The 129,218-nt window shown below is 38.1% G+C and overlaps 1 protein-coding gene and 1 pseudogene across 3 annotated transcripts; both read left to right on the top strand.

Annotated features, from left to right (window-relative positions):
* Positions 1–7,655: 7,655 nt before the first annotated feature.
* Positions 7,656–94,132, top strand: FZD3 (frizzled class receptor 3). 3 transcript variants are annotated; one of them, XM_023755938.1, is made up of 8 exons: positions 7,656–7,769; positions 8,434–8,962; positions 29,361–29,557; positions 35,027–36,044; positions 74,592–74,740; positions 83,856–84,089; positions 84,970–85,006; positions 92,505–92,552. In XM_023755938.1, exons 2-7 carry the CDS (start codon positions 8,774–8,776, stop codon positions 84,998–85,000), a joined length of 1,818 nt encoding a protein of 605 aa, XP_023611706.1. In that variant the 5' UTR covers positions 7,656–7,769; positions 8,434–8,773; the 3' UTR covers positions 85,001–85,006; positions 92,505–92,552. The 3 variants fall into 3 exon arrangements, with proteins under 3 accessions (XP_023611706.1, XP_006081993.1, XP_014312478.1); XM_006081931.2 differs by lacking the exon at positions 84,970–85,006 and having other exon boundaries at positions 92,505–94,132; XM_014456992.2 differs by lacking the exons at positions 7,656–7,769; positions 8,434–8,962; positions 84,970–85,006 and adding an exon at positions 33,240–33,323 and having other exon boundaries at positions 29,455–29,557; positions 92,505–93,113.
* A 12,387-nt stretch (positions 94,133–106,519) lies between these two features.
* On the top strand, positions 106,520–107,098 carry LOC102425705 (annotated as a pseudogene).
* Positions 107,099–129,218: the final 22,120 nt, after the last annotated feature.

Here is a 129,218-nt window from a genome sequence, read left to right as displayed (position 1 = left end):
ATGCACCGAGGGCTTCGGCGCCCCGGGCCCCTGGGCCCGGCGGGAGACCCGCGTCAGAATTGCCCCCGGCCCGGACCCCGTTTTCGCATTTGGCCGCCCTCTTGTTTCCCAGCCCTAAAAGTTGTCCCCTCCATCCCGTCAGGGAGCCCAGCTCGCTCTCCCTTCCCAGATGCCCCCCCCCCCCCCAGCTGCACCCTTTTATGCCCTGTGTTTCCCATGGCATGAGTACTCCTGGGTAACTAGCAGACGGCCTCCGACATAAAGGCGCTGTGACACTATTTAAAATCATCATTTTAACATCTTCCGAGAGGCTTCGGTGTCGGGAGTCTTGGATGAGGTGCCTCCTCTGTGAGAGAAAGAGCCCCCCTCCCTTACCCCCTAACAAAAGCACATGCCGTTCATGTAGCCATGGAGGGGACTGGGAGTGGACATGCATCCCCCTATGGAGGGGGTCCAGCGTCTCGCCCGGCACAAATGGGAATTTGAATTTCGGTTCCCTGCCGAATTGGGGCAGATGCAGCAGCAGCAGCAGAGCAGAATGGCAGTTCTATGAACGTCTGCCACAGGAAAGTATCCAAACAAAACCTCGTTTTGTAAAAGTTTGGGTATGCACCTGCCATGCTCGTGTGTGGGAATTGAGCCCTTTTGCAAAGCCCGTGGCACCAGGAGCAAGGAAACAAAGACCTGCCTGACACGGGCGGGGGTGGGGGGGTGCTCCCTCCCTCTGCAGCCTTCGTTTAGCCTTGAGTGGTGTGTGGCCGTCTGAGGAATAAACCCGTAGTTCTGCTCGGAAGAAGCACTTACTCCTCAAGATAATGCTTTCCGTCTGTACTTTTCAGCAAATCAATACTATCTTTTTTTCCCCCCTCTAGAACAGCGGTTCTCAACCTGTGGGTCGCGACCATCGGAAAACACATAGAGCATATCAGCTATTTACATGACGATTCATAACAGTAGCAACATTACAGTTAGGGAGTAGCCACGAAAATAATTTTATGGTTGGGGGTCACCACAACATGAAGAACTGTATGAAAGGGCCGCGGCATTAGGAAGGTTGAGAACCACTGCTCTAGGAAAAAAAAAATTGTTTTTACTTGACCTACCAAACCACAGCATAAAGGTGGAAAGATGCAGGGTTAGGAGAGGAGGAAAGAGGTGTAAAAGCTTCACTGGGCGGGCTTGGAAGGCCAGAGCGGAAGATAAAATATAACGACTATACAGTGCTTCTCTTTACCACGTTGCCTTTTATTTAGCGCAAGAACAGGTGCCTCCTGCACCCACGAAACACTTTGAAACTATCTTGAAAACAAGCATTTCATAAGGCCTCCCATCCTACCTTCTCTGTCCTCCTCCTGTTCTTTCTCATTCACTACTAATATTCTCCACCTCCCCATCCCTCCTAAATCTATAACACTGCCCCATTAATAGAAAAAGAAAGGACTATAGACTCCTTTCCTCATCTTAGCTACTACATTCCCTTGAGCTTTATTTTGTGCTTTGAACGTTTAGGTGGATTTTTTGGGAGGGGACAGGGGGAGTTCCATGATTGAGATATTGGAAGTAGGGAAGAAATTTAATAGTAAAGTTCACATTCCTTTTTTTGTATAGTACAGTGTGAAAGCTTTATCATTGGGGAAGGAGAGACGAGTTTTTAACTCACAATAAATTCTGTTTCCCTCTTGACAGGAAAAAAAATCTCTCTAACCAACTTAAATTTTGTATTAGTTTGTTAGTAAAGGCATATGATATTATATTCAGAACTTATTCTGAGCATATTAGTTTGTTGATGTTAGAATGCTGTTGATTTTCTTTTCTTTATGAGACAGGTGGCAGGAAACAGCTCCTATCACCTGTCAGGGGAGAGTGGTGTTGGCCTCAAGTTTGTTTGTTTTTTTTAATCCCTAAAACTGTAGAATTGTAGTTACTTTAAGCTGAAACTGCCCACAAAAAGAGTAATAACACAAATAAAAAGAATGGTTTGGAAAATACATACTGGAGAAATTATTCAATATAGATTTTTGAAAAGATATGTGGCAGGGTTTGAGGAAATGAAGACTTTTAATAGTGACATTTCCATAGGGCCAGGAGTAAATGTTTGAAGAGTAAGGACTCTTCACTGGACAGGGATGGAGTTTTACGGACTGTATGTCAAAATTACTTCTCTCTCTGCTTTCCAATTCATTATGTTGAAAAGTATTGACAGTTTGGATGGATCCAAGGAGTGTGTTGCAAATGAAGTTTTAGATGAATATTATTTGGCAAGTGGGCTTTAAAGAACAAATACTGGTCCCTAAATTTTATATTACTGAAATAATTTTATAGTCAAAGCATATAAACCATATAACCTTGCTAAGGGGAAAGTCAGGGACTCGATATTAGAGAATTTTCTGATGAACAGATTTTACTCAACAGGGAAGCTGGGTCAGAATTTGAGCCTGATTTTTTTTTTAGTCTAAAATCTGGCTTTTAACTTTCCACTTTTGTTTTCAGGTTGGTTTTAAAAGATATTCTGCTTTTCTTTAATCTTAAAATAATTTATAATTTGTAAAATGGGCTGGATTTTGATGCCCTCCATTCATTTTAATTTTGAACCTAGATCTATTTGTCCCCCCCCCCCTTTTTTTTAAAGCTCTATCACTCAGCATGTTGGAAGATTAGTCTATTTGTTTTATCAGTAGATGACACAATGGACATTAAAAATTAGATAAAGTGAGAAAGATCAGAAAAGAGATATCCTAAGATTAATAGGGATGTAAGCTCTATGAGTTAAATATGAAGTTATATAAACTTTTAGCAACAAGGAGGAAAATTTTGAGAATGAATTTATTTTTTAAAGAATAGGATGTGGAAAACAAAAGGCCAAAGACCACATGGGTCACATGGGTTTTAGGAAAAGGACTGTAGCACTTAGAACAGTGAGTATGCTCTAAGAGTATATTTTGTCTCTTTAACAAGACAATGTCCTTGAGAGAAGAAACTCAGAGGTAGTCATTGTTAATTCTTGCAATGCATTCTTAGAAAACTCCTCTGAAAGAAGACAAAGAATATTCCTCCTGTTTCTACTGTAGAGCCACTGTGTGTGAGGCAACCTTTTAATGGCCTTTCTGAATTGGAAATGCAAAATGTTGTCTACATTTAAGGGGTGTCAAGAAAATTAAATCTAAACTGAGAATGATGAAAGGGATCACTTTCTGTACTGAGAGTGTAAATTGGAATCGAATTGCCGAACATAATCTTTTGTTTCAGGACCTTCTTGACAAGCCCTCAGGGCCCACTTTTGTCATTGTTTCTTCTGGGGATTCAGCCTGCTTTCCTCTTCACAGTTGCCACCTTGTGTTCTTTTGGTCCGCTTTGCAGCCAGCTTGGGAAGACAGCTTTCTAAGATTGTATCACCTTCCCCTTTATGGCTGTCCTTTAGGACAGATACTCAACTTATTTTAAGGGTTTTTACTTTTTATCATCAAAAGGAAACTAGTAATTGGGAATATCAGATTCTCAGTGTTATACATTCATAAAAATTAAATGTAGGTTTAAATGTTTCTAGTTGGTTTTGTTTTCTGATGGAAAAATAATCAAGTAACTTAATCAGAAATTAGTTTTTTAAATATCTTGTATTGCTCTATGGAAAAGTGAATGTGCTTGTTTCCCATAGGTATGGCATGAATAAATTCTTGCCATATCACTCACTTTTTGCTGTTCTCTGGCCCCTGAAGCTGTTCACTTCAGTTATGTTAACCCAGCAGGTCCCTTTATTAAGCTGAAATTCTGCAGATTCCTTTCTTAGAAATATGTTTTTATTGATTTCAGAGAGAGAATGGGAGAGGGAGAGGGAAAGAGAGAGAAAATTCAATGATGAGAGAGAATCATAGTTCGGCTGCTTTATGCATGCCCCCCTATTGGGGGATTGAGCCCTCAACTTGGGCATGTGCCTTGACTGGGAGCGAACCATTACCTACTGGTTCATAGGTTGATGCTCAACCACTGAGTCACACCGCAAGGCCTGCAGATTCCTTTTAGTAAAAAATATCAAGAATGCCAAAACAACTGTTAACCTTTATTTAATGGGTTGCTGTATTTTGATAGTATCTCTTTGGGTCCAGAATCTTCTCTGTGGCCTGCATGTATAGAACTTCAACTTAGGGCTTTTCTATGGATGACCCTACCTTTGTAAAAAATGACTTTTGCCACCCACACATGTATGTCATTCTACAGAAATTCAGATTTCTTAGACCTGTGGGGGCAATCCATGAATCTGCTACACATTAAAATTAGAGAATCTCTGACTTGGAGGGGCATGTAAATTTTTTAAAAACATGTTTATATTGATTTTTTTAGAGACAGAGGAAGGGAGAGAGATAGAGAGATAGAAATATTGATGAGAGAGGATCATCGATCAGCTGCCTCCTACATACCCTTTACTGGAGATCGAGCCCGCAACCCAGGCATGTGCCCTGACTGGGAATCAACTCTTGGTTCATGGGTTGACGCTCAACCACTGAGCAACACTGGCCAGGCAATTTTTAAATATTTTTACTATTATTATTTTTTTTGTCTCACTGCATTCAACTTTTTATTTATTTTAATAATCATAAACTACGAACTTGTTATATTAAGACTAGAGGCGCAGTGCACGAAAATTTTGTGCACTCGGGCCGGGGGGGGGCGGCGTCCCTCAGCTCGCCTGCGCCCTCTTGCAGTCTGGGAGCCCTCGGGGGATGTCTGACTGTGGCTTAGGCCCTCTCCCTGCAGGGAGCAGGCCTAAGCCACAGTCGGACATCCTTAGGGCTGCTGTGGAGGCAGGATAGGCTCCCACCACTGCCACTGTGCACCAGCCTTAAGCTTGGCTTGTGACTGAACAGTGCTCCCCCTATGGGAGCACACTGACCACCACGGGGCAGCTCCGGCACTGCCTGTCGCTGTCCCCTCCCTCTGCCCGCTGGCACCTGCCTTGGCTGGCCTGGCACTGCCTGCTCGCCACCCCACACCCCCGTCGTTCCCCTGTTCGGTCGATTTGCATATTAGCCTTTTATTATATAAGATTATTTTCCTAGCCCACCCTAACATAATAGATTTTACAAAAGTTTTGATATGTGGTAATGTGGATGTCGTAGGATATAAAGGAAGCTTATAAGATGGTGGGAAGCTTTGCTGCCAAATGAGGCAAAAGGAATAATTAATAAGAAATCAGGTAAAATAGAGTAGGAAAAAGTGTTAAGGGAATGTTTCATCTAGTTTTAAAGATCCAATGAGATATTGCCCAGTTTCTTCCTCAAGTTTTTTTTTTAAGTACGTTTTTATTAATTTTTAGAGAGAGATAGAGAGAAAAACATCAATCATCTGCCTCCTGCATGCCCCCTACTGGGGATCAAGCCTGTAACCCAGGCATGTGCCTTGACCGGGAATCAAGCCAGGGATCTCTTCGTTCATGGGTCGATGCTCAACCATTAAGCCACACTAGCCAGGCTTTTCCTCAAGTTTTATATGGTAGTCTTTGAGCCATAAATTTGAAACCCATCACTTCTTGAAAAAATAGATTTATCCAGTGAAATATTTGAAATTCAGATTATTATATGCATATTTAATATGGAGCAATGTTCCTTTTAAATTTTTTTTAGTTGAAGCAGATGAACATGCTATATAAGCAACAAACTACAAAGACTGATCTTATATGGATGTTTTAATGCTGTAACCAAATAAAGCTTTCAGCAGTTATTTGACACATATTTAATGATATGCATAATTATTACTGTGTTGCATGGTCATTAAGCTTAAATATAAATGGCTGTTTAATATCAGTTTCCTATAGCCAGACTTCACATTTCTGGGGCCAGCTTGAAGGAGGAAAAAAAAAAATATGGCAGGCCAAGAAGCTTTTACAAAGATTTCTGATTTAGAGATTTTGATATAGAGAGATTAGGCGTTTGGGGCAGGGAGTGCTCATAACTTTGGTGCTACTAACTCTAAAGAGGCCACACACTTTCCCTTTTTCTTCCACTACTCATGATCATATACTAGAGGGAGAAAGTGCAAAGATTTGGCCATTCCTTTACTTTTTCTAAATACAGGTAGTTTTTTCTGCCTAGTAACTAAAGGTTGGGATGCAGAGGAGCCAAGAACTGATAGTGCACAAAGGACAGTTTCATGCCCTGCTTAAACCAAACCAGTTCTAGGTCTCAAGGTCTTAAGCTGTCATGAGCCCTAGTATTTAAGTTGTTTAATTAACTTTGGTCTCTGAGAATTTCTGAACCTGATCTTTTCATGTTTTCCCAAACTAGGCTTTCTACAACAAACACAGAAATGTCCCATGCATATGAAACAAAATGCAATGAAAACAAATTTAAAATCGTCACTAAACCAAATGAAAGTATTATAACTTAGAATATGCTTTTTTCCTACCAAACCTGCCTTCCAATCCACCTACACCTTCTCATCCCCAAATGAAATAAGTATTTTTGCCAATAGAAAAGTAGAGGCAAGTCAAAGATTCTAAAACTTAGTGAAAATTAACTGGGAATTATTCCTATTCCTGCTTTGACTTTCTAAGGATAATTTCTATTCTCTGCAGCTTGGCTGTGTGATAAAAGATTTCGTGATCAAATATTTCTGCATCTGTGTGTGGCACTAAATTTTTGTGCTATCTGAAAAGATATGCAATGTTGGGAAAATTTCCTGATATTACTTTTAGAGCCTTCTATTTGCCAATTCAATATTGGTTGAAAAGGTAGCCTATATTGTAATTCAGTTAACTGCCACATGTCCATAACGGAAACCATCCCCACACGCCACAATATTTTGAATTTAATTTAAAAAATCAATTTGCAATGAGTATTATAAAAATAAATATATTATAATTCGGGTGTTCTTGAATATTTTCAGCTGAAAATTCTCATGAGAAATGATTTTAAAGTTGGTCAGGGCTGCCACTTAGGGAAAACATTTTTTTTTTATAGACGCGAGTGGAGTGTGGGAAAGTCCACCTCTTGCATCTGTAGACGCTTATGGTGTACAATGGGTTAAAAAAAACTAATCTTTGACGCTGCTTTATCATTTATAGAATACTTTTACATACCTTATCTCTTTTTAAAAAAATCTTTATTGTTGAAAGTGTATCCCCCCCCCCCCCCCCATTGGCCTCTTCTAACCCTCCTCCCCTTGGCCTCCCCCCCCACCCCCCGAAGGCCTTCACCACCCTATTGTCTGTGTCCATGGGTTATCTATATAATCTTTATTAGAGAGGTGGTATTTTCAGGAAAAAATATTCTGAGTTCAGAGAAGTTGTGCTATGTTTCCCATTCACACAACTACTAAGAAGCTTGAATCCATTATCTTTTCTTTTAGTCCTAACCCAAAGATTTTTTTTTATTGATTCTTAGGGAGGAAGGGAGAGAGAAACATCGATGTGAGAGAGAAACATAGATTGGTTGCCTCCCATACACACCCCGACTTGGAATTGAACCCGAAACCTAGGTATGTGAGAATCAAACCTGCAGCCTTTTGTTGTACAGGAGGATGCTTCTACCAACTGAGCCACCTGGCCAGGGCTGAATCCATATATTTTTGTTTTATTTATATTTCATCTCTTTATTTTTTTGTTTGTGTTTTTTTGTTGTTGTTGTTGTTAATCCTCACCCAAGGATATTTTCCATTGATTTTTCAGAGAGAGGGAAAGACTGAGACAAACATCAATGTGAGAGAAACACATCGATTGGTTGGCTCCTACGCATACCCCGATCAAGGCCCGGGGCCAAGGAGGAGCCTGCAACCAAAAGGTACGTGCCTTTGATAAGAAATGGAACCCAGGATCCTTTGGTCCGCAGGCTGACAGTCTATCCACTGAGCCAAATCGGCTAGGGCTATATTTCATCTCTTTGGATACCTTCTGCCAAATCAATTAATGTAAAAATACACTATTAATGATTAAAACACATACAATAAATTTTAAATTCAGTAGCTTAGATTATAAGTATGACAGCTATTTAAATAAAATTTAGGACAATAGCATGAAATTTGTTCAAAATGAGTCAGTTACAGCTTGTGGTAAATGAAAATTGCTATCAATATAGACAAATTAGACCATATGTTATATAAACAATTAAAAGGGAAGAAATTTTACCTTTAAATACTTTTTTCCAATTACAGTTGACATTTAATATTTTATATTTTAAGTATTATTTAAAGATTGTTTTAGTGTATCTATAGCGTAAATGATAAGGTAGAAAAACTATATATGAAATACCTATGTATTTTATCTATTAGGTTAGTATGATATCTCTCATCAAATGTTGCTTATTTCTTTTTCTGATAGTTTATTGTTATAGTATAAAAAATACAACTGTTTCTGTATAGTGATTTTCAATCCTACAACATTAAACTTATCAAAGGCTTTTAGAGGAAATGACTAATTTCTCCCATTTAAAAAAAAATACTTTTTAGGTATTTCAATCAAAGGAAGAAATAGCTCTTCTAAGATGGAATCTGTTGTTTGGGAATGTGGTTGATCAACTTGATATGTTGGCCAAATGTGCCCTATGTAATAAAATGAAAAGAAGAGACAAGATGATGTCATTTTCCTGTATTGTGAAACCAAAAACAAATGCCTTTTGTGAGATCAAGCTAACAAACCTCTGACAGTGCAAAGAGTATTTAACTGTTTGAAGAACTTAATAGTAAAATATAGAAGAGTACTTCTTCAAGCTGAGACCTGCAGGTGTACAAAGATCTAAAATACATATCATAGGCCTGATCGTCCAAATCTCATTCAGATCCAAGAAGGATGGCTATGAGTTGGATCGTCTTCTATCTTTGGCCCTTGACTATGTTTGTGGGGCATATAGGTGGGCACAGTTTGTTTTCTTGTGAACCTATTACCTTGAGGATGTGCCAAGATTTGCCTTACAATACTACCTTCATGCCTAATCTTCTGAATCATTATGACCAACAGACAGCAGCTTTAGCAATGGAGGTAAGACTTAATCTATTCTTTGACATATCTTAGAAAATGATTCTTATTTTGCCCTGTTAACTTATCTAATGAATGTGTCTGATAAACAAAAGGGAAAGAATATGTTATTTTAAACTACATCTTGTACATTAAAAAGTTCTAGATTTAGGTTCTTCAAACTCTAATATTTGAAGAATTGATTTTTGGGGAATGTTACTTATTTTTTAGACATACTTTATAAAGAAATTTGAAACACTGAAACATGGAATATAATAGCCATTTAGGAGTTTAAAATTGCCCAAGTTATGATTACATTTTTTCTGTTGTTTGGCTGATAATAAAACTTTAGATAAAGACAGAATATAATAATATCCATAATTCATTCCTTAAGTATTGATGGTAATGTGATTTTGCAAAAAGAGTTCTTTTGTTCAGTCTTTAGGCTAGTGCTTTACAGTATTTCAGTTTTTTTTAAATGCTTAAAATGATTTTTTGGCTTACCATGTTTACATCAGTTTTGTGTATTTTTTAATAACAACTCAGAAGCAACAAAAATTTTTTGTTACCTGAATTATCTGTTCTTGACCACTCAAGATTTTATGAAATTTTACTCAAATTTTTCTAATGGTAATTTTTTAGGCACTTTTAATGATTTTACTTTATTTATTAATTTATTTTAATATTTTTTTTTATTGATTTCAGAGAGGAAGGGAGAGGGGGGGAGAGAGAGAAACATCAATGATGAGAGAAAATCATTGATTGGCTGTCTCCTGCAAGCCCCCTACTGGGGATCAAGCTCACAACCAGGGCATGTGCCCTTGACTGGAATCGAACTGGGACCCTTCAGTCCACAGGCCGACACTCTATCCACTGAGCCAAACCAGCTAGGGCTGATTTTAGGGTGACAGGCAACAAAGAAACTATGACAAATTAATGGATGTAATTAATAATAGGTTTAAATAAGCATGTGTTTCTATACTGGTTTTAGAGTTGTGGACAAGGATATGTTTACCAGATAAGAACAAGGAGGCAGTAAATGGTGGCAATAAGGAGCATATGTTTTGGATTTGGACAGACCTGGCTTTGAATTCTAGCTCTATCACTTTCTAGCTATATTACTTTGAGCAGGTTATGTGAACTTTTCTTATCATAGTTTCTTTGCTTGTAAAGTGGAGTTAATAATCATGCAAGTTTTTGTAAAGTACAAAATGAAACCACATGTACTATAAAGTAGTTGGCACATAGTAAGTACTCTAAAAGTGATAGCTTTTACCATTTACTCATTTCCTCATATTAATGTGGCTATATAATACATATAATTTACAAAGAATGTTTTCTACTTTAGTCTTTAATCCATTGTTACAGTGCTGTCAGTAAATTGAAGCCTACCTGTTTTGGAATTCTTCGTTTTATAATAAAATTCAAAGGTTCATTACTTCCGAATAGACTAACATAAATCTATCTAGGAAAATTTGTAGAAAGATCACTATTCATAGATTTTAAAATGTGGAGAGCATCTTATATATTCCAAATATATGAAGATGTTATAGAGGTTGAACAAAACATTTTCTGCTCTTCCTCTGATTACATAAGGTCTAACTAGTAGTAAAGAGAGATTTGATATTGATTGATAGATTAGGATATATGAAAATGGACATTGGTTTTAATACAGTAATTTGTTTCCAGGCATGGTAATCACTGCTGTGCATTAAAGCCATTAGTTTTCTCACAAAAATAAATTGAAGTAGAAGTACCCTTGTTTCTAGTATCATTACAGGTTAGTACAACTCCTTTGGAAAGCAAATAGAGTGGTAAGAAGCTGGTCATAAAGATTTTTGTACTGATTTGGGTTCACTTTTTGGCTGTGCCATGTAACTTTAAGACTTTGGAGTTAAATCACTTACCATCCCTGAGTCTTGGTTTCTTCATTTGTGAAAAGACATTAATAATTAAAATATCTCGAAGGGCTGTTAGGCTTAAATGAAAGATTTATAAAGTAGATAGCACAATTCATGGCACACAATAGGTGATCCGGAAATGTTGATTTTATTCCAAATTCCATTTCTAAATAATCCTACAGAGAAAGTACTAGAAAGATGATGTATGTGTTCCAAGTGAACTTGTAGGCTCATGGAACATTCATAATGATGGCATGTTAAGCTGTTTCTACCTTCTTCACAAATAAGCCCATGTGGTCTAGATATTTTATTGGCAATGAGGTTGCCTCGGTTTGAGTTTCACATATTCTAGGGAAAGCACCAAAGTGGGTAATACTTTCTAAGAGAAGGCTGATTTGAAGTAATTAATATTGGGGATAGTTGCCTGTAGTATGGTTGTCATATCAGGACAGTGCTACTATACTGACATAGTCATCTGACTGTTTGAGAGGGTGAAGTTTCAGCAATAGTAAAAGGTACTCGGCAGTCAACACAACATACTTCCAGAAGGAAATAAGGATTCTTGGGTCCTTACAAGGCTGATGACACCCTTCATCCAGGAACTTTGGATATATGTCTGCCAGCTTTTACCAGGAGCAAGTAATGGGAGCAGGTAATCCCAGCACATTCTTGAGTGTTCACTGTGAGATTTGGATTCAAAGATGGGTTCCTAGGTGTCGCATCTTTCAGCAGGCCCAGGCATCACGCCTGCCTGGCTTATTTCTGTTCTGATGTTTGGTGAGTCAAAATAATTGCTTGCAATAGGATAGTAAATAACAGTGAACTAGGGATACACAGATGAGAGCAAGTACAGGATCTGGGTTATCTCGAACTTGATTATTTACGATCAACAAGTTGGATATACTTTCATAGTACATAGAGGATTTCAAGTCTATGCTTTCATTGAAATTGGGAAATATTTAAATAATTGGATAAGTATCATTTTATTAAGTTGGAAAAGAAGATCCTTTGCTGGTATGTTTATTTCTCTACCCTACTTTCCAAACCATGCACATGTGTACACAAACACTAAATATTTACAACTTTTTAACGTGATGTCTTTCTTTTTCCCTTGAGTATCAGTGGCTTTTGATAGAAAAGAGTTTCTCAAACCATTTTGAGCTGTCCAAATTGCTAAGTAAATTTTTGGAAGCTGTACAGCATGGATAACAAATTGTCAGTAACTATATATACCAACCCACACATTACCAGGTATTTGTGTATTTGTGACTTTAATGATAATAAAAGAGATCTGAGCAGCCTTTTCTCCATTTTGAATAATTAAATTGAATAGGAAGGGCACTGTTCAGTGGAAAAAGCACTAGAATGGGGTGAGAAGACTTGTTTTTTGCTACTCATTAGTTTTGTGACTTCTTTGTGTTGTTTTCCTCTGGGAAATGAAGTTATCCCTGTCCATTTGACAAGGTTATTGTTAAGATCAAATGATATAGTGATATATTTGGTATATTAAAGATCTTTAAAAAGTTAAAGTGCAGAGCATTATTCTTTGTTGCCTGTCACCCTAATTTCTTAGGGAGGTTGATTGCATGTCTGTTCTTTTTTTCTTATTTTGAAATTAAACCTCTGTAGGAAAATCAGAGGAAAAACTCCTGGGATGGTTTGTGTTTGCTTCCATTTCTTGTTTTCTTTTGTCATTCTCATTAAGATTTTCTATAGCATAGGAAGTTGACAGAAGTATAGATCTAGTGAGAACATAGAGCAGGGGTGGGCAACCTTTTTGTGAGTGTGTGCCAAAACCAGCAAAATCTCTGACTCAAAATTCTTCTGCGTGCCAACCCTAATTTTTTGAGAACATGTTACTCCTACTTGATATCTCTTAAGGTGTACGTATGTGAAGAACCTTGAAGAAATAATAAAATTCATTTGAGCGACAAAAACACAGTGTATGATGATAAAAAATACATTTATTTTTTAATGTATACATGTACACTAATAGTCTGACAGAAAACTTTATGACTCCGTTTGATATTATCAGTGGGACTTTTGCTGCTGCATCACTGATGACAGAGATTTTTACATCAGATTTATATTTTGTGACCTTCAGAGATATGCACGAGCTACTACTTTCATCCGTCAGGCTGCTCCTATTATGAGACTTAACAAAATTCATCATTGAGAATAAAGATTCACAAGTGTATGTGGATGAAACCAAAACACTGGTCGGATCTAGGAAGGCAGGGAGAGTTAAGGCAGAGGCATAGAAATTGCTCTTCCCCTCTCTTGTCAATCCATGTCTATGGTCTTTAAGATAACTTGTTATGTAAAATTATTTATTTATCTAAGATGCACCTACACTGAATTTATCTGAAAAATAAAAAAGTCGATATTAAGAAAAAAATTGTAAATGGAAGATTATAGAGATGGTTTCGCGTGCCAGCAAAAGTTACTGGCGTGCCAGGGTTTGCCCACCCCTGACATAGAGCCTAAAAGCCTGCCTAAACATCCTTGGTATCCTTTATGGTTCAGTAAGAATAAAGCATGTTTGAACCCGTCTCCCAGTTATCCAAACTCAAATTTTAGCTTTATTTTCTATATTTTTTATTATGGAAAATTATATAGAAATATAGATAGAATAGTATAATGAACGCCATATACCCATCATCCAAATTTAAAAATTATTAACTTGTAGCTAGTCTTGTTTCATTCATGACCTCACACCCAACTAGTTTACTTAGAAGAAAGTCACAAGCACCATAATTTCATCCATAAATATTCCATTTATATCTATACTAATAATAGAGGAACATGCAAATTGTCTAGGATGCTGTCACAGTAACAGTAACTACCAGTAGGCTGCATGGGGCGACCAAAAGACTGAACAGTAGACTGCATGGGGCGATCAGACCAGCAGGGGGGCAGTTGGGGGTGACCAGGCCGGCAGGGGGGGCAGTTAGGGGCAATCAGGCCAGCAGGCAGAGGCAGTTAGGGGTGATCAGGCTGGCGTTGGGGGGGGGGTGCAGTTAGGGGCGATCAGGCAGGCAGACAGGTGAGCAGTTAGGAGCCAGCAGTCCCAGATTGTGAGAGGGATGTACGACTCCTGGTTTAGGCCCAATCCCGGGGATCCCAGATTGGAGAGGGTGCAGGCTGGGCTAAGGGGACCCCTCCCCGTGCATGAATTTTGTGCACCAGGCCTCTAGTATATCTATAAAGTAAGGACTCTGAAAATATATAAACGCCATACCTTTATCACTTCCTCAGTATCATCAAATACCCAATTATGTTCAAATTATTCTGAGCACTTCACATATTTTTTATAGTTGACTTTTCAAATCAGGATTCATGCATTGCATTCAATTAATGTCTTTTAAAGTCTCTTTTAATTTATAATTTCTCCTTTCCTTTTCCCTTTCCCTTTTTTCTTATAATATGTTTGTCCTGTAGAGTTTTCCATAGTCTTTACTGATTTCATCCCTGTGGTATTTACCATGTTCCTCTGTCTCCTTTTTTGACTTTTTTTTGTGTGTGTGTGGGATGGTGGGGGAGAACATTTCATAGGCACATAATATCTAGTTGTCATTCTGTAATTTTAGATCAATTTCCTAGATCAATAATTTTATTAGGGGTTTGCAAAATGATGATATTCTATCATTTTCATTTCTCAGCTGGAATTCTTTATAAACAGAAACTTCCTATTACTACTAGATGTACAGTTTGTATGAGAAAGATAAGATAAATACCTGATCATACTCTTTTATTAGTTTTTAGGATAAGTTGATTCCCAAACAATCTCCAAAGGTGATTTTTTTTAAAGCATCTTATGAACTCATGTATTTTTAACATATTTGATATGTTTCAATCCATTACAGTTATTATTCTTATTGGGGCTCAACCTATTCCATCTTTGGTAGTGGGAGCCTCTTTAAGGTAGCTCCTGAGTGTTTTTTACAGTACTCTAGTGGTTTCTAATAGCTTTCTTGCCATAATTCAAATCCATTTCATAAAATTCTGCCTCAAATCTTTGTTAATAAATAAATTTTAAGTAAATTTAATGACTTAGTTGGTTTTATTAAACAATTCATGAACAGGGCATCATCTTCTCTAGCAAGCAGATAAGGTCGGCAGGGGGGTTAGTGAGGGGTTATACAAGATGGAAGGCTTTTATAGTAAGGAGGGCAAAGCAAGGAGGTTATCAGCAAGGAAAAATGAAAGTTAATTGGAGGAAAGTAAGAGTTCATAGGTGATTATGGCTTCTCATTGGTTGAGTTTCAGTATTCTCATTGGATGGGCAAGAAGAAAACCTCCTGCTGGAATAGTAAAGTAGACGTACTTCCTGTGCAAGTACCCTTTTTCCGATTGGTTGGGATCTATAACTGAATTAATTGACTCTGTAATTGAGTCTTCCTGTTTGGACTAATTGGCAGCGATGAGTGATAATAGCTTGAGAGTTCCCTCTAACAGATCTTCCCAACCCCAATTTTAATTGAGGTTTCCTTTATTAATTTTCACACCGTGAATCATCAGTTTATCTAGGGAGTACTGATTCCTTTTAGTTGGAAATGATATTTAGAGACCACTATCTGGGTGCTAACCCTATTGATGCTAGGTTAATCATTTTTAGGCCTTTTCATGGACAGAGCCAGGAAATAATTTTTTAAAGGAAGTACATCATAAGTTTGTGCAGATACTTTCAATTCAAATAACATTGCAGAGTTTTTATTTAAATTTAATTTTGTTTTTTATACTGAAGCGTTATTATAGACATACATTGTAGTATTTCAGAATAATTTCATTATTATTACAGTATGATTACTGAAAGCAGTTTTAATATTTTTGTGTGCTTCTTTTTGCTTACGGATATCTTTCACCAAGGATATACAGTCAAATACTGTGTTTTAAAGTTACTTAAATACTTCTTCTCTTTGTGGTTAAACTCAATACACAGATTAATCATTTGATTTTGAGGAACAACCTAACAATTTTTTTGGTTTAAATTTATTTTATAATTATGTTTTAAAACTTTAGAACAAAGTACATTCTGAGAAGTCTAGTCTCTGACCTTTTCATTTAAAAATGTTTATACTTCCTTTAAAAATGTAAATATTTATTTAAAATGTTTTTATATTTATCTATATCTGTATATTCTTTCACCTTTCTTTGATATAATGTCATACTGTTTGTTTTTACTACTTTACTTTTTCACTTAATATGTACTAAATATTCCTTAGTAGTATTTACAGATATTACTCAAAAATATTTTATAATTGTGGCAAAATTTACATGGCATAAAACTTACCATTTCAACCATTTTTAAATGTATAGTTCAGTGGCATTAAGTACATTCACCTGTTAATGTAATCATCACAAATAACCTTCTCCTATACTTTTTCATTTTCCAAAACTGAAACACTGTACCCATTAAACAATAATCTTTCGTTATTCTGTCCTCCAAGTCCCTGACAACTACCATTCTACTTTCTTTCTGAATTAGACTGCTGTAGGTACCTCATATAAGTGGTATCATACAATATTTGTATTTTTGTGACTGGCTTTTTTCACTTAGTATAATGTCTTCAAGGGTCATCCATGTAGCATGTGTCAGAATTTTCTTTCTCTTTAAGGCTGAATAATACTCCATTGTATGTATATACCACACATTTAGTTTATTCATTCATCTGTCAGACACTTGGGTTGCTTGTACCTTTTGGCTATTGTAAATAATGATGCCATGAACATGGTTGTACAAATATCAGTTCCAATCTCTGCTTTCAATTTTTTGGGGGAGAGGAGGCCACAATACTGTTTTCCATAGCAACTGCTCCATTTTTTTTTTCTACAGCTGCTCCATTTTATATACCAGCAGTGCAAAGGGTTCCAATTTCTCCACATCCTCACCAACACTAGTTATGTATTTTTTTCCTGGATAATAGTTATCCTAATAGGTGTGAGGTTGTCTTCATTTTTTAAAATTCAGTTCTTACTGAAGGATTGTTTGCTGCTTTTTTGCTATTGAAAGCAGAGCTTGTCCTATTCATCTTTGTATACTCTGTACCTAACAGTACCTCACACATAGTAACTGCTAAATATATATTTTAATGAATTAATGAACTTTATAAACGGTGAATTTCGTAAGAGGTGGTAGTATTCATGGTTATGGTTACGATGCTGTATCTAACCACTTAATCTCCAGGAGTGGTAAATAGTAGTAGTATCCTTGGTTAGGATGGTAGTAATGGTAATCCTAACATGAAGGATATCATTTAGCATTTAACCTGTGAACACTAGTTTTTTACTTTGCCCCCCTGCCCATTTTTGGGTCTTTACTTGATGCTTTCAACATACATATTTACACTTATAAGTGGTGTAATTAAGCTAAGGAATAAAACAACCAAATTTTCACATCCCTAGACCTTTCATGTTCCTTCTGCCTTAATACTCTCTTCTCCGTCTTTGCCTGTCAAAATTCTAAGTTGTACTTAATAGATTAATAAGTAGAAAAAAAGTAGGGGTAGTTAACAAAACATTATGTATGGTATCATCCTGCTTTGGTTGAAAAAAAAAATGTATGTTCATCTGGAAGGCTTTTCCCCAAGGCTAGCAGTGGTTGTTCCTGAATTAGTACAGTTTATTTGTGTTTTCTGTGTTCTTCATTTAATGTTCTTTTTTCTGGTTTTCAGTAAGAAACACATTGTGCTTTTAAAACAATAAAATTAGTACAGAAACTTTATTGTTAAAAGCTCAAGGGTCCTTTTTGGTTTAGCACCCAGTTGCAGTGCCTAAGACTTAAGTATTTATTACAGATATTTTGATTTAATGACTGAAACTTAAGGAAGAATTTGGTAAATTCATAAAGGCATAAAGTGCTCAGGGGATTCAAAAGAGAAGGCTCATCAATTGCAGATGATATGTGAATTGGCCCTGAAAGACAGTTTTGTGTGTGTGTGTGTGTGTTTAGGGAATGGCATAATATACACCTATGTACCAGTAGTTATTAACATTTTATGGACAGTCTTTTTGGAAATGAAATTTCTTTGATTATATACTTGAAATTCATGATTTATATCTTTAGAATACATGCATTATCCAGCAGATTTACTACTCTTACTGTCTTTTGTTTAGGTTAATAAGGTGGTTTTTCCCTAAGCAAACAACAATTTAGTGAGTTGGCTTAAGAAGCGTATTGTGTGACAGGGAAACCAGCCAGAATTAAGAAGCTTCTAAATTGAAAAATGTACACATGAGTAGTGGAGAATTAATTGCATTTAGTTACTTCTGACTTTAGGGGGAAAATAGCAGCTTTTAAAATTTCTAATTGATTTTCTTGTGCGACAAATCACTTTAAAGGAATACCTTTTAAAAACTTGTATTCAATTAACTTATTAATATTAAGTGTGGTGGAATTTGATTTTTAAAGTTTCACTTTTTGAGACAGACCGTACTTAACAATTGTTTATGATATTTGAAGTGTTAAAGTTTACTTCCTAAAGGTCTGCTTTGGGGACACCCCTTTGACTTAAGAAGATAAATATATTCCTGTGATAATGGCATATTTCTGCAAACCAACTCACTAAAAGACTATTGGAAAGCATTTAATGTGCTCAATGAGATATTTAAAAATATTAGGATTTGTAAAAGGAAATCTGTTGGGCTTAAAGGTGTTTTACAAACCTAGATTTTTTTATATACAAAGTAATTATTAAAGTTTTGGATCTTTTATCATTAGGAATTTTATTGTTACAAAAAAAAAAGAATTTTAAAGGTATATGTAATCACTTAAACTTATTCTAAAGAATTGTTTTTTAATTTCTTTTTCTAATTTGGATCTGAAATAGAATTGAATACTATTTTTGAATTTTCAAGACCATTCCACATTTGGCTTCACATTTCGTGAATTTAGTCATACTATTCCCAAACCCAGTAGGATACTATTTCTATGGTTACCAGACCTTTGTAGAGTGACTGAGATTGGAATTCTGATTCTCATGAGTCAAATTTTGGCCTTTGACTCTGTCCCTTTCTCACATCCCTTGCTAAGCTTCTGCTGTTGCTATGCTTGAAGGCTTGTCAGCTAGCAGGTTCCTATGGTAACAGGAATGGAAATTTGAAAGAAGAAAGAGATTGGGAGCACAGAGGCTTGGTTGATTTGAATTTGAACAAAGAATGGTAGGTTCCACGTTGTGTACCTTTGTTGTAGAAATCAGAAATTTAATTTTAGAAAGTTACTTTTCAGTTTGTAAACTTCCTATACTTGGTCTTAATTTAGTGAACAGAAGTAGTTCTGTTTAAGGAAGTACTCAGTAAGAATCTTAAAATTTAATCAGATAAAGATCCTTTTTCTACTTCATAGTGCTTTAATAGTATAACTTATTTTATATACTTGTTCCCAACTCTACAGTATTCAGGCTACCTCATTAAATTTTTATTTTGTTGAGATTAAAAATTGTTAGGGTTAAAGTCAAGGCAATTTGCTTGTTTGAAAAATATTAATATTTTTGTTTTTATATAACAGCTTTTTTGGGGTATAATTTGTATACAATAAACTGCACCCATTTACAGTGTTCAATTCAATGAGTTTTAAGAGATGTATATATATACCCATGAAACCATCAAGATATAGAGCATTTCCATCACCTCAAAATTCTCCTTGTGTCCCTTTGTAGTCCACACCCTGTTGACTCCCTGCTCCAAACAACAACAGATCTGCTTTCTGTCACTATGGATTACTTTAATTTTCTAGAGTTTTATATAAATGTAGTCATATAGTATCTACTTTTTTATGTCTGGTTTCTCTCACCCAGCATAATGATATTGAGATTTATCCATGTTTTGTTTTGCTTTTTAAAACATAATTTCCATTGACTTTCTTTCTCACTTGGCATTTGAGAACAGGGACTTTAACAGGTTTCTTCATGTCCATCAAATAGGCCTTCTTCAGTTCTATTAATTTGCAACTCTTCAGTAATCCCCTTGAAAGTTATCATTTACTGGGTTCTGTATGCTATTTTATGTATTATTTATGTATTATTAAAGCTCTTTTACAGAGGAGAAAACTAAAGTTTAGAGAGGTTATATAGAACAGATTGGTTAAGCTCAAGGGCTTTGGATTAGAATGCCACGGTTTGACTCTTGGCTCTTTGCAGCTGTGTGATCTTGGGCAAATTACTTAACTTTCTATGCCTCATTTTCTTCACATGTATTATAAAATGGGATTAATAATTATAGTACCTACTTTTTTTTTTTTTTTAGTTAATCCTCACTTGAGGGTATTTTTTTCCATTGATTTTTAGAGTGAGTGGAAGTGAGGGAAGAAGGGAGAGGGGAGAGAGAGAGGGAGAGGAACATGGATGTGAAAGAGACACATCAGTTGGTTGCCTCCCACACATGCCTCAACTGGGGCCAGGAATCGAACCTGCTACCCAGGTATGTGCCTTGACTGGGAATCAAACCCTAGATCCTTCTGTGCATGGGTCGATGCTCTAAATCGCTGAGCCTCACCAGCCAGGGCCGTAGTACCTCCTTTATGAGATTGTTGAGAGGGTTAATGAGATAATGTGTGTAAGGCACTTAGAACACTGCCTGGCCTATACTAACTGTCAGTAAATGCTAGCTGAGATATGACACAAGGTACTTGTAGTTAATAAGTGATAGATAGGAGAATAAACTTAATAGCTTTAGACTCAGTGCAAGCAATGCAAAATGTCACTCAAATCAATTTTATAGTTCATGATGGAGCTCACAGATGGAGGTTAACAATATTGCATTTGTTAGTATTTTATGTATTACTTAGTACCAAGCAAGTTTGAGACTTGCTTAAAACATACATATGCATATACATATGATACACATACACACACACACATCAGCATGTGACCATAATATATATTTTAACTTTGATTTTAAAATAATTATAGACTCACAGGACATTGCAAAATAGTATAGGAGATTCTGTGTACTCTACCTAGTTCCCCCCATCTTACTATCTTATATAACTACTAGAAGCCCAGCGCGTGAAATCACGCAGCCCCTCCCACCCGCACGCGCCTTGTCGCACTCACCCGGCGGCTGCCAGGCACCCGGGACCCGGGCTGCTTTGCTCCGGCTGCTGCCAGGCACCCACCCGGGACCAGGGCTGCTTGGCTCCAGCCACCGCTGCCAGGCACCTAGGACCGGGGCTGCTTCGCTCCGGCCACTGCCGCCACCCACCTGGTTCTCTGTGGTTCCCCATCCAGTCGTTGGTCGTTATGGCCACAGGCCTTTTATAATATAGATTTTACAATATCAAAACCTAGAAATTAACATTGATACAATGAACAGACCTTATAGTTCACTAGTTTTTACATGTGTTCACTTTTATTTGTGTGTATACGCAAATGTACATGTGTGTAGTCTTTGCAATTTTATCACATGTATAAATTGATGTAGCCACTGCTACAGTTAAGAAACAGAACTGTTTTATCACCACCAAGGAATTCCCTCTCCTCTCCCTTCCTAATCCCAAGCAGCCACTCATTTGTTCTCTATCTCTGTAATTTTTGTCATTCTAAGAATGTTACATACAAGTAAATAGGGTTATACAATATGTAATTTTTTGAGATTAGCTTTTTTTCATTTAAGTTCCATCCAAGTTGTTACAGGTATCAATAGTCATTATTTTTAATTACTGAGTAGTATTCCAATATAGAGATGCACCACAATTTGCACAATTACTCAGTCACGTATTGAAGGACATTGGGTTGTTTCCAGTTCTTTGCAATTACAAATAAAGCTGTTGAGAAAATTCATGAACAGCTTTTTGAGTAGACATAACTTTTCTACCAACACTTCGATCTTGAACTTCCAGAAATGTGAAATAATGAACTTATGTTGTTTAAGCCACTCGGTTTGTGTGATACTTTGTTATGGAAGCCTCAGCAAACTAATAAAATGTATATCCATTCATTTATTCCTATCTTCCTTGACTTCTTTCATCAGGGTTTTATACAAGTTCTATATTTGTTTTGTTGGATTTATGTGTTTGAGTGTTTTTAGTGATTTTAAATGTATTGTTTAAGTTAGTTCCCAAATGCTAATTATATAGAAAAATACAATTTAAAAATATTTTTCTCATATCCTACAACCTTGCTGAACTCAATTGTTAGTTCTAGGTGTTTTTTTGTAGATTATTTGGGGTGTTCTGTGTAGACAGTAATATCATCTGCAAGTAGAGACTGTTTTCTTTTTCCCAATCTCTACATCTGTTATTTCCTTTTCTTGCTTTAATTCTGTTGGTAGGACTTCCAGTACCATCCTATATAATAAAAGGCTAATATGCAAATTGATCAAACGGTAGAACGGCCGGTCACTATGACATGCACTAACCACCAGGGGGCAGACGCTTAACACAGGAGCTGCCCCTTGGTGGTCAATGCACTCCCACAGGGGGAGCGCCGCTCAGCCAGAAGCTGGGTTCACGGCTGGCAAGTGCAGCAGCAGTGGCGGGAGCTTCTCCCACCTCCGCTGCAGTGCTAAGGATGTCCGACTGCAGGCTGAAGCCTGCTCCCTGTGGGATCAGGCATAAGCCATCAGTTGGACATCCCCCGAGGGCTCTCGGACTGCGAGAGGGTGCAGGCTGGGCTGAGGGGGACCCCCCCCCCCCCAGTGCACGAATTTCATGCACCGGACCTCTAGTCTATATATATAAAAGCCTCAGTGACCCTTCAACCAGTACTATGATGCACACTGATCACCAGGGGGCAGGCAGTCAGGGCACAGGTATGGAAACATGGAACAGACTGATTAATCTGGCCTGCAGGAATTGAGCCGAAATCAGCAATCCAACATCCCCAAAGGGTTCTGGATTGCGAGAGGGTGCAGGCCAGGTCGAGGGACCCCACTGGTGCACAAATCCGTGCACCGGGCCTCTCATATTGAAAAAGATCAGTGAGAGCAGGCATCTGTCTGTCCCTTGTTTCCAATCTTATGAGTAAGAATCCAGTGTGTCACTATTAAGTATGATGTTAACTATAATGTTTTTGTAGATGTACCTTATTGAGTTGAGAACGTTACCGTCTAATTCTAGTTTGCTGAAAACTTTTAAAATCGTGAATGCTATTTCTGCATCATTTGGTATGATTATGTGATTTTTGTCAGCTTGTTAATTTGGTGGATTACATTCATTGACTTTGAATATTGAGTCAGCCTTGACTTTGTGGAACAAACCCTACTAGGTTGGGGTATATAATGCTTTTAATATATTTTTGGATTTGATTTGTTACTATTTTAAGGATTTTTGCATGTATGTTCATGTGGGGTATTGGTTTGTAGTTTTCTTCTTTTGTACTATCTTTGTTTGGCTTTAATAGTAATCCTGGCTTCATATAATTAGTTGAGATTAATTCTCTGCTATTTTCTGGAAGAGATTGTTTAGAATTGGTATTAATTCTTCTTTGAATGTTGGTTAGATTTTACCAATGAAATCATCTGGCCTGTGCACTTCTTTTTCAAGAGATTTTAATCTACAAATTCAATTTCTTTAATAGTTATAGGACTACTCAGATTATCAGTTTTATCTTAGGTGAGTTTTGATAGTTTGTGGCTTTTGAGGAACTGGCCCACTTCATTTAAATGATCTAGATTAGGTATATACAGTTATTTATATTATTTCCTTATCTTCTTAATGTCTGCAGAGACGCCAATGACATCCTTTCTTTCATTCTTGATATTGGTAATTTGTGTTTCTCATTTTTCTTTATTAGTCTTGCTAAAATCTTATAAATTTTATTGATATTTTCAAGGTGATTTTTTTCTATTTTTCCGTTTTTAGTTTCATTTATTTATTTTCTTTATTTTCTTACTATTTGCTTGCTTTTCATTTATTTTGTTCCTTTTGGCTATTATGAATAATCCTGCTCTGCTATGAGCATTCATATACAAATTTTTATTATTTTTTTATCTTTAATTTCTTTATTAGTTAAGGTATTACAAATGTGTCCTCATCCCCCCATTAACCCCCAACCTCCCCCCTCCCCCACTCATGCCATATACAAATTTTTGCTTGAACACCATTTTTAATTCTTTTGGGTATGTACACAGGAGTGGAATTGTTGAATCATTTGGCAGTTCTATGTTTAACTTCTTGAAGAATCACCACACTCTTTTCCATAGTGGATGCCTCATTTTACATTTTCATAAACAATGTATAAGGGTTTCAGTTTCTCCACAGCCTTTCAACACTTTTATTTTTAAATTATAGCTATCCTACTGGGTGTGCTATGGTGTTTTGATTTAAATTTCCTTAATGACTAATGATATTGAGCATCTTTTTATGTGTTTATTGGTCATTGTATAACTTCTTTACAGAAATGTCTGTTCATGTTTTTGGCCCATTTAAAAAATTGGGTTGTCTTTTTGGGTTGAGTTATAGGAATTCTTTATGTATTCTGGATACTAGACCCTTATCAGATAGCTGACTTACAAATATTTTCTTCCATTCTGAGGTTTGTCTGTTCACACTCTTGATAGTGCCCTTTAATACACAAAAGGTTTTCATTTTGAATTTGATTTTGATGAAGTCCAATTTATCTAATTTTTCTTTTGTGCTTTTGGTGTCCTATCTAAGAAACCATTGCTAAATCCAGGGTCATGAAACTTCTAAAAGTTTCATAGATTTTGCTCTTATATTTAGGCCTTTGATGCATTTAGAATTAATTTTTATATATGGTGTAAAGCACAAGGATCCAACTTTATTCTTTTGCATGTGAATTTTGTCTATAGCCTCACAAGACCGCCAAAGTTCTGATGGTTTCTCATTTTTCTAGCATTAGCCTAGGCCAGTGGTCGGCAAACTGCAGCCCCTTGAGTGTGGCTCTTCCACAAAATACCACGTGCGGGCGCACACGTACAGTGTGATTGAAACTTCGTGGCCACACTCAAGGGGCCAAAGAGCCACATGTGGCTCTCGAGCCGCAGTTTGCCGACCACTGCCTAGGCAAATTTGATTCTCAGCTTCTTTTTTATTTTCATATATTTTATTAATTATTTTACAGAGAGGAGAGGAGAGGGATAGAGAGTCAGAAACATCGATGAGAGAGAAACATCGATCAGCTGCCTCCTGCACACCTCCTACTGGGGATGTGCCCGCAACCAGGGTACATGCCCTTGACCAGAATCGAACCTGGAACCTTTCAGTCCGCAGGCCAATGCTCTATCCACTGAGCCAAACCAGTTAGGGCGATTCTCAGCTTCTTGCCTTATGTCCAGATTCAACAAATGCCTCCTTGGAAATGTGGTTGCGCTAATCAGGCCACCTCACTATGCTTCCCTGCTCTCTTGATTCTTGGTCTCTCTAGTTCTTTTCCTTTAGTAGTTCTCTAATAGCTTTTTTTTTAGTCCTCACCTGAGAATATTTTTCCATTGATTTTTTAGAGAAAGTGGAAAAGAGAGGGAAAGACAGAAATATCGATGTAAGAGAAGCACATTGATTGGTTGCCTCCTGCACAGGCCGGAGTGGAGCCTGCAACCAAGATATGTTCCCTTGACCGGAATCAAACCTGGGATGCTTAGGTCCGCAGGCTGACGCTCTATCCACTGAGCCAAACCTGCTAGGGCCCAATAGCTTTAAAAATATTTTTAAAAATATTTTTTTAAACCTTTTTTTTCCTGGATTTTAAAGCTGTTCTTTTTTTTCTTTTTTTAAGTTTGCTCTGAAAGAAGTAGAGATTCTTTTTATATTTTTATTGATTTCAGAGAGGAAGGGAGAGGGAGAGAGATGGAAACATCAGTGATGAGAGAGAATCATTGATTGGTTGCTTCCTGTACACCCCACACTGGGGATCAAGCCTGCAATCCAGGCATGTGCCCTGACTAGGAATCGAACCATGACCTCCTGATTCATAGCTCGACGCTCAACCACTGAGCCACGCCAGCCCGGCTAAATCTGTTCTTGATGGATGCATTGGTTTAACACAAACTACTACTTCATACCTGGAAGTGATAGTAACATATAGTTTATTGCCACAAATAGTTTATTGTTATACTGGTATATTGGTTATCACATCCATTATCCAGTTAACTTCTTTTTTAATTAAATCTTTATTGTTGAGAGTATTATATATATCCCCTTTTTACCCCCATTGACCCCTTTTTGCCTGCCCCTGCTCCCCCCACACACACACACCCCAGGCCTTCACCATCCTATTGTCTGTGTCCATGGATTATGCATATATGCATACAAATTCTTTGGTTGATCTCTTCCCACCCACCCACCCACCCTCCCCCGCCTTCTCTCTGAGATTCTGCACTTTGTTCTATGCTTCTATGTCTCTGGATCTGTTTTGTCCATCAGTTTATTTTGTTCATTAGATTCCACATATAAGTGAGATCATGTGATACTTGTCTTTCTCTGACTGGCTTACTTCACTTAGCATAATATTCTCCAGGTCCCTCCATGCTGTTTCAAAGGGTAAAAGATCCTTCTTTTTTATTGCTGCATAGTATTCTGTGGTATAAATGTACCACAGCTTTTTAATCCACTCATCTACTTGGGCTATTTCCATATCTTAGCTATTGTAAATTGCGCTGCTAAGAACATAGGGGTGCACACATTCTTTCTGATTGGTGTTTCAGATTTCTTAGGATATATTTCTAGATGTGGGATCACTGAGTCAAATGTAAGTTCCATATTTCATTTTTTGAGGAAACTCCATACTATTTTCCATAATGGCTGCACCAGTCTGCATTCTCATTAGCAGTGTACTGGTCTTCATATCCTCACCAGCACTAGTTATTTGTTGATTTGTTTATGATAGCCATTCTGACAAGTATGAAGTGATACCTCATTGTTGTTTTTATTTGCATCTCTCTGATGATCAGTGACTTTGAGCATTTTTTCATATGTCTCTTGGTCATCTGTATGTCCACTTTGGATAAGTGTCTATTTAGTTCCTTTGCCCATTTTTTAATTGGATCATTTGTCTTCCTTTTGTTAAATTGTATGAGTTCCTTATATATTTTGGATATTAACCCTTTATCAGATGTATCATTGGTAAATATGTTCTCCCATACAGTGGGCTCCCTTTTCATTTTGTTGATGGTTTCTTTTACTGTGCAGAAGCTTTTTATTTTGGTGTAGTCCCATTTGCTTTTTTTTCCCTTAGTTTCCTTTGCCCTAGGACAGTGGTCGGCAAACTGCGGCTCGCGAGCCACATGCGGCTCTTTGGCCTCTTGAGTGTGGCCACAAAGTTTCAATCACACTGTACGTGCGTGCCCGCACATGGTATTTTGTGGAAGAGCCACACTCAAGAGGCCGCAGTTTGCCAACCACTGCCCTAGGAGATGTATCTGTAAACATATTGCTATGAGAGATATCTGAGATTTTGCTGCCTATGGTTTCTTTTAGGATTTTTATAGTCTCACGACTTACATTTAAGTCCTTTATCCATTTTGAGTTTACTAGTATTCTTGTGTAAGGTGTAAATTGGTGATCTAGTTTCATTTTTTTGCATGTATCTGTCCAATTTTCCCATCACCATTTATTGAAGAGACTGTCTTGACTCCAATGTATGTTCTTGCCTTCTTTGTCAAATATTAATTGAGCATAATGGCTTGGGTTGATTTTTGGGTCTCTGTTCTACTCCATTGATGTATATGTCTGTTCTTGTGCCAGTACCAGGCTGTTTGATTACAGTGGCTTTGTAGTATAACTTGATATCTGGTATTGTGATTCCTCCAACTTTGTTGTTCTTTTTCAAGATTGCTGGGCTATTCAGGGTCTTTTTTGGGTCTCGAGTATTTGTTCTAGATCTGTGAAACATGCCGTTGGTAGTTTAATAGGGATTGCATTGAATCTATAGATTGTTTTTGGTAGTAAATGATGTTAATTTTACCAATCCATGAAAGCGGTATATTCTTCCACATGTTAATATTTTCCTCTAGCTCTTTTATCAATGTCCTGTAGTTTGCCGAGTACAGACTTTTACCTCCTTGGTTAAGTTTATTCCTAAGTGTTTTAATTTTTTTTTTCAATGGTAAATGGGGTTGTTTATTTAGGCTCCCTTTCTGAGAATTCATTATTGATGTATAAAAAAGCCATCGATTTTTGGGTGTTAATTTTGTATTCTGCTATATTGCCTAATTCATTTATTAAATCTACTAGTTTTTTGGTAGAGTCTTTAGGATTTTCTATGAACAATATCATCTGCGAATAATGAGAGTTTTACTTCCTCCTTTCCAATTTGAATGCCTTTTATTTTTTCTTCTTGTCTGATCATTGTGGCTAGGACTTCCAGTACTATGTTGAATAAGAGTAGTGAAAGCCAACATCCCTGTCTTGTTCCTGTTCTACAGTTAACTTCTTTGACATCAGTTTCTTTAAGTGACTCTTGCTTTTCTGATTGTATTGTGTATAGGAGATCTCTTGTTAATATTTATCAGTGTAGAAGTAAATTGATTCTTACTCAATAGGCCTGGTAGTGAGAATATTTGTTATCAATTCAAAATCAACAATGACTCTGAAACTATTATGTAAACAAGTGAAAAAATATTTGCTTGTCAAAAGCCCAGATGTGTCCTAGCTAGTTAGGCTCAGTGGCTAGAGCAGCGGCCTGTGAACTGAAGGGTCCTGATCCCCAGTGTGGAGCGTGCAGAAGGTAGCCGATCAGTGATTGTCTCTCATCATTGATGGTCTTTCATCATTGATGTTTCTCTCTCTCTCCCCCTCTCCCTTCCTCTCTGAAATCAATAAAAAATATATATATTAAAAAAATAAAAAGACCAGATGTACACTTCCTGGGATATTTGATCTATTCCTGTGGTTATAATGATGATTTAATATGGTTTTATGTTTAGAGCCACTATTTATTCCTTTTTGCTTTCTTAATATCAGCTTATAGTTAGCTCTGTTTACATCAAGTGATTTCAGAGTTTAAAGAACTCTCTTTTTAAAAAAAAAAGAACTCTCTTTTGTTTTATCTTTAATTTTTAATGTAAAAAGAACAAGAAAGTATGAGAAAAGGTGAGAGATCTCTCCCTTACTTCTCTCCCTCAAAACAACTAGTTTAACTACTTCTCTTCCTCCCCTCTCCTTCCTTTTTACTTTTTGTCTTCTCTCCTGTTGATACATGTTAATTGAAGAAAATATAGAAATTGAAATACATAAAAGGAAGAATATTAAAATTTCTTGTAATCTCATCCCAAGAAGTAATCTTTTGAGCATTTATCATACATTTTTTTTTCTTTATAAAATGGAGCATATTGTTATTATTGGTTCTCAGGCTTGTCTCTACATTAATATCACCAGTAACAATTAAAATATACATATAGATTCTAGGATATATCTCAGACTTAACCAAATCAGAATCTCTAGGGGTGGGGCTAAGATGGTTTGTTAAAAACAAAACAAAACAAAACAAACAAAAACCCTCCTTAAAAAAATTTAATAACTTTCAGAATTTTTTAAACAAAAAATTGAATATTGCAATATGGTATATAGAAAACTTTAATTTATATAGAAATCTTTCTCTAATGATTCAATTTTAACTTTTTCCTAGCCATTCCACCCTATGGTGAATCTGGATTGTTCTCGGGATTTCCGGCCATTTCTTTGTGCACTCTATGCTCCTATTTGTATGGAATATGGACGTGTCACACTTCCCTGTCGTAGACTGTGTCAGCGGGCTTACAGCGAATGTTCAAAACTTATGGAGATGTTTGGTGTTCCTTGGCCTGAAGATATGGAATGCAGTAGGTGCGAAAATCATATTCTTATGGATCATTACTTATGTTGCAATATATTTAAAAATTACTTGTCTTCTTGTTCATCAGTTTTTAAAAACTTTTTAAGTACATATATATTAGTCTTAATTTAAAAAAATATACATATATATATTTTTTTATTTCAGAGAGGAAGGGAGAGGGAGAGAGATAGAAACATCAGTCATGAGAGCGAATCATTGATTGGCTGCCTCCTGCATGCCCCACACTGGGGATCGAGCCCACAACCTGGGCATGTGTCCTGACTGGGAATCAAACCATGACCTCCTGGTTTATAGGTCAATCACTGAGCCACACCAGCTGGGCTGATTTTTTCTTTTTAAGGAAAAAAAAATTTTTAGATGAAATTGAAAATTCTTCCTTGGTACCTGCCTTGATTTCATTACCTTCTTTCCTCCCCAGAGATGAAGTAATCATGTTAAATTTGTTGTTAATCATTCCTGTGTTTGTTTTTATACTCTTACTACATATATACATATCCATAAGCAACATTAAATTTTTTTACATGTACCTATGTTTATATCTTTAGGTCTGGTTTCATTCCCTTTAGTTGCTATATAATGGCCAATTGTACTAATATCCTATAGTTATTTAGCTATCTCCTAAGGATGGTCATTTGGGTTATTTTCAGGTTTTTGCTATTATGAACAATGCTACAGTGAACATTGTCTTCTTCATGTTTAAAATTAAATTTGTTTATCATCTGACAGTAGTCCTTGGAGGTAGGTAAAAAGCAGGTGGTGTTATTCTCATTTGAGAGATGGAAAATTTAAAAAATAAAACATTAATTTCTTGTAGTCAATTCACTGACATTTTGCTTTCTTTTTTTTTTTTTTTTTTAAAATATATTTTATTGATTACCTCTTCAGAAGTTTGTAAATTTTTTGACTGGGCCAGAATCCTGTTTTGTTTCTTATATTTAACTCTCATATTTAGTGGTCTTTTTATGTTAAAAGTTTATATACACGTATAGAAATCTCATTATGATCTTTATGTCTTTATTTTGATAAGATTAAATCTATTTTATGTCCTCACTATTGCTTGGGATTGCCTAACTCTGAAAGCTTAAATCCTGGCAAGCTGGTCTTTCATAACAACTCTTCATTCTTCCACATCTCTCATATTTTTGTTTCTACTGTACCCATCTTCGCTTCATGGACACCAGTAGACTTTTGTGTTTTTTTACTCTCCCAATAGACCCCTTCTTGATCTTAATTATTTCCTTACGTAGCTTAAGCTTTGTGGTCCATCACTTGAAATAACACTTTTGCTAGCATTTTTAATTTATTTCTTCCACTATATTTGCTCAGATCCCCAAACTGATTGATTCAACCAATGTTTTATAAATTACCTGTGCTATTATTTAATGATTCAAACCATAGCAATTCTATTTGCTGTTTGTCTTTGGTCAGTAGGGAAATTTGTGCTCATCCCCCTAAGCACCTAAGCTAAATCTGTATAATTCATTTCAAACTCATTTCACTTTTATTCTCTATTTGACCCTTATTCCCCTTAACCTCAACCTGTCCTCTCCTGAAAACCAGTTAGGCCATCATGTGTGAACCGTTGTAGCCTGTTACATCTCAAACCAATCCTTTCAATTTTCTTTATTGGATCCTTTACTGCTTTCTGACTATTAAACACTGGTGCTTCTCAGAGTTCTGTTCCTATTCTCTTTGATTCTACATGCTTCCCCCAGATAATATCACCTTACTGGTTTAAACTTTTATTCATATACTGATGACTACTAAATCTAAATCTGTAGCTTTGATTATCTTCCTACCAAATTCAATATCTGCATATCCAAAGCCATTGGAAATGCTGGCCTGAATTTGTCTCAGATAACTCAGTTTCAACATGTTCAAAATTTACTTTATTCCTAGATCATTTTTTTATTGCCTGGAAGTATCTTCCAACTTTATTGACCTTAACTTCCACATTTAATCAGTTATAAATCCCATCTAACTAATTTCATAGCTGTCACATTCTCACTGCCTTACATGGTTTTAGTTCTGGCTCAACTGGTATCTCTGTCCCCATTTTTGCCCAGCTCTATCTATCTTCCACACTGCTCTTAGTCATCTTTCTAATTTCTTGGGGTAGGGTTATATGAATATATTTATTCAATAATCATTAATTTAACAAATATTAAGTGGATGTGCTCTGTGTGTGGGCACTATTCTATGTTGAAGATGAACAGTAAACAAAACATCTCTGTTCTTATGGAGCTAAAATTCTAGTGGTGGGAGATAGATAATGTCAGCTGGTAACAAATGCTGTTAAGAGTAGAGATCAGAGACATAGAAGTATGGAACAGACTGATGAATCTCAGAGGGAAGACACGGTGGTTGGGTGGGTGAGAACAGATTAACCAAAGAACTTATATGCATTATATGCATAACCCATGGATATAGACAATAATGTGGTGGTGAAGGCCTGGGGGTGGGGCACAGGTTGAAGGGGGTAAACGGGTGGGGGGGAAATGGGACATCTGTAATACTTTCAACAGTAAAGATAAATTTAAAAAAAGAATAGAGTTAGGTGATAGTGATACAATACAGGGAAGTATTGTATTTTCTATTTTCTGTGGAGGCATTGGGGAAGGCCTTTTTGATAAGGAGGCATTGGAACAGGGACCTAAGTAAAGTGGGAGAACAAATACAGATATCTAGGAAAGAATAGTCTAGGCAGAAGAAACAGAGGAGCAAGTTCAGAGGTTCTGAAGTGGAAGAATGCTTGGCATATTCAGAGAACAAAGAGATCAAAGGGGCTGGAGCTAAGTGAGGGAGGGAGAATGGAAAGGTTAAATAGGATCAGAAAAGTACTGGGGGGGGTAGTTTTGTAGCTCTAATATGAATTTGAATTTGACTCAGAGTGAGAAGGGAAGTTGTTAGAGGATTTTGAACAGAAGAAATATGATCATGAGCACAGGAGTGGCTGCTGTATGGAAGTGGAGATCAATTGGAAGTTCAGGGAAGAGGCACTGATGTCAAACTGGGGGGCAGCAGTGGAGAAAAAGAGAAGTGGTCAGATTCTGGAATATCACAAAGTAGAATGACAGGATTTGCTGGTAGATTCTGAAGTGTAAATGAGAGAGAAGATGACCCCAAAGTTTTTGGCCTAGGCAGCTAGAATGAAATTATCATTTATGGAGATGGAGAAATCTAAGGAGTGGAAATCAAGAGTTTGGTTTTGAGTGAAGGGTGTGTATGTGTTGAATTGGAAGTTAGATATGTACAAATACATCCATAAAAATACATAGTATTACTTTGCATGGTTTTAAATTTTATCAGTTTTATACACACACACACACACACACACACACACTTCTGCAATATGCTTGCTTCTCCAATCTCATCCCTGTCACAAGTCATGCACACTTCATGCTCCAGTAGTACTAAACACACCCTGTTCACATCTGTATGCTTTTGCTTGCATTTCTTGCTAAAATACTGTTTGGCATACTTCCAATACTGGCAAATACTGATTCAAAATTTTATGTTAAGAGACTTACCCTGTGAAGTCTTTTATAACCTCTTCTCCTGAAATAATTAATCCTTCTCTACATCATTTTATACTTTATATAGATTTTGATTGCTTCATGTATCACACTGCTGTCTTTTTTGTTGTCTTTACCAGTATGTATCTCCTTTTAGACTGAAGGATAGAGATCCTGTTCTTTTGTCTGTTTATGTTAAACCCCTGGCATACTTCAGGATTCCAATAAATGCCTGAATGCAGTAAGTTTCTGTCTTTTGGCTTTATAATTCCAAGCCCTGTGAAGAAAATGGTTTGTATCAAAAAATAAAAGATTATCCACTACAGCATAAGGTTATCATGCATTTGGCAAACAATATAAATGATAGTTCCTTGGAAACTATTTGATGCATATAAACTAGTAAAAATTTAGTTAGTGAGAGTCTGAGGACTTAGCAACTGCTACTGGCAAGAAAATTGAAGATGCAGGAAGTTCATGAGGATGGTACTAATAGTCATGTAAGTATGTCTGCCCTATTTTCTCTGTCCTGAGGCTATGGCACTTTCTCAAGTCTGTGGATATGGAAAATTGTTAAAATGCAGATTTCTTGGGCCCTAACAAGAGTATATTGTAATATGATTTGTGGTGGTGGGGACCAAGAATTTACATTTTAAAAGAATCTTAAGTTTTCTCATGCACTTTAAAGTTTGAGAATAACTGAAGTAGAGAATGCAATGGATTGGAGAGAAATTAGGGATGGTAGGAAGGAAATAGTTGACATTAGAGACCTTAGAAGGCCTTTAATTAAACAATATGATAAGCAGAGAATGACTGTAAAATGGGGGGAAAACGCTAAAAACTTTAGCTTTCTAATTCCAACCCCTGTGAAGAAAATGGCTTGTATCAAAAAATAAAGGATTAATCCACTACAGCATAAGGTTATGCATGCATTTGGCAAACAATATAAGTGATAGTTCCTTGGAAACTATTTGATGCATATAAACTAGTATATTAGCCACTTATAAGGATTTTTAATGTTAATCTAACTCAAAATACCTTGGAACATGCATTTAGGGAATATTTTTAACTTATGTTTAAGTAAGTTCTTATGTGAATATAGGGTAAGTTGAAGACTATACTGTAGTTAGACCAAACTAACTTCTAGCTTCTATTCTGTTGGAACTATATACTTACATGTATTTATTTTACCTGTTTTATATATATTTTATATTTTGCAATGCTCTAAACTGTTCTAAATAAATAGTTTATATATACACCTTAAAATTTTTTTTTTTATTGATTTCAGAGAAGAAGGGAGAGGGAGAGAGAGAGAGAAACATCAATGATGAGAGAGAGTCATGGATCAGCTGCCCGCTGCACGCCCCACACTGGGGATCGAGCCTGCAACCTGGTCATGTGCTCTAACCAGGAATCAACCAGTAACACTCAACCACTGAGCCATGCTGGCTGGGCATACACCTTTTTTGGATGGCTATGCATGACTATTTTAAAAAAGAGTACTGTTTTCGTCGTTGTTTTAATCCTGACCCAAGAATTCTAGAGAGACAGGGAGGGAGAAGGTCAAGAGAGAGAGAAAAACATCGACACAAGAGAGACACATCGATTGGCTGCCTCCTGGTCGAGCCCCTACCGGGGCTAAGGAACTTTCAACCAAGGTATATGCCCTTGACTGGGAATCGAACCCATGAAACCGGCAAGAGTACTGTTTTTAAAGCTAAGACAAAATTAAGTATGAAACATTATCATTTTTGGTCAACTATGGAAAATCTAGTTCTGTGAACCAAACAGAAAATATTACCGTTTACTTTATTTCTACTTATTGTAATGTGCTCTAAGTACGTAAGGATAAATAGTAAGGTCACAGGTGGTAATTTTGGAAATCCAAATTGTTAAGTAGCAGTGATTTCCCAATAAGTAAAATGGTTCTCATCTTGTATTTTATAGGTTCCCAGATTGTGATGAGCCATACCCTCGACTTGTGGATCTGAATTTAGCTGGAGATCCTACTGAAGGAGCCCCAGTGGCAGTGCAGAGGGACTATGGTTTTTGGTGTCCCCGGGAGTTGAAAATTGATCCTGATCTTGGTTATTCTTTTTTGCACGTGCGTGATTGTTCACCTCCTTGTCCAAATATGTACTTTAGGAGAGAAGAACTATCATTTGCTCGATATTTCATAGGATTGATCTCAATCATTTGCCTCTCTGCCACGTTGTTTACTTTTTTAACTTTTTTGATTGATGTCACAAGATTTCGTTATCCTGAAAGACCTATTATATTTTATGCAGTCTGCTACATGATGGTATCATTAATTTTCTTCATTGGGTTTTTGCTTGAGGACCGAGTAGCCTGCAATGCATCTAGCCCTGCACAGTATAAGGCTTCCACAGTGACGCAAGGATCTCATAATAAAGCTTGTACCATGCTTTTTATGGTACTTTATTTTTTTACTATGGCTGGCAGCGTTTGGTGGGTAATTCTTACCATCACATGGTTCTTGGCAGCTGTGCCAAAGTGGGGTAGTGAAGCTATTGAGAAGAAAGCATTGCTGTTTCACGCCAGTGCATGGGGCATCCCTGGAACTCTAACTATCATCCTTTTAGCGATGAATAAAATTGAAGGTGACAATATCAGTGGCGTGTGTTTTGTTGGCCTCTACGATGTTGATGCATTGAGATACTTTGTTCTTGCACCCCTCTGCCTATATGTGGTAGTTGGGGTTTCACTCCTTTTAGCTGGCATTATATCCCTAAACAGAGTTCGAATTGAGATTCCATTAGAAAAGGAGAACCAAGATAAATTGGTGAAGTTTATGATCCGGATTGGTGTTTTCAGCATTCTTTATCTGGTACCACTCTTGGTTGTAATTGGATGCTATTTTTATGAGCAAGCTTACCGTGGCATCTGGGAAACAACATGGATACAAGAACGCTGCAGAGAATATCACATTCCATGTCCATATCAGGTAAGGGAAACCTTGTTCTAAATTTTGTGTAATAGTGAAAAGAAGGCATATTACTATGAAGAGCTAATCTTAGCTGGGGTTTAAAAAAAATTCATGAACCTTCAATTTGTATATAAAGTTTTAAAGCGAAAGATAATGAATAAATATATTGTAATAATGTCATGCATATGTTTCTATAAACATCTTCCTTTTAAAATAAGACTTTTACCACTTTAAGGTATGGGCTTTTAAGCAATTTACATCTGTTATTACAAAATAGTTGCTTGTTGATTCTTTAAAACTCCGCAGGTTTGAGGGGAAGAAGCACTTTACCAACTCTGGTAAAAAGGTACTGTCTTTTTATAGAAATTTTACTGATGTTCAAAATAGGAATTAATTGTTTTAACAGTTTTGCAAAAATAATAGAATGCAGTTGTACAAACCAGTTCATCTCTTAATTGGTCTCAGTTTTCTCTTTTGCATACTGAATATTTTGTGATTTACTTTTTAGTTTAAAGCAGTGGTTCTCAACCTTCCTAATGCCGCGACCCTTTAATACAGTTCCTCATGTTGTGGTGATCCCCAGCCATAAAATTATTTTCGTTGCTACTTCATAACTGTAATTTTGCTACTGTTATGAATCCTCATGTAAATATCTGATATGCAGGATGTATTTTCATTGTTACAAATTGAACATAATGCATAGTGATTAATCACAAAAACAATATGTAATTATATATGTGTTTCCCGATGGTCTTAGGCGACCCCTGTGAAAGGGTTGTTCGACCCCCAAAGGGGTCGTGACCCACAGTTTGAGAACCACTGGTTTAAAGAGATTAGGTAATCATAATAATAGAATCTTAGAATTTTAGATCTTGAAAAAACTTTAGAGATCATTTTCAGGTTCCCTCTATAAAGTTCTTAAGCATCTGTCTCCTTTGAGGCTTAGAAATGTATAGTAGCTTGCTCACACTCACCTGGGATTTAGGTCCTAGGAGAGAAGTGGAACAAGGAAAGTAATTCAGAGGAGTTGATGCTAAGTATTTATCTCTCTCATCTTAAAACCTTCTCTGGAACTATGCCACTAGCTATTACCCTCTCTTCTTCCTTTTAAGACGAGTTTTCTTGAAAGAGTTGTCTCCTGTTCATCATGTTCCAGGTTTCCTGTTCTCGGAAGTACACCAGCCACCTTTTCATCTATACCAACCCTTATGTTTCTCTAATACCTTTTAAATGTCTTTCTTAAAGTACTTATGTATTTTACTTGTCTATTTCTCCTGCTAGATGGTGAATTCTTTGAAAGCAAGAAATTCTTTTGCTTTCATATTTTTAATGAATATTCTGTAGGTTAGTAGATAATACCATTGAGAATGTGGGTGTATAGATTGAGAAGAAGAGACATAAGAAATGGTAATAGTCCTAGCCAGTTTGGCTCAGTGGATAGAGTGTGGGCCCTTGTACTGAAGGGTCCCAGGTTTGAGTCTGGTCAAGGGTATGTACCTTGATTTTAGGCTTGATCCTCCGTCTCAGTCAGGACACATGCAGGAGGCAACCAGTCAACATGTCTCTCTCACATCGATGTTTCTGTCTCTCCCACTCCCTTCCACTCTCTAAAAGTCAATGGAAAAATATCCTCGGGTGAGGATTAACAACAACAACAACAAAAAAGGTAACGGTGGTACTGGGAATAAGGAATGTGTGATTAGCACATAGTCAAAGCTCATAAATATTTGATGAATAAAAATGCCAATTCCCCTTTTATTTTGTTGTATAAATAGTCCTATGCAAAATTATATTTTTATTGTATAAATATTAGCTACTGGCTTTTAAAAAATAAACTCAAAGAGATCAGAAAGAATGAATAATTGAAATTGTATTATATTTCTTAGCAGAATTACTTATTAAAAACTCTTAATATGAATTTTCAGTCCTGAAAATAACCTAATTTTGCCCCTAATGAGAGAAAAAGGTGATCAAATTACATCATATGCTTCCCCATATAAGTTATCTAAGATTCCAAATATATATTATCTTAGGGTAATTAAAAAAACAAAGTTTAACTATGAAAAAATGATCTAAAAAATACTAAACCTTGCCCTGGTCGGTATGGCTTAGTGGATAGAGTGCCGATCTGCAGACTGAAGGGTCCCAGGTTCGATTCCAGTCAAAGGCACATGCTCAGGTTGCAGGCTCGATCCCCAGTGGGGGGTCGTGCAGGAGGCACCCAACCAATGATTCTCTCTCATCTATGTTTCTATCTCTCTTGCTCTCCCTTCCTCTCTGAAATCAATAAAAATGTATTTTTTTAAAAAACCAAACCTCAAACATGTAAATTAGAGTAGTTGGGATGTTGCTATTTTTAAGACATTCCTAGGATTCTTTTAGCATCTTTAGAACCAGCTTAAGCTACACAGATATATGTGTGTGTATGTGTGAGCACATACATTCCTTTGTAGTCATAGGTTAAAAATATTTTTCCAACTTACAGAAATGTTGGATTTCCAACATACTGAAAGGAATAGAGAATGATATAACAATAACATAGTTATTAAGCTGTAAACTCTGGAGCAGGAATCCATCTCCTAGGGTTGTTTTTAATATACATGCAGACACTTAGAAAAGTACCTACTATATAAGTGCTCAAATGTTATCTTTCTTAATCATTTTCTTCATTTATTGTTGCTGCTCTTGCTATTTACATATGTACATATATGTAAATAATAGGTTTTTTAAATCATCCAGTACTAAGCTTTAGTAAACCATATTTGCTTTAGACTTTTTAGAGAAATCATATTAGATTTGACTGAAACTTCCTATGTACCTTTCCCCAGTCCTGTTTCTCTTATTCCCTGCCCAGAGTTAACCATCATCCTGAATTTGGAGTGTCATTCCCATGAAAGTCTATACAATTACCAATGTGAATGTAGCTATGAAAAACTTTTGTTTTATACTATACTAGGGGTGGGGGGTGTCTCTCAGCTCGGCCTGCGCCCTCTTGCAGTCTGGGAGCCCTCAGGGGATGTCCCACTGTCTGCCCCCTGGTGATCAGTGCATGTCATAGCGACTTGGTTGACTGGTCGACTGTCTGCCCTTTGTGGTCAGTGCATGTCATAGTGAGTGGTTGAGCGACCTTAGCATATCATTAGCATATTACACTTTGATTGGTTGAACGGCCAACCAGATGACCAGACACTTAGCATATGAGGCTTTCGTTATATAGGATAATATGTAAATATTATACTATATATCTGTTTTTGATATGTATTTGTGTTAATACTGTAGTTCATTTTTCTTAAATGTTTCCTTTTAAAGAAGTTTATGTTAATATTTTAAATATATAGAGGTCTAGAAAATAACAAACACCCATGTACTCATAATGTTGAAATTTAATATTATATTTTATCAATGTGGCTGGCTGGCTATTATTAAAGACTAGAGGCCTGTTGCACGAAGAGATCGTGCAATAGGCCTTCCCTTCTCCTGGCTGCCAGCACAGGTTTTCCTCCGGCACCCGGGACCCAGGCCTTCGCTCCGGCCGGAGCCGCCTTCAGTCTTCTGTCTTCGCTGCTCCGGCCGGAGCCGCCTTCAGTCTTCCGTCTTAGCTGCTCCGGCTCGCCTTCAGTCTTCCCTCCGCCGCTTGGAGCCTACGTATGCAAATTAACCACCATCTTTGTTGGCTGTTAATTTGCATATCACGCTGATTAGCCAATGGGAGGCGTAGTGAAGGTATGGTCAATTACCATGTTTGTCTATTATTAGATAGGATAGAGTTGATGAACCTCTCTGTTCCCTTTCATATTCCCATTCCCCTTCTCCCTTCCCAGAGGTAACCCTTCTCATAAATGTGATATTTATCATTCTCATTCTTTCTAATATATATATATATATATATATATATGTTATATATATATACCCCCCGCACACATACACACACACACATATGTGTGTGTATACATAGATAGATAGATAGATAGATAGATATTTGTTAAGCCTCACTCAAAGATATTTTTTTCATTGACTTTTAGAGAGTGTGGAAGAGAGGGGGAGAGCAGAGAGAAACATCGATGTGAGAGATTGGTTGCCTCCTGCATGTTCCCTGAATGGGAGCAGGGATCTAGCCTGCAACCAAGGTACATGCCCTTGACCGGAATCGAACCCAGGACCCTTCAGTGCTCAGGCTAATGCTCTAACCACTGAGAAAAAAAAGTTAGGACTCTTCCTAATATTTTTATGTTGTGGCTGAATATGTATCTATAAAACTTGCTGTTTTGCAAGTTTTAAAAATTCATAGGAATGAGGTAAATCTGTAGGTTGCTTTTTCACTCAACTTTGTTTTTAAGAATATAAATGTTGATATGTGTACCACTAATTTGTTCATTTTTAACTCTAGTAGTCTAATGTAGAAATATACTGCAATTTATTCACTCATTCTGAAACTATATTCTGGGCATATAGTTTCCAGTTTTTTTGTTATTACAATCCATTTTGCAATGAATGTTCTTGTAATACCTATCTTCCTTGTACATGAATAAGAATTTCCATGGGATATACACCAAAATGTGAAATTGTTGCATTATAAGACATCTTCAACTCAAGTAGTTGTTTTAATTTTACACTCAGTGCAGTATGAGTTTGATGAGGTTGAGCATGTTTTTGTATGTTTATTGGGTTTCTGTTCTGTGATTTGCCTATTTGTAACCTTTGTCCATTGCTCTGTTAGGTATTTGCCTTTTGTTGTTGTTAATAGTTTAAATATTCTTGATATTCTTTGCCATTTATTTTTATTGCAGATATCCCGCTCTGTAGCTTTTCTTTTAACTTGTGTTTTCTTTGCCTTTTGTGTTTAAAAAAATTATTCCCTAGTTCTAAAGTCATAAATGTGGCCTGCTATATTTTTTCTAGCAGTTTTAAAATTTGAATTATTTTTGTTTTGTTTTGTTAATCTTCACCTAAGGATAATTTTCCATGGATTTTTAGAGAGAGTACAAGGGAGGGGGAGAGACAGAGAGAAATAAACATCTATGTGAGAGATTGGTTGCCTCCTACACATGCCCTGAATAGGACGGGGGATTGAGCCTGCAACGAAGGTACATGCCCTTGACCAGAATCGAACCCACCACCCTTCAGTCCACAGACTAACGCTCTATCCACTGAGCCAAACCAGTTACGGCTAAAATTTGAATTTTTGATTCATATCTCTAATCCCTTGAAATGTGTTTTTGTTTGTGTTGTGAGTAACATGATTTTATTTTTCCATATGAATAAGCAATATGCTTTCTGCACCATTTATCAGATAGCCCTTCTGAATTGTAATGCAACCTCTGTTATATACAAGTTTCATTTTTAGGCTCTTTTGTTTCATTGGTCTTTATAACCTTGTGTCAGTTCCACATTACCCCTACCTTCTTGTTTTTCAAAATTATTGTAGCCATCTTGGCACTTTTCTATATGATTTTTACCAGCAGTTTATTCATAAAAAGCACTGTTGGGATTGAACTTGTTTTTTATTTTAAATGAATCTGGGGAAATTGCCATTTTTGTATACTGAGTTTTCATATATTTTTGTTTATTTATATGTTCATTCATTTCTGGGTACCTTAAGTTTTTGTTGCAATTGTGAATAAGATATTTTCTGTTACATTTTAAATTGGTTATTGTTGGTATACAAGAATGCCATTCATTGATTTTTGTGTATTGATCTTATATTGAGCATCCCTGTGAATTATTTTATTAGTTCTAATTGTGTTTAGATTCTCTTAGATATTCTTTGTAGAAATTCTATTGTTTGCAAATAAGGACAGCTTTGTCTCTTGCTTGCTTTCCAGTTCTTATGTTTTATTTAAGATTTTTGCATCTACAGTAGTCCCCCAATATCCACAGGGGATGTGTTCCAAGACTCCTGTGGAGGTTTGAAACCACAGATAGTTCTGAACCCTGTATATACTATATTTTTTTCTATAAATACACATCTATGATAAAGTTTAATTTATAAGTTGATATCAGTAAGAGATTAATGATAATAACTACTAATAAAATAGAACAATTATAACAATTACTCGACTTTTCATGGAAAGGAAGTACTACACATCTTCTCTTAGGCACATCTGAATTGTCAACATCACTACTCTGGCCCTTTGGGGCCATTAAGTAAAATAAGGGCTACTTGAACACAAACACTGTGATACTGAGACAGTTGATCTGATAACCGAGATGGCTACTGAATGTATTATAGACAGTGTGGAGATGTTGGACAAAAGGATGATTCATGTCCTGGGCAGGCTGGAGCAGGACAGTGCTAGATTTTATCATGCTACTCAGAATAGTGTGCCATTTAAAATTTATAAATTGTTTATTTCTGGAATTTTCTATTTAATATTTTTGGACTGTGGCTCTACAGTTAATTAGAACCGCAGAAAGTGAAACCACAGATATGGGGAGACAACTGTACACTCATAAATGAGATAGATGATGATAATTGCTACTTTTCTGTACTGTCCCTGTCTAGTTTGGGTGTTGAGGTTATAATAGCTTCATAAAGTGAGGTTTGTTTCTCTGAAACAGTTTGCATAATAAATAGGGCTCTCTGCTCTTTAAAAGGGTTAGTATATCCTGTAAAAACTCTGTGTCATAGTATTGTAGAAGTAAGGTGAGAGACGTTTTGGGAATCACTAGGTTTTTTAAACTACCACTTCAATTTCTTTAATAGTAATGTTTTATTCAGGTCTTATATTTCTTCTTGAGGCATTTTTGAGAATTTATATTTTTCTAGAAAAATATTTCAAATAAATTGGTATAAGGTTATTCACATTTTTTAATTTTGGAAATTGTTACTATTTCCTATTTTGGTTCCTAATTTATGATCTATTTTTTTTTCTCTCTTGATCAATCTTACCAGAGGATTATAATTTTAATTCAGTTATTTCTGTTCTTACCTTACTTTCTTCCTATTGCTTTTCTTTAGAATTATAGTCGATGGTTGAACAATGTGGAGGTTAGGGGTGCCAGCCCCCACGCAGTTGAAAACCTTCATATAACTTTTGACTCCCACAAAACAATGCATACATACAGTTAGCAGTTGGTTAAATCTAACTCGGTTGTGAAACTCAGGGATACAAAGGGCTGGTTGTATATTTATTGTAAAAAATCTGCATATAAATGGACCCACTCAGTTCAAACCTGTGTTATTCAGTGGTCAACTATACTTTATTTTTCTAGCTACTTGAATATTCAGCTCATGTATTGTAACTATTTCCTGGTTTTTGAAGTGTTTTTATTAGTCATTTAAAGTTTAACCAAAAAAACATTATTTCTTAAAAATATTTTTTTTTATTGATTTCAGAGAGGAAAGGAGAGGGAGAGAGAGATAGAAACAGCAATAATGAGAGAGAATCATTGATTGGCCGCCTCCTTCACGTCCCCCACTGAGGATTGAGCCTGCAACCCGGGCATATGCCCTGACCTAGAATCAAACCCGGGACCCTTTTTTCCGCAGGCCGATGCTCTATCCACTGAGCCAAACCAGCTACAGCCAAAAAACTATTATTAGCCATGTTGGTCACTCATTCAGTTTTTCATACTTACCTGGTAGTTCCAGACAACTTTATTTATTATTTATTTTTTAAGATTATCTGTAGCTAAGTTACAATTTGTGCATTTTTTAAAATTTAAATTCTTTATTGTTTAAAGTACTACATAAGTCTCCTTTTCCACCCATTGACCTCTCCCCGACTGCCCCCATCCTCCAGCACATGCCCTCACCCCCCCCACACCCTTTCTGTGTCCATTGGTTTTGCTCATGTGCATGCATACAAGTCCTTTGGTTGATCTCTTACCCCCTCACTCCTGGCTTCACTCATAGGTTGGACAGTCTGTTGGATGCTTCTATGACTCTGGTTCTATTTTGTAGAACCTTTTATTCATTCAAGTTGGGAAAATCTCTGGCCTTTCTTCCTTCATAGAAAAGTTTTCCCAATGGAAGGGGGTGCTTTTCACATTAACACCTCATAGATTGATATTCCATACTTGCATTTTTATTCCCTGCAGTATTTTTCTTTCCCAGAATTAGTATTAACTTTTTTCTTCATAAAAGTTCAGAGGTTGTTTTGGAAGATTAGTGCAGTATGATTAAAGCTTTATTCTGTGTATGAATTCCATGAATTCCCTTGTGACTCTTGCTTTTCAATCTTAAGTAATAGATATTAAGTTAAATCTGACTTGTTCAAAAAAGATAAAGTGTTATAAATATGAACTGTTATTATTTATATAAACTTTATTGTGAGTAAATCTGTGATTTTATTTGATACCCACAACAACCTTATGAAATTGATAATATGGCTTCATTCTTGCCACTCTAGATGGAGGAAGTTAAAGCAGAAAGAAATATGACTTACCACAGAATAACATTAGCTCAGGGGTCAGCTAAGAATAGCCCACCCAAACTAGAGACTACCGACAAATTATAGAGCCAGTCACCTAGGGTTGTTTTTTTTTAACTGTGGTAAAATATCCCCCCAGAAATGGTAACAAAATTTACCATTTTAAAGTGTACAGTTCTGTGGCATAAAGTACATTTACATTTTGTGCAACTATCAGCACCATCCGTCTCCAGAAATTTTTTCATATTTCTAAACTGAAACTTTACCCATTAATCAATAACTCCCCTTTCCTACCTGCCTCCCAGCCTCTGGCAGCCATCGTTACTTAATGTGTCTGTGAATTTGACTACAGGCATACCTTGGAGATATTGCAGGTTCATTTCCAGACCAGATGAGATCACTGCAAGTATCACAGGAATTTTTTGGTTTTCCTGTGCATATAAAATTACACTTACACTATACTATAGTCTATTAAGTGTGCAATAGCATTGTGTCTAAAAAAATAATGTACATACCTTAATGAAAACATTTATTTATTTATTGCAAAAAAATGCTAACCTGGGCCTTCAGATAGTAATAATCTTTTTGCAGGTGAAGGGTCTTGCCTTCCATTTGTGAGAAACGCATTATCTGTAAAGTGCAATAAAGCAGTGCAATAAGATGAGGTATACCTGTATTACTCTAGGTACCTCTTTTAAGTGATACCATATATTGTTCTACTTTGATTTTTTAACATTCTGATATTAGAATTTTAATATTAGTTTTCATTCACAATTTTACTAAGAAGAATCTTACATAGACTTGTGAATTGAATACCAGAGATACTAAATTCCTATTTGAAGTAATATCCACACATAATTGAACAGACTTACTATCACTGAACTTGCCTAAAAGAATACTTAGCAGGCTCTGAGATGTTTTAAAATGTATTGAGCAATGATGTTTTCTTTAGAGTAGCCTGCTAGGTGACTTAGAGAATAATGTTTTAATATTTTGCTTATAGAGGTTGCTTTATAGTCATTTCTTATATTACTGAAGGTTTCAAATATTTGAAAAATCAGTTTGGGAAGCAGTTGATCACATGTTTCAAAATGTCAGTTGTGTTTAATGCAAAAGTCCATAATTTGAAGAAAAATGGGATTGTATAAAGCAGTGGTCGGCAAACCGCGGCTCGCGAGCCATATGCAGCTCTTTGGCCCCTTGAGTGTGGCTCTTCCACAAAATACCACGTGTGGGCACGCACGTACAGTGAGATTGAAACTTCATGGCCCATGCGCAGAAGTCCGTTTTCGGCCTGGGTGAGTCTATTTTGAAGAAGTGGCGTTAGAAGAAGTGGGGGGTGTCGGTCGGTTGGGCGACGGGAGACACAGCGCAGGCAGGCCGCGGGATACGTAGCGCGCGATTCATGCACGAGTTGAGTGAGCCAGTCAGTCAGCAGTCTCATTGTGCAGTGGTTAGTGCTAGTCACGTCCGCAGATAGCGTGCGGGTGACAAAAGTACCTACTCGAAGCATAAAATTACCTGTATTTTTCCAACCAGCTGCAAATCCTACAGGTATTTAATTTTATCAATAAATAATATTGTTATTAAGTATGATATCATTTTATTCAACATACCTATAGTTTAAGACTTAAAACTTTAAGTAAAGTTTATTAAGTTAATTTTAGGGAACGTTGTGGAGTGAAAGAAGATGTAGTGTCAAGGATTGAGAAAGGTATGTTGAGATGGTTTGGACATATAGAGAGGATGAATGAAAGGCGATAGACGAAATAAGTATACGAGTGTGGATGGGAGAGTTGGAAGGGGTCGACCTCAGCGAAAGTACCTCAATCAGATTGAGGACGTTTTTAGCAAAGGCCAGCTTAGGAGTACCCTAATTAAGTTAAAAACAATGTACCTATCTATATAGTTTAAGTTTAAAAAATTTGGCTCTCAAAAGAAGTTTCAATCGTTGTACTGTTGATATTTGGCTCTGTTGACTAATGAGTTTGCCGACCACTGGTATAAAGAATTTAAAAATATTTACAATAGTATCCTTGCTGTAAATAGAAGTTTATTGTGTAGATTTTAAAATACTTTACACTATCTCTAGCTGGTTTGGCTCAGTGGATAGAGTGTCAGCCTGCAGACTGAAGGGTCCCAGTTTCGATTCTGGTCAAGGGCACATGCCCGGGTTGCAGGCTCGATCCCCAGTGGGGAGCGTGCAGGAGGCAGTGGATCAATGATTCTCTCTCATCATTGATGTTTCTCTCTCTCTCGCCCTCTCCCTTCCTCTCTGAAATCAATAAAAAACAACAACCTTTATACTGATTTTAGCAAGAATACTTTTTAAAAATGTGTATTAAATAATACTTGAACAAGTAATATGTAATGCCTAAATCCAGAATTATGAAATTTAGCCCTAGTTGTCAGAATATCTATTTTACTATTTAAAATCAGTACAGTTTATTCCTAGAGTACACTTCCATCTGATATACTATTTAACATATTAGTAATTTTCTAGGTACTTGGGTGTTTTGTTGTGTGTTTTTTTCTTTAAAAATAATTTCCTCTATTTAGTACCTTTTAAGAGGCTTAAAGCATTTTATGAAAGAGTTACAAGTCTCAAAAGTTGTTATTTCTAGAAAAGCGTTTCAATATAACATACATAGTATTGGTTTAAAAAAAAATGGGCTTTAGCCTTGGTCAGTGTGGCACAGTTTGTTGGAGCATCATCCCTTCCACCAAAGGGTCATGGGTTTTATTCCCAGTCAGGGCACATGCCTGGGTTTCGGGTTCAATCCCCTGTTGGGGTGTGTACAGGAGATGGCTGATTGATGTTTCTCTCTCACATCGATGTTTCTCTCCCTCCTTTTCTCTTTTCCCCCTCTTTCCCTCCCTCCTTCCCTCTCTCTCTCTCTAAAATATACATACATACATACATACATACATACATACATACATGGTATTTAAAGGCAGATAGGCTAGGTTTATGTCCTGTCTCTAACATTCTGAGCCTAGTTTCCTCATGTAAAATGCAGGAAATAATATGTGACATATAGTAATATGTACCTCATGGGTGGCTATGAAGATTAAAGGAGATAATAAATTTAAACCTCTTACTAGATTGCCTTGCAAAAAGGAAAATTTCAGTATTTTATTGCTATAACTACATATTTCTTGAAGCTCGAGGAAGGAATATATTAACCCTATATTCTGTACTAGAATAAAATTTTTTTTGTTTAAATATTTATTTTCAAAAGCGCATTTTCTTACCTAATGTGCCCCTTCATTTTTTTCACCTCTCAGCCATCTAATGCAATGCTATATATCCCAAGAAATTTTGATAATACAACCTGTTTCAGTAGTAGAAATATGTTACTATAATACAAGCAACTTAGTTAAGACTATGAAGTTCACATTAGAACCATTTGTAGAATTCTAAAAAAATATATATTTTTATAGAAAACAAACAAAAAACATTATTTGTATTCTTTCAGCCACACAAGGCAACCCATCTGTTGTTTATCTAGTCTTGATGCAGAAAAATACAAAACTAGCAGAGTAACATCAAATCTAACAGTGATATTAGCTTAAATTTCTGGTAATGATGTTTCTCTTTACCAGGCAATTTCTAAAGGAATCATCATTGTTTATGTAAGGACCCTGAGGGAAATGGGTATATTTTACACTTCCAACATTAGGGACAGTAAATATTTCTGTATAAATATATAGTGCTACTAATACTTAAATGGTAAAAATATCCTGCCTGTGACTTACTAGTACCAAATTAATTTTTCCTCAAAATTGTTTAGTGTCTATAATAAGGGAAAAGAGTAAGAAATCCCTGGAAAAAAATGTTCTAAATCTCATTTTATAGGAAAATATTATATTATAAAAGAATATTAAAGAAATTTTTAGAAAACTATTAATACTATTATGTACAGGTTGTAAAATGCTGTCAAATGGCACTGTTGGATAAATATATTAAAACATACAAGTTACTATTATTCTGGCCTCTGTTTAACAGAAAAGCCTAAGTTGTAAGTTCAATTTTAAATCTTAGTTGCAAATATATCTGGTGTACAAATGGTTTACACATTTTAGAAAAAAATATTTTTAATGTACTTGCCATGATCTGCAGCAGGGCACAGAAAACTTTGTCAAAGGTCATATAGTAAATATTTTAGGCTTTGCCTGCCATATGGTTTTTGCTACAGCTACTCAACTCTGCTGATATAATACAAAAGTAATCATAGACAATATGTAAACAAATGGAATTGTTTCAGTAAAGTTTGATTTTACAAAAACAATTGCATCAGATTTGGTCTACATGCTGTAGTTTGTCAATTCTGATCTACAGCAAGCATTATTCTATATAACCTTTGAAAATTTAGTAGTTCGTGGCCTGTGCCATTTTTTTCTGTCCCATATAAATTGTCAGTTTCATTCTTATTACTATTTTTGAGAATCATTGTTTTACACTATTTGCATAATGGTATTAAAAATACTCAATACAGTCTGGTACTATTATATTGCTACAATAAAAAAACAAATTTTAGTACATCACTATAATAAAGACTTGCCAATAAATCATTTTTCCAATTGTTTTGTAGTTATTACTGCACCAATTAAAGGAAATAATTTCAGTAGTTTATGGGAATAGCAAAATAGAAGCAAAATAATGTAATAATCATAGAAGCTTCTAGTTATTAAGTATTGACTATGCACCATGTTCTGTACTCAGCAAATTTATATACATTATCTCATTTAATTTTCACTATAGTCCAGTAAGTTAAATTGTACTCAATTTTACAAATGTAGAAACGGAGTCTCATAATTATACAACTTATTCAAATTCAGACAGTAAGTGAGAGCTGGGATATGAATTATCTTTCTGATTCCAAAGCTTACATTCTTACCACCACTTCATACCTCTTACCCAAAAAACATAGAAGGAATATTTAGGAGATGCAACCTAGTCCTGACTGTATCCCTAACTAGCTTTGTCTTTAGTTACTCTAAAATTAGGGGATTGAACTGAATAATCTCTAAGGTTCTTCTCAGGTCTAATATCAAATGAATCTAGAAACTTTTCTCTCATAAACCACAGGTTTTTTTTTTCTTTCTTTATAAAATTCATCTATTAACCCTTTGCACTCCGCTGTCCCCTCTCAGGGGACATCGGAATTCTAGCATATCGGATGTCCCCTCTCAGGGGACATTGCAGTTTATTAGTGATTACGGGGAATTGAGTTATTTCAACGCAACTTTTTGAGACATGCATGTTTCCCTGAAGTTTTATCTTGAAATGGCACAAGAAATTAAATCAAAATATCGTAAAATTACTAAGATATATACAAGAAATGTCAGCGGGTTTTGTGTCGGATTAAACAATAAACTGCATATTCCCGATGTGGGACAAAGAAAACGGGACTGCATTGTGTGTTCTAACAGGAAAACACCTGGTGGCAGGCGTCAAACCACTTATTACTGTCAAACATGCACTAATCAGCCTGCAATGCATATTGGGGAGTGTTACAAAACTTATCATACTGTACAAAATTATAAACAATAAAATATTGTTTTTTTTGCAAATATACATTCCTCGATGTCACCCAATTCATATAAGTCCAATATCATTATAATACGTTACTTGGTTCCAAAATTATACTAAATAATACGAGGGTCTGTAAATGCACGTTTCCGCCGCAAAGTAGCGTCGAGTAGCTGGTAGCCAATGTCCAGAATGGTTCGGAGTGCAAAGAGTTAATGCAACAGCCATTTATTATATATCTACCATTATGGCATATTGACAATTGCTGAGACAGCAAGAGTAATAAGACACAGCTCCTATCATACAGGAGTTTATAGTCTAGTAGAAAAAAAATAAATATAGAAGTCAGATTATTCTGTGACTAAAGCACAATTATTTTATGGGCTTTTACTCCTGTTTCTTTAACAAATATGGAGAAACCTAGTAAAAACACCTTAAAGAATATGATACTAATTATACTACGGATAAAAACACAAATTAGTAAGTGTACAAAAATTAATTTTGGAGAGTACACTTATTTTTCCAGCACTTTTAATTAATATTCTTTTTTACAATATGTTTTTATTGATTTGAGAGCAAGAGGAGGGGATAGAGAGGTAGAAACATTAATCAGCTGCCTCCTGCATGCCCCACACTGGGGATCAAGCCTGCAGCCTGGGCATGTGCCCTGACTGGGAATTGAACTGGGGACCTCTTGGTTCCTGGGTCATTGCTCAACCACTGAGCGACACTGGGCAGGCCCAAAGAATATTCTTCATTGCCATCTTAAAGTATGTCTTTTTATAAATTGGGTAGAAAATAAATTCCCTAAAGTCCTAAGGTTTAAAAGTGACCAGACTAAAAAAAAAAATAAATAAAAGTGACCAGATAATTACTTTAACAACTTCTTAAATGTTGTGTCATCTTTATCCTCAAATAAAATATAGCACATTAATCCCCAAGGGCAACTATGGAAAAATTAAAATAAGTGAGGTCTTAAATTTGCCACAAATACAGCATATATAATTGCATGCAAATACATGTTCCTATGTGAACATTATAGTATATTTTGCATATCTGATGGAAAGAGAACGGTAGCTAAAATTGTGAAGTCCAAATCCTTGACCAGCTGCATATAGTGCTATTTACTTCAAAGGTAGAGGAGTTCCTCTTGCCCCTTTTAACAAGAGAAAGGCCAGATTGTCTGCTTTATAAATTTTGGTCCTAGGTCTACTTCTGGTCTTGGCCCTATCTGAGCCTTAATTGCACCATAATTGGAGATAGTGAGTGATGATCTGAAAATTACTTTTCCCCCCTAAGGCTTAAAACTGAGCCTTCATAAGCCAGCCTTTTCCATGCTTCCTTTCTTCCAGGCCTCTTCCTAATTCTACTAGCCCAGTGGTCGGCAAACCGCGGCTCCCGAGCCACATGCGGCTCTTTGGCCCCTTGAGTGTGGCTCTTCCACAAAATACCACGTGCGGGCGCGCACATACAGTGCGATTGAAACTTCGTAGCCCATGCGCAGAAGTCTGTTTTCGGCCTGGGCGAGTCTATTTTGAAGAAGTGGCGTTAGAAGAAGTGGGGGGTGTTGGTCAGTCGGGCGACGGGAGATGCGGCACAGGCAGGCCACGGGATACGCAGCGCAGGGGAGGCGCCCATGATTCATGCACGAGTTGAGTGAGCCAGTCAGTCAGCAGTCTCATTGTGCATTGGTTAGTGAACTTAGTCCACAGCACAAGTGGTCTGCTTTGAAAGACCTGGAGAAGGAAGATATGTTGATTTTTAACACCTGGAATAGTATTCCTGACTCATATAATCAACTGAAAAAACTAGCATTTGCTGTTCTTTCCTTATTCCGGTCTAAATATTTATGCAAACAATCATTTTCAAGCATGAACCTTATCAAGAGTAAATTGAGAAGTCATCTTATTGATGAGAACCTGGAATCGTGCCTAAAATTAAAAACAACAACATACAAACCTGACTTGCCCAAACTTTCTAAGGAGATGCAAGGCCATTGTTCACATTAGTGTTTGTCAGTCATTGTCATGATTTAATTTTATGGATATTGTAAGGTAAATTGTAAGGAATTTAATTTTATCAATAAATAATATCGTTATTAAGTATGATATCAAGTTTTATTCAACATACCTATAGTTTAACTAAGACTTAAAACTTTAAGTAAAGTTTACTAAGTTAATTTTAGGGAACGTTGTGGAGTGAAAGAAGATGTAGTGTCGAGGATTGAGAAAGGTATGTTGAGATGGTTTGGACATATGGAGAGGATGAACAAAAGGAGATAGACGAAACAAGTATACAAGACGAGTGTGGATGGGAGAGTTGGAAGGGGTCAACCTCAGCGAATGTACCTCAATCAGATTGAGGACGTTTTTAGCAAAGGCCAGCTTAGGAGTACCCTAATTAAGTTAATAACAATGTACCTATCTATATAGTTTAAGTTTAAAAAATTTGGCTCTCAAAAGAAGTTTCAATCGTTGTACTGTTGATATTTGGCTCTGTTGACTAATGAGTTTGCCGACCACTATACTAGCCCTTCTGATGCAAGGGACACATTAGCAAGGGGAAAAAGAGGAAGAGGATTATTAGAGTTTTCACCCAATCCTTTACAGTTCTTTTCCTCCTACAAAATGTCCATCTATTGGTACAGTGGCTTATTTATCTTCTCTGAGGACTCTAATTTGTTCTTGGCCCAGTTCAAACACCTTTCTATCAGAGGTAGAGCCAGGAGGTGAGACTTAAGTGCCTTGAGATATTAGTGAGTGCAATAACATACCGTTATGCTCAAAATAACTGACTTTAAATATTAGCTGGCTTACGAGGTTAGAAGAAAACTTCCTAGGACTAATAAAAAAATAAACTGCCGAAACCGGTTTGGCTCAGTGGATGGAGCGTCGGCCTGCGGACTGAGGGGTCCCGGTCAGGGGCATGTACCTGGGTTGCGGGCACATCCCCAGTAGGAGATGTGCAGGAGGCAGCTGATCGATGTTTCTCTCTCATCGATGTTTCTAACTCTCTATCTCTCTCCCTTCCTCTCTGTAAAAAATCAATAAAATATATATTTAAAAAAATAATAATAATAATAATAAAAAAATAAACTGATGGTCAGTGCATGTTGGATGCTTGGGCTAGAGCAGTGGTTCTCAACCTTCTGGCCCTTTAAATACAGTTCCTCATGTTGTGACCCAACCATAAAATTATTTTCATTGCTACTTCATAACTAATGTTGCTACTGTTATGAATCGTAATGTAAATATCTGATATGCAGGATGGTCTTAGGCAACCCCTGTGAAAGGGTCATTCAACTGCCAAAGGGGTCACGACCCACAGGTTGAGAACCACTTGGCTAGAGGCTATTTTCTGGAATAGCTGCATAGTTCCCTTCTATACCAGTAGTTATGATAATGGTGTTTATTATGTAGGAGAGACAGTATTTAAAGACATAATGGCTGCAAATTTTCCAAAACTGCTGGACACTTGAATCTGCAGATCAAGGAGGCATTGTATACACCTAGCAGGATAAATAAACAAAAATCTACACTTTGATGAAACTGCAGAATGCCAAGGACAAAAATCTTGAAATCAGTCTCAAAGAGGACAGATCATCATAAAAGACCAACAGTTACAATGACAGCAGAGTCTTCAGCAACAACTATGAAAACCAGAAGACAGTATGATAGTATCTTTAAAATACTGAGAAAAAAAAACAAAAACACTTTTCAACCAGAAATCCATACCTTGTGAAACTTGTGGTGGACATGGTGATGCACTTCCAGATCTCCATCAAAGAAAGACTTGCTGCTCAGCTTCTGAGGTGTATCCAGCAGACATCTTTCAGCTACAAAGAGCTTCCTTGTCTGAGGTCATGTCCTTCCTGGGGCTGCCTGCAATGAGAGATTACTAGATGACCTAAGTAGGCTGGCCTTCGGTACCTGGGCTCTCCGGTGACTCTCAGGATGTGCAACCCTCCCACTGACCCACCGCTGTGGCCACAGGCCCTGTATGTCCCAGCACCTGGACCCTTCGGTGAGAGCAAAAATGAGGAGACAAAGAAACAACCCCAAAGGAGGAGGAATCACCAGAAAAGGAACTAAATGAAACGGAGGCATGGAATATGTCAGAAAAATAATTCAGAGTAAGGGTCATAGAGTTCATAAACTGGATGGATGAGAAAATCAACTCATGTAAGCATCAAGAGGAAATCAAGAATGATATAGCTACAATAAAAAACACAATGGAAGGTTTAACAGTAGGCTAGAAGAAGCGGAGGGCCGAATTATTGAGTTAGAAGACAGGGCAGGAAAACACACCCAATCTGAACAGCAATTGGAGAAAAAAATTAGAAAGCAAGAGGAGAGCCTAAGGGAGCTTTGGTACAACATGAAACGAAGTAATATATGTATAATAGGGGTGCCAGAAGGACAAGAAGTGGAACAAGGATTATAAAACCTATTTGAAGAAATAATGACAGAAAACTTCCTGATCTGGGGAAGAAAAAGTCACGTAGGCATAAAGAGACCCAAACAAGATGAACTCAAAAAGACACAGACCAAGACATTGTAATTACAATGGCAAACATTAACGACTAAGAGAGAATCTTAAAGACTGCAATAGAGAGACAGAGAGTTACCTACAAAGGATCTTCCATTAGATTATTAAATGATTTCTCAACAGAAACACATCAGGCCAGAAGGGAATGGATGAAGTATACAAAGTGATACAAAGCAAGGGACTGAATCCAAGTATACCCTATCCAGCAAGGCTTTCATTCAAAATTGAAGGGGAAATCAGGAGCTTTGCAAACAAACAAACAAAAAAAAGCTAATGGAATTTATCACCACCAAGCCAGCAATGCAAGAAATGCTAAAGGGACTGGTGTAAAAAGAAGAAATAAAAAGGGAAAAAGGAACACAGGCACAAAAAAATAAAAATGGCTACAAACAAGTACCTATCAATAATAACCTTAAATGTAAATGGACTAAATGTTCCAATCAAAAGACATAGAGTAGCTGGATGTAAAAAAAAAAAAATGACCCACTTATATGCTGTCTACAAGAGACCCACCTCAGAACAAGGGACTCACACAATCTGAAAGTGAAAGGATGGAAAAATATTTTTCAGGAAAATGGAAATGAAAAAAAATAAAGCTGGGGTAGCAATACTTATATCGGACAAAATAGACCTCAAAGTGAAGGCCATAACAAGAGATAAGGAAGGCCACTTCATAATACTAAAAGGATTGATATAACAAGAGGCTATAACTCTGGTAAATGTATATGCACCCAATGCAGGAGCACCCAAATACATAAAAAAACTTGTGGAAGATATCAAGGGAGAGATCGACAGCAATACAATTATAGTAGGGAACTTTAATACCCCATTGACATCACTGGATAAATCCTCTAGACAAAAAATCAGCAAAGGAACAACAATCCTAAACGATTCACTAGATCAGATGGACTTAATTGACATCTTCAGAACATTTCACTCAAAGCTACAGTATACACATTCTTCTGAAGTGCACATGAAACATTTTAAAACATAGACCACATATTGGGACACAGGCAAAGTCTCTTCAAATTCAAGATGATTGAAATCATATTAAGCATCTTCTCAGATCACAATGGCATAATAGAAATAAGCTACAATAAAAATCAAAAAAATTCAAACACTTGGAGGCTAAATAGCATGTTATTAAACAATGATTGGGTTGCCAGAGAGATCAAAGAAGGAATAAAAAACATCCTGGAAACAAATGACAATGAAAGCACAACAATCCAAAATCTATGGGACACAGTGAAAGCAGTCCTGAGAGGGAAGTTCATAGCATTACAGGCCTACCTCAAAAAAAGAAAAAAAGAAAGAAAAACTGGTAATAAATTATCTAACTCTACAACTTAAAGAATTAGAAAGAGAGCAACAAGAAAAGCCCAGAGTGAGCAGAAGGAAGGAAATAATAAAGTTCAGAGCAGAAATAAATGACATAGAGACCCAAAAAATAATACAAAAGATCAGTAAAACCAAGAGCTGGTTCTTTGAAAGGATAAATAAGATTGATGAACCTGTAGCCAGGCTCACCAAGAAGCAAAGAGAGAGGACCCATATAAACAAAATCAGAAATGAAAGAGGCAAAATAACAACACCCCCACAGAAATACAAAGGATTGTAAAAAAAAAAAATGCTATGAACAACTCTTTCAACAAACTGGTCAACCTAGAAGAAATGGACATATTCCTAGAAAAATACGACCTTCCAAACTCAATCAGGAAGAATAAAAAAATATGAATAGGCTGATAACTATGGAGGAAATTGAACCAGTAATAAAAAGACTTCCAACAAACAAAAGCCCTGGGCCAGATGGCCTCACAGGGGAGTTTTATCAAAATTCAAAGAACAACGAAAACCTATCCTCCTCAGACTATCCCAAAAAATTCAAGAGGAAGGAACACTTCCAAGCTCTTTCTATGAAGCCAGCATTACCCTAATCCCAAAACCAGATAAAGACACTACAAAGAAAGAGAATTACAGGCCAGTATCTCTGATGAACATAGATGCTAAAATCCTCAACAAAATTCTAGCAAATCAGATCCAGTATTACATTAGAAAGATCATACACCATGACCAAGTGGGATTTATTCCAGGGATGCAGAAATGGTACAATATCTGCAAATCAATGAACGTGGTACATCACATAAACAAATTGAGAGATAAAAACCACATAATCATATTAATAGATGCAGAAAAAGCATTTGACAAAATCCAACACCCTTTCTTGATAAAAACCCTCAGCAAAGTGGGAATAGAGGGATCATACCTCAACATAATGAAAGTCTTATATGACAAACCTACTGAATGGGCATAAACTAAAACTATTTCCCCTAAGAACAGGAACAAGACAGGGATGCCCACTCTCACCACTCCTGTTCAACATAGTGCTGGAAGTGCTAGCCATATCGATGAGACAAGAAGAAGAAATAAAAGGCATCCAAATTGGAAAAGAAGTAAAATTGTCATTATTCACAGATGACATGATATTGTACATGAAAAACCCTGAAGACTCCATCAAAAACCTAGATTTAATAAATGAATTTGGCCATGTAGCAGAATACAAAATTAACACCCAGAAATCTATGGCTTTTTTATACACCAACTAGCGGTCCGGTGCACGGATTTGTGCACTGGTGAGGTCCCTCGGCCTGGCTTGCACCCTCTCGCAATCTGGGACCCCTCGGGGGATGTCAGACTGCTAGTTCTGCCTGCTGCTCCTGCTCATCCTGACCCTGCTGCACCTGCTGCGGGCTTGTGCCCAGTCAGTCCTGATTGGGGGAGGCTCACGCTGCCACAGCAGCGCTCGCCAGCTGTGAGCCCTGCACCTGACTCCCGTTGGTCAGCTGACTGACCACCAGGGGGCAGCTCCTGCGTGATGCGTATGCCCCGTGGCGGTCAGTGTGCGTCATAGTGACCGGTCCACCAGTCATTCAGTTGTTCTGTCACTTAGGCTTTTATATAGATAGATAATGAACTCTCAGAAAGAGAAACATAAAAAAGCAATCCCATTTACCATTGCACAGGAAAAAAATTAAGATACCTAGGAATAAACTTAACTAAGGAGGTAAAAGACCTATACTTGGAAAACTAGGATATTGAAAAAAGAAATAGAGGAAGACATAAACAAATGGAAGAATATACCGTGTTCATGGATTAGATGAATCAACATCATTAAAATGTCCATACTACCTAAAGCAATGTATAGATTTAATGCAATCCCCATTAAAATACCAATGGCATATTTCACAGACCTGGAACAAACTCTCCAAAAATTCATATAGAATAAAAAAAGACCTTGAGTAGCCACAGCAATCTTGAGAAAAAAGAACAAAGTTGGAGGAATCACAATACCAGATATCAAGCTATATTACAAAGCCACTGTTCTCAAAACTGCCTAGTACTGGCACAAGAACAGACATGCAGACCAATGGAACAGAACAGAGAACCTAGACATTGACCCAAGCCATTATACTCAATTAATATTTGACAAAGGAGGCAAGAGCATACAGTGGAGTCAAGACAGTCTCTTCAATAAATGGTGTTGGGAAAATTGGACAGATACATGCAAAAAAAATAAAACTAGACCACCAACTTATACCATACACAAAAATAAAATGGATAAAGAACTTAAATGTAAGATGGGAAACCATAAAAATCTTATAAGAATCCATAGGCATCAAAATATCAGACATATGTTGTAGCAATATCTTTACTGATACAGCTCCTAGGGCAGTGATGGTGAACCTTTTGAGCTCGGCGTGTCAGCATTTTGAAAAACCCTAACTTAACTCTGGTGCTGTGTCACATATAGAAATTTTTTTATATTTGCAACCATAGTAAAACAAAGATTTATATTTTTGATATTTATTTTATATATTTAAATGCCATTTAACAAAGAAAAATCAACCAAAAAAATGAGTTCATAAGTTCGCCATCACTGTCCTAGGGCAATGGAAACTAAGGATAAAATGGGACTATATCAGAATAAAAAGTTTCTGCACAGCAAAAGAAGCCATTAACAAAACAAGAAAGCTCACTGCATGAGAGAACATATTTGCCAATGTTATATCCAATAAGGGCCTAATCTCCAAAATTTATAGGGAACTCATACATCTTAACAAGAGGAAGATAAAACAATCCAATCAAAAAATGGGCAAAGGACTTAAATAGACACTTTTCAAAAGTGGATATACAGAAGGCCAAGAGACATGTGAAAACATGCTCAAAGTCACTAATCATCCAAGAGATGCAAATCAAAATGACAATGAGATACCATCTCATACCTCTCAGAATGGCTATAATCAATAAATCAACAAATGAGTTATTGGTAAAGTTAATTAGAATCTAAATTGCTTAACATTCCTCATGCCGTTCTTTTTTTTAATGGTTTTTCTAGTTTAGAATGTCTTTATAAAATATATTTGTATTGATTTCAGAGAGGAAGGGAGAGGGAGAGGTAGAAATATCAATGATGAGAATCATTCATCAGCTGCCTCCCGCATGCCCCCTACTAGGGATCGGGCCTGCAACCCAGGCATGTGCTCTGACTGGGAATCGAACCATGACCTCCTGGTTCATAAGTCAGTGCTCAACTACTAAGTCACACTGGCGAGCCTCATTGCCATTCTTGAATTTAAAAGAAAGAATTATTGTAAGAAGGTAATCTCTGTGTTTGGAAAAGAAAATGAGATTATTTGCAAATGTGGAGTTTGTTATTTTATGATTTCCTCTAACAAAAGAAAAGCTTGGGAATTGAAATCCCAGTTTACTATACTTCTTTTTACAGGGTTGCAAATAAATTAGAGGGCCAATGATGAAAGACGATAAACTTAGCAAAAGGAAGATACACAGATATAGAACTAGGAATGAATTATATCTAGTTAAAGAAACAAATTACTTTTTTGCTTTATTTTCAAAACTGTTGCCTCCCTGAGAGGAACAAACTATATTGTAATTGTAGGAGCCTTCACTTCCTTTTTGTCCTTTCTTTTTAAAAGGTATTATAAATATTTCTGACATACAGATATGAATAAAGAACGATACTGTACATTGAACATCAATAGATCTACCATCCATTTAATAAAGAAAACACTAACAAAACACCAGTTCCTCCTTTGTGATCTAACCTCCCTTCTAAACTATCATCCCGGATTTGTTGTTTTTGTGTATTTACTTATATCTTTATCCATATATTTTTTCCTAAATAATATATATTAGTTTAAGTATTTTAAAACTTTCGAGTGTCAAAGCTGTATATATTTTTTGCAGCTTGCTTTTGTCATTTATTGTTTGTGAGATTTGTCTATGGTAATATGTGTCAAGTTTATTTGCTTTCTCTGATTTTTAGTATTGTATGAATATATCACATTTGTTTGTTTTACTCTCAATGGATATTGAGATTATATCTTGTTTTTCTTCTCTTAGAAATAATGCTGCTATGAATACTTTTGTGTGTCGATATGAGTTTCTCTATAATATATACATAAAAACGGAAATGTTGGGTCATAACATGTGAATCTTCAACTTTACTAGATGTTGCCAAATTGCAAGTTGTTTAACCAATTTAGAACCCCATATGAACGAACAGTTTTCTCATTGTTCTACATCCTCATCATCAGTTGGTGTCATCAGATTTTTTAAATTTTTGCCCATTATATGCACAATCCTCATTGCTATTTAAATTTGTATTTTCCTGATTACTGGTGAGATTGAACTTCTTATGTTTATTAGCTATTTCAATTTCTGTAAATTGCTTATTTACAAACACATTCTGGATTATAATTCTTTGTTTTATGCATTATAGATATTTAGCTTGGCTTTTCAGTTTTTAAATCATGCCCTTTAATCAGCAGAAGTTTAAAATTTTAATGTATATATTATTTATCCATCTTTTTCTTGTTTTTATAAATTATATGTTATTTAAGAATTCTCTACCCCAGGGTCATAAAAAATACTCTTTTGCAGTTTTAAAGTTTTGCTTTTCAGGTGTGGGTTTTTCATCTATATAATTTATTATGTCTGGTTTGAGGATGAAATACAATTTTTAAAATATGTAGATATATAGTTAGCACTATTTAATGACTAGTCCTTCCTTTCTCTAGTGAACTATAATGTGCCTCATATATCAAGTTTCCATATGTGAAACTTATTTCGCTGTTCCTTTCCATGGTCTGTTTTCTGTCTTTGCTTAATCTCCCATCATTGTCTTAATTATAATAGCATTATAGTAGATCAAGTAGGACTTTTCAAAAGAGGATAAAAGTAAAGGCAGATAAAGCAATGTAGTGTAATAAGTGCACAAAATATGGAATCAGAAGACCTCCATTCTAGAACTACTGTTACTTACCTAGATGACAGACCTCCATTCTAGAATTACTGTCACAGACTGATCAGTTATTTATTTTTATGTGACTTTGATGACCACAGGCTCAGTATAAGCTAACATTTTGTAATGAATCTATTTTTTAAAATGAAAGTAAACCTAATGCAATATGTGTCTCCATTAGTATAGATGCTACTTGATAGGGAAAGAAGCCAAGAACTCTGCCAACCTGATTCAAAGCCAAAGTCTCAGAAACAAGAATTGAATGTAGGCCGCCACAATAATCATAAATATGCCCTTGGTGGGTTTCTTTTTTCACACTGCTTTTTCTCCTTTAGCACGAATAATTTTTTCTATTTAATTAAAAAGAATTTTCAAACCCCAGGGTCTTTGATGGATTCTGGATCTAAATTGAAAGAGTAAAACATGGAAAATATTTTCCATATTGTGGTTGAATAAAGTCATATTGCAAAATTCTGTTGAATAAAATTAGTGATGTTAGTGGAGATCAGTTGTTTAGAAGATGGTGAATGTAGGCTGTTCACAGCTAGCCAGACCATTGTAGGGAAAGGACAATAAGACATAGGGCTTACAGTGAGTACTGGTAGTCTCCCTTCTCTGCCTGGGTTCCCTACAGTTCCCAGTAAATAGATCAGAGAAATATATCAGGTGAGTTTTTTCCATTGTTACAGTGATATATTTTAACAGTAATAGGAATATAGTGTTTTTAAAGGATAATTATAAGAGTTTTAAAGTTTCTCACTTGTCCATTTTAATTATACAAAGAACTAAGGTATTTAGTGGGGGGTTTTCTCAAAAAAAAGATAGGCATTTAGTTTATTATAAGGTTATTGTAAAATAAAAACTGAACATCGTATTTCTTTATTTAAATATTTTCCTTTAGTGAGCTTTGCCTTTATACCTAGTATATATCCTGCTTTAAATCAGAACTGACTGAATTTGTTTGGGGAGGGGTTCTTATGTAATTTATAAATCGATAATAATGCACTCCTTTCTCTTCTAAGGGAAACGAGGTTTCTTCATTTATAAGGGAAACCTCCTTTTCTTATAGCAAGGTTGACCATTTTTCCCCAGTGTCTTAGCCCTCTGGCTCCAGTACTCTTTGCCTAAATGGCATGTTCACAAAACAGGTGTTGCTTGAGTTGCTTTCTCACTGTATCTCTACCACGGGCAGGTGCTGACTTGGTTACCCTGGAATTTTGGCTTTGACCAGAACTTTATAATACAAACTGTTCCATCCCTCTGTTTTCTAATTCCTTTTACTCTCTTGCCAAATAGAAGGCTTTGATTGTTGGTGTTATTGCTGATCTTGTTTTGAGCACTCCTCTTTAATTCAAGCACTTCTGTTATATAGACAGTATTTCTAATTTATGAAAGAAAATGCACTTTAAAACACTGTAGAAGCAACAACATATGGTTTCTCACCTAGGCTCTCTTTCTCCCCCTTTCCCCTTTTTCTGGATAATCTTTTATTCCCATGTTTTAGACTAAATAGCACAACTTTGTTTCTGAGTTCCAGACATTATTTATTTACATGGTACTTTAATTTGGAAGTCTACAAGGCATTTCCAACTTAACATATCTAAAATAGAACTTCATTTTTCTTAAACCTTCTTCCTACATCCTGTCTCCAGTTCTTCCCCATTCTGTAAACACTGTCATTCACAAGTTGGCTCAGATTCAAATTTGGAGCCATCTATGAGTCTTCTTACTCACATATCTCATCACACATAATTCATTAACTTCTCACCATCTCCATTTCTACCTTAGTCCAAGCTGATATTTTCACTGTGGCCTTCTAGTTCATCTGCTTGCTTTTCTATTTGTGTTCCTTTACAATTTATTTTTAACACAGTAGCCAGGGTGATCTTTAAAAAGAAAAGAGAGATTATGTTGCTTCTTCAAACAAAACCCTCTACCGGCTCCCTACTACCTTTAGAATAAAAAACATAATTTTTACTATTGCCTGCAGGGTCATATATAGGGATGAGCAAAAGTAGGTTTACAGTTGCATTATGACATTCCTTTGAGTAAATAAAGCTGTAATAATCATAACTGCATGTCTTTTTCCATATGAATAACTATAAACCTACTTTTGTCCACTCCTGTAAAATTTGGCCCCTGTCTACTTCTTTGACTTATTTTCTACAATTCTCCTCCTTTTATGCTCAGCTCTAGCCATCCTTGTCTCCTTGTTGTTATTCTTCAGAGATAACAATGGTTGTTGCTGCTCCTCCATTTGAAGTACTCTTACTACAGAATATACTCCAGATTTCTGCTTAAATGTCACATCTTTGGAGAGGCCTTTTCTGACCACTTTGACTTGAAATACCTGCCCCATACACAATACCACATACCAAATGCTATGCCCTAACCTGCTTTAGTTCTGAGTTTATTACTACCTGAAATTACTAGATTTCTTTATTTCTTTGTTTATTGACAGCATTCCATACTAATTCCTTTCCCTACCCCTCCCTAGAATGTAAGCACAAAAAAGCAGGGAATTTTTTTTAACTTATTTACTGGTATAACTCTTGTACCAGGACATATAGGCACTATTTAAGTGACTGAATTAATTAGCTATGTGACCTTGAGCAAACTGATTTGTTTTCCCCAGACTGATTCCACATATGTAAATAAGGGGGTTAGATTGTGTAATATCTCTGAAGAAGAGTATTTTAGACTGTGGATGGTTAGTCAGTTGACCGCCCCCTGTTTTATATGAAATTTGACTAAGGTCACATTGTTTATTTTTAGGCCAATGCTCTTTTCACATCACACAATTCCTCTAATCCTTTGCTCAACTCTAATTAAATCACCCACTATACTTCTTTGATTACAGTTTTACTAGTTTTAATTTTTAGGTTCTTGGCCTCTTCATCTTCATTAAGCTACATTATCTAAGTTTATGTAAGCTATGTCTTTACATTTACAAATAAGTTTCTTCAGTCATTGTGTTAACACTATTGAGTATAAGCAGACATGATTTGAAGCATGCTTCTCAATGATCAGATTCTTCCCCTTATCTCCATCCACTTTTATAGGAACTTACTGTGTTTTGTTTTGTTTTTGTGTGTTGTTGTTGTTTGTGTGTGTGAGCCAAAAATAACGTGTACAATCATGGTTAACATGTGTACTTTAACTGGGAAGATAGATTTTTAAATCATGGAAAAGAAAATAACTTTTAGAACACAATTTGATATAATAAAAACTCATCTCTAATTCCCCTAGAAAATGTTTCAAGATTATTAGATCATAGGCTATTAGGATATACCTTGGAATTTAAATATTTAACCCAGTGGTTCACAACCTTTTTTTGGCCATGCCCCACCTAAGCATCTCTAAAATCCTGATGCCCCCCCCATGACATATAATTCTTATTATTCAAAAAGTGAACTCCTATTCACATGTAGGAAGCGTAGAAGGCCATTAACTTGGTCTAAACAAGCTTCCAAAGAACATGGTATCCATGAAAGAGAAATATAAAAGAACAAAAGGACAGTTGAAGTACTGAGGAAGAAATCACTAAGAAATTATAAAGTTTAAAAACATACAATAGAGAACTGAAATGCATAAATATGTCACTATATATACTGTATATGAGGCCCCTAGAACCTTAAGAAATGCAAAAAATTCACTGTGTTAATAACTCATTCTTGAATCGCCCCCATTAAAAATCAAATTGCCCCCCTATGGGGCGTGTGCCCCACCTTGGGAACCACTGTTCTAACCCCTTAATTTTCAGATGGGGAAATTTAAGTATATAGCAGCATAGGAAACAGTGGAATAAACAAAGATAAACAGTTCCTTATTTCAGGACTTCTCAGAGCCTTTCATTTATGAATGTGCATGTGAATCTCCAAGGAAGGATTATATTAAAATTTTATTTTACCACAATATCTTATTATGGATTATCTTTTAATAGTATCTTTTGGGACAGTAGCTCCATGTACCACATGTTTGAGTATTTGTTAGGTGTCAGGCACAGTTCTAAGTACCTTATATGTTTCAACCCATTAGATATGCTGCATATATTTTTTTGTATTTTTAGTTTTTATGTTTTTTATTGACTTTAGAGCAGTGGTTCTCAACCCTCCTAATGCTGTGACTCTTTAATACAGTTCCTCATGTGGTGACCCCCAATTTCATTGTTACAAATTGAACATAATTAAAGCATAGTGATTAATCACAAAAACAATATGTAATTATATGTGTGTTTTCCGATGGTCTTAGGCGACCCTGTGAAAGGGTCATTTGACCCCCAAAGGGGTCGCGACCCACAGGTTGAGGACCGCTGCTTTAGAGAGAGGGAGAGGGAAAGAAACATCCGTTTCTGTCTGCTAGAGGCAGGAGGATGCACATGGAGGGGGAGAGAGAAACATCTATCGGTTGCCTCCACCCTTGCCCCCTACCCCCCAGTTGAGATCGAACCCATGATCTTTTGGCTTACAGGATGACGTGCTAACCAACTGAGCCACACCGGCCAGGGCTATTTGTTCTTTCTTAACTTTATGTGAAAATCTGCCTTAAGAACTAATGTGCCATAACAGAGAATGTAAGGTAGTCACAAGATGGTGTGTGTGTGTGTGTGTGTGTGTGTGTGTGTGTGTGTGTGTAAATGCAGAATATAAGTCCTGGGCATTGATTCATTTATAATTTATCATAATGTTCTTTCTAGTTGATCATTTATTTATTTAGCTTGCTTTAGATACTTAAAATATTCACTGTACACTATATATTAAATAGCAATATAATTGTTTTAGTTTTTAAAAAATATCTTTGTGCCCTGACCAGTTTTTGCTCAGTGGATGGAGTGTCGGCCTGCGGACTCAAGGGTCCAAGGTTTGATTCCGGCCAAGGGCATGTACCTTGGTTGCAGGCATATACCCAGTGGGGAGTGTGCAGGAGGCAGCTGATCAATGTTTCTAACTCTCTGTCCCTCTCCCTTCCTCTCTGTAAAAAAAATTAATAAAATATATTTTAAAAAATATATCTTTGTATTGATTTCAGAGAGGAAGGGAGAGGGAGAGGCAGAAACATCAATGATGTGAATCATTGATCAACTCCCTCCTGCATGCCCCCTGCTGGGGATCAAACTGGCAACCCGGGCATGTGCCCTGACCTGTAATTGAACCGTGACCTCTTGGTTCCTGGGTCCACACTCAATCATTGAGCCACACACCCACTCAGTATAATTTTTGATAACTTATTGGAGTAATTTATTTGTAGAACATTTATTGGTACCTACTATAATCCATTTACATTGTATCACACAAACTGTTGTCATTCCATTAATACAGTAAAAGTTTTCCTGGTTAAATATGTTTTGTAAATGTTGATTGTCCTATATAAGGAAAGGGTAATATGCAAATCAACTGAAAGGCAGCACAACCACAGGGGGAGCACTGCTCAGCCAGAAGCCGGCTTACGGCTGGCGAGTGCAGCGTTGGTTGCTGGAGCCTCTCTCGCCTCCGCAGCAGCGCTGAGATTTAGGCCTGCTCCCCCTAAGCCAGTGATGACGAACCTATGACACGCGTGTCATAGGTGACACGCGAACTCATTTTTTTGGGTTGATTTTTCTTTGTTAAATGGCATTTAAATATATAAAATAAATATCAAAAATATAAATCTTTGTTTTACTATGGTTGCAGATATCAAAAAATTTCTATATGTGACACAGCACCAGAGTTAAGTTAGGGTTTTTCAAAATGCTGACATGCTGAGCTCAAAAGGTTCGCCATCACTGCCCTAAGCCATCAGTCGGACATCCCCTGAGGGCTTGCGGACTGTGAGAGGGCACAGGCTGGGCTGAGGGACCCCCCCCCCCCGAGTACATGAGGCGTCTAGTATACATATAATTTTCTCCACTTTAAAATATTCCTAAATGTCAGAAAAAAAGTTACTGTAAAGCATGCTCAGAAGAAAAACATACCTCCCCATCAATATAACTACCATTTACATTTTTCTGTATATTTTTGTAACATTTTGGTAGCTACTCTTTGGAAACATACACCCTCCTGCCTCTAGCCAATGAATCACATTTCTTGGCCTTATGTAGTCCCTTTCCTTGAATTGGTCTGGCTCAGTGACTTTTTAAAAATATATATATTTTTATTCATTTCAGAGAGGAAGGGAGAGGGGAGAGAGGGATAGAAACATCAATGATGAGAGAGCATCACTAATTGGCTGCCTTCTGCATGCCCCCTACTGGGGATAGAGCCCACAACCCAGGCATGTGCCCCTGACTGGAATCTAAACCAGGACCCTTCAGTCCGCAGGCGGATGCTCTATCCACTGAGCCAAACCAGCTAGGGATGATTCAATGACTTTTGATTAGTACAATGAGCAGAAGTGGTTCTTCTAAGGCTAAGTCTTAAGAAGTTTTGCAGCTTTTGCCAAATTTTCTTAGAATGCTTGCTCTGGGAGAAGCCAGCTTCTAGTAAGAATTCAGACTGCTCTGAAACCACAAGATGTGTGCAATCCCAAGCTATATGGACAGGCTGCATGAAAGGAGGGTGGGAAGGAGAGAGAAATTCCCAGCCAGCTCCTACCTTTTCCAGCAATCCTAGCTGAGATGTCAGACATTTGAGTGATAAAGCCATCTTATATGTCTGTCCAGCTCAGTGTTACTTTCAGATGATTCTAGGCCCAGCTGTCTTCTGACTGAAGCTACACTGAGAACACAAGTGAGTGTAATGCAGCTGAGTCCAGTCAATACACAGAACTATCAGAGGTAAAAATAAATTCTTGTTTTAAGCCATTAAGTTTTGGTGTGGTTTCTTACACAGCAGTAGATAACCAGAACAATGTTTATGCATATACAAGCAAGTATATTCCTTTTCCCCCTCTTTTTTACTCAAATGGTAGTTACTATACACACTTCTCCCCCTTTTTTGTCATTTAATAATGTATCTTGAAAATCAGTATCTAAAGAGAAAAGGCTTCCTCATTTTTTATGACACTGATTAGATAAACCACATTGTTTCTGATATTTTACTATTATTACAATCTGTGTACATACATCATTTCACCTATATAAATATATATATATGAATATATATCTATAGCATAAATCCTTAAAATAATTGCTTGATCAAAGGGTATGACTTTTATTAAGATATAGTTGACATAAAATAATTTCACAAATGGCAAACTTTGGATAAATATTGCCAAATTGTCTTTTATAGAGGTTGCATGAACTTGTATTTTCATCTGCAATATGCAAGAGTGTATTTCTCCACACATTTGCTAATACAGTGTGCTATCAGACTTTTGGATCTTACCTATCTGATAGGCTAAAAAATAAAATTATTATGTAATTATAATTTTTAAAAAACTGAGTGAAGTTGAGCTCATGTTTGTATTTAAATTTCTATAAACTATCCATATATTTTACCTACTTTTCTTTAGGTGGTGGATTTTTTCTCATTTGTATTTCTTTATTAAAATTAGCCCTTTATCTCTCATAATGTTTGCAACAACTTTATCTGCTTTTTTATTGTCTTTTGGTTGTTATGTTATGGAAATTATGGCCATATAAAATGTTGGTATTTTATTTTTGTGTCTTCACTTTTATGATAGGTTTATTTATCTCTACTTTTATGGCTTTTAGATTTTGTGTCATAGCTAGACAATTATTCTCTACCCTGAGAGTAAAGCTTTCATCTTGAACTTCATGGTTTCTTTTTGTTTATTTTTTTTTTACATTTGAATTTTTTATCTGATAGGAATTCATCTTAGTATGAAATATGGTATGTGATCAGTAGGTTTATATTTTTTCCCAGGTTTTTACTGTTTTGGTAATATGAATTGGAAGAAGAAATATTAATGCCACTGGGGAGAAAGCTGACCAAAGAAGTCTGAAATATATAGTAAATGCCCCCCCCCCTTTTTTGTTAATTTTAGATGCTAAACTTCTAAGTATCATGATTTAAAAAGAAATTTTATGCTCTTATTTCTAGAACTAGAGGCCCGGTGCATGAAATTCATGCATGGGGGTGGGGAGGGTGTCCCTCAGCCCGGCCTGCACTCTCTCGCAATCCAGGACCCCTGTAGGATCAGGCCTAAACTGGCAGTCGGACATTCCTCTGGCAATCCAGGACCGCTGGCTCCTAACCGCTCGCTTGTCTGCCTGCCTGATCGCCCCTAACCACCTCTGCCTGCCTGCCTGATCACCCCTAACCACTCTGCCTGCCTACCTGATGCCCCTAACTGCTCGCCTGCCTGCCTGCCTGCCTGATTGCCCCTAACTGCCTCTGCCTCGGCCCCCACACCCAGGACCCAGGCTTCCCTACCTCTGGCCAGCCGCAGCACCCCGGGACCCGGGCGGCTTTCACCTTGGGTCCGGCCGCAAGGCACCGGGACCCAGCTTTGTCAGGAAGGACGTCCTGAAGATGTCTGGTCTGTCTGGTCTAATTAGCATATTACCCTTTTATTAGTATAGATGAGGGGAGGATAACATTTTTGCTTTCTTATGTGACTCTGAAAATGTGCAGTATGAAGTGCCTCAAAAAAATTTTTTTACCTTGGAAAGGGGAAAATTTTTTTTCTAGATGCCTATCTAGAATTTATTTATTGAATAATTAATTCATCTTTTTTTTAATAGTTTGAAATGTCACATAAAATACTAAAACTTCTATGGCCCAGAATTACACAGTTTTATTATAGCTTATTGATATATTTCTCTCCTCTTTCAGCATTTTTCTGTAGAAATGTTTGTTTTTCTATATGAACTTTAGAATTATCTTGTTTAATTCCCAGTTGACTCTGTTGGCATTTTTATTGGAATTGTGTTAAATTTAATGACTAAATCAAGGAGAATTTGCATTTTTTAATGTTGATTCTAGTTATCCACAAACATGTTTTATAAGCATTTTAAAGCTTCTTCTAATACATCACTCATTATTCTTATTAAATTTATTCCTTGATGTTTTGTCCCTTTTGTTGTTAACATGGAAGTATTAGTTTGCTAGGGCTGCCAAAACAAGATACACAAACTGGGTTGCTTAAACACAGTTATGGAGGTTGGAACTCCAAGTTCAAGGTGCCAGCACAAGATCAAGGTGCTAGCACAGTTGATTTCTCTGAGGCCTCTCTTCTTGGCTTGTGTATGGCTGCTGACCCTTTTACGCTTTCTTCACATGTGTTTTTTTTTTCTGTGTGCGTTCATCCCTGTGTCTATGTGTCCAAATTTCCCCTTCTTGTAAGGACATCAGTCCGATTGGTTTAAGGCCCACCTATAAAATTTCATTTAATCCTAATTACCTTTTAATTTATTTTTTATTGATTTCAGAGAATAAAGGAGTGGGGAGAGAGAGATAGAAACATCAATGATGAGAGAGAATCATTGATCGGCTGCTTCCTGCACACCCCTCACTGGAGATTGAGCCTGCAACCTGGGCATGGGCCCTGCCAGGAATCAAATCATGACCTCTTGGTTTCATAGGTCGATGCTCAACCACTGAGCAACACCAGCTGGGCCTAATTACCACTTTAAAGACTCTGTCTCCAAACAAATCACATTCTGAGGTACTGGGAGTTATGGCTTCAACATATGAATTTTAGGGGGACACAGTTCATTCCATAACAATGGCAAATAAAGAATTTTCTTTCTTTTACCTAGTAACTGTTAATTTGTATATCTGAAAGTGATTTCAGTATTTTATTTTGCACCTAGTCATATTGCTTCTGATTTATAATAGTTTTTACTTTATTCACTTAAAATTAGGTTATCTGTGCCCAGCCGACGTGGCTCAGTGGTTGAGCGTCGACCTCGACCTATGAACCAGGAGGTCACAGTTTGATTCCCAGTCAGGGCACATGCCCAGGTTGTGGACTTGACCCCCAGTGTGAGGCATGCAGGAGGCAGCCAATCAATGATTCTCTCGCATCATTTATGTTTCTATCGCTCCCTCCCTCTCCTTTCCTCTCTGAAATTAACAAAAATACATTTTTAAAAATTACATTATTTGTAAATAATCATTTTCTCATCCTTTATAGTTTTTATACCTTTTTTTTGTCTAATTGCAGTCAGAACTATTGATACAAGGTTAATTAAGAGTAGTAAGAGTAGCCGAAACCGGTTTGGCTCAGTGGATAGAGTGTCGGCCTGCGGACTGAAAGGTCCCAGGTTCGATTCCGGTCAAGGGCATGTACCTGGGTTGCGGGCACATCCCCAGTGGGAGATGTGCAGGAGGCAGCTGGTCGATGTTTCTGTCTCATCGATGTTTCTAACTCTCTATCTCTCTCCTTTCCTCTCTGTAAAAAAATCAATAAAATATAAAAAAAAAAAAAAAGAGTAGTAAGAGTAGATCCTCTTGTATTCCTGACTTTAATGAGACTAGTAACTTCTGGTGTTGCCATTAAACATGGTACTGGCTTTTGGAATAACATAGATTTATTTTGTCACTGTAAGGGCATATCTTCTATTTTTATTTTATTACAATGTTTAATAAATGGATATTTATTATAATTTAAAAAACAATTATGGATAATTTTATCAAATTCCTTTTTGGCATACATAGAAATGATTGTATATGTTTTCTCTTTGATCCAATAATGTAGCGAATGTATGAATCAGTTTCCTAATATTGAACCATCCTTGCTTTTCTATATTTGGTTATGACATATTCTTTTTAAATTTATTTATTGATTTGAGAGAGAAGAAGGGGGAGAGAGAGAAAGAAAGAGAAACACTGATTCATTTTACACTTATTTATGCATTCATTGCTTGATGCCTTGACTCCTGGATTGAACCCGCAACCCTGGTGTATTGGGGCAACACTATAACCAACTGAGCTACCTGGCCAAGGCTATGACATTTTCTTTGAATTTTCTGTTTGCATAAACATCTATAGATTTATTGTTTTATCAAATCTATTGAGTTAGGCACAATTTTATTCTTGCTTCAGGGGTCAGTTTTTTGTTTTTGTTTTTTACTCTCACCTCAGGATATATTTTCTATTGATTTTTTTTAGAGAGAGTGGAGGGAAGGAAGGAGGGGGAGAGAGAGAGAGAGAGAGAGAGAGAGAGAGAGAGAGAGAGGAGAGAGAGAAACAATGTGACAGACATCAATTGGTTGCCTCCTATCTGCACCCCAACTGGGGCTGGAGATCGAGCCTGCAACTGAGGTATGTGCCCTTGACCAGGAATCGAACCCAAAACCCTTCATTACATGGGCTAGCGCTCTAACCCTGAGCCAAATTGGCCAGGGCTATGGTTAGTTTTGTTTATATTATCTTATTATTTGTTTTCATTCATTTCTAAGTTTATTCGCATGCAATTGAGCAAAGTAATCTCTTAATATTATTTTAGTTTTGTCTTTTGTAGCTGTTTACTTACCATTTCTGCGTGTGTATATGCACATGAATTCTTTTCTTTCCTTTGTTGTTGTTTTTTAAATATATTTTTATTGATTTTAGAGAGAAAGGGAGAGATAGAAATATCAATGACAAGAGATAATCATTGATGGGCTGCCTCTTGGATGCCCCCTGCTGGGGATTGAGCCCACAACCCGTGCATGTGCCCTGACCTCCTGGATCATAGGTTGACACTCAACCACTGAGCTTCCCTATGTTGTTTTGATTGGGCTGCAGTGGTTTTCAACCTTCCTAATGCCGTGACCCTTTAATACAGTTCCTCATGTTGTGGTGACCCCCAATTTCATTGTTATAAATTGAACATAATTAAAGCATAGTGATTAATCACAAAAACAATATGTAATTATATGTGTTTTTTCTGATGGTCTTAGGCGACCCCTGTGAAAGGGTCGTTTGACCCCCAAAGGGGTCGCGACCCACAGGTTGAGAACCGCTGGGCTAGAGGATGGTTATTTATTATGTTTTTCAAATAACCAGCTTTGGGGTTTATTAATTGATTTTGTCTTCTAATTTATTTATGTTATCTTTATTAATTCATTTGATTTCTTTTTAGGTTTACTTTATTGATAGATAATACAATTAATATTCCTAGTTAGTCATTAGTCTATTAATTTGATTTATAGTTTCTTGTTCTACAGAAGTTTTAAGTTTTTAGTAATCAAAACTATCAGCCTTTTTCTTTTATAACTTCTTTGTTTCATATTATTCTTCTAAAAAGGCTTCACACCCTCCATTATAAAAATGCTTTACGATTTTCATAGATTTATGATTTTTTTTAACTTTCTATAATTTATTTTTCCTTACTATTTGGGGTGGTGTTTAAATTATTTTGTTTCCAGGTAGATTGCCAACCATTCCTACATCACTTATTAAACAATCTGTCTTTTCCTCATTTATTTGAAATACTTATATACCTAACTTTTTATATCTTGTGAAAAATCCTATTGATCTTTTCAGATTATAGGATTATTTTGGGGAATAATTAAATTGACATCTTTAAAACATTGAGTCTTTACATGTAGAAATATGGAATATTTCTCTGTTTACTTCAGTTTTTCTGTGTCCTTCAGTGTTTTATCATTTTCTTATTAGGTTTATTCCTAGGTGTCTTATAGTTTTTGTTAAGATTATAAATTAAATGGTTTTCATTATTTTTCTTATCTGGTTATTGATATATTTTGATTTTTCTATATTAATCTTGTCCAACTTAAGTTACTGAACCCTTTGACTGTTTCTATTTGTTTTTTTAGTTGATTCTCTTGGATAGTCTTGTTGTCTCTTTGTTCCCAGTACTTACACTGTGTTTTTAAGTTTTGCTTCTGGCAGGGTATCTCATTGACTCGACTTGGTCTTCCGGAGTGGTTGCTCTATTCTTCTTAGTTCCAGAGGACAGAACTAGAACAGATAGGCAGAAAGCTAGAGCTATTTGAACATGGAAGAAAAGCTGATGTGACAGTAGTAATGTCAGATAAAATACAATGTAAAGTGAAGACTACTCATAAAGCAACATAAGCAGCTAGAGCATTATTGAATTTAGGTATCACCTCACATAGGCTTGAAAATAAAAACTGACAAGATTAGAAAGAAAACTGATGAGTTCACAGTTATGTGAGGGATTTTAGCATACCTGTATTAAAATGGGTAGGTAAACAGAAAATTAGTCAAGAATATAGGGAAAATTTGAACAGCACAACTGATGAAGTTGATCTAATACATTTAGAAAATTTTGTACCCAGCAAATAGAGAATATGTGTTATTTTTTACCACACAAGGAATACTTAGAAAACTGTATGCTAAATCATAAAAGAAATCTCCAAAAATTAAGGTAACCAGAATCTATAGACCAGATTCTCTTACCACAGTAATTAAACTTGAAACCAGCAATAAAAATAAATTTTTGAAAATCTAATCTGATTAGAAACTAGAAAATACACTTACAAGTAACTCATAGTTTAAAGAGGAAGCTTGAAAAGAGCCAGCAGAGTAAAGAATGAAGTAGGTAGATGGAAGACCATATTAAAGATTATAATTTTTTTATATCATGATGGCAAATGATAAGACTAGTAAAATTGGCAGTATAGGTATTACTTGAACCTCTATTCCTATTCAGGGTTTATTTGGACATTAATACTATTTTTCTTTAGAAGACGGCCAATGTGAGCTAATAAAAATATAGGACTCAAAATATATATTACAAATTTATACATTTATTGTCAAATTTTTGGGAGTATATTTTTCCATATAACCAGAAAATTAACTATAAAACTATTTAAGTGAAAACATCAAAATGTAGAATTACTTTATTGTTGTTTATTTTAAAGATTTTTATTATGGCCTTTAATAAATAATTCTTTTTATATATTTAAGATATTTTTCTTTCTCTTCTTGTAGGTCACTCAAATGAGTCGTCCAGACCTGATTCTCTTTCTGATGAAATACCTGATGGCTCTCATAGTTGGTATTCCCTCCATATTTTGGGTTGGAAGCAAAAAGACATGCTTTGAATGGGCCAGTTTTTTTCATGGTCGTAGGAAAAAAGAGTAAGTTGAAGTAAATTATCACAATGTTCACAGACTTCACATTCACGTCAATGTTTTTGTGTTGCTTACATTAAAATAATTTGGATTATAACTTCAGCTGCCATCAGTTAAGACTGGCATAGTAGCATGTCTTAATTAAAAACTAAAAACTTGGTTTGGCTCAGTTGGTTGAGCATTGTCCTGTGCAACAAAAAGTCACTGGTTTGATTCCCGGTCAGGGGTTGGATTTCTGATCAAGACACATGCCCAGGTATGGGCTCTCTCCCCAGTTAGGAGTGGGGGAGGGGCATGCAGGAGGCAGCCAATTGATGTTTCTCTCTCTCTAAAATCAATAAAAAACATTTTAAAAATAATATAAAAAGCTAAAGACGTGGCCCTTGCTGGATAGCTCAGTTGAGTAGGGTGTCATCCCAGTACACCAAGGTTGCATGTTCAATCTCCAGTCAGGATACATACAAGAATCAATCAATGAATGCATAAATAAGTAGAACAATAAATTTATGTTTCTCTCTGCCTCCCTCTCAAATCAATTAAAAAAAAAAGCTAAAGACTTCTCTTCCTTACTAAGATATGAAGGAAGGTCAACCTTTATTTTTAAAAATCCAAATTATAATTTTTCTTAAAATTAAAAACAAAGTAATGCTTTTATATACATTCTTATATTATGCTCTTGATATTCCTGTGAGGGTTGGTATGTATTATAATCTTTGTGTTACAGATGAGAAAACAGACACACAGAGGTTAAGTGCCTTGGCCTAAGTCACACAGGTATTAGATTAGGCTTCCATTTCAAATTGTTCTTCCAAGTAAAACATAAATTATTTAAAGAGATAGCATGCTATTCCATTCTGATATAGTACACATTAAAGCCAATATAGAAAAATATTATTTCATTAGATAACATGAAATATGTTTAAGAAAGTATTTTAATTCAATTCATAGTTGGCCACACTGCATATTAGAATATTATGGTAATGGTAAGACTTGCTGAAGCAGTCTTTTGAGGGCACATTTAAAGAATCTTTAATTTTTAATTTTTTTGAACCCTTAGTTCATAAAATAAAACAAGGTTCTTCAATATTCACAAAGGAACAAATTATTTTAAACTTTTTACTCAGAATCTTATATGAACATCATATCTGAATTCTAAATTAGTAGAATAACTTATGGATAGGGTCCATGGAAAGTGGGTTTTGAGAGATATTCTTAAGATTGTATTTAAAATGTTGTGCCTTGTATGGGTTAATGTACTTTCTTTTTTTTTTAATTAAATCTTTACTGTTCAGATTATTACAGTTGTTCCTCTTTTTCCCCCCCATAGCTCCCCTCCACCCGGTTCCCACCCCACCCTCTGCCCTTACCCCCCCCCCAACTGTCCTCAGCCATAGGTGTACGATTTTTGTCCAGCAACCCCCACACCCCTTCCTCGCCCCCCGAGAATAGTCAGTCGACTCCCTTTCTATGCCCCTGATTCTATTATATTCACCAGTTTATTCTGTTCATCATATATTTTATTCACTTGATTTTTAGATTCACTTGTTGATAGATGTGTATTTGTTGTTCATAATTTGTACCTTTACCTTTTTCTTCTTCTTCCTCTTCTTAAAGAATACCTTTCAGCATTTCATATAATGCTGGTTTGGTGGTGATGAACTCCTTTAGCTTTTTCTTGTCTGTGAAGCTCTTTATCTGACCTTCAATTCTGAATGATAGCTTTGCTGGGTAAAGTAATCGTGGTTGTAGGTTCTTGCTATTCATCACTTTGAATATTTCTTGCCACTCCCTTCTGGCCTGCATAGTTTCTGTTGAGAAATCAGCTGACAGTCGTATGGGTACTCCCTTGTAGGTAAACTGACTGTTTTTCCCTTGTTGCTTTTAAGATTCTCTCTTTGTCTTTTGCTCTTGGCATTTTAATTATGATGTGTCTTGGTGTGGTCCTCTTTGGATTCCTTTTGTTTGGGGTTCTCTGCGCTTCCTGGACATGTAAGTCTATTTCTTTCACCAGGTAGGGGAAGTTTTCTGTCATTATTTCTTCAAATAGGTTTTCAATATCTTGCTCTCTCTCTTCTTCTGGCACCCCCATAATTCGGATGTTGGTACGCTTGAAGTTGTCCCAGAGGCTCCTTACACTATCTTCATATTTTTGGATTCTTTTTTCTTTTTGTTTTTCTGGTTGGGTGTTTTTTGCTTCTTTGTATTTCAAATCTTTGACTTGATTCTTGCGATCCTCTAGTCTGCTGTTGGAACTCTGTATAATATTCTTTGTTTCAGTCAGTGTATGCTTAATTTCTAGTTGGTCCTTTTTCATATCCTCGAGGGTCTCACTTGCTTTCTTGAGGGTCTCACTAAATTTATTGGCGGTTTCTAGAAAATTCTTGAAAAACCTTATAAGTGTGGTTTTGAACTCTATATCCAGTAGTTTGCTTTCCTCCATTTCTGTCATTTGTGACCTGTTTGTCTCCACATTTTGGCTGCTTCCCTGTGTTGGTAGAATGGCTTTGTGTGCTAGGTGTCCTGTAGGGCCCAGTAGCTCAGCCTCCCCAATTACCTGAGATGGACACTCTTGGTACACCCCCTTGTGGGCTTTGTGCACAGTCTTGTTGTAGTTATGCCTTGGTTGTTTTAGGTGTCACTGGGAGGAATTGACCTCCAGGCCAATTGGCTGTGAGAATCAGCTGTAGTTATGGTGGGAGAACTTCTGTGCTGAAGACACCCTTCTGGGGCAAGACTTGCTTCAGTGGGGCTTTGGTGCTCACTGAGTCTGCCCCCTGAGTGTGTCCCTTATGGATCTGAGGAATTGTAATCTGGATGGTCCCACTCTGACCACTGGGTACACTGGCTCTTGGATCTCTAAGGAGGTGCTAATTTAGCCTCTGCCTGAGGCTACCCAGCAGGAGCTATGGAGAGATCTGCAGATTCCTCTTCTTTGTTTGGAGTTTGGAGGTGCCCAGATGAGGCCCAGCTGTGAAGCAATGCAAGCTGCTGTGGGGCCTTGGGCCTTCTTTTGGATGTTTTGGGTTTCTCTGACCCAGCTGCAGTTAGTTAGGTATTTTTAGATTGTAAAGGGCCAGGGCATTCATATGCAAAAGCCTCTGCACACAGCTTGGGTGGGGCGGGGTCTCTGGGAATCAACCAAGCGGAGCAAACAGCTATGGCTGATCCTCAGCCCTGCCCGAAGAGGCCCAAGGTCTCACTGTTCCGCGGTAATCGCTGCAAGCATCTCTGAGAGAAAGCCACCCTCGAGTTCTTCCCGATGCCAGACAGTCCAGTTTCTCCCCGTATGAGTCTGGGTCCCCAGAGACTCGCCCGGAACTGGCGTTCAGAGTAGTCGGGAGCTTGTGTCTCCCTCCCGATTGAAAAAGACAGCCATGTCCTCAGTTGCCAGCCCTTTCCACATGCGCCTCCGTACCTCTGCACTTTACTTCCACACCTCTGAGTCTCAGTGTACTTTTCTCTTTCCTTCTAGTTGTAGAATTTCCACTCAGCCAGCCTTCCTGTGGTTCTGGATGATGTCTGTTTTGTCTTTTAGTTGTATTTTTGAAGTGGTTGTGCGAGGCAGCAATTTCCGGTGTTTACCTATGCCCTCATCTTGGTTTTCTCGAGGGTTAATGTACTTTCACTATGCAACTTTTAAAGTGCCTCAATAACAAAAATCTGTATTTTCTAAAATATTAGTGATTAGTAGTTTCTCTTAAACAGTTTAAATTGAAATAAAATAATCACATTTAAAATATATATATTTCTTACATTCTGAGACTGCTACTAGTGATATCAGATCATGTATTTCTCCTTTAAATACAGTTTCATAGGGCAGAGAGGGAAAGAAGGGGAAAGATGCATTCAACAGCAACCACAAAAATATATTTTCTAGGCATTAATTCATTCTTTAAGAAGTCTTTATTGAATGCTTACTGTGTGCCATGAACTATTTTGCAATGCCAGGGATTCAATAGCAAACAAAGCAGGACAAGTTCCTGCTTTCATGGAGTCTTCTTTGTAGGATTTACTGTGATTTATCTGTGTATTTGTGAACATTTTAAATATATTTTAATCACTACAACATAAAGCTGAGGAAGGGACTTGAATTAAACATTCCTGGTCACCTCTGGATCATCCTATATAATAAAAGGGTAATATGCAAATTATCCCCTGACCGGGAGTTCGACTGGAGTTCAACCAGGGGGCGGGGCCGGCTGGCCAACCTCCCCTGTCCCCTCCCCCTGGCTGGCCTGGCCCAATTGGCCTCTATCGGGGCAAGCCGGCTAGACCCCACCCATGCACAAATTCATGCACCAGGCCTCTAGTAGACAAATAATTCTGTATGGGGTTGTATTGGAAATTCCACATAGAGCTACCCAACCTACCCTTATGAGGAATCATTCTAGTTATTGGGAGATCCTGGTTGGGCCAGAATCTTTTTCACACTGATAAAAGTTCCCCAGGATCCTTTTACTTGGTTTTCTGCAACCATGGATACCTCCTCAGCAAAGTCATTGTGGTCCTCCAAGCTAGGACGGTGCTATTTTTGACTTACTCTTTCTTCTATTTAGTTTTTGACACATTGTTTTCAGGATTTTTTTTTTTTAATATATTTTATTGATTTTTTACAGAGAGGAAGGGAGAGGGATAGAGAGTTAGAAACATCGATGAGAGAGGAACATCGATCAGCTGCCTCCTGCACACCCCCTACTGGGGATGTGCCCGCAACCAAGGTACATGCCCTTGACTGGAATCGAACCTGGGACCCTTCAGTCCGCAGACCGACGCTCTATCCACTGAGCCAAACCGGTCAGGGCTTCAGGATTATTTAAACATTGTTTTATCATTACTTGATGATTGGTTTCTAAGCCACTTAAACTTAAGTTTGATCCCTGACTACTGGTTTTGTTGTGGAAAGTCCATTGATCCCTTCAAACCTCAGTTTTTCATCTATAAAATGGGGACCACAATATTTATTCTTAATAGATACCTAATATCCTCTTAGAAATATTCTCTCAGGACATTCGTCTCCATAACAAAAACATTATTAAGAAGAATAGCCCTGGCCCAAACAGTGTGGCTCAGTGGTTGAGGATCAACCTTTGAACCAGGAGGTCACAGTTCGATTCCCAGTCAGGGCACATCCCCAGGGGTGTGCAGGAGGCAGCCAGTCAGTGATTCTCTCTCATCATTGATGTTTCTGTCTCTATCTCCCTCTCCCTTCCTCTCTGAAATCAATAAAAATATATTGAGAAAAAAAAAGGGTAGTCCTGGCCATTGTGGCTCAGTTGGTTGGGTGGTATTGTCCTGTGCACCAAAAGGTTGCTGCAGCTTCGATTCCTGGTCAAGGTACATGCCCTGGTTTCATGTCACGATCCCTGGGGCAGGGGCATATAGGAGGAAGCTGATTGATGTTTTGCTCTCACATTGATGTTTCTCTCTCCCTTTCTTTCTCTCTAAAAATCAATTTTAAATAAAATGATTTTTTAAAGGATCAAAGAAGAATATATTTAAAATACCTGGCACAATGCAGGTACTTAACAAATGTCAGTTTTCGTTTAGCCCTTCTACCCAAGTTCTAAAAACAACAACAATGCTTTTGTAATTTGAAAAGAGAATAATGCACTTTCTCACTGTATGATCCAATCTGTACATTTTTGAGGTTGTTGTTTTTTTAATGAAATTTTTTTATCTAATTTTAACTTTAATCCTGACTCTCAAGTCACTGATTTACATAAACTGAGACACGGATCTTTGCAACAATTTAATTGGCTCTTTTATTAATTTAATTACTCCTTTTTTCATCATCATAAACATTTGCTTTTAACACTTTCATAGCAGTTAAAAACTTTTGCTCTTGACAATAATTTATCTCCTTAATTTTTTTCCTTAAGCCTTTAATATGTCTGAGACTTAATTATATGTTTGCTTAAAGTAATTTTTCATGTTTTTGTTCTAATTATGACCACTCACGTTTATTCCAGCATTAGACAACTGCTTTTACCAGAAAATTAAGTTGTAGCCTTAAAACAACTGCTCTTATAAGTTAAAAAATGTATCTGAGGCCTCCATTACTTCCATAAACAATGCAATTAAACAATTCCTCTATTTTATAGTAATATCTTTGTAATAATTTAGTGCCCTTGCAAATCATAAAATTCTTTTTTTTATTTAAATATATTTTTTTATTGATTAAGACACCACACATGTGTCCCTATACCCACGCCACCCCCAACCCCTCCCCTCATGCCCCCACCCCCCCGCTGTCCATGTCCATTGGCTAGACCTACATGCTTGCATGTAAGTCCTTTGGTTGATCTTTTCCCCTTACCCCCACCCTCCCCTACCTTCCCTCCAAGGCCCGACAGTCCAATCAATGCCTCTCCGTCTCTGGATCAGTCCTTGTTCATCAGTTTATGATGTTCACCACATTCCACAAATGAGTGAGATCATGTGGTATCTATCCTTCTCCGACTAGCTTATTTCACCTAGCATAATGCTCTCTAGTTCCATCCATGGTGTGGCAAATGGTAAGAGTTCCTTTTTCTTCTTCCTCTTCTTAAAGAATACCTTTCAGCATTTCATATAATGCTGGTTTGGTGGTGATGAACTCCTTTAGCTTTTTCTTGTCTGTGAAGCTCTTTATCTGACCTTCAATTCTGAATGATAGCTTTGCTGGATAAAGTAATCTTGGTTGTAGGTTCTTGCTATTCATCACTTTGAATATTTCTTGCCACTCTCTTCTGGCCTGCATGGTTTCTGTTGAGAAATCAGCTGACAGTCGTATGGGTACTCCCTTGTAGGTAACTGACTTTTTTTCTCTTGCTGCTTTTAAGATTCTCTCTTTGTCTTTTGCTCTTGGCATTTTAATTATGATGTGTCTTGGTGTGGTCCTCTTTGGATTCCTTTTGTTTGGGGTTCTATGCGCTTCTTGGACTTGGAAGTCTATTTCTTTCACCAGGTAGGGGAAGTTTTCTGTCATTATTTCTTCAAATAGGTTTTCAATATCTTGCCCTCTCTCTTCTTCTGGTACCCCTATAATTCTGATGTTGGTACGCTTGAAGTTGTCCCAAAGGCTCCTTACACTATCTTGGTATTTTTGGATTCTTTTTTCATTTTGCTTTTCCGGTTGGGTGTTTTTTGCTTCTTCATATTTCAAATCTTTGACTTGATTTTTGCGATCCTCTGGTCTGCTGTTGGGAGTCTGTATAATATTCTTTATTTCAGTCAGTGTATGCTTAATTTCTAGTTGGTCCTTTATCACAACTTCGAGGGTCTCATTAGATTTCTTGAGGATCTCACTACATTTATCGGCGGTTTCCATAAAATTCTTGAAAAATCTTAGAACCGTGGTTTTGAACTCTATATCCAGTAGTTTGCTGTCCTCCATTTCTGTCATTTGTGACCTGTTTCTTTGTCTTCGCATTTTGTCTGCTTCCCTGTGTTGGTAGAGTGGTTTTCTGTGCTAGGTGTCCTACAGGGCCCAGTGGCTCAGCCTCCCCAGTTACCTGAGGTGGACACTCTTGGTGCACCCCCTTGTGGGCTTTGTGCACAGTCTTGTTGTAGTTATGCCTTGGTTGTTTTAGGTGTCACTGGGAGGAATTGACCTCCAGGCCAATTGGCAGTGAGAATCAGCTGTGACCACAGTGGGAGAACTTCTGTGCTGAAGACACCCTTCTGGGGCAAGACTTGCTCCAGTGGGGCTTTGGTGCTCACTGAGTCTGCCCCCTGAGTGTGTTCCTTATGAATCTGAGGAGTTTAATCTGGATGGTCCCACTCTGACCACTGGGTACACTGGCTCTTGGATCTAAGGAGGTGCTAATTAAGCCTCTTCCTGAGGTTACCCAGCAGGAGCTACGAAGAGATATGCAGATTCCCCTTCCTTTTTTTGGGGTTTGGGGGTGCCCAGATGAGGCCCAGCTGTGAAGCAATGCAAGCTGCTGTGGGGCCTTGGGCCTTCTCTTGGAAGTTCTGGGTCTGTCTAGCCCAGCTGCAATTTGTTAGGTAATTGTCAGTTTGCAAAGGACCCGGGCATTCATATGCAAAAGCCTTTGCAGCAACCTGGAAGGGGCGGGGTCTCGGAATCAATAGGGCGGAGCAAGCAGCTATGGCTGATTCTCAGCCCTGCCCTAAGGGGCCACACGTCTCAGTGTCCCGGTAATTGCTGCCAGCACTTCTGAGGGAAAGCCGCCCTCAAGTTCCGAGTTCTGCCTGCTGCCAGACCGTCCAGTTTCTCCCCGTATGAGCCCTGGGACCCCAGAGATTTCCCGGAACGGGAGTTCAGAGCAGTCGGGAGCTTGTGACTCCCTCCGGATTCAAAAAGACAGCCGCCGCGTCCGCCTCCGTACCTCTGCACTTCACTTTCGTAGTTCCTCTGAGTCTGTGTGCTCTTCTCTTTCCTTCTAGTTGTAGAATTTCCACTCAGCCAGCCTTCCTGTGGTTCTGGATGATGACCGTTCTGTCTTTTAGTTGTATTTTTGAAGTTGTTGTGGGAGGCAGCAATTTCCGGTGTTTTTCTATGCCGCCATCTTGGTTCCTTCAAATCATAAAATTCTTTAGCTGAAAGAGACTTTTTAGAAATGATTAATATAACTTCATTTTATAGATAAGGAAAATGAAGGAGGTAGTGACTTGCCTAAGATCACATATTTATTGATAAAGTTGAAACTAAAATTTTTATTTTCTTATTCTAGCACAGATCTCTTTTTGTCTATCACTTTAGAGAACAGATTGACACGAATTTTTTAAAAATATATTTTTATTGATTTCAGAGAGGAAGGGAGAGGGAGAGAGAGACAGAAACATCAGTGATGAGAGAGAATCATTGATTGGCTGCCTCCTGCACACCTCACACTGGGGCTCGAGCCCACAACCCAGGCATGTGCCTTGACCTGGAATTGAACCGTGACCTCCTGTTTCATAGTTCGTTGCTCAACCACTGAGCCACGCCAGTTGGGCTGATTGAGATGAATTTTTGTTATATACTCTTTCATCTGTTAACAATGTTATATCTGTTCTAAAGACATTATGTGGACAGCAATTAATTTAAAGAATAACGTCAGTGCGTCACAAAATTATTGTTTGTTAGTCTATAGGAATGTTAACTGTATCTTAAACTTAGTATTTTGTTGTCTAGGATAGTGAATGAGAGCCGACAAGTACTCCAAGAACCTGATTTTGCTCAATCCCTCCTGAGGGATCCAAATACTCCTATTATAAGGAAATCAAGAGGAACTTCCACTCAAGGAACATCCACACATGCTTCTTCAACTCAGCTGGCTATGGTGGATGATCAGAGAAGCAAAGCAGGGAGTGTCCACAGCAAAGTGAGCAGCTATCACGGCAGCCTCCACAGATCTCGTGATGGCAGGTGAGTTTTATTGCTAGCTTAGTTTATTTCATATGCTGAATTAGAGTTACACAGCTTAAGGAAGAATAGCCAATTCTGAAATAGAAGTTGAACATTTTTAATTTTTTTGAACTTTGCTAGGAACAGTTGTCCCAGATTATGGTCCAATTTAAAGCCAGTCAGAGGAGTTTAAAGCTTAGACTTGCTGCAGTAAAAAATATGGAGTCATCAAAGGGTATTGAGTAGGGAGAAGGCAGGATGAAAGTGGTTATGTTAGTAAGATTAATTTAGCAAACAGTTGTGGAATACCTACTACATCAGCTACTATTCTGGGAATACAAAGATGATATAGGCATAATCTATGTTTTTAATAAGCTCACAGTTTTAAAGAATAATAATATAGTCACTACTTATGTTGTGGTTTACAACATGGGATCTGGAATGATAAGCTTCAGTTTTCCTCATCTGTAAAATGGAAATAGTAATAATATCCTTTAGGACTGTTGTAAAAAAATTAATGAGATAATATATCCAATTGCTTAGAACAGTGCCTGTCTTAGTAAGTGCCTGATTTTAACCTCTGTTATTATTGTAAGTGAACAATTAAAGTAAAATATAAGTATGATGGTACAGTTGGCCCTTCGTATCTATGAGTGTTGCATTCAGGGATTCAACCAAATGGATATGGAAAATATTGGGGGAAAAGTGTTACTTTGTTGCTGATGTGTACAATGTAGTTTGACTTATGGTGGTTGTATCTGTCTTAAAAATGTACAGACTTTTTCTTCTTGTCATTTCCTAAACAGTACAATAAAACAACTATTTACATTGCATTTACATTGTATTAGATGTTATAAGTAATCTAGAGATGATTTAAAGCAGCGGTCGCCAACCTTTCCAGACCTCAAGGACCACCTGTTGGCGACCGCTGATTTAAAGTATGTAGGGGTGATTTAAAATATATAGGGGTGTGTGTGTGTGTAGGCTATATGCAAATATACCATCTATATAATAAAGAGCCAGGGTCATAAGGACCGAAGGCTTGACCAGACCGGAAGTCAGTGCTGGGTTGCCGTGGTGACCCAGCACTGACTGGGGCTGCTAAGGGCAGCCTGACCCAGCACTGACTGCCTAGGCCCGAGGGGGCTGTGGATCAGGCCCAGAGAAAGGCCTGCAGAGAGAGACAGGGTCTGATCCATAGGTTGATTAGAACTTGCCTCTCTTTCTCTCCCGGCCTGGCCAACAGGCGCGCCTCTATTTATCTCCAGGCCTCCACCAGGGCTGCTGATCAGCCCTGCCTTTCTGATCAGGCCCTGCTGATAGGCCCAGAGACACTGACTGGCATAGAAACTGACCAATCAGAACCAAATCTGGGTGACTGTAAGAAGCCAATGGCTGCCTCGGAGGTGGAGCTTTTGACACTGATTGGCTTAGAAACTGACCAGTCAGAACCAAATCTGGGTCAACTGTGAGGAGCCAATGGCTGCCTAGGAGGCGGAGCTTTTGATGCTGACTGGCATAGAAACTGACCAGTCAGGACCAAATTGTCCAGCAGAGGAGGGCAGTTGGGGGCGAGGTCAGGCCTGCAGGGGAGGGCATTTGGGAGCAAGATCAGGCCGGTAGAGGAGGGCAGTTGGGGGCGATCAGGCAGGTAGAGGCAGTTAGGGTGTGAGATCAGGCCAGCAGGGGAGGGCCGTTGGGGGTTAGATCATGCTGGCAGGGGAGGGCATTTGGGGGCAACCAGGCTAGCAGGGGAGGGCAGTTGGGGGCGAGCAGGCAGGCGGGCTGAGGCAGTTAGGGGTGATCAGGAAAACAGACAGAGAGGTTAGGGGCAATCAGGCAGGCAGGCAGAGGGGTTAGGGGCAATCAGGCAGGTAGGCAGGTGAGTTGTTAGAAGCCAGCAGTCCCAGATAATAAGAGGGATGTCCGACTGCCAAGGGTTCCCCGATTGGAGTGGGTGCAGGCTGGGCTGAGGGAACTCCCCCTTCGTGCACGAATTTCATGCACCAGGCCTCTAGTCCTATCTAATAATAGACAAACATGGTAATTGACCATACCTTCGCTATGCCTCCCATTGGCTAATCAGCACGATATGCAAATTAACCGCCAACCAAGATGGCAGCTAATTTGTATACTGCAGGCAGGGTGAGACAGCGCCATCCCGCCTGCCCCACTGCCATCCGGGCCTGCTATTTGCCACCTGGGGCGGTGGGACGGGACAGCGCCATCCCGCCTGCCCTGCCGCCATCCAGGCCTGCTATCTGCGACCAGGGGCAGCGGGCGTCCCATATGCGACCCGACCCGGGGCAACTGGGCAGGGCAGCAGCGATCTGCCAGCCCGCCCAGCCGTCGTCCGGGTGTCCCGTGTGTGACCCAACCCAGGGCGGTAGGGCGGGCCAACATGGCTCCTCTGTCATCACAGCTCCCTTGGGGGCCTAAGCCTTTAGTCGGACATCCCCCGAGGGCTGCCAGAAGGATGTCTGACTGCAAGCTTAGGCCTGATCCCCTGGGGAGTGGGCCTAAGTCAACAGATGGACATCCCCCAAGAGGTCCTGGACTGCAAATGGGTGCAGGCCAGGCTGAGGGACCCCCCCCCCCCGAGTGCACAAATTTTGTGCACCGGGCCTCTAGTCTATATATATAAAAGCCTAAGCAACTGGCCAACCAGCTGACTGGCTGGTAGCTATGATGCGCACTGACCACCAGGGGGCAGATGTTCAATGCAGGAGCGGAAACCACAGGCATGGAAACATGGAACAGACTAATGAATCTCAGAGGAAAGGGGGGAGGGGGAAGGGCGGGAAGAGATTAACCAAAGATCTTATATGCATACTAGAAGCGTGGTGCACGGATTCATGCACCAATGGGGTCCCTCGGCCTGGCCTGTGCCCTCTCACAATCCAGGACCCCTCAGGGGGTGTTGGAGGCCCTGTGCACGGGCACCAGTGGGGTCCCTCTGCCTGGCCTGCGGCTTCTCGCACTCCAGGACCCCTTGGGGGATGTTGGGCTGCTAGTTTTAGCCCGATCCCCACAGGCCAGGCCGAGGGACCCCACCAGCACACAAATCTGTGCACCAGGCCTCTAGTTTTATATAAAGATAAGCATCCATGGATTTTAGTATCTGTGGGGGTCCTGGAACTAATCTTGGGCGGATACCAAGGGAAGACTGTGTAGTCCAGAGGTTGTCAAACTTTTTCTATAAAGAGCCACATAGTAAATATTTTAGGCTTTGTGGGTTATTCAATTTCTATTGTGACTATTCATTTATGCTGTTGTAGCATGAAAGCAGCCATAGATAATATGTAGTCAAAATGGGAATGACTATATTCCAGCCAATTTTTACTTACAAAAATAAGAAGGGCACAGGATCAGAGAAGCTTCACAGAGAGAATGAGAGAAGGGGATGTATTTTCTTGTTAAATTTGCCAATGATTAGACACTTCGAAGGAGTTTTGCAATAATTCAGTTAAGAGATGATGAAGATTAATAGGAAAGTAGTGGCAGTGGGAAGAGAGGAAGAACTGATCTGAAAAATACTTAGAAAGAAGAAATGAAAAGATAGGAATTAATGATGGAATAATAGCAACTAGAGAGAACTATATCAAATGTTTGTGCTGTTATTGTTTTCTTAACAACTTCCAGTTTGGGAAACTGAAAGAATGAAAATTTGTAGGCCTAAAATGGAAAGCATTCTATGTTAACTTTAAAACATCTGTTTCTATAACTGTCTAGTATCTTTTCAATCTCATCCTAGCCTTTCTCTCAGTCTTCTCTGTCCTGGTGTAGGATATGATTTCTATACTTTCTTTTTAGATTAAGACTTCTCATAAGATCTTTTGCCTTCTAATGGGTCAGCTACTCTAATTTTAAAAAGCAGCAGTCTTTTTTTGACTATGTTATATTTTCTATTTTTTATCTATTTTTTTCCTTGTGTATAATAAAATTATAGCCCTGACCGGTTTGGCTCAGTGGACAGAGCATTGACCTGCGGACTGAAGTGTTCCAGATTCGATTCCGGTCAAGGGCATGTACCTTGGTTGCAGGCACATCTCCAGTAGGGGGTGTGCAGGAGGAGGCTGATCGATGTTTCTCTCTCATTGATGTTTCTAACTCTCTATCCCTCTCCCTTCCTCTCTGTAAAAAAAAAAAAAAAAATCAATAACATATATTTAAAAAATTATATACAGGGTGCTTTAGGATCCCAGAGAAGAAAACCATCAAATTATCATGGAAAGTCAGAGAAAACTTCACAAACAACATTGCACTGCTACACTGAATATGATTCAGGGGAAGCACTTGGAAATTAAAGACAGGGAAAGAATATATATGCAGAGGCAAGGAGAACAGAAGTAGTTAGGTACTGGAGTATGGCTATTGCATTGTATGTATGCGTGGGCAATTGTGGTGATAAATTCAGCTTTGTATTTGAGAACGATCACTTTGGCAGCCTAGGAGAGAAGATTTTCAGTAAGCTCAGTTGGGAAGTTTCTACAGTAATTTAGGGATCCTATTTTAAGACACTCATAAGGAGGGAGGGAATTAGAATACATTTTGTCAACACCATCCTCCATGAAATAGCTATCAGCATTATATGACATTTGATATTATTAGCCTCCTCCTTTTCAATAAGGATTGGACAGTTATTTTAGTTCAGTGCTTATGCATATGCATGTGGTAATCCATATATAGAGATATATAGAAGAAAGTTAAAGTATCATTTCTGCATTCTAGGAACATATGACCTTTTAAGGAAGATAAGATATATACATAAGAACTAATTAAGTAATAGTGCAAGTCAGCATATAATTAAAACAGTGAATGCTATAGATGATTGATGTTGTGGAACTTCAGAAAAGGGAAAGATCAGATTGGCCCATGAAAGTATCTTAGAGAAGATAAATAGAGTGAATGAATGGTAACAAAAGATAAGTTCATACTGAATAGAGAATTTCTGAAGGTAATTAAACATAGGGAATTTCAGTCTCTGTAATCTGGAGCTTAGATAAGGAAATTTATAATCATTAATATAAGGAGTTGGTAATTAAAATTGTGAGAAGCCCTTAAGTCATAATTTAAAAAAGAACAGATCAAGAACAAGACCTTGGTAAAATACTTACAGTAATAATAATATAAGAAGAATAGCCAGCATATGATTCAGAGAAAGTGCTTATACTATACACATATGAGGGAATCAATAAAAAATAGTGTCATGGAATCACCATGGCAGTTAATTGCTTTTTAAATCATTCTTTTGGCATGACCTATTTTCAATACAGTTGTCTTTCCTCAGCTTGTATATATAGTATATACACACAAGTATATTGAATAACAAATGATTTTAGAAATACTGTGAGCATTTCCCAGAAATTCAGGGCCCAGAACTATAAAGGTGGCCTACTAAGGTTGTTCTATAATGTGGTACAAGAACACTAATATTGTAAGCCTCTCTGCCATGCCCAGCACCTCAGACCACATTAAACCCAAAACTCTAAACAGGGATTATCATAATTCCAAAAGCCATTTCGTGGAGATTTTTTTAAATATATTTTTTATTGATTTCAGAGAGGAAGGGAGAAGGAGAGAGAGATAGAAACATCAGTGATGAGTGAGAATCATTGATGGGCTGCCTCCTACATGCTCCCTACTGGGGATCGAGCCCGCAACCCAGGCATTTGCCCTTGACTAGAACCAAACTTGGGACCCTTCAGTTTGCAGGCCAATACTCTTATCCACTAAGCCAAACCAGCTAGGGCCATCAGTCAGTTTTTAAGTTTACTTGTTAACATTATCTTTTGGCCATCTTTTTCTCATCATCTTACGGTTTCTTGGTTATGAAATAACACACACATAAACACACACACACACACACTTCACAATACTCTAGTCCAGACTCCTTGATGGATAATTGATCTCAGTGCTATGTAAAATAAATACACTGATGCAAATACCTTACACATGTAAATCAACTTCAAAGAATAAGTAATAGGTGATTAGATGAGAAGATGGTTAGAAAAGCAAGTGGATGAGTAGGTAGGTAAAGGTAGGTAAAAAAATTTTTCTCATTTGATTCATTTGCCATATTTATTTGAATTATAATGAGTAAGACGATAAAAGTAGGTGTCAACAAGGGAAAGTCAGGGAATGCATAATGAGATACTAGTGAAATTACAGTGAATTGAATTATTCATTGTATAGAGAATCAAAGAGAGTAAATCATCTTCAAGTTTTTTTCATTTTGACTTTGGACTACACCATATTATCTTTTCAGCAAATTAACCATCCTAATTATTTTTGCCTAAGCTTATATTAAGATTAATGTACATTTTCATAGTGTATGTTAGATGGTCACAGTGGTTTAAATGATTGTCAAAATATAAATAAACTTGGTAAGTCCCACATATACAATTGAGATTAAATACTATAATTAAATTTATTTTTCTATGTAGTTGATTTCTAATTATCCATGGGCAGGTTGTTTATATTATAGAATTTTGTGGATAGCCATATATTTCACTTCAATAAATAGACATGATAACTCAATATAGTAATTTTTCTATGAAAAATGTATTCTTTGATTCATATTCATAACTAAAAAACATAGGTTTCATTTAAGAAAATATCCAATTCGTATTTTTAAGTAGTGATTTGGTGTTTTTTAATTACTCTGATATCATTCCTAGAGCTGAAGCAGATTTTTTTTTCATTTGATTTATTTGCCATATTTATTTTAAACAATACTTATGAAGTCATGATAGGTGAAAGAGCTTCAAATTAGCTGGCAGATCAAATTTGGAAAAATCTTTCACTCAGTTTAGGGCAATAATTGTTTTGCAAAATAATAATAGAATAACAAGCTTATTCTGAAATATTTTCAATTAACACTGTAATTATTTTATCAAAATATGCAAGTCAAATTTAAAACTGGAAACAAAAGATATGCTTTCTTTTATAATTTTAAAAGGACTTTTCAATTTTTAAAATCTCTGATCTAATGGAAACATTATTTAATAAGCACACTATCAAACTAGATCTCCTCAAAATTTCATGAATCAGTCTTTAAAATCTTTAAATTTTAGCCTAGACAAATGTGGTTCAGTATTTCAGCAATAACCCATGAACCAGGTCACTATTGGATTCCTGGTCAGGGCACATGCCTGGGTTGTGGAGTTGATACCCAGTGGGGGGAGGGGGGGTAATACAAGAAGCAGCCAATTGATGATCCTCTCATCATTGATGTTTCTATCTCTCTTTTCCTCTTTCTAAAATCAGTAAAGTCATAATTTTAAAAATCTTTAAATTTTATAAATGGTTCATATTGAGTCATGAGATTTGTTATAATTATGAAAGAATGATAAATAAATGCTTTGACACCCAATAGGTCTTCAGCTGCATATTAGTTATTTTGATGACTATTTTAAAAAGAAATGGCCTGCTATATTCTTTTTATTTTTAGAAACATTACTTAAAATTTAATATGTTAAAGTTATAAATTATATTCAGTTAGTTTTCTTTGAGATTTGTTATCCTAAATTAAATACTTTTTACAAAAAGGTGTACATCTGAGTGTGAGTATTCTTATATCTGATAGGGGCTCAGTGAGTCAGGATTGGAACAAAAGAAAATTTAACAGCTCCCCATTGCTGCTTTCAAAATGAGTACAACGATGGAGGAGAAGACTGTCCACAATAAGCAGTGTAGCCGTTGGCATACTCAAAAGCTGCATCTTTGTTCAGGGTACTGAGAGAATTTGCTTTAGCAGGAATATAAGTTATAGTGTATTAGTGTGTTGTTATGTATATTTAAGTAGATGTACCTTCTATGAAATAGCATAGTATCCTCACAGCTCCGAGGAAAAATAATTAACACCATTTACAGTAGTTAATTGAATTGTTAACTGGGCTATCTGGAAAGAAGCTGTCAGCACATGCTGTCATTGTTGCTTGCCAGTTCATTCATCTTTTTTCCTTTTCCTTTTTGGTTACACTAATTTCTCCTCTAATTTCATATGCTCCCTCTTCCTAATCTTTGTAAATTTTAGTAAAATTTGAGTTACTGTACTTCTGATTATAGCCAATTTTCTACACTCCTGAGGCCAGTGCCATCTTTCCTCCATTGTTTTTCCTCCTCTTCTTGAACTCATCCCATAAACCATAACTTATTTGAATGAGAAAAATTAACCTTAATTTCTGTCCTTTTGCAAAGAATAGGACCTTAATTCTGAATCCAATGAGTATATTTTCTTCCCTTTTTTTGGTTAGCCATATGAATAATTCTACAGTGTTAATGAAATTGCTGAATATCATCAAAGGTGGTGGTTACTTTTTCACTTGTTGGTTTCCTAATTATTTCATTTAGTGCAGCATTTTCATGAAAAATTTAGTGTTATTTTTCTAGTGTGTTCTATTACTTGCTTCAAAATAAACTCTCCTGTACTAGGTATACTCCCTGCAGTTACAGAGGAATGGAAGAGAGACTACCTCATGGCAGCATGTCACGACTAACAGATCACTCCAGGCACAGCAGTTCTCATCGTCTCAATGAACAGTCACGACATAGCAGCATCCGGGATCTCAGTAATAATCCTATGACTCACATCACACATGGCACCAGCATGAACCGAGTTATTGAAGAAGATGGAACCAGTGCTTAATTTGTCCTAAGGTGGAAAATTTGTGCCGTTTATAAAGCAGATTTTATTCTTTGCCTTTAGCATGACTGACTGCTGTAACTCACTGTTATCATGCGTTCAGTCAGGTGCAGATTGTGTCCATTGGAAGAGTAAATTTTTGCTTTTTATATTGCATCAAACTTGGAATATTAAGGCGTCTTAAAATTATATTGTCACATAAATAATTCTTATTTCTAGGTAATGAAGAGAGAATTATTTGTCTGGTAAGCATTTTTATAAACCCACTATTTTATATTTAGAAAAATCCTAAATGTGTGGTGACTGCTTTGTAGTGAACTTTCATATATAATGTCAACTAGTTGTGAGACAACATTCTAGTCGTTCTGTTAATAAAACAAAATTTCAGAATTAAAGAATTTTCTATGCAAGGTTTATTTCTCGGATGAATGGTAGGATTTTGTAGTTTTATTTCCATAAGTGAAAAAGAACTGTGGTTTTAAACTGTAAGAGAATTTGATACATCAGCAAGGGTATTTTAACTGATAAAATATAAGATCAACAGAAGAATCTGATTAGAGTATTGAAGGCTCTTTCAAAATTCTATCAAAATAAATTTCATCCAGAGAGATACAGGATTAGGAATATCAGTGGCCATTTTTTCCCTATAAGTGAGCTGTTTTTATTACTTTTGTAAATATTCCTTTTACTGGCAGTGTTTTTATAACTTATCCATATGCATGTTGGAAAAAATCATTTGTAGCCTTTTCCCATGTCGTAATATTAATTCGTAGAGAACTTTATGTTCAGATCTGTTCCATGGAGACGTAATAAGATAAGCATCATACATTATAAGGTTTTTTTGTGGTAACCACAATTACAAAATGGCAAAATGTTTTCTCTGTATTCATTGTTGTATTTTTCTGCAGTGAGATGTGATCTTGCCAAAGCCACCAGATCTTGACATCCAGCCCCTCCTATCAATGAGTTGATTGTCTGTACTTGCATTGCCCAGTAGCAAATAGGCTACAGCTTTTGCCCCCTCCCTTGTATTCAGATTCTGGATCAGTCTTGTTTACAGCTGAAATATATATAACCTCGATCCAAAGTGGTGATTTATATGGGGTATCTGAAAAATCACTGTAACTAAATGAAGCATGATTAGTCTTGCTGTGAAGTATCTTGTAATCTTAAAAATATCAACTCAAAATTTTTGACATTTTGTCTTGTAACATAAATAATTTACAATAAAAACTGGTAACTGTATTAGGCATGAAATTGATCAGAAGAGAAAGAAAATTTTTGGAAAATGCTGAATGTATTGTATAGAAAAACATTTTAAACAAGCATGTCCTCAACCCCGACTAGAGGTAAGAATCATTTGGGGAACCTCTGATGCTCAAGCCTTCCTCTCATTCAGATGAGAATTGATAGGTTTTTAAATAAGTTTTCTAGGTGATTCTAATCTGTAGCCAGGCTTCAGGCTGTTTTGAACTGATTTGCTTCTGTTGATGATCTGATGGCGTCTCATTATATCACGCGAAAATGTAGGTGGACTCAATATTATACTTTTACATCATTACCTGATACAAAATTGTTTTCCACTTTATTTGTCCATTATAAAATGTGAAATGCTGACCCCACTCCCCAAAATTCTCATTCTGTAACTCAAAGATGGTAAGAATTTAAAATCTGTAGTTATAAAAATACCATTGGTGATTCTTACGCAGATAATCCAAGAATGACACCTTAGAAAATATTCTAAACTCCAGAGAGGCTTGACTTGGTCATTTGCTGGCTTTTGACCTTTAAAAAGTTAACTTCTCTGAGCTTTAGTTCCCTTGTTTGTAAATGAAGATAAAAGATAAATACCTACCTCACAAAGTTGTCAAATAGGGGAGCAAATGAAAAATCATATGAAAACTCTTTGAAAACTAAAATATAAGGGATTAAGATTATTGAGGATTTAAGAGATTTATTTGAGGGCTACTATCATACATTGCTTGACATGTGTTTGGTTCATGTGTACTTTTACTCTCTTTTTTAAAAAACAAAAAGTAACAAAGAATTAGGTGTTGAAAAAGTAGCTTTTATCAGACACAAAAGTCAGTTTTCTGGTAATAATTTATATATCATGTTTTTTTCAAAGTACATGTTAATATTTTTGTTACTAATTCCGCACAAGATATATTTGAACATTTGGCCCAAAATGTAATTTTTTCCTCTCTGTCTTGTCTTTCTCCTTGGAATTGGAGTAAGTGATCAAGACAATATAAATTCCCTCATAACTGACATTTAGTAAACCTTTTCTCTGAAGGCCAAATTTACAACTTATTTATAAATAAATGAACAATTCATGAGGCTTTTGTCTGAGAATCTCTCCTGAGAACAGCATGAGAGGACCAACACAAGCATTCAGAAACAAAAATAAGAAGTTAAAATAGAAGGTACCAGTTTGAGCTCAAAGATGTTGTCAGTCATCGCCATCTGCATTATGTTATCAATTGCCAAAATGTTAATTGATTTTCTTGTACAAGTGGCCAAGTATAGACAGTTAATTGAACATTATGAAAATACTTATTTTTGCTTCTTGATTTTATGTATTCATTTATATCTTCTCTATTTAACTGTTGATATATATGTAAATGCTATATTGACATTTCAGTTCAGAAAAATATTCTAAACTCCAGAGAGGCCTGGCTTCTATTGACATTAAGATACTGGAAGTATCTTAATTTTGCAGCACAAAATTTATTTAATATTGTTAATTCATTGTTTTGAATAACAATATTTAGTTTGGGCCATGTTATTTATCAAACTAGTGCTCCAAATTAATTTGTTTTTCAAAGACAGTTGAAGAACTATATGTAGCGAACAGCATTTCAAGTTTCAACTAGCTTAAACCAATTTGAGCAAGTCTGGACAGCTTTCTTACCATATGTTTAATTTGTGTTGTGATTGGCACATGATAATGTTTAGTGTTTTGTTCGTTCAATTGACAGCTGAGAAAATAATAGTGCTCTCTCAAATGTTAATATATAATCAAAAGTTTTCAAAAAGTACTTTGATTTTACCAATATTGTGTTTAATTTATTCAGTAGTTAAAAAATCCAAGACAATATTAAGCTCAAAATAATAGCTTCAAAGGATAATTGATTAATAATTCAATAACTAGCACAGGGCTTAGTACATAGTAAATTTTTTAATAAATGAATAACATGTCATACAACTCACTTTTACTCTAACAGTGAGTCTCACTTCAAAAAAAATTGAAGGATCTGAATTTAAACTAAGTGAAATTAACTCTGCTTTACCAAAATAACATGTAACAAGTAATAAGAAATAAGTAAATTATACCAAATGAAGCATATTTCTCCTATAGTAACAGTCCATATTACTATTTAAACTAAAGTATATATATATAAAGTATATATACACACACACATACACAAACACACAAACTTGAACCAACACTTTATATTCATTTTTAATGGTGAGAGCTATTCTTAGAAGTATTTAGGCTCTTTTTGGTTTTATGTGAAATTAAATCTTTGTGTATTAGTTGGGTGAATAAAAAAAACGTATATATACTTTAACAGCTGATAAACCAATTTTGAAAATGAACTGTATGTTAATAAACACTGACTTTACAATCAAAAAAAAAAAAAAAAAAAAAAAAAAAAGAAGTATTTAGGCTCTTTTTGGTTTTATGTGAAATTAAATCTTTGTGTATTAGTTGGGTGAATAAATACTTAAGCAAACCTTCATTAGTAATAATTTTCTCTTTCTGCTTCTTCTTAAAGCAGATTTAGAAATCTAAGAATCTCTTCAAATTAGAAAATTTTTTCAACATTTTAACCTACCTCATTAATTTCTTTGTGATAATAGCTGGAAATAACTGAAATTTGTAACTATCTTGATTTAGGCTATAGCCCCATGAAATAAAATGAACAACTTACATTTTTTTTATAAAATAGAGGATCATTGGCTAAAACTTAGAAAACATTAATATACCAAAATTTCACTCTGGTGATATTTATACCACTTTTGACATGCCAAAGGTACATTTATATATATTATCATACTTGGATGACTTACATAGTCTAGTGTAATGAAAATTCCACTGGGCTTGGAATTCAAAGACCCATAATTATGGTGTGAAGTGCACAGGTCATTTAACTTCTCTTAGTCTCAATGTCTTCAGTGTAAAATGAGGATAAGGCAATTTTTGGTCCCAACTTACCTCACAGAATATGTGAGGATCAAATGAGATAACATGTATTATAATGCTCTGTAATCTATAAATTGCTCTATTTACATGTTTCTGTTAGAATTTGGGGGTTGTAGAAAACAAGGATATGGTCTTCAGTGTTATATAGCAATAACAACAAAGTAGGCAATTAGACCAGTGTTCATTCGGTACAATGTTTAAATCAACAATCCAGTTATCCTTTTAAAAGTGAGATTCTTTTTCAAGAGTAGCTCTGCCCTTAAATTGTGTTGGCTCTCTAAAATACCACAGTATGCTCTCAAATTTTGTATGATGAATTTGTAGGTCCCTTCCAACAGAAATTAGGGATCTCCAGTATATGTTACCTTTGATATGGAATTATATAAAATCGCTTGGCTTCACTGAAAGTTGTAAGAAAAATATAAGAAGTGTAAGCCTTATAACTTGTTTTCTTTGAGGACTTTCATGTGCCTAATTCTTCCTGATTAAGAACAAGTTTTAAAAGGTGATTACTGTAAGTTATTGGTTTTCATCACTGCAAAACTTTAAATTGTAAGGTATTGTCTTAATTGTTTGTATGTTTGTATTATGTAGTTTTTTAAGCCTGCATAAAAGGTAATAATTTCTCCATTTTTTTCCTCATGTAAGCAGACAAAAGATAACTTTATAAAACCAAGATTTACAGAGGAACTCATGATTCCTTTACATTTCTTTTATCCTTTTTTACAACTGATTAAAATGAGATAAAGTGTTTACATTTAATTCAGCTATGTTTCTTAGTAGCTGTATAATTTTATACATTATTCTTATTTCTGTCTATTTTATATGAAAAAATAATGTTGACATCTCCTCATAATTTAATTCTCTTTCCTTCTCTTTTGTTCCAGTTGTATGAATTATAGGAAGATCAAGCATCCTTTACCTCCCTTATAACTATAATCAGTTTCCTAGAGTTTTTTCCTAATTTAACTTTAATCCTTGATTTCTTTTATAGCCAAATTCATATAGAATTATAATTTTCTCTCAGGATCCAAAATCTAGGGGAAAATGTTAAGGTCTGCCTAGCCATCTTTGTAGACATTACTATTTTGGTTGATATATAAAGATTTAATATAATTAGTTAAGCCTATTTCTTTTTCTCCGATTTCTCTAATTAGTAAAAATTTTTTGCTGTAAAGATAAAAGAAAGTTTCACTTATGTTTTAGCCAGGTACTATACCAGTACAACATTACTTCCTTTAAGAGTAGTTCAATCTATTTAAACGCATTGAAGGATAAGTTTCTTCAGATTATTATTTTTTTAAAGAATCACCTATCTCAGAAAATTTATTGTGCCCTTTCTTGGACATTTTTCAAGGTATGATAACATTGCTCATAATTTATTCCTATTTTATTGGCCACTGTCACCAGTTTAACTTAATACAAAAAGTTTTTTTTATATTGTAATTTAGATTTTGAGAACTCAGAGTTCCATAATTTTGGTAATTATCATTCACTAGTAACATCTATATATATAAAACCCTAATATGCAAATAGACCAAACAGTGGAACAACCGAACAACTGAAAAACTGGTCGCTATGACATGTGCTGAACACCAGGGGGCGCAGGTAGAACATGGCGGGTGTCAGCAGCAGGCAGCAGAGCATGGAACATGGCAGGCATTGGCCGAGGCAGGATGGTGGAGCAGATGAGCAGGGGTGCCAGACCAAGGCGGGGCACCGGTCACTGTTATTGGGGCAAGCCTCTGGTAGTTACTGAAAATTCTTTGCTCCCGTGTGCCATGGTCCCGCCAGGTGCTTGCACCTGCTGCCAGCACCAGAGCCACTGCTCGCACCTGCTGCCGGTGCCCAGCGCCAGCCCCGATCGCTCAGCACTGTCAGCAGGTGCAAGCGGCGGCTGCTGGCCCCGATCACATCTGAGGGCTTCTCCACCTCCCCCTGCTCCTGAGGGGTGATTGGGGCAGCAGCTGCCACTCGCGTCTGCTGATGGCTCAGAGCAACTGGGGCTGGTGCCATCAGCGCATGGGAGCGGTGGCGGCAGGAGCAGGGCTGCGGCAGGAGGGGCTGGGCAGGGGCACAGAGGATGGGCCGAAACCACCCCCCCTGTGCCCACCACAGCCTTGCGACTCACAGTTACTTTCAAGGTGCACGAATTTGTGCACTGGGCCCCTAGTAACTATTTATAAGACTAATATTTTTCAAGCTTTTTATTTTATCATATTTCCTGCAATAGGGTGAACTACATTATTATTTTTATTTGACCTGGGGTTTTTGTTATATAAGTCAGCTTGTTTATATTACTAATTTGCAACTATTTTTTTGTGTTGTACTTGCTTAGAATAAAACTAGATAGAGTTAAATAATTTCTGTTTTCTAAATTGGCAGTTTTTTTAAATGCTTAGTAAAAAGGCATGTTATTTTTGAGTACCACTGAATTTTGAGTCAGGCGACTTGATTTTTAGGTTTGTCTCTCTTCTAAATAAACTGTGTAACTTTGGAGTTTTACCTCTTAGAACCTTGGTTTTCTCATTTGTAAATGAAAGAAACAAGGCCATTAGATTAGGTAGTCTCAAATTCCACCTGTCTCTAATATGGTTGTTTCTTGACCATTTTATAATCATTATCTGGGCTTACTTTTTTTTCCCCATGAACTATATTTACTAGATTAACCCGTACTGTTAATGCAATTTATTCTTAAATTGATAGGATTCAGATATGTTACTAACTTTGTTTCCCATTCATGATTTTAAGTAATTTTAAAGGAGGAAAATTGTATTACCGATAATAAAAGTGAAAGAAAGCTTACATGTAAGCTTTATTTAAAAATTCTCCTAAAGCACCAATATAAGCACCTCAAATTTACATACAGAAAAAAACTGACATATAAAATGTGGTTTTTGTTCTCTTAAATATGAATTTAGCTAGTTAGCCTAAACTTTGAATAAACCACGCAGTGATCATACTGGCCCATATAGCCAATTAAAAAGCTATCAGGGCCCTTGCCAGTTTGCAGCAGCGGTTAAGCGTCAATCTATGAACCAGGAGGTCACAGTTCAGGCTTGATTCCTAATGTAGGGTGTGCAGGAGGCAGCCAATTAATGATTTTCTCTCATTGATGTTTCTATCTCTCCCTCTCCCTTCTTCTCTGAAATCACTAAAAGTATTTTTTTTTAATTAATGGAAAAAATATCCTCGGGTGAGGATTAACAAAATTAACATTAAAATAATTATAAAATGTAAAAGGAATTTCAGAGTAGATTGAAACTTTTCTGTTCAATAATTATTCTTAAGCTGTTTTCTTAGATTCATTGAGTGAATACAGTTGCTAGATTGCCATGAACATGTATATATCCTGCTTTAAAATATTATTAGAGATAAATGTGAGTTGTTAAAAAAATTTTAATTTTTTTCTGGCTGTGCATATGTTTCCATAAATTCTCTTTTTTAGATTGTGTTTTCTGAGAACCAGGCCAAGGAGGTTTCTGTTACTTTTAAAGATCATTGTCTTTGCTCTAATTGTCTGCATTAGCTCATATCAATCTCTTGAACACTTTGGTCTATTTATTTGGTAATTATTGGGTCTGATAATTGGGTTTGTGGTCTGATGGGTAGAAAAGAATAATGGAAAGTTGATATAGGAAGGTGAACTGTTCTGGTGTGATTTCTTTGGTTATATAATTCTGTGCCTTGGTCAGATCACTGAATCAGGCAGCTCTCCTGGCTTCCAGAAATTAAATCAGATTTCCCAGCTGCTCTCATGCCTATGTTACTTGCCTATATTATAATGCCTACATTACAATGTTATTTTGATTGCCTGTTTAAAAATTAATCTTCATTTTCAATTAACTGGCTCTGCATGTTTGATTACATTTGTTAAACTTGAACCTGATGTCCAAACATTTCTTTGAATATTTTCTGGGTTTTGATAATGGGATATTCTATAAGATAAAGCAGATAATCCCAGAATGATTTAATTTATATTGGCCATCCACAGTTTTTCTATTTCTGTACTTTTCCCCTCCCCAGTTTTGAAAAGAAAATTTATAAATGTCTTCCTTCACTCCCTTATTCCTGCCTCAGTTTTCCCCCAAACTACTCTGGTGAGCAGAAACATTTAATAGGAAATAAAAGAAAAACACAGTAGTTCTTTACATTGAGTTGAGGTGAAAATGATGTGCTTGAAAATAATGTATTTTATTTACATGTGATCTTAAAATTATTTTTTTAAATCATAAAAAGGACTCTGATATAAAAATATTAGCCTGGAAATTCTCTTGTTATCAGGTGCTATTTCTACCTTAGCTGTGAGTTATCAGAGTAAATTGAATTCTTTATCTTTTTTTTACTTCACTAGAATAATCCCATTTCATACATCTTTAATACTAGCTTCAAACAACTTGCTTGCTTTTATTTTCAAACTAGAGGCCCGGTGCATGAAATTCATGCACCTCAGCCCAGCCTGTGCCCTCTCGCAGTCTGGGACCCCTTGCTCCTTACTGCCCGCCTACTTGCTGTTTCTTACCACTTGGCTCGCTGCTCCTTCCTTAGCGCTGCTGCGGAGGAAGGAGAGGCTCCCGCCACCACCACTGTGCTCACCAGCCGTGAGCCCAGTGGGAGCACACTGACCACCAGGGGGCAGCTCCTGCATTGAACATCTGGCTCTTGGTGGTCAGTGTGCATCATAGCGACTGGGCTTAATGGTCTCTTAGGCTTTTATTATATAGATGCCAAAATTTATTTTTGAGAGTTTTCTTGTTTTCATTGAAGTTTATTTTGGCATGATAAAGATATCACCACCCTCCCCCAGCCATAAAAAGAAAAGTTAATTTGACACTGAAAATCTATTGAATTGTCTTATTTTTTATTAATTGAAAAAGCTATAGAAGCTGTTTCTTCTCATTTAAACATTTTTAATTAATAAAATACTAATTTTGCTGTACTTTAATCTGATAGTGAAATTGGGAGATTATATAAATTTATGTCTCTACAGTTAATAGTTATCAGTTATTTCACTTTCTGTAATACGCAAGACCCAAAGCTCACATTTACATAATGTGAGCTTTTTTAAACAACATAAACATGGACAGTTATTTAGAGAATATAACAAAATTTTAAAAGCTGATAAAATCACAAATGTCACAAATCTAAAAGGCATTATATGTGAATTAATTAAATGCCTGCCATACTTTTCTACTCTATTTTTTAAGCCTTTTTTGTTTTGCTTTGTCTTAACATTTATACAGTGTTGTATATGTTAAGTTATCATGGTCATCTCAACAAAAAATTCCTTTGCATAAACTGTTTCCTTGTGTTTTCTGAGAATCAGACCAAGCAGATTCTTACTGTGTGGTCATAGTTGGATAATGTTATTCTGAACTATATGAAATTGCCAATTTTGTTGGTCAAAAGTGATCAAATGTTAGCATTTTATAATATACTAGAGGCCTGGTGGATGAAATTTGTGCACTGGAGGGGGCACCCTCAGCCTGGCCTGTGCCCTCTTGCAGGAGCCTTCAGGAGATGTCCAACTGCTGGCTTAGACTCACTCCCCGTGGGCCTAAGCCGGCAGTCGGACATCCTTAGAGGCTCCCGCCACTGCCACTGCACTCGCCAGCTGTGAGCCCGGCTTCTGGCTGAGCAGCTCTCCCCTGTGGGAGCGCACTGACCACCAGGGGACAGCTCCTGCATTGAGCATCTGCCCCCCTGGTGGTCAGTGCGTGTCATAGCAACTGGTCATTCCGCCATTTGGTCAATTTGCATATTAGCCTTTTATTATATAGGTCTAGAGGTCCAGTCCCTCAGCCCAACCTGCACCTTCTCGCAATCTGGGACCCCTCAGGTAGGGTCTCTAGGCCTGGCTGGCAATCAAGGCCTATGGAGGCTTTCCTTCCCCTGGCTGCCGGCAGTGGCCCCGCCCCCACCGCTGCCACTGTTTGCCATCTGTGTGGTGCTGCTCCCCCTCCCCACCACTGGTCGCCTCCCTCTGCAGGCAACAGGTGTGGGGTGCGATCACTTGGCTGGCCTGGGCCTCCCTCTGTGGGGCGATCGATCACGGAGTCCCCAGATCAATCACCCTGCAGAGGGAGGACCCGCCACAGCGCTGCCAGCTGGGTAGCCTGGGCCTCCCTCTTTAGGGCAGTCATGGGGCTCTTTGATTGATCACCCAGCAGAGGGAAGCCCCGCCCACCCGGCAGGGCTCCATGGTCGATCACTGAGCAGAGGGTGGCCTGGATCTCCCTTTTGGGGGCGATTGCAGAGCCCCCGATCAATTGCCCCACCGGCCAGTTGCCTGGGCCCTCCTCTGCGGGGCGATCGTGGGATGATGGCGGGGCCCCCCAACCAATCGCATTGCACCTACCTCGGCTGGCCTGGCGCCAGTGCGTGTCATAGCATGGTCGTCCGGAAGGTCGTCTGGACGGTTGTTCTGCTGTTCGGTTGTTCAGTTAATTTGCATATTATGCTTTTGTTATTGTAGATAACAAAAGGAAGAACCAAACAAAGATCTTTTAGAACAGATATATTGAGTTCCCATCCCAACTCTTCTTATCAGCCTATCAGAGGCTTTATGAAGGAGACTCTCAAACTACAGATAACCACAGGGCAACCAAGAAACGCTTTGTTTTGTTAAATTGTCCAGATTTCAAAGATATTTATTAAAAAGACTTCAGTAATTGAAGCAGATATCTTTTGGGAATACTTAAATTACATAAGCTTTTATTAAGTCAATGTGTAGTTCTTTCATAACCTTAGATATTGTCATATATAAAGGATTAGTCTGTAAATATCACTTTAAGGCAAAAAGACTCCCTCACCTCATATCTAATACGGACTCAAATTTTGCTAATTATAGAATTTTATCTTCTTGGTAGGCATTTGGAGATAAAACTACTATGTTATATAGCCAACAAGTTTCCCTCAAAATGCCATTTAAAGATTTTTATACCTATACTAGAGGCCCAGTGCACCAGTGGGGTCCCTTGGCCTGGCCTGTGGGGATCGGGCTGAAACCGGCTCTCCGACATCCCCCGAGGGGTCCTGGATTGCGAGAGGGCACAGACCAGGCCGAGGGACCCCACCCGTGCACAATCGGGGCCGTGGAGGGTCAGCGGGAGGGCTCCAGGGCGTGTCCGGCTAGTCTTGCCCAGTCCCAATCGGCTGGACCCCAGCAGCAAGCTAACCTACCGGTTGGAGCATCTGCCCCCTGGTGGTCAGTGCACATCTAGCTACCAAACAGTTGCTTAGGCTTTTATATATGTAGATTTCAAGTGATAAGAATAAAAGTGAGTATAAAAACATAAAAATATGAAGCTTCTTCTACACATGAAATCCCCAATTATAGTTACAGCTGTGATCTAAAAGGTTGTAAATTGAGTTGTTCCAAATTCAGATGTTGTTACAGCTCCTCATACAAATAATATTATGAATAATAAGGGTAACAGGTTAGCTAACAAGAGTTGATCTAGTACATTCCAGTATCTTGGTGTCTTGGTTTTGGATAAACTTTTATAGTGGAGAAAGCTTATTTTGATCTCTCAATAACTTCTTGGTATACTTCTTCTTAGTTGATACCATGAGTCTTGCCCAAGTACATACCCTCTCCTTTACATTCCCCAAGATATTACTATCTGCCTTTTTTTAAAAAATGTTTTTATTGATTTCAGAGATAGGAAGGGAGATGGAGAGAGGGATAGAAACATCAATGATGAGAAATAATCGATTGGTTGCCTCCTGCACACCCCCTATTGGGGATCGAGCCTGCAACCCAGGCATGTGCCCTGACCGGGAGTCGAACCGTGACCTCCTGGTTAACGCTCAACCACTGAGCCACATGGACAGGGCTGCCTTTTATCTTCAGTCTTCCTTATCAATACTTCCAAAGTATAACATCTCAAGTGTTAGGAAGAAGGAAATTTGCTTTAACTTATTAACATTAAAGTGTTGGTGACTGTAGCCCTTTTACCTCTGTCTTAAAGAGAAACCTGCATTTAAGAACAAACACATTATTCAACAATAAAGATTTAAAATAAATAAATAAATAGAACAAATACATTAGTGCCAGTGCAAATTACTATCAGTTAATAGAATATTAAGCTTTAAGACAAAAGTGAAAATAATCTCAGTGTTGATGGGACTATTGTGAGGCAAGAGATATTAAATGACCAAACTTAGGAATCTGCCCCTCTTTCACCAAACCCATGAAATGTCTGAAAGTGCTGCATATTTTCAGTGACCTTGAGGAAGGGAATGAGTCACTTGTAATTATGGGTTCTATGATGTCAGTGCCATGCTGATCCTATTTTTTTTCAGTTTAAGGTTGTGTCCAGAGCATCCTAGGTAACCATCATCCACACTATTCTCCTGAGATGGCCTGTGTTTCGGTCTTGACCTATCTTCCAGCTCTACTCATTTATATTAAATTTACAGGTGAACACTGTCCATTCTTGTAAAAAAAAAAAAAAGTCTTCATTTTACTGTTATTCAAGAATGACTACCACCTTCTCTTTTTTCAAGAGATATAAAGGTAGAAAAGTTATTCCTTTTTTTCATTATTTTCCTTTTAAAATTGTTATTTTTAAATAGCTGGCAGTTAGCAATTTAGTTTCCAAACCTGTTTTGAATTAAATTGACAAGGCAATTCTAAAATTTTAATCTTGCTTTATCATATAAACATCTAGATAGAAAGTGTTTATGCTAAAGACATGTATTTTGTGGCATTAGTTCTTCATGTTTCTCTTTTGTGTATTGAAAATTGTTCATTCATTTCCAAGTGAGTGGGAAAGTTACTATTGTTGAGATGTGTATAGGGCAAGTGCACTTGATTAGAGCATGAACTGTATTTTTACATTAGCTGGATGTGCTTTGCACTCTGCTCTTGTAGATTTATTTTGTTTACAGTAGACTACTGTCAGTTTTTGTAAATGTTTTTACTTAGCACTTTAACTGTGAGTGTACAAACTGATTTTAAATGTAGTGGTTGTATATTTTGGTTATAAACTGGAAATTTTTAATAAAATAATTTGTTCTCTGTTTTGTCATTAGTACCTGATTGAATATAATTTTTTAAATCATCTTCTAGCCGAACTAGCTTGGCTCAGTGGTTGAGCCTTGACCTATGAACCAGGAGGTCATGGTTGGATTCAGGTTGAGGCACATGCCCATGTTTCAGGCTCCATCCCCAGTAGGGGATGTGCAGGAGGCAGCCGATCAATTATTCTCTCTCATCATGATGTTTCTCTCTCTCTCTCCTCCCTTCCTCTCTGAAATCAATAAAATATTTTTTAAAAATCACCTTCTAGACTCTATTAGACTTCTACTTTTAAATTAGGATATACTTGTAATAATCACTTTTCATTCATAACATAGGATTCACATTAATCTGGATCGTAGCATACAAACACACACCATCTTGTATCATGGCTCTTTCACATTTACTTTGTCAATACAGGTTAAGACCCATCTCTGTACGTTGTCACATCCTCTGTACATAACACGTATCCTCAGTACTAGGCACATAATAGGGGCTCAGTGAATATCTGCTGCAAAACATGAATCCATTGGATACAGCCCCGGGAGCCTTGTGACGCAGTTGCACGCATGGGTAGGGGCGGGGGAAGTAGCCGCCGCCAGCGCGGTCCGCCCTCTTCCACTGCGGCCGTGGGAATGGAAACATCTGACCCACAGGCCAGCGCCCAGCCTTCGCGGGTATCATCGCGAGACCAGCTCGCTGGACTATCCGTGTCCAGTCAGGGACATTTTGACTCACTGGACCTTGCAGAACTGGCTAAAAAGCAACAATGGTGGCATAAGCTCTTCGGGCAGGAATCTGGGCCCGCAACTGAAAGGTATAGCATGGCCGCCCAGCTGATAATTGGAGGTGTCACTGGATGGTGCACCGGCTTCATATTCCAGAAAGTTGGGAAGTTGGCTGCAACAGCTGTGGGAGGAGGTTTTCTCCTCCTTCAGCTTGCGAACCATGCTGAGTACATCAAAATTGACTGGCAACAAGTAGAGAAGGACATGAAGAAAGCCAAGGAACAGCTGAAGGGCCAAAGGAGCACCCAGTTCCCTATGGAGGTGAAAAGCAAAGCTGAGGAGATCGTGTTGTTTGTGAAGACGAACATCATGTTGGCTGGTGGATTTCTCGGAGGCTTTCTGTTTGGCATGTATTCCTAAGGAGGACAACTTCGTTTCCATTATTCCTGGCTTTCTACCTACTAGCCTCTTCACTCCACCTTAGGACATCAAGTCTCTTCTTACTCCTCCTCTGTGCCTTCCTCCCTGCTGTGGCATATCTGAATGGCTTCTATAAGGCATTTGTTGGTACAAACTGATATGGCCCTACTGTGAGCCTCCGGCAACACCGGAAGAGATAGCAGACATTAGCTCTCCTCCCAGAACACTCCCCACCTGACTAATCTGTAGGTCAACAAGAATGTTCCTTTCCCCCTATATAAGATATTTCCTAAAACATAGTGCAAGATGGCTCACCATGGAGGATAGGTGGATCCTCAAAGGTTGTCCCAAACTTGATTTGGAAAAGGAGTAACAAGCACATAGATACTTGACTATGTGCTGCATGAAAAGGAACTGAATACATTCGCCTTAAAGCATGAAAGGGGGCGGGGGGCGGGGGGGAAGAATACATTAAAGTATATCAATTTTCCAACAGGAAAGCCTACTCACATAAGCAAATCACTTTTGGGTGTTTTTGTTTTTCTTGTTTTGTTTGCATAAGAAGGCAGACCAGGATTTAAACTACTATTAGAGTTTCTTGCCTGGATCATGCAGTTTTTAGTTGGAAGATACCTTAGAAATCATATGGTTCAATCTTCAACCCAGTATAAGAATTCTTCAGAACCATCTTTTATAAGCCTCTGCATGAATGATTTCAGTAATAGGAAGCTCACTATGTAAGGCCTTCCATTCCATTTTGAGGCAGCTTATTATATAAACGTTTTCCTTATATTGAGTGACAGATGTATTTCTTTGTTACCTTCACACATTGGTATTGCCCTACAGATATCCAGTAATTCCTTCACAGTATTATTTTCTAAACATTTGAGAAAAACTATGCTGTTTCATCCAAATTTTTTCTCTAGGCAAAATATGTCCCATTCTCCAATTCCTGTCTTATTTTTCTATTCTCTCATGACTTCCTTTTAGACCCAGTAGTTCCCTTCCAAAGACTCCAGTTGTGAATATTCCTCTTAAAATTTTCCACAGAACTGAATACGTTTCTCCAGATTCTATAAAACCAGTGAAGAATTCAGTATATACTATATTCTTTACATTACACTTCTGTGACGTTTATCATAGAAGAATGGGACATTCATTTTTACAAAGATCTCTCCTTAATCATTGAAAGGAAATGAAGAGATGTATATATACATTTTCATCAATTATTCAAACTCTGTTTGCCAATGAAAGTCCAATATTTCCTGGAGGCATTGATTGATGACTATGTGCCAGGCAATGAACCTCAAAGTATCTCCTGACAATTAAGGTGGGAAAAGGTCCTAACTTATTGTTATATGTTGCTAACTTTAAGGAGTTAACATTTAAGGGAGGAATTTCTGAGTGGTTTATTTTATGTTGATCATTAGCTAATTTTATAGATCAATGTTGATCATTAGATTGAGTAATAAATCAGTGTATGTGCTGGAGCACATAGATACATGTGCATACAGTTTCTTCATCTATAAATGAAAATATTGGACTAAACCAAAGGCTTTTAGCTATGGGATTCTTTCATCAGTATAGTAAGTCTCAGTATATAAACAGATAAAGACTGTTTAAAGAGAAAGTGCCTAAAATCCCACATAAGCCTAACCCTTCTCTTTCTCTCTTCACTACAGCATCCCTTGAAGCACCTAGATTGAACTCCCATTTTAAAAATTACTAAATCAGCCCTGGCTGGTGTTGCTCAGTGGATAGAGCATTGGCCCATGAGAAGGGTCATAGGTTTGATTCCTGGTCAAGGGCACATACCTGGGTTGTGGGTTTCATCCCTGGAGGTGCAGGAGGCGACCAATGGACGTCTCTCTCTCCCCTTCCTCCCACTCTCTAAAAATCAATGGAAAAAGTATCCTCGGATGAGAATTAAAAAGAAAGAAAAGAGAAAAAAAAGATAGAAAGAAAGAAAAGAAATTACTGAATCATTCTATATCTTAATTGTGATGATCACACAAATCTACAAGTGATAAAATTGCCCAAAACTACACACACACAAATGAGAGAGTGTAAAACTGTTGCAATCTGAATAAAATAGATGGATTGTATTTATGCCAGTTTCTTTCTTGGTTTTGATATTTTACTCTAGTTACAAAAAATGTTACCATTGAGGGAAACTGGGTATGGGTATTATTTCTTAAAAACTGCATGTAAATCTATAATTATCTTAAAATATTTCGCTGACTCCTGATCCAACCCAAGACATCATAAAACAGAAGCTCACTAAGCTGGAAGGAAAGTTGGGACTAGGAAGCCACTTCCCCTGACTTTCAGAGAAGAATGTGTTCCTATAGAACAGAGATTCTCAAATTTTCTTTTGCATAAAAATCACCTGGGGGTGGGGAGGGAAGGATATTATGAAAAAAAAATGATTCTCAGGCCCACTCGTCAGAGATTTAGATTCAGTAGGTCTGAGGCAGGACCCAGGAATCTGAATGTAAAAGCACACATGATTCTCATGTCTCTGGTCCAAGGACCACACTTTGAAAAACATCTTATTGCCCTAGCCAGTGGTCAGCAAACTCATTAGTCAACAGAGCCAAATATCAACAGTACTTCTTCAAAATAGACTCGCCCAGGCGAAAACCGACTTCTGCGCATGGGCCACGAAGTTTCAATCACACTGTACATGCGCCCGCATGTGGTATTTTGTGGAAGAGCCACACTCAAGGGGTCAAAGAGCTGCATGTGGCTTGAGAGCCGCAGTTTGCCAACCACGGCCCTAGGCAATAAGTAAATCCTCTATATGACAGATGGACAAATAAGCAGGGGATGATGAATTGTTTTGAATACTTTTCTAGTTGTCTTCCCTTCCCCTTTGCCCCAGCATCCCTTGCTCAGCAGCAGCTTGCCTGTGCCATGGGGTGAGCACATGGGGAGTATGCAGACATCTGCTAGCTACCCTCGTGGGCACAGTACAACTCTAGGGAGGTGACGGGCCAGTTTTGAGTCAGCTTTACTAATGAGCATCACTTGTTGACTGACTCTAGGGGAGGAGCTCATTATTTATGTTTGGCCCAGAGCCTTCTCTTGTAGGGCTGCAAATGAATAGATGCCATACGGCTTCCATGTTCACCTCAGTGGAAAAAAGTGGGAAGATCATCAAAGCAACAATTTAGTTCATGCTTCACGTTGAAAAGGGTCAGATTAGCTGGAAGGAAGCTTGTGGAGGCTGTTTGGCACAGAATTTTCACACTTGATCTATTCCTTTCTTCCTCAATTGCATTACCCCTGCCCATCCCACCCTGATCCCTTGAATGGGGTCATTGTTTGCACTAAGTCATCCAAATGAAAGCTTCTGTTCTTTTGAGCAATTCCTACCCCCAGTCCCCAGATGCTTAGGAAATATAACCCCTAAGAAAACAACACAAGGTTGAGAATATTATGTCAGGAGTCGCCTTTCCTGTAAAGGGCCCGGCCTAATCCAGGAACTTCATTTCTTTTATTATCCCCGCTTCAAACCCCCTGCAGTACAAGAGAAATCTTGTAGCTCTTCATCTCTTGGTAAGAACTCTAGAATGAAAACCCTAGAGTCAAGTGTATATACTTGGAGTTAAAACTTAAGTTGGAAAATAAGTTGGAATTTGCAGAGCTGAACTTTAAAATGTTTTCCTAGGCTGTCCCCAACTGACACTCCAAGGAGAGGGAAGAGGCCTAGAGCAAAGATCCAAAGATCAGATTTATTTATTTTATTTTTTATTTTTATTTTTTTAAATTGTTTTATTGCTTAAAGTATTACAAAGAGTATTATATATGTCTCCTTTTTTTCCTGCCCTTGACAATCCCCTGGCCTCCCCTACCCCCCAGTGTCTTATGTCCATTGGTTATGCTTATATGCATGCATACAAGTCCTTCGGTTGATCTCTTACCCTCCCCTCCTGCCCCCCAGCCCTCCCCGGCCTTCCCACTGTAGTTTGACAGTCCCAAAGATCAGATTTAGATACTTTAGGTTGATGGTTGCAATATAGATAGGCACATTCTTTGATCATGAGACCACATTATACACAAGTGCAGAAAGGAAGGTTCCTTTCATTCCTTCCCTGCTCCTATAGCCCACAGGTACTGGAAGGGAGAGAACCCTCAGGTTGTGTGGCAACCTTTGCTCCTGCTGCTATCCATGACACCTGGGACTTCCCCTGACCCCTGGACAACTTTTGAGCTGACACTGTATTGACTGAAAAATGTTTTCATCTATGTGGCCGGGGAAGTCGAATAGAAAGATCTCCACTCATTTGCCATGCTGTCCCGCCACTCTACCGGTGCTTATACTCATGGATCCAAACTTGCTGAGTTTTCTTGACAATGAATTTGATTCATTCTCTGGCATTCTAAAAAATGTATGGTGTTTATACTACACTTCCAGAGGTGCTTGCAAGCAGTTTTACTCCGAGCTTCCAAAAAGAATGACGTTGCATTGCACTCTTTTCCCAGTACTCTGAGTTCAAAGTGTGTCTCCTTGAAGTGAACCTTTGTAACCCGAGGCCAGAAATACTTTCCCACTTGCTTTTTATTCCTGTAGACAACACCACCAACTGGAGTTAATCCTAAGAAATACTCAGATTTGTTTTCTCCGTAGACGGGATAGAGGTCAACGCCGTACATCTCCAGGGATTTTACAGTCCTCGAGTAATTCAGCTCTGCTTCAGAAGGAGCCTGACCCATTAGAGTTTTATGAATTCTTTCTATGGCTTCTTCAACTTCTTCCTTCTGATCAGGAACAAACTGGTATTCTGACACATATCCTGCAGTATGTTTATATGGATCATAATCTCCAAGTTCAGACAGGATGGCATATGCTCCCAGCTGAGCAGCAGTGTTGACAGGGCAGGGCAGCCGGCCCTGAGGGACATCTTGCTTCACCTGTAAGAAAAACTGATATCCTTTAAGACAGCATGGAGGGACCTGAAAGGTATTATGCTAAGTGAAATAAGCCAGTCAGAGAAAGACAAGTATCATATGATCTCACCCATATGTGGAATCTAATGAACCAAATAAACTGATGAACAAAATAGATTCAGAGACATGGAAGCATAGAATAGACTGTAGAATCTCAGAGGGGAGGCAGGGGAGGGTGGGTGGGCCATCATAGCGTTTTTAAATCTGAAACATTCACATTTTGAGAAGTATTTAGAAAGTTAGACACTACATTGCTTAACAAATGGGGTAAATATACCTTCTTTTACATATTCTGTAATGTTCAAGAAGAGAAAAAATAATTGATAAAGACTCGCTTGCAAGAATGAGTCTTAGTGTTCAAGACTTTTGAACAAGCAGAATATGAGCATTACACTATTGAAATTGATCTAGATAACATCGTGTTAAAATCTCCAGCTATACTTGACAAAAGCAATGAAGAAGGTAAAAACAATTCAGACAAAAAATGTAACTCAGAGTCAATAAAGTGATTGCAGACACTGAAAAAGTACACAAAGACTTTTTCCTTAAAATATTTTTTAAAAAGATATAAGACAACTAAAAATTGCATAATTTGAAGATGGATTCAGAGGAAAATGTTTGGAAATAGCTTATAACTATTGTTTTTTTACTGTTCCCCAAGCAGTGTAGAGTAAAATCTTTTTCAGCAATGGGAAACTTTGCACAAAATAAATGAACAATGATACTAGTGGAGCATTTTGTTTTTTAATGTTTCATGTTTTTAAAGCTGAAATTATATCATTTCATGTTTAAATTTTCATAATTATTTTCACCTTTATTATTATAGAATTAAAAATACTACACACACACACACACACACACACACACACACACACACTACTTGATGGTGGTATGTGTTTATAATTTTTTAAACTTAAACTGTATGAAAGTTTTGTTCCACTAATATTTCACTTCATAAATTCTGAACTTTAAAAAATTATGTAATATATGCTAGGCATTGTGCTCAATGCTTGGAACATATCAACTAATTTAATCCTCACAATTATATTATCATCTCCATTCCACAGATGATGGGGGTGGGATAGGGGGAGATTAGGTAAATTTCCTAGGGTTATACCCTTAGTATTGGTAGAGCTAGGATTAGAACTTTGTGGCTGGCTCTAAAATCAATGCCCTTAAACACTACATCATACCACCTCTTTAAAAATGGAAATGGTGCCTAACCGGTTTGGCTCAGTGGATACAGCGTTGGCCTGCGGACTGAAGGGTCCCAGGTTCGATTCCGATCAAGGGCATGTACCTTGGTTGCAGGCACCTCCCCAGTAGGGAGTGTGCAGGAAGCAGCTGAATTGATGTTTCTCTCTCATCGATGTTTCTAACTCTCTCTCCCTCTCCCTTCCTCTCTGTAAAAAATCAATAAAACATATTTTTAAAAAATGGAAATGGTGCCCTAACCGGTTTGGCTCAATGGATAGAGCGTCGGCCTGGGGACTCAAGGGTCCCAGGTTCGATTCCAGTCAAGGGCATGTACCTTGGTTGCGGGCACATACCCAGTAGGGAGTGTGCAGGAGGCAGCTGATTGATGTTTCTAACTCTCTATCCCTCTCCCTTCCTCTCTGTAAAAAATCAATTAAAAAATATATTTAAAAAAATGTTTTAAAAATAGAAATGGTATTTCGGTCCTACATGAAAGAAATAGCCATATTTTGCTTGCACCGGAGCTATAATCACCAATTCAAGAGAAATATATTCCAAAGGCTTCACAAATTCTCAATTCACAGCTTCATTTGAGATATAGTTTTATAGATCATCAGTTCAATACTTAAGAGATTTGCTTCTGAAGTTTATAGGCAAGTAAATAAGGGCATATAGAGTAATAGCAATCTTATCTATTCTTAACAATTACCCTCTGATGAAGGGACTGGTCATCCCTGTCAAGAATGATCCCCAAGGGCAGCTCACAGAGTCAAAGATGTTAAATCTGAGAATGGCTCTTGGGTGGTATGTCTCTGCACCTGTATCGCTAGCTGAGTACCTGCACTGTCACTGTGTTCGGTGCCTACGGGGAGAGAAAAGAGAAACCTGGGCCCCAGGGGCATGGTCTCTAGTGAAGCATTTCCCCTCTTACCTACAGCCATTTGCAAAATGTTACCTTGACGTTCAGAGATTAAGTGATAGCCCAAGTTGAGGGAGCCTCTTGTTTGTTTGTCTAAGGACAGTTTTTATGCCATAAACTAAAATCTCTTCTCCTTCATTTCACGTTTCACATGTTTTCTCCATTTCTCTACCCCCAAACATTCTCCCTTTTCTTCAAACCTAGTCACCTCCATCCTCCTTAGGTTTCTCTTCACCGTCACCTCTCCCCACCCTCTCTCCTCCCCTCTCTGTCCCACATACTCTCCCCACCCTCATACATTTTTATCCGGTCTCGATTTCAACCCTTCACTCCTTCCCCAGATAAAAGCCCCTGAGTCTACTGACCACTAGTCCTTCCTTCTCTTTCATGGGCTCTCCACCCTCACATATCTCCCTTGGCCTCTCTCAGACATCTCTCTTCTTTGACAGAATTCTATTTGAGATATAAAACTGCTCCTGAGAACTTGGGATTTGGACTCTTTGGTCTAAAAATCCTGGCATAATCCCGCCCTTAAGATCCAGATAAACCCTGTCTGGTTTGGCTCAGTGATTAGAGTGCAGCCTGCAGACCTCAGAGTCACCCGTTGGATTCCCAGTCAAGGGCATGTACCTGGGTTGCAGGTTCGATCCCTGGCTTTGGTCAGGGTGCATGTGGGAGGCAACCAATCTCTCTCTCTCTCATTCATATTCTCTCTCTCTCTCTCTCTCTCTCTCTCTCTCTCTCCCTCCCTCCCTCCCTCCCTCTATCCCTCCCTCCCTCCTTCTCTCCCTTTTACTCTAAAAATCAATGGGAAAAATATCCTTGGGTTAGGATTAAAGAGATCCAAGTAAAATTGGTGTGGATGCCTGTCCGCGAATTCCTGTTTCTAGCCTCTGCCTCCACCATTAGTTTAGCTCACTCTGTAAGTGCCCTGTGTCCAGGATTCAGAAATGAGATTCAGCCTTTCCCTCTGTCTGCACCTAAAACTGTTCCTCACAGTATTTAGTAACGTTTCTTATGGTTAAAAAAAAAATGATGATGTTTCAAGCCATATCAAAATGCTCCTACATCAAAGCAGCTGTGCCAAATTGTCACAAACCTGACAGAATGGGGAGTGACAGATGGGTCAGCAGCCCTGAACCAAGTTGGCCCTGCCCACATGGGGCAGTATATCTTGGCTGCTGGCCAAGTAGTCTGGAGGAAATAAACTTACCAACTCATCTTTTAAAAAAAAAATATATAGTTTATTGATTTTTGACAGAGAGGAAGGGGGAGGGATAGTGAGTTAGAAACATCAATGAGAGAGAAACATCGATCAGCTGCCTCCTGCATACCCCCTACTGGGGATGTGCCCGAAACCAAGATACATGCCCTTGACCAGAATCAAACCTGGGACCCTTTACTCTGCAGGCGGACGCTCTATCCACTGAGCCAAACCGGTTAGGGCCCAACTCATCTTTTTTTAAGGGATGTGGGACGGGAGTAGGGAGGAACCAATGTTTACTGAGAACCTACCATAAGCCTGGCACCGTATCTCACTTAGCCCGCAAAACAGCCCTGCTGGTAGGCATTATCATACCTAATTCTGAAGATTTTGGGACTGAGAATCAGGTTAAATGGCATGATTTTTTTTTCAATATTCCTATTGTGGATTGTCTAAATAATAGCAGTAGCTCCCCGCAGGGCTGAATCAAAGGCAGGGCTGTTGTAGTTGCCTAGACACCAGTCTCTATAGAGTGCCCATACCTTGCTGGAAATGTGAGAGGGAGAATGTTCTGTTCCCAGCATTTCTTGTGGGGAGAAGTGGAGTAAATAGGTGTAAGAAATACTAGTTGAGGGGCTGCTGGAGGTGGGGTAGAATTACATTTCCGCTGCCCCCAGCCTCCCTACTAGATGGCCTTCTTCAGTGTGGGGGAGGGTCACATGCGGTTCTGGTTTGGTGAGTTGGTGTGCACTGTTAAAGATAGGGCTGAATTCTTCCTGACAACAGAGGAAAGGCCGAGCTGCTGCCACGAGAGCACCCTTTCCTTCCTCCCTGCAGCCTGACCCTCCACGTCATGCCTCACTTCCCAGTAGTGACAGGTAGTTATAGACTGAGAGTTTGAGCTCTTCAGGTCCCAGGTGCTTTGGGAGCTGCTGGCTTGGGTGCAAACACAGCCAAGTCCAAGAACCACACCACGCACAACCAGTTCTGAAAATGGCACAGAAATGGTATCAAGAAACCCTCAGGCCCTAGCTGGTGTGGCTCAGTGCATAGAGCGTCGGCCTGAGGACTGAAGGGTCCCAGGTTCGATTCGGGTCAAGGGCACATGCCTGGGTTGCAGGTTCGGTCCCCAGTAGGGGGCATGCAGGATGCAGCCGATCAATGACTCTCTGTCATCATTGATGTTTCTACCTCTCTCTCCCTCTCCCTTCCTCTCTGAAATCAATAAACATATATTTTAAAAAAAAAAAAAAAAGAAACCCTCAGCACAAAAATGCAAGTCTCTTAATGGAGTGGACCCCAAGTTCCTGAGGAACATGCGCTTTGCCAAGAAGCACAAGAAGGGCCGGAAGAAGATGCAGGCCAACAACGCCACGGCCACGAGCGCACAGGCCAAGGTATCAGGCCCTCGTGAAGCCCAAGGAGGTCTAGCCCGAGATCCCAAAGGGCAGCCGCCAGCCGTAAGTTCAATCAACTTGCCGACATCATTCACCCCAAGCATGGGAAGTGTGCTTGGCCCACATGCCCAAGGCTCTCAGGCCCTGCTGGCCAAAGGCCAAGGCCAGGCTCAGACCAAGACCCAAGCTGCAGCTGCACCTCTGGCTCCAGCTCAGGCTCTGGCTCCCAAAGATGCCTAGGGCCCCACGAAGGCTCTAGAGTAGAGGCCTCTGCCTGCTAATGTGAGAAGGGAAGGACTGGTGTGGCCTCCTGTGCTATTTGTACAAATAAACCTGAGGCAGGATCTGTAAATAAAAATAAAAAGGACGATGGGATTGAAGGCGAGGCAATGGGCAGCCTCCTGCGGTCCAGCCCTGGCTCCATCTGCCCTCACTTGCCTAGTCTCTACACACATTCCTTTCATTTGTCAGTCTAGCCCTCCCCCAGGGAAGCTTCAGTCCCCCCTCCACCCACACCCCCTTCCACTCCTCTCTCTGTGGGTCATAAAGTATCAATGAAACAAATCGCCCATAACTGCCTTTCTACTATTAGACATTCTGTAAATTAATGTGCATATGAAGTGAGGTCATTTAAAAATTTGGTGTGACTTTCACTTTGAGTAAGTCTATTCAGAACTTAAGAACAGTGTTTCTGGAAATGTTTTTCCTGAGGAGAAATCAGCAAGCCCACCATATTACAATTTCAACAGGCTTGATTCTTTTAATTTTTAGAGTGACAGACATGTGGTCTGAAGATCAAATTTCTATGTAATAATGTACACATAAGTTTACCTTAATGGGAAAGGTGTTTTCTACAACAAAATCTAGCTTTTTCCAAGTTCCTTTTAAAAATTAAATAATTCAGAATGCTGCAGAAAACCCTTCTTGTACATTCTAGCTGAAAGAAATGAGTGAGAAGATTGGGAAGGGACAGGGAATCACAGAGAGGTAGAAAAAGCAGAAAGATAACAAGGAGAACATGGAGAATGATGTGTGAAGAGGATAAAATAGGTGATGAAGAGGGAAAGGGAGAGAACAGAGGCATGATGGGTACTGTACATGCCCTTGGCTAATGAAACCGGGAAAAATGAGAGCATGGATGTTGGAGCTTTAAGGGAGAATGTTCCTTGACTCTGAGGTTGAATGTGAGGGTGAAGTCGGGGAGAAACTGTTTATTCCACCGTCTATCACAGGGCATACGCTCATCTTCCAGATGCACATCTGAGAAAGCTACAAAAGGAAGGTCTGGACTGCTTCATCTCACAAGGTGAGTATGCCTCCATCTGCTGTGCTGTCTGCTTGCTTTGCACATTTCCTCACATCATATGCTCACAGCACCATCATATGCCAACCTGGCACCGACACAGAGGAGGCAGACGAATTAAAATGTGGGAAGTAGTGGGGAGCACAGCTTGTTTCCTGTTTTGGAATTTGTGGTAACACATGGGTTACTTTATTTTTTTAAATTTTAATATATTTTCTGATGTTTTAATTGAGGTATAACGTACATAACGTGCATTAATCCTGACAACTTTTTACATGTATATCAGGACCATGTAACTGCAAACTATATATATATACACATTTAATATGCTTTTACTGACTTTAGAGAGAGAGGAAGGGAGAGGTAGAGAGACAAACATTGATCAGCTGCCTCCTGCATACCCGCTACTGGGGATCTAACCTACAATCCGGGCATGTGCCCTGCCTGGAATTGAACCAGCAACCTCTCGGTGCATGGGACAACATCCAACCAACTGAGCCACACCAGCCAGGGCACTGCAAACCATATAAGATAGGATCCCTTATGCTCTCTTCCAGTCAGTATTCCCCCTTCCCCAAAGGTAACCACTTTTCCAGTCTCCATCACTATAAATTAGCTTTGCCTGTTTGACTTGTACTTATGGAGAAATAGATAGAAAGATAGGGATTTGTGTGTTTGGCTTCTTTTTTCATCATTGCCTTTGAGATTCATCCATGTGTAGTGTTCTATATATAGAATAATTCATTCCTTATTTTTGCTGTGCAGCATTCCATTATGTGATAAATCACTTTATCCATTTTGTTGTTGGTGGGCATTTGGTTGTTTCCAGCTTTTGGTTGTTATGAATAAAGCTGCTGTGAACATTTTTGTACATGTCTTGGGTAGACACTCATCTCTCTACTGTATGTACCCAAGAGTGGAATGACTGAGGCAGAGGGTGTATGTGTGTTTAGACTTAGTAGGTACCAAACCTACTAACCCCTGGTTACTTTCATCCAAAGTGCCTTGGAGGGAGAAGAACCCTCCACAGAGATTCCTATCTGTTTGTAGAAGACCTGGTAAGTTGCCAGAGGGTGGGAAGTGCTGAGGGATATAAGGAAATTGTAAAAGAAAGAAACAAAGAAGGGAAGAAAAAGGAGGGTTCCAGCACAGAGAATGAAGACTTAGCTACAGAATGTTGAGGTCTAGGAAATGCGGGTGGCTGTTTTCAGATAGCTCTTCAGTATTGAATATTTTCTAACTTACCACAAAAGAAAGAAAAATGGAGCCCTAACTGGTTTGGCTCAGTGGATAGAGTGTCGGCCTGCGGACTGAAGGGTCCCAGGTTCGATTCCGGTCAAGGGCATGTACCTTGGTTGCGGGCACATCCCCAGTAGGGGGTGTGCAGGAGGCAGCTGATCGATGTTTCTAACTTTCTATCCCTCTCCTTTCCTCTCTGTAAAAATCAATAAAAAATATTTTTAAAAAATGGAGAAGACAAAGCTTTATAAAGAGGTTACAATTTTTTTTAAATCTTTACCCAAGGATATTTTCATTGATTCTAGAGAGAGAGAGAGGAACGGGGGGAGAGAGAGAGAGAGAGAGAGAGAGAGAGAGAGAGAGAGAGAGAGAAACATCAATGTGTGACATCATGCAGAGGCCCTGATCTCTGACTGGAGATCAAACCCACAGCCCATCTGAAAAATAATACAATGATTAATAAGTAATAATACAAGAATAAACTCTGTTTTGCATACTCACAACTGTTAATCTTCAGCCTTTAGGATGACTGGACATCATTGACCTTGGGGTGCCTATTAGGGGTTTCCTGAGCAAATCTCAGCAAGGCTTCAGTTTACCTTGGAGACAAGGTAGACATGAATATATGTAAATACTGTCAGAGTTTAAGATCCCTGCTCCTCTCTGTTTTCTTCAGTCATAACTTGGTGTTTAGCCACTACCTGAGTAGGAGTAACTCTGCCCTCTCTTATTGGTTTATTCATTTCACTAACACTTACCGAGCACCTCCTCTGCATAAATGTGAAAGTTGTTGAGAGGAGATGAAAAAAGTTAATGGTATGATTCCTCCCTCAACGAACTTAACATTCTTTAAGGGTAACTCTAGGTATATAAACGTAATTATAATATAAGGTAAATAAAAGAAGGAATAGCCTAGCTGGTGTAGTTCAGTGGTTGAGTGTCAACATAGGAACCAGAAGGTCACTGTTTGATTCCCAGTTGGGGCACATGCCTAGGTTGTGGGCTCAATTCCTGGTAGGGGGCATACAGGAGGCAGCCAATCAATGATTCTCTCTCATCATGTTTCTCTCTCTCTCTCTCCCTTCCTCTCTGAAATCAATAAAAAAGTATATGTTTTAAAAAGCTGCTCTTTAAAAAAAGATAATATATGAACGTATAGGCTAATCTCAACTGGAGGCTATCACGAGTTTCTCAGAAGCTGTAGCATTCTTAGCTGTACCTTAAAGATGAACAAGTAGGATTTCTGTAGGTAGAGAGTGGGGTGGGGCAGGAGAAAGCCCAAGTAAAGGCAAATGTTCACATCTGCTACAGCTAACTGATCCTCCTTAGCAACTGCTGAGCCCTGGCTAGAGACAGCCACACCCACCCAGATGGTCTCAGATAAAAAAGACCATAGCACTTGCAAAGCAGAGAGCATCTGGAACACAATTTAACTGTCTTAGAACAGATACTTGAGCTCATCTCATTACAGAAAGACACAGAGAACTCCATTCCCAGACGTCTCCTGGTAAAGATACCCAGCCAATTGGGATTCTTGCCCGCTCTCTCCTCATTCCTGTACTGCTACCCGGTGAGCTTCCGAATATCAGCCTGTAAGACAGTCTGGGGATTCAATTAAAATGAACACTTCCCTCAAAGAATGCTCTTTAGTTCACTTTTGGTAGCTTAGAGTTCATTCCTTCTTCTATTCCATCAACAAATATTTGTGATTGCCTATTATATGCCAGAACAGTTTCTGGGCACTAAGATACAGTAAAGTAAATTGAAAAGATCCTTGCTGTGTCCTAGAGATCCCCTTATAGTGGAGCAAGACAGATAGTAACTAAAGAAATAAACAAGAAAACTTCAACGAGTGAGAAGAGCTGCACAGAGAATTAAAATAAGGTGACGTGATAGTGAGTAAATGGGTGGCCTCTTATAAGGGTCATCTGAGATGGTGACATTAAGCTGAGCTCTGGCCCAGCTGGCGTGGCTCAGTGGTTGAGCGTCAACCTATGAACCAGGAGGTCATGGTTCGATTCCCGGTCAGGGCACATGCCCAGGTTATGGGCTTGATCCCCAATGTGGGGCGTGCAGGAAGCAGCCAATCAATGATTCTCTCATCATTGATATTTCTCTCTCTCTCTCCCACTCCCTTCATCTCTGAAATAAAAAATATATTAAAAAAAAACAAAAAAAAAGCTGAGCTCCAGGAGCCCATCATGAAAAGATCTGAGGGCAGCACATTACAGGCAGAGACACGGCTCCTCCAAAGGCTCTGAGGCAGGAGCCAGTGGGTGTATCTGAGGCACAGAAACATTTCAAATGTTATAGAGGTCTGGGCAGAGTTCAGGGCTGAAAAATATACATTTGGGAAGCCAAATTAGGGAAAATTTCCTAATGCTCTTTGTTAATTGCCATTGCCTCAGTCTTCCTCTGCCAACATTCTTAATCCTCACCTGAGGATATTTTTCCATTTTTAGAGAGTGTGAATAGAGAAATATCCATGTGGGAGAAACATATCAATTGGTTCCCTCCTGAATGCACCCTGACCAGGGCCCGGGCCAGGGAAGAGCCTGCAATCAAGGTATATGCCCTTGACCGGAATCGACCCAGGACCCTTTGGTCCGCAGGCCAACGCTCTATCTACTGAGCCAAACCGGCTAGGGCAACATTCTTTTCTCTTTCCAAATCCCTGGAACCTCTCAAGCTCATGCAGCCACCTTTTCTCAACCTATTGGCTTTCTTCCTGAAAATATGGGGACCTGAGGACCCTGATCATTTTCCATTTAGAATAGGACCACCTTCCCATTCCCATTAACCTCATTCCCAATCTAACACACACACACACACACACACACTTCGGGTGGATTACATTCACTGATTTTTGATTCGTTACCCTGACCCCCACAAATGTAGACATAAATACCGATTAAGCAAAGTTCACTGAATTTAACAGTTGGGAGGGCTTCCAGAATACCAGACAAGATCAGTTTTTGATGACCTTTGCCCTATTTCTCAGATGAAAAATTGAACTATAAGTGGATCTAGTTTTCATGCTTATCAGTGGCAGAGGCAGAGACAAAGCCCACAGAGCCACTGTGCACACCCAGTGACCCCTTTCATCCCCGATTTGACCTGATCCCTGCAGATGCCCTATCTGTGGCTGTCATTTGGACCAGAGGAAAGAGGATTCCCAGGCATTGAGTGTTGGTTCTGACACTGGAAGCCAAAAGAAAAGAGTTATTAAGCACTTTTGTGTGCCAAGAACTTGCTTTGCAAGTTATCTACCTTAATTTCCACACCAACCCCTGTGAAGTGGCTTGTGTTATCCCCACTTTGCAGATGAAGAAACAGGGGCTCAAATTGGTAAAATGACTTCACGTTTGGGCATCAAGCTCTGATCTGTTTGATCCTATTATCCTGTATTGCCTCTCCTATCCTGTCTTTTAACCTCTCTGAGCCGGGGTTTTTTCATTGAAGAAATGGGACATGAAAAAAATTATTTTTATGGTCTCATCTCATTCTTATATTCTGGACTCTATGTGCATTTAAATGGGTTTAATCTTTCCGTTTTCTAAGCGAGAGTTTTGTATCATACTGTACTGAAATGCCAGCGGCTGACAGTCACCCCTGCGTGGCGAGAGGGGATAATGACCTCGTTTTTGGAATGTCTGGCACAAAGGGATTTGTCACCCTGACCCCAGAAGTGAAAGGCCACTTAAAGACTGAAAGGATACTGTCATAGCTTTTCTGTTGCCCTTGGGCACAGCTCCTGAGTTCTTCTTTTCTTTCTTTATGTCTGGAAAAGACTTCTCATTTTCTAAGCCCTTATGCTTTGAAGACGAAGCTCGCCAGAGGAATGTCAAAGGAGACGCAGGGTTAAATACAGAAGGGATTCTGTTCACTTCTAGCAGCAGAAGGCGCCCCTGTCACCTCAGACCTCATCGTCCAGCCTCCATTGTGAGCGCACAGGCTTGGCATTCCGGGATCACCCTTCCCTTAGACTTGGCAAAGGGCAAAGGGCTCTTTCTTCATTCACGTTGCCTGCCTGGGTTCAGAAGAGCATTCTGATGGCACAAAGGAAAAGCAGCACCAGCCTAGTGGCATGATGTTTTGGTCAAAACCTATCTTGAATGCAAAAGTTACTTGGGGTTTTAATCTCATATTATATACCCTTGTGATCGTTGTCCATTTATAACATGTTTTAAAACTCTAGCAAGGAGAGTCTGCTCTCAGGATTCTTTAAAAAAAATTTTTTTTTAAATATATTTTATTGATTTTTTACAGAGAGGAAGGGAGAGGGATAGAGAAGTAGAAACATTGATGAGAGAGAAACATCGATCAGCCGCCTCCCGCACACCTCCCACTGTGGATGTGCCCGCAACCAAGGTACATGCCCTTGATGGGAACCGAACCTGGGACCTTTCAGGCTGAAGGCCGATGCTCTATCCACTGAGCCAAACCGATTAAGGCTGCTCTCCGGATTCTTGACCAAATATTTATCCAGGTGAAATTTATTTTCTTATTAAGTTTTAAAAATATTTTATTGGTTTTTCACAGAGAGGAAAGGAGAGGGATAGAGAGCCAGAAACATCGATGAGAGAGAAACATAGATCAGCTGCCTCCTGCACACCCCCTACTGGGGATGTGCCTGTAACCAAGGTACATGCCCTTGACCGGAATCGAACCCGGGACCCCTCAGTCCGCAGGCCGACGCTCTATCCACTGAGCCAAACCGGTTAGGGCTCTTATTAATTTTTTAGAACAGGTTCAACATGAATTTTTAAAATCATGAATGAGGGTTGGATATTCTCAAGTACTTTTCTGCATCTGTTGATATGATCCTATGATTTTTCTTCTTTAGCCTGTTGATATGCTGGATTACAGTGACTTCTGAACATTGAAGTAGCTGTGTATCCCTGAGGTAACTACCTCTTGGTCATGGTGTTGGATTTAAACGTTGGGTTTATACGTTGTTGGATTCAATTTGCTAATAATTTGTTAAGGATTTTTTTTTTATGCACGAGAGATATTGGTTTGTAGTTTTCCTTTCCTGAAATGTCTTTGCTGACTTGGGGAGTAGGATAATGCGGCACTCACAGAATGAATTGGGAAGTGTTTCCTTTGTGTTCTGGAAGGGATGGTAGAGAATAAATATCATTTCTTCCTCAAATTATTAACTATGATTCAATTTCTTTAATAGATAAAGGCAAACTCAGATGATATATTTCTCCTTGGGCGAGTTTGGGTAGAAAAGAGTTTGGCAGAAAGCTTCAGTTACCTCTAGAAGAATTCACTTCCTCCTGCCCGATCCCCATCTCCACTGCCCCAGAGGCTGTGTGTGGACCCTGATTCTGCCTGGTCACCCCACTGCCATGCCCTCCGAACACTGCTATCCAGAGGAAGGGTCTGCCCCTAACCCACCAGGATGCCCCTTCTGTCTGCTTCTCACTGGGTGCTGCCAGATATGGCTTCCTGCCCACAGCCTTCCCACTTTGACTGTTAAGCAATTACCTGGGCTTAGAAGTGTGCTGCAGCCCCAACTCTGTCCCCAGTGACCTCTAGTGGTAGTTTGAAGTCAGCTATGATGGGAGTATTTACACCACAGAAATTGGCATATACTACAGTGCAGAGCTTTTCTTTCTGGAGAGCCAGTGGTTGTTTCATCAGTACACTGCTGACTGGGCTTCTGGTTCCTTCAGAAGTGTTAGGAGATATTGTCATGTGTTGATGGTTCAGGAGGGTAACATGCCCTGATCACAAGAGAGCTTCACATTGGGACTCTCCTACACTTCACCCTATGCAGTGGTTCTCAACCTTCCTAATGCCGCGACCCTTTAATACAGTTCCTCATGTTGTGGTGACCCCCAACCATAAAATTATTTTCATTGCTACTTCATAACTGTAATTTTGGTACTGTTATGAATCGTAATGTAAATATCTGATATGCAGGATGTATTTTCATTGTTTGCGACCCACAGGTTGAGAACCACTGCCTATTGTGTCTCTCCTTTTCCCTGGTTCTGATTTGTATCCTTATAAAACTGGAATTGTAAGCAACGCATTTTCCTGAGTTCTGAGAGCTGCTCAAGCCAATTATCAAACCTAATGGGCACTGGTGGGAACTCCCAAATTTGTAGCCAACTGGTGGCCTGGGACTTCCAAACCTGGCATCTGAAGTAAGAGCAGTCTCGTGGAGGACTTTGCCTTTAACCTGTGAAGTTGGTGATAGAAGTCATTTCACCGAGTCATGTGATTTTATAAGAAACTGCCAAACTTTTCCAGAGGTAGCACTGCCATTCTGCATGCCCAACAGCAACATAATGAAGGTACCAGTATCATCCCACAAACACTTGGTCCTGTCATTATTTTTAATTTGAGTTATTCTAGTATGTATGTAGTGATACTCTAGTAAGTATGTAGTTTGCTAATATTTTGCTGAGGATTTTTGCATTATATTCATGAGGGATTGTTATTGGTCTGTAGTTCTGTTTTCATCTAATTTGGTATCAGATTAATGCTGTCCTAATAAAATGATCATCTCTTTTTCTGAAAAAAAAAAAAAAAAAAAAAAAAAAGAAGTGTTAGGAGAGCCTCATTTCTCCCAGAGATTCTCTGGGTCCTCGTCACCTCTAAAGTCAGGAGGTAAGGCTCAGTGAAGATTTCAAGCTTCTCATCTCACCCACATGGCAGGGCTAATTGGGAGAGGCTGGCTCAGTTCCAGAAGACTGGATTTCACCCTTGTAGGGCATCCACCCCAAGCAGAGAGGGCTTTTACCGGCCTCTTGAACTAAAGCTGAGCTCTTCAGCAGGAGGGCATTTGTGTGCCTTCTAATGACAGGGATCCTGCTTATAATTCTCAACCCATGTCCTCTCTGCCCGTGTCCCATGTTTAAATGCAAAAGACGCCACTCTGCCTCCAGGTATTTGGGCATGTCTTTTCAGTTCTTCCTGCAGGAGGCCAGACACATCAGATGTAGACACAGATATCTGACTCATAGGAAGCCGCTGGGCTGTCTTATCTCATTAACATCCCTGGTTTCAACTGGAAAGGCCTGAAAGGTGTTAAAGGACAGAAAGAAGGAAGTTGTAATCAATTTGGCAAACATAAGGAAATATCCAACATCACCCAAAAATAATTTAGAAAATGATAGTAATTTCACCATTGAAACTTAGCAAGGTTTGAAAAAATTAAGGCCTGATGAGGCCATGATCATAGCCTCTGGAAACACTTAGATGAGTTAGTTGTCTTCTCTGAGCTTCAGTTTCAACTTCAGTCTCGATGTGGCTGCTTCTTGAATTCCCTAGTTGTAGGACTTCCATTCAGCCAGATTTCAAGCGGTTCTGAATGATGGTTGTTCTGCAGTTTAGTTGTAATTTTGATGTGGTGGTGGGAGGAGGCGAGTACCACGTTTACGTATGCCGCCATCTTGACCAGAAGTCCATCAGTTTGGTTTTACTGTGTTTAAGTTGTTAGTGCTCTGATGCATTTGAGATTACATAATGTACAGGATTACTATCTTTGTCATCGGGGGGTGGTGGGGGGTGGTGTGCCATTTTCATAAGATTACACGTTGAATCCCAAGCTCTTGTTCTCGGGTATGGGTTGAACTGTTACTTCTCCAAAACTCATAGGTTGAAGTCCTAATCCCCCGAGTGCCTCAGAATGTGACCTTATTTGGAAAGAGGGTCATTTCCGATGTAATTCGTTAAGATGAGGTCATACTGGAGTAGGGTGACCCCTAATCCAACATGATTGATGTCCTTATAAAGGAGGGAAATTGGACACAGGCACTAATACAGGGAGAATACCATGTGAACATGAAAATGGCCATCTGCAAGCCAAGAGAGCAGCCTGAAACAGATTTTTTTCTTCCCATGCCTCAAGAGGAATCAATCGTGTCAACATGTTGATCTCAGACTTCCAGTCTCCAGAACTGTGAGACAACACATTTCTGTTGTTTGCTACCCGGTTTGTTACATCAGCTCTAGCAAACGAATACACTGTCCAATAAACAGACTTTTCTTTTGTGCCCCACCAACATTTGCTGACAAGTAAAACTGTCATGGTCTCTAAAACCTTAGAACTTTTTTTAGGTAAATTTTTTTTTTATTACTTTGAGGAGAAACTGAAATATCGCAATGCTATCCAAAATTAGAAATAGTCCCAACAACTTAGAAATGTTTGAAAAGTTATTTAATTAAAATAAAAGAATCTTAAGCCTTTCAACTTAATCTCTTACAACTTCCCTATTTCCTTCCAGCAATTCCACCCCTGGGTGGCTCAGTTGGTTGGAGCATCGTCTAGTACACCAAAAGGTTTGATTCCTGGTCAGGGCATATACCTAGGTAGTGGGTTCCATCTCTGGTTGGGTCTCATATGGGAGGCAACCAATCGATATTTTTCTCTTGCATTAATGTTTCTCCCCCTCTCTCTTTCATTTCCCTCTCTCTCTCTAAAAATCAATAAAAACATATCCTTGGGTGAGGATTTAAAATAATAATAAATAGGGGTGGGAATGGCTGGGGGGGGGAGGATCAATCGGGGTAAAAGGAGACATATGTAAAACTTTAGACAATAAATAAAAAAATAATAAAACACAGTAAAATAATCTTAAGACACATTAAACTCTAAACTATTTACATTGCTCCAAAGTTTCTTTTTACATTTGTCAACACGTATACAGTATTATCACATACTTGGAATCATTGGCTATGTGCTTTCTTGTGTTGTGTTTTTCATTTAACCTTACTTGATAGAAATATTTCTACATAGTGATAATGTTCATAGTGTTATTTAAATAGCGACATATTATGCTTGTGCCTTTCACATATTATTAGTCATTTGTTATTTTCTAATTATTCACTATGAACATTTTTGTATAATTTATGGGTTTTTTTTTTTGTTTTTTTTTTTACTTCTTTTGAACTATTTCCTTCAGGTATATACCCAGAAGAGAAAGTCCTGGATTACATAGTGTAGTACTTCCTGTTACATATTAATCCATTATTCTTTTAACTAATTGAGCCTGTGGTTCCACCAGAAATAAAACTAAGTGTGCCGATTTTTTCCTAAATCTTGACATCATTCAGTCTTAACAATTTTAAAAGTTTTTTTTCCTTAGTTTAAAAAGCTTTCCCTCGTCTAAAAGTTGCTTTAATTTTATACTTATGTGGGAGGTGGCCCCAGGCACTTCTAAAGCACCTGGTTTATTTTTTTTATATCTTACCCAGATGTGAGCGTTTTGCAACAAATGCTGGCTTCCTGCAGTTGCCCTGAGTGGGCAGTCAGCCTTCCCCTCTGAGCGGCAACTCTCCCGGTTCCTGCAAGTTCGCCCGCCGCGGGGCCAGGGCTCCCTTTGGAGCTGCGCCCACCAGGGGTCAGCGCAGGCTCAGTTTTAGGCTCTGCTTCCCACAATGCACCGGGCTCTGTAGTCCCCGCGTCGGCGGTGACGGAGCTGCGGCTGGGCGGCCGAGCCACCGCAGGTTTGCGAAGTGCGGCCGGGGCTGCCGAGGGGCGGGGCTTCCCGGGGGCGGGGCCGCGTGGGCGGGGCCAGGGCCCGCCGCCGCCGCCGCCGCCGCCGTAGTCCCTCCTGCGGGCAGCAGCAGGGGTTCAGGTCGCGCCCTCCCCAGCAGCGGAGACCGCGCCACCTGGCGCCGCAACAAGGTAGGGGGGTGGGGTTGGGGGCGCTGCGTGAAGTCTCCTTCTAGTTGTGCAAACGGGAACGCCTGAAGCTGCTGAAATTTCGAGCCGGGGCATCCAGGTTTGGTGGAGGGAATCTGTTCTAGAACTCTTTTGTCTGCGCTCCTTTCTCCCCGTTCCTTTCTCCGGTCTCTGCTGGGCTCTGGGAGCCTGGTTTGGGAGTCGGTGCCGGGTGATTTCAAGCTTGTGGATGGCAGCACGCCCCGCAGTGGGGTGAGCCTGG

This window comes from Myotis lucifugus, unplaced genomic scaffold (assembly GCF_000147115.1).
Source record: "Myotis lucifugus unplaced genomic scaffold, Myoluc2.0 scaffold_1, whole genome shotgun sequence".
NCBI classification, from domain to species: Eukaryota; Metazoa; Chordata; class Mammalia; order Chiroptera; family Vespertilionidae; genus Myotis; species Myotis lucifugus.
Note: the sequence above shows the minus strand (reverse complement) of the source record. Positions and strands in the feature narration are given on the sequence as shown.

Excerpts from the sequence above, each read along its gene's own strand:
- FZD3 (XM_006081931.2), top strand. The coding sequence starts at position 8,774 with ATGGCTATGAGTTGGATCGTCTTCTATCTTTGGCCCTTGACTATGTTT. Across the intron at positions 36,045-74,591 it reads ACATTCCATGTCCATATCAG|GTCACTCAAATGAGTCGTCC; the intron begins GTAAGGGAAACC and ends CTCTTCTTGTAG. Across the intron at positions 74,741-83,855 it reads CATGGTCGTAGGAAAAAAGA|GATAGTGAATGAGAGCCGAC; the intron begins GTAAGTTGAAGT and ends TTTGTTGTCTAG.